We start from the raw sequence: 121,474 nt of genomic DNA, 5'->3' as shown, positions 1-121,474 counted from the left end.
TTCATTCCAAGCGTCTCGCTTGGAATCGTGTAAATTTGCAACATTGAGCGGGTTGAAGGATACAGTATATTGGTTTTTCCTAAAAAGTGTAACAGGTATATGCTATTAGGATATTAAAAAGGTTATTTGGAATTTTCTTGGTTAGGTATCGGTCAGTCGGGGGTGCAAGGATGATTGTTTTGTTGAGGAACTATTATACCAAGTGTTTTCAGTAAACTTCTCTTGAGAAATTGCTTCGTATGATTTTCACCTGATTATAATTAGCTAGGTTATATGCGTCTTTCGAAGTTTTTCACTTGCGAGTATTAACCATGATTTAACTTTTTCATAAATTCAGGTTTAGAAAACGCAAAGAAAACTTGTTTTTTGTTATAGGCAATTTTGTAATACGAGGGTGATTACATTGTTAGTATCCGCCGTTTTTCTGTTATGATCTGTCAAAACTTCACAAAAACCTGACCAATGGATTAGTTTTAATACTCTTATGAAGAAAACTGCTTTTATTGAATAAGTTGAAGTTACTTTTAGATTATTTTTCGAATTTTTGTCAGTTTTTAACTAAGAAAAACACGTTTTTTGCCAAAAATCGATTTTGTTCATCAATGTTATTTCCTTCAATAGCAATACAATTATTCCAACGCTTCTCTAACTTCTGGATGCAGTACTTGTAGAAGGATTTGTCTTTTTCCTCAAAATAGGCTTCATTTTCATCAATTGCTTCTTCATTTGAGATGAAGTTCTTATTGAAGTGTTTAAAAGCATCACTGACTAGCCGTGTCAGCATTTTAGGCTGAAATACGAGTTTTTTGTAATCGATACGTTTGTTGACCGTTTTTATATGTACTGTTTAGTTTTTCGTTTATGTGTATGTTTTGCTAACGACAAGAATGACGCTCTGTTCTTGTTTAAAGAGGTCTAAAAAGTGTATCGTATTTTTACTAGAGTCAGTCGGTTATTTGCTTTTCTTGTAAACGTTCGAGTTACGAGTTTTGATTAAAGTATTCAGTTTTCACGAGTTTATTATTTACTTCACCTGATCCACTTAAAATTTTACAACAGTTCTTACCGGTGAGCATTTTTTAATATGAGCGAATAGCTAGTAGTATCTGGGGGCCAGATCTGGTCTATACGGTGGATGAGAAAGCAACTCGAAATGTAATTTGTTCAATTTAATCATCGTTGCCACCGTTATGAATTATTGCATTGTCTTGGTGAAACAGTAGTTTTTTCTTCGATATATGAGGCCGTTTTCCTTGATTTTTCCAATCAAACCATACAACAACTCTATGTAGTATTCGCATTTGATTGAGAAAATGGATGAAGAATATTCCATGTGCATCCCAAATACTGAGGCCATAACCTTCGCAGCTGACTGTTGTGTCTTCGGACGTGGTTCACCGGCTGCAGTCCACTCAGATGATGATCGTTTTGGTTCCGGGGTGAAGTGATGGATCCATATTTCATCCATTGTCACATCGATCCAAAACATAATTTATTACATGTAAACATGCCCAAAACACTGCTCTGATTTATCAACTCGTTGTTCTTTTTGATCGACTGTGAGTAAACGCGGCCCCACTTTAAAAAAAGTTTCTCATGGTCAAATGTTCACGCATAAACATAAGCACACTGTTTTATGATATCTTCAAAGCTTCAGCTATCTCACGCAATTTCAATTTACGATTAGAAATAACCTAATTGTGTTTTTTTTTGATGTTTTGACGTCAAGTGGATAACCAGAACGTTTACTAACATCGGTGTTTGTACGACCACGTTTAAATTCAACAAACCAATAATAAATGGTTCTTTTGGATGAAGCAGAGTGCGGATAACACTTTTGAAGGCATTGCTGAGCTTGTACAGTCATGAAGCTGGTGGTCAATCTTCTGAAAGGTCACTACCCAGCCAAATACCACCTTAAAACGACAGGCTCAGCAACGGACGAAAACTGCACATTCTATGAGCAAGCCATGGAAACATCGGAGCAAATACCTCGAAGGACTAATACTAACACTTTGGTAAGTGGGACGCAAAAACCCCATAAAAAAAACCTTTAAAAGGAGTCTATATATTTTCGAAGCACAACAATGAGATTGTACAAAATATCTGCAACATAAAGGATCTATTGGGTCCCCTTTTCTCCTTGTGGCCCTGGGGATGCTCTGGTTATTTATAAATCCCACTCTATTCAGACAGTTCAGGATCTGGGATGGCTCTAACCGCTAATAATTAGATATAACCAATTTGTGGACTTTTTTGGAGTTTTCTGGAGTAACCACCACAATTGGAAGACCAGAACGTTTACCATCATCGTGGTTTGTACGACCACGTTTAAATTCAGAAAATCGATAATAAATCATTGTCTGTAGCCATTGCTGAGCTTGTACAGTATTTTCAGTTTTACAGTAGCTTCACTTAGTTCGCTGTCACTTTTTTCTGACTGATCGAAATGTCATGAAATTTGACACATAGTCTTTTAAAAGTTGGTACTCCATAAATATCATATGGATTTGATTGTGGCAGCGCCATCTATGTGTTTGTCGCACGTCTTATTGAGTGATGTAATATATCTACCAGTGGTTTTAATTCCTCGGTAAAAACTTGCTCGTTTTCAGCACTGATCGCGGCATATTGTCTGAGTATTCATAATTACCATTAATAAGTTGCCTCTAGAACATTTTTTAACTAATTTTAAAACTTCAATCTTATGCATATTGTTTCCCGCCACTATTTTCTAAAAAGCGGGAAGGTATCAGTGTTGCCTGAACTCGGAGGTCTACGACTTTTGATTCTACAACCACATACAGATACAAGCGACCGAACATAGGCAACTAAATATACTGTGAGATGTGAGGTTGGTTGCCGATATTTGTTGTCCTTTGCGTCGCTTTTTCGCAATTAACCGTTTTGAGAATGTATAACGTCATTTTGTTAGGACAAAGTGAGGTTAGGGTTGAATTCTAATGTATCATAGTCCTTCGTTTCGAGTTTAAAAGGAAGCAAATATAATATAACTTTTATAATATAAAATTTATTGTAAATAATCACAAATAATGGGTAATGTTTATAAAAAAAGTGTTAGTAAAATTATATACTATAAGACATTACAAATTAAAAGCAATATTTTTAATTTATTCTTAATGATACATATATATGTGTACTTTTAAGTACATAATATTTATCGGCAATTATCACATTATATTATGCCATTGTTGCATTTACGTTATTCCATTTTTCTTTGTGTTGATCGAATCCGAAGCCCGTGTCGTAGTTCCCTTTGGAGATGAACAATCTTTTAAAATGTGGTGTACAATAGAGCAATCCTTTATTATAAGAGTAAGAATCCATTCTGCAAATTTTAATAATAATAATAATAATAATAATAATAATCTTTATTAATAGCACTTGGCTAGAACATATACATATACAAAATTCCATATTCACACAGAAAGAAGATAAATAAATCAAATACAGTACTTCCAGATAAATACCTACCACTTATATAACAACATTCTCTCTTATAAATGTTTTGCACAAATTCTTGAACTGCGACAGACTACCCGAATGCCTGACGCTTTCAGGCAGTTTATTGTATTGCTTTAAACCTTTGTAAAATAAGCTATTCTGGCTGAAATTAGTAGATACCCTATTTATATAAAAATTATTTTGTGACCGTGTATCATATTTATGTATATCTCTTACAAATTTACAGTTTTGGAGTAGGTGTTTAGGTACTAAATCATTCAACATCTTGTAAATAAATATCATAGTGTTATAAGTTATAATTTGCTTTACACTTAAAAGATTTGTTGTTTTTAGCATATCAGTTATTCTAGCATATCTGTCACAGTTCAAAATCATACGTAATGCCTTATTTTGTTTTTTCTGTAAAATATCTATCTGGGTATTATTCATCAAAAATAACAATGTGGAACAAAAATAAAAATGTGGAGCAATGATAGTTTTATAAATAGTTAACTTAGACCAGCAACTCAAGTTTTGTGACGTACGTCCTAATACATTACTTTTTTTAGCAATTTTATTTGTTATAAATTTATAATTCTCAGAAAACGATAAATTTTCGTCTATTATACAACCTAGGTACTTATACTGTACTACCCTTTCAACCATTTCATTGTCTATTTTAACTACACTGTTTGCATTGAGAGTCAATACCTTATTTTTATTTTTCAGAATCATCAATTTAGTTTTATTTATATTAAGTCTGAGAGAGTTGATACTCAACCATTCAAATAAATTACTGAGTTCTTCATTTAGTGTTTGTATTATTTCATCAACATTATCACCCACAGTATATATCATAGTGTCATCAGCAAACAGCTGGATTCTACACTTTTTTATAGCCTTAACAATGTCATTTATATATAGAATAAATAGAGTGGGTCCCAACACCGTTCCCTGTGGTACACCATAAGTGGTTTGAGCAGCTGCTGAAATATTATTATACTTAGTTACTTGAGTCCGATCAGTTAAGTAATCTTGAAACCACTTGAGAATGGATGATCCAAACCCATATTTTTCCATTTTGTGTAATAGTAGCTGCCTGGAGATTGTCTCAAAGGCACGCTTAAAATCTAAGAAAACTACACCGACAAGATGACCCTCTTCCAATGCCTCTTTCCAATTAAACATCACAGTTTGTAAAGCGCTTTCACACGAATTTTTATGCCTAAAACCTGTCTGATAGTCAGTAAAGATTTTATTATCTTCAATATATTTCACTATTTGATCATTAACACATATTTCAAGGAGTTTTTCATATGGTGGTACCATATTGATAGGCCTGAACTCCTCACATTTAATAGTATCCTTAACTTTTTCAACTGGGATGACCATACTGTTCTTCCAACAGCTTGGAAAAATTCCCTTCTCTAGGCTGCTGTTAATTATTTTAAGAAATTTGTCTCCTATTGCTTCAAACTCGTATTTTAATATTTGTACCGTGATACCATCAGTATTACTTTCTTTATTTTTCATCTTTTTTACTATTTTTCGTAGATCTGTCATTTCTAAAATTTTAAATTTTTCCATTACGCATTTAACTTCTATATTACTTACAATTTCATTTTGATTATTATTTTTCACTATTTCTTTAATACTGTCTAGGAAAAATATGTTAAATTGTTCACTTATTTCTTTACCTGTGATTCGTTTATTATCAAATATTATTTCGGGTTTAGGTCCCTCATTTGTTTTGGAATTTATAAGTTTTTTTATTGTTTTCCACATTTCTGTGGGGTCGTCCTTCAACAAGTCAATCTTATCATTGAAATAATTAGTTTTCGTATTTCTGATCATTGATACAACTTTGTTTCTATGTTGTCTATAATTGTTCCAGTCCTCATCAGCTTTTGTTACTATGGCTCTTTGATATAGATGATCTCTTAGTTTAATTTCATTACTTATCTTTCAAAAAAAAAAAAATAATATTTCAACCAAAAACAGGAGATGGGAAAGTAAAAAAGGATTGTTGTAACCCTTAGTTCTAAACAGGACGTACTTTCATTAAAAAAGGGACTTTTAGATATTAAGATTATTGATTTGACAATGATAGCGGTGCACAGAATGATCGTGAACATACGCTGTTCGCACGTAAACGTAATCTTAAAATTTTAAAAGAGCATGTATATAAATAAATTTGAACAGTGATTAACGCCCCAATCTCGATATTGTATTTGTGAGATCAATTTTAGTCTACAATCGATATTTTCATCAAAATAATCGTTTTTTTAGAATCGAGTTGAACCAATCTCGAATTGATTAATATCGATTCTCATTCGATGACTTCGACAACACTAAACTTATGACATATGTTATATAGTACCGTTTTCATGAATCGACTCATTCACATTTTTTTACGACTTGTTAGTTGGATCATATTAAATATCATCATTGGTATCCATTTTAAATAAGTATAAATTCCAAGTCGATTTTAAAATGAAAATTCGACTTTTTCGCGCGCGATATCCATCCCAGTTTTCATACACACACAAAATTGTTGAGGTTATGTTCACGAAGGTATACTTCACACCGGTTATGTCAATAATAGGAACAGTGTTGCCAATGTGAAAAATATAAACAGCAACCCTCATATAAAACGGTGCACAGAATGAACCCGAACGTGACGCTGGTTGCCAGTAAACATGACCTTGAAAGTGCGAATTTGAACAGTGATCAACGTTTTTTTAAATTATTTGGAATGTATTGTATACTTACAGCATATTTTAAAATGAACGAAACAGATCCAGATGATTTTTTAAACATAGAAGAATGAATCGAGGTTTATATTGTAGAAGTTGCTTAACGAATTTGGATTGGTAGCTGGGATAATATTTTTGTGGAAGTCAACGAAGTTAATTAATTATTTCCATATCATGTCTGTAAACGAAGAGGCTCGTTTTGGGATAGAAAGTAATTTTACGCGGTATTTCCAAAACGTGCAAGATGTATTACCAGCATTTGATCCTGTCAAAAACGACATTGAAATCGATTTGTGGATAAAGAAATCGAAGAGTTTGGAGAACTGTATGATTGGGATGAGGAAGCAGTCAAGCATTGTGCTTTATCTAAACTAACTGGCGTAGCAAAAACATGGAAAGACAGCCGACAATCAAAATAAATCATGGGCTGATTGGAAAGCTTTAATGGAATATACTTTTGGGTGCATTAGCGTGGTCCTAAAGAACGTTTTTCTAAAATACAGGGTGCGGCAGCATAACTTCCTTTTTTAAAAAGTTCGCCATTTAGTCGGTAGATGTCGTAACGGAGTGCTAGTGGTCTCGTTCGAGAGGGGGGACTATAAAGTTTTGTCCCGGCACAGTTCAGTCGCCATCATGCGTTGGAACAGTGAGGAGCGTGCGTTTGCCGTTGAGGTTTACTTTTCGAGCGGATGTTCTGTGATCGCAACCCAGCGCGCCTTTCGGAATCGCTTTAATTTAGCCCCCTTGGCCCCTGTCCCGGACCGGAAATCAATTGTTACGTGGGTCACTACGTTCAGACAAACTGCAAGTGTGACAAGACGAAGAACTGGAGTCCCTCGGCCCATTAGATCACCGGAGAACATTGAGTTAGTTAGAACTTCAGTGTTGCGATCACCACGGCGTTCTGCGCGAAAACATGCGTCTGCCCTTGGACTTTCCGATCGTTCTGTGAGGAGAATACTTCATGATGATCTTCATTTTCATCCATACAAGATGACAATTGTGCAGGAACTTTCTGAACGTGACTTCAATTCTCGGAGGAACGCGTGTGAGGTTTTTCTGGAAGTCGTTCCTGAGGACGCTATTGTTTTTTTTAGTGATGAAGCCCATTTTCATTTGTGTGGATCCGTAAACAAACAAAACATGCGCTACTGGGCTGATACCAATCCTCGACAATTGCATCAACGGCCTTTGCATTCACCTAAAGTCACAGTGTGGTGTGCAATTTACTCACGTGGAATTATTGGTCCCTGGTTCTTTGAGGAAAATGAAGTCACAGTGACAGTGAATTCGCACCGGTATGTAAACATGTTACAGGAATTTTTTTTCCCACGGCTAGATGAGTTGGACTTAGGGGACACTTGGTTCCAACAAGACGGAGCAACGGCACACACTTCAAGAACATCGATGGCTGTTTTGAGGGAACACTTCCCAGAGCGCCTTATCTCAATTAGGGGCGATTTGGAGTGGCCAGCCCGCTCTCCCGATTTGACCCCTTGTGATTATTTCCTATGGGGTTTTTTGAAATCCCGTGTGTATGTGAACCGTCCAAGGACCCTACAAGATTTGAAGACGAACATCCAGGAAGAAATTGCCAACATAACGCCTGCTATGCTGGCAAGAGTCATGACAAACGCCAGAAATCGGTTTACTCAGTGTATGGAGAATGGGGGACGTCACCTAACTGATTTGATCTTCAAAACTCAGTAAAACAAAACTTTATGTATGTGCCTGTATTATAAAAAACGAATAAAAATTTTCTGATTCATACAATAAGTTTTATTAACTTTTGAAAAAAGGAAGTTATGCTGCCGCACCCTGTAGATTATATTTTTATAACAAAGGTCCAAACTATCATTTGACTGAACCGTTCGGAAAAATACGACAATATGATCAACTTTTGAACTTATTGAACAAAGATTCAACAAAACATTCAATAAAAGTTCCGATTGTCGATTAGATCATGAATATGGCATGGAATTTTCAAATGAGAAAATGATTTCTGACAAATTTTAGTTTTCTCATATCCAGCCGACTGTTTTTTTATACAAACATTCGAGTACGTACAAATTCCATCAACGTTTCGCTCAAAGAAGTTATTTTGAGTGTAATTGCATCTACAAACTACACTAGATAAGTGAGGTTATATTTTTGACGTTTGGTGACGATCAGCGCGTAAAAAGTAGAAAGCTGGTTAACTTCGACATCAAGAGCGCGTTCAATCGCGATCGCCATTTGAGAACGTCTTGCTCTTGTTCAGCGGTAAATAGATTCTAGAAATTGTGATGAAGCACGGCGAAATTAACCAGCTTTCTACCTTTTACTCGCTGATCGTCACCGAACGTCAAAAATATAACCTCACTTTTCTAGTGTAGTTTATAGTTGCAGGTACCCTGAAAAATAACTTCTCCAATGGAATTTGTACGTGTTCGTGAGAGTTTATATAACAAACAGTCGGCTGTAGAAATCATTTGCTCATTTGAAAAGTCCATGCCAAACTGGTGATCAACTCCCTGATCTAATCGAAGTTTAAAAGTTTATATGAGGTCTGCTGTTTATATTTTTCACATTGGCAACACTGTTCCTATTATTGACATAACCGGTGTGAAGTATACCTTCGTGAACATAACCTCAACAATTTTGTGTGTGTATGAAAACTGGGATGGAAATCGCGCGCGAAAAAGTCGAATTTTCATTTTGAAATCCACTTGGAATTTATACTTATTTAAAATGGATACCGATGATGATATCTAATATGATCTAACTAACAAGTCGTAAAAAAATGTGAATGAGTCGATTCTTGAAATCGTTACAAATATATAACTATCATATGTCATATGTTTGGTGTTGTTCGAATGAGAATCGATTTTTATCGACTCGAGATTGGTTCAACTCGATTCTAAAAAAACGATTATTTTGAAGAAAAGATCGATTCTAGACTAAAATCGATCTCACAAACACAACAATTCTTAAAAAAAGGCTTGCGCCCGCTTGTGAATTGAAATTTGATGAAAGTATAGTGACAGGAAATTTACTTCGTGAGTCTTTCAAATTAAAAATTGGTACAAACTAAAAGCAACACTCGTAGCTGACAGTGTTGTTGCTGGAAATGGACTTACAAATAAGATAACAATTAGATATGAAATGAATGTATCCTAGTCAAGGCGCAATAATTAGAGAACTTAAATGCTTACCTTAAAACACAAGAACATTCCATACATTTGAAGCATCTTTTGTGGTACACGTGTCCGTGGACGGATATTTTTTCTAATGGGTAGACTTTTTCTTTGCAACTTTCGCATTGTTCGAAAACGCTCGATATTTCCTTTTGCAAAATGAATATATAAAAATTAATTTTCCAGAAAAATTGATGATATCTAGAAATGTATGACTTATAGCGTTGAAAATACATAACGTCATACAACATTTATGTATGATTTAAGAAAACTGTCATTTGTATATTGACACTGTTTGTAATTGATGAAGGAAAGTGTGAGGTTGGTTCTTGTTCAAACTTCTTAATTTTTGGTCTGTTTATTAAAATTGACAGTACTAGAACGACCATACCAAAACTTGACAACAAATCAGGCCTTAAGCACAAGAGATGCGGCTTGGATCTTGTTAAAAAAATCCAGAAGTCAAATAATAGTCAAAGAAATGGAGAGTAATACAAAAGAAATTAAGAAGCATGCTCTCATCTGGTTTTATCCTGATCCACGACAATGCTCAACTCTAAAGAGCAATGTGACGAAAGAACTACTAAAAAAGTTCAACTGGGAAGTCTTATAGCCTTCATTTAGCGACTAGAGACTATTATTTCGTTCTAGAAGTAGGTTATGTGGATAATGCAAATAACGGAGAGGTTAAGAAGCTATAGGAATTTGCTAAGCCCACTGGCACAAGACATGGTAAAGGACTATTCAAAAAGTTCAACTGGGAAGTCTTATAGCCTTCATTTAGCGACTAGAGACTATTATTTCGTTCCAGAAGTAGGTTATGTGGATAATACATAAAACGGAGAGGTTAAGAAGCTATAGGAATTTGCTAAGCCCACTGGCACAAGACATGGTAAAGGACTATTCAAAAAGTTCAACTGGGAAGTCTTATAGCCTTCATTTAGCGACTAGAGACTATTATTTCGTTCTAGAAGTAGGTTATGTGGATAATGCAAATAACGGAGAGGTTAAGAAGCTATAGGAATTTGCTAAGCCCACTGGCACAAGACATGGTAAAGGACTATTCAAAAAGTTCAACTGGGAAGTCTTATAGCCTTCATTTAGCGACTAGAGACTATTATTTCGTTCCAGAAGTAGGTTATGTGGATAATACATAAAACGGAGAGGTTAAGAAGCTATAGGAATTTGCTAAGCCCACTGGCAGAAGACATGGTAAAGGACTATTCAAAAAGTTCAACTGGGAAGTTTTATAGCCTTCATTTAGCGACTAGAGACTATTATTTCGTTCCAGAAGTAGGTTATGTGGATAATACATAAAACGGAGAGGTTAAGAAGCTATAGGAATTTGCTAAGCCCACTGGCAGAAGACATGGTAAAGGACTATTCAAAAAGTTCAACTGGGAAGTCTTATAGCCTTCATTTAGCGACTAGAGACTATTATTTCGTTCTAGAAGTAGGTTATGTGGATAATACATAAAACGGAGAGGTTAAGAAGCTATAGGAATTTGCTAAGCCCACTGGCACAAGACATGGTAAAGGACTATTCAAAAAGTTCAACTGGGAAGTCTTATAGCCTTCATTTAGCGACTAGAGACTATTATTTCGTTCCAGAAGTAGGTTATGTGGATAATACATAAAACGGAGAGGTTAAGAAGCTATAGGAATTTGCTAAGCCCACTGGCAGAAGACATGGTAAAGGACTATTCAAAAAGTTCAACTGGGAAGTCTTATAGCCTTCATTTAGCGACTAGAGACTATTATTTCGTTCCAGAAGTAGGTTATGTGGATAATACATAAAACGGAGAGGTTAAGAAGCTATAGGAATTTGCTAAGCCCACTGGCAGAAGACATGGTAAAGGACTATTCAAAAAGTTCAACTGGGAAGTTTTATAGCCTTCATTTAGCGACTAGAGACTATTATTTCGTTCCAGAAGTAGGTTATGTGGATAATACATAAAACGGAGAGGTTAAGAAGCTATAGGAATTTGCTAAGCCCACTGGCAGAAGACATGGTAAAGGACTATTCAAAAAGTTCAACTGGGAAGTCTTATAGCCTTCATTTAGCGACTAGAGACTATTATTTCGTTCTAGAAGTAGGTTATGTGGATAATACATAAAACGGAGAGGTTAAGAAGCTATAGGAATTTGCTAAGCCCACTGGCACAAGACATGGTAAAGGACTATTCAAAAAGTTCAACTGGGAAGTCTTATAGCCTTCATTTAGCGACTAGAGACTATTATTTCGTTCCAGAAGTAGGTTATGTGGATAATACATAAAACGGAGAGGTTAAGAAGCTATAGGAATTTGCTAAGCCCACTGGCAGAAGACATGGTAAAGGACTATTCAAAAAGTTCAACTGGGAAGTCTTATAGCCTTCATTTAGCGACTAGAGACTATTATTTCGTTCTAGAAGTAGGTTATGTGGATAATACATAAAACGGAGAGGTTAAGAAGCTATAGGAATTTGCTAAGCCCACTGGCACAAGACATGGTAAAGGACTATTCAAAAAGTTCAACTGGGAAGTCTTATAGCCTTCATTTAGCGACTAGAGACTATTATTTCGTTCTAGAAGTAGGTTATGTGGATAATACAAATAACGAAGAGGTTAAGAAGCTATAGGAATTTGCTAAGCCCACTGGCAGAAGACATGGTAAAGGACTATTCAAAAAGTTCAACTGGGAAGTCTTATAGCCTTCATTTAGCGACTAGAGACTATTATTTCGTTCTAGAAGTAGGTTATGTGGATAATACATAAAACGGAGAGGTTAAGAAGCTATAGGAATTTGCTAAGCCCACTGGCACAAGACATGGTAAAGGACTATTCAAAAAGTTCAACTGGGAAGTTTTATAGCCTTCATTTAGCGACTAGAGACTATTATTTCGTTCTAGAAGTAGGTTATGTGGATAATACAAATAACGGAGAGGTTAAGAAGCTATAGGGATTAGCTAAGCTCGCTGGCAGAAGACATGGAGGCATGCTCTCATCTGGTTTGGTTCTATTCCAAGTAGGAAGCGACTATAGACTACTACTGTTTTCAGAAAGGCGGTAATTTAGATAGAGAGCTAATGAAGTTGTAGAGGACTATCTAAGCTCACAGATAGAGAAGTTCTTTGCTTTAAATTATAAGAAAACTGCTATTTCGTTATAAGAGATGTTTCAACGTTCATGGGGACTTTGTATAATGACTGTCCGCATCTCTTCTGGTAATGAAAACTTTTTATTTCAATACGACTTTATTGTAGTGTGTAAGAAAATGGTTAATCCGGACGCAACTAGTATAGACTTTCACGGATCCGGTTGACTGCGGAAAGCAATTAGTGTTTAGCGTCACAAAATGACTTTTAATTTTCCGTGAGTCACTTCAACCAAAGCTTCTCTCTTTTCTTTTGGCATTTTTTTGCTTTTCTGCCTGATCATGACTTTCTTTTGATCGAAACGTCGACACGCCGATAAATGTCGTGAATTGTTTGTCCGGCTATTTTCATGAACGATTTCTTCAGATTTTGATTTCGTTTATACAAGTTGGCAATAACTTTACGTCATTTGTTTTTTTTTTTTTTAGATCTCCCATACTTCTTACAAAGACGTAATGTTTCTACTTAGGGGACAACTGCCAAATCACGAGAAATAATAACATTTTCTAAGCTGTTTAAAAATGTATTTTTTTTGTTCCCGAACCCTCAAATATATTCGGTAACAAAATAATTCGATTGATGACTGCATTTTGTTGATAATTAAAACACGAAACGACATTAAAAAATTCAATTTATTTTCACTCAAACATCAGTATAAATTGGCACAAATATTTCGAATAAAATATAAATTAATTTATCGAAAATTATAATCTCGTAATCTAAAAAATAATTATATCCATTGACGGAACGATTTCTTTTTTTTTTGGTTCTAATTTCACAGATTCAAGAATTACCGAAATATCTAACAATTACTCATTTACAACATAAACGAGAATGTACAACAAAATATTTTATTTCTAATTATTATCAGTATATATAATAATCACTTTAAAATATGAAACAAGCACTAAAATAGGGAAAACTTAATAAAAAATATCTAGTTATATATTTAATAGAAAAATTACCATCTAGAATTATTATTGCCTGTTAAATCTAAAGGTCCTATCTACAATTTTTTTCGTATTACGAATCTTCTCTAATGCACCTCCCTGTACTATTTCTAGTACTCAGTCCGCGAATCTACACTAAAACCTCTTAAATGTTTATACAGAACATCCTGACGAACGTTAAACAGAATATATATAAGAAATTTTATTTTTTCATAATTCTAAACAAATTTTTTTATCCCTATAATTTTCTCTAAACTTTCCGTTATAATGCGAACAATAATGTCCAGTGGAGTATAACTTCCAAAAATATAATTAAAAAACTTTGGTACCAAAATTATTTCTCATAAGCATCAACTTAACCTCAAAATGTCGTATTTCGATTCGATTTATTAATAATGACGTTTCATTGTATGGAACGCGGATATTTCAAAATGGCGTTGTTGCCACTAATGCGTAGTACCTGTTTAGGTTTCGTCAAGTCTCCTGTTTCAACAATATTTATTAATATATTACGATACATTTGCAAGGACACGTGATCCTCTTTGAATTTTCACTTCATATAATTACACCAAAAAAGAATAAGGAAAGTAAAAATAAAAATTTCGATCTAACCTAATCTCGATTTAGAAGAAAAGGAAGCAAACGGTCGGCAACACTGTTTATGACTATCACTGACATTTCCGGTGTATAATTTACATTTTTGAACATAACCTCAAACATAGTTTTAGTTCATTTAGTGGCGTTTAAACTTATTTTTCAAAACTTTGGAAGTAGGTTATCACGATAAAAACGCATTAGTGAACTGAATACATTATACGTGGTGGATGTTCACTATAGAACGAAATATTTGAAAGCCATCGAAAATTTCTCGTTGGGCTTAAGAACATCGATGCTGTGATCGTCGACATAAATTATTGTGGCTCGTGTAACTTGACCAATACTCAAAAGCAGTCTCGAAGCGATAGGTGCATTGAAATTTACGTATCAACTGTCTAGGTTTTCCAAAACGAACCAAATCTAGCAAAAGTTATTTCCAGAAGAAGCCCACGGAAGCAAATGGTTGCCTGTTTCTCTGGAATCACTAGCAAACTAAGATGGTCAACTTTGAATTATAAACAATGATTTTGTATGTCAGAAGTCATTGGAGGAACTAGTAAAATGTAAAAGCGAAGGCGAATCACGATAATAATGGACTCCATCCACCTCATAGCCCTAATTTGGCACCTATTACTTCCCACACAAGCTGCGTGATAATTTTCGACTTAATAAAATGTATATTTGTTGTTGAAAACGTATATTTTGGAGTTAGCTAAGCTGAAATGGAGAAAGTGCTTCTAAAATAGGTTCAAAAACATGGACAAGGATATTAATTTGATGGAGAAAACTGGTAGGTCTTCCAAGACGAACCAATTCTAACAAAAGTTGTTTCCAGAAGAAGCTCATGGAAGCAAATGTTTCTATGGAATCACCAGCTAACTAAGACGGTCAATTTTCGATTGTAAACAATAGTTTTGTTCGCCAAAGTCATTGGAGGAACTAGTAAAATGTGGAAGGAAGACGAATAATGATAATGGAAGCTCCATCCACCGTATGGCCCATATTTGGTACCCAATACTTCTTGAAGATGGTCAAATTTGAATTGTACACATTAATTTGTTTGTCAGAAACCATTGGAAAATTTAGCAAAATGTGAGAGAAGAATCGATTTATTCACAATAACAATAAAAGTTTAGATGATTAAAATCCACCATATGGCCCTGATTTGACACCTAATATTATTATATAATATATAATCTACTTTTTTTCTCATTATTAGACCAGAAATCTAAATAGTAAAATATTTAGCAGTGAGACAAAAAAAATAGAGGACGAATCTAACCTTGCAATAAGATTGTTATTTAGTATGACGAAGTTATTAACACAAATTTTGACAATACTATGACGTAATTAGTTATATGATAGCTGCCCTTTGTTAATATTGATATTGGAATAATATCCTTATGCAAATGTATCGTAAAAAGGACAACACCAACATAAAAACATAATATTATAAAAAACAAATTTATCCCAAAATTGATTTTGAAGAAAATCTTGTAATTATCAGTATTTAGACGATTTCATAGATAAAATAAAGATTAAACTGATTTTTACAAGACTTTTTTTTATATTTTGGATTAATTTTTAAATATTTTCATAAAATTGATAGTCATAATACAATAATCGAGAATTGAATGATTTCAGTTTACTTAAATTATTTTTTTTTTTTTTCAATAGAAGTTATTAAAATTGTTAACAAAGGGCTTTTTTAACTTCTAATTTATACGAAATTAAAATGAATTTTAAAACACCCTTAATTTTTTTATATTTAAAAAAAACTTCTTAAATTTGTTATGTTAAATTTTATATTTTACATTTAAAACAATATAACTAGTTTTTGAAAATATACAGAGTGTTTGTATAAAATTTAATATCGATTTTCAGTATAACGTGATATTCTATTAGAAAAAATAATTAATGTGGAGCAAAAAAAAAATTATTATTTAACATGATATAAGTAAACGAACATTTGACATCTCAAAAAAAAGAACTACGTATTATACAGTACAATAAAAAATATATATAAAATTTGAATTAAAAGATTTATCAGATACGACCTTTATTGGCAATTTCTATTGTGCAGATTTACATTTACAATTCACTTAAAAAGACACGAAAAATCAGGGGGGGCAATCAGAACTTGACGGTATTTAGTAATGGGAAGAAGGGGAACTGTGCAGGCGAATAAATTTGTAAGTAGTAACTAATTGTAGATTATTTAATTAGGCTTAAATATTTTGGACGATTCCGATTAGTTATTTTTTTTTGTCGTTCACTGAAAAGATAAAATTCTTGTAATATAAATTAACCATTCGATGAATTCGTATTCGTTATATAAACCGTAGAAACATTTGTTTATGGGTATGTAAGTCTACTGTGAATTCGCTACAGAACACTGACACCCTACTGCAAATTCTGTGGGGGGAAAACAAATTTTAATTCATCTGGCCATATATAAACCGTAGAAATATTTATCTATGGGTATGTAATTCTTCTCTGAGTTCGCTACAGAGCTTTGACACCTCACTGCAAATTCTGTGGGGAGGAAAAACAAATTTTTATTCATCTGGCCATGTATAAACTAAGAAAATATTTATCTATGGGTAGGCAACCCTTCTCTGACTTCGCTTCAGAGCACTGACACCTTAGTGCAAATTATGCGGGAAAGAAAATTGAGCTATGATTCATCTGATAATTGAAAGTCAACAGAAAAGTTTCGGATAAGAAATTTGGAGTCATATCATATAGTGGAGTTCATCGGAAGAGCTTTGAAAGGGGTTGTAGTAGATTTTAAGGTTGCAGTGCTATGTAACACCATTCATTATTAATTTAACACAAATTCACCATAATAACGAATACAAATCACAATTTATTAGAAGAAAAAATTAAAAAAAAAACAAAATTCTAAACATCATCATGCACAATAAAACAAAACAAAATGTTAACTATTAGTGCAAATTATCAACAAAATGCAAACACCAAACAAAAAACATTAATTTCGATGGGAAATATTTATTGTAATGTTGATGGAGTTTAGTGCAAAGCAAATAACAGTGGATTTAAGTTATTCTTTTGTACTGAAACAATTTGATAAACTTTTAAACGTCAAAATTAAAATGCATTTATCATTTACAGCATTACTATACGTACAATACCTCCTGCAAGTTAACTAGTTTGTAGATTGTATATAGGTTAGGTTATTCTTCTTTTCCATACAACTCGTCCTTTACCTATATGATAATTCAGTTACTATCTATCCGGGATTTTTAATATTTATAACAAAAATCGAGGTAGATAGTGTTTCCAATGAAATTTTTCTAAAATTCCATCTCATTTTCTTTCGAATATTCGGTCATAACGGTCGAAACACTCCAGAATATTCGATAATTGCGTAATCATATAGACAAAGGCTAGTGGAAAAGAAGAATGACAACCTATTGAACAAAATATAGTTCATGAAGAGTTCATTACAAAAGAATATCGAATTTAAATTATTGCAAATAAAAATGGCGTAAAAAATAATGAGTATGGTTTTTCTTTATATATATTTTAATCCAATTATATAATTTCTCGTAGAAAGCTAAATTCCAAATTAGAATTTTTTAATAAATTAATTGAATTCAGTGTTTATTTTTAAAGGGAAACCAAAGTTCATAATGTTTTAATTGAAATTTTTGAGTTTTAATTCCTTCTGGAATATTCTGGTAGATTCCACAAACACAATCAGATTAATCCAGAATTTTCTGTGTAATTACATAAGCAAAAGCAAAATTAACAAGGGAAAGAATAATCTAGTCGATTTATAAAATTATTATTGGAGGAATAAATATACTCAAATGTAGAATAAAAATAAAATAAAATTGAGGTTATGTTTTCGACGTTACTGCATGCTCTAATTATTTCTTATACTTCATAGTAACAGTCCGAAGTTTATTATGTGAAAGCAGAGTAAAATATTTTGAAAAAACGTGGTATTCTAGCAGGCATCAATGAAGTGAGGCCGATTAACCTGGGTGTCAAATCCTCAAGAAAAGCGTCCAAAATCCTGACGGATAGATGGAGTTGAAAGGAGTTTTCAGTGGAATTGTTATCACCCCATAGAAATACTTGGGATATATTGCAACCAAAAAGATGAGTTTGAATGATTACGTTGGTCATTCAACAAATCTTTGTATTTATTTCAAAGAACTGAGTTGTTTTGGTTTTGTATTTATTGTTTCCAGTCATTCTCTTCAGCTTTTCTAGATCAATTTAAGACCTACCTCGAGTGTTGAGATGCTTAATTATAATCCTACCTCCCCCTATTGCATCAATTTAAAAAAAAAATATAAACTTTCGATTTTCAAGACACTGAATTCAAGTAATAAATATTACAATTGACATATTACCAACTTAGTATTGTTAGTAAGTAAAAAATTATCTGTTAAAATAGTTTATTAGTACTATAATGTTCGAATCGATTGAGACAATTGAGAACAAAAATTTTTTTTTCAAAAACCTCAACTTTTATTCACTATTCAGTACTGTCAGATATGAAATAACCTCAATAACACGTATTGGCATCGATTTCAATACTATTTTCGATTCAATCATCGTGGCAACGCACTTGTAACATTTTTTCTTTCTTAGAATTGGATTTGGGCCAATCAAACCAACCTTTAATTTATTTTCTCGGTTGAAACTCAGTGTTGATTTCGAATTGTGCCAAGAGGACAATTCTTCTTGAAATATACCCCCATTTATTGTGAAAAACCCCAAAACATCTGTTTAGAGAAGTGTTTAACAGCCTCTTGGATATGATCACATCGTCTAACACCCCTCTACAAAAAGAGATTTTTTTTTTAGTTGCCAATAGTCCATAATTGGTATTTGTGGTCCATCTTAATCGTTTGCCACAATTTTATAAGTTAGAATCGATTTTTTACTGCCTTCTGGACAACTTCCGAAAGCCTTTTCGCTACAGGGCAACACTAAAATACAACAAATCTCTTTAAAGTTCTGCGTTTGTCTTTATTCTTATTAAAATTTCATTAGTTCTTGTTAATTTTTTCCGTTTGCGCCCACGTTTTCCTTTCCTTCTCAACAAAAATGAACCATACACATTAAATGTTTTTAAAATACATGAAACACTCTTTTTTCCCAAACGAACAGTCGTAGATTCAACAAATGACGCTGTAATACCAGTCAAGCAAGTTTTTAATATCCAAGGTTAGTTCTGCTGACATCTTCTAGGTAGATATAACCGGTTTGAGGGGTTTTGGACCTCATCAGTAACCAAAATTTAAACAAAAATTGTTTATCTCAATTAATTCAAACAGTATAGTGAGTCAGTAATAAATTTTAAAATTATTTTTTTGTGGATCTTCTTTATTTTTAAACAAAAATAAATATCCTTTGAAAAACCACCCTCTTATCAATTATTTAAGAATTACTTACCACAAATCTATTAACTTTAACGCGTGGTGTCCTTGTTTTGTCCGAACTTGTTTCCCTCATTGATTCAAAACGTGCCGTCAACCTCGAAAATGAATTAAATATGCCAATCAGACAGATAAAAATAAAACATTTATACAAAGTGATCAGGTAATAGATGTCAAAAGTTCGGAATCAAGGAAAAAGAGGTCTGTAACGACTTTGAATTTTTGTTATAAGATTTTTCATTTCAAAATTCATAGCACACAGAAATCTAGAGACAGATGTGATTTTCAACAGGGACAATCTGTATAATTTTGCAAACATTACTACTAAATTATTCGATGTACCTCTTGCTAAAAAAAATTAGAGGTAAAACAAGACTCCATTCGATTTAAAAACGAGGGAAATCATTATTTTTAAGAAAATCGAGCTTTTAACAATTGCACCTGCCTTTGATCTATAGAAAAGTAATTTTTAGTGGTCATCGAAGACGAATACCACAACTTTCTCATTAACCACCTTCAAAATTCAATTATTCAACGATATAAACGTCCTATAACAATTAACCTCTTATATCGGCACCCGAGATCATCAGATTTGCTACCAATTGAACATGTGTAGAAAATAATCTGTACAAGGTTAAGAAGTTTACAGAGAGTAAATGGGATCACAACACCATAGTAGAAATATCATTAAAAGTGTAAGGGGATGGATCCAAAACGGCAGCAAGAACTGAAATTGGAGTGAAAGGGATCAGAAAACTTCGAACAAATCGAAAAATGTATTCAGTTCGATTTGGAAAGGAATTATCACATTATGTTCAATAACCGGATAGACATTAGAGCTTAGAGCTCCAATGTTATAATTTGGAAATGCCTGGTCAAGTTCAGAGCTAGGCAAAAGAAATAAAGTTATCCTCCAATGGGTTCCAAAATACACCAGAGCAGAAGAAAATAAAATAGCAAACAGACTTGCTGAAGTAGTGGCTGATATATGCTTTATAGGACCTGGCCCTTCTAGACTTGCTAAGGTAGGGGTCACTATAGACTTTATAGGACCCACAGCCTTCTAGATTTGTTAAAGAGGAGCCAATATAGACTTTACAGGACCCAATGCCTTCTAGATTTGTTAAAGTAGTGTCTGATTTAGGCTTTATAGGACCTGGCCCTTCTAGACTCGTTAAAGTAGGGGCCAATTTAGGCTTTGTAGGATACAATGCCTTCTAGATTTGTTAAAGCATAAAGAGGACCTGAACCCTTCTGGACTTGTTAAAGTTAAAGCTATGAAAGGAATTTTCTCCCATTTTTTGATGATCGCTTCGTTCATTACCATAAAAACTTACGATTTTGTCGATTCAATTTGCGAATCGTCTCCATATTCCTCCATTATATTGATAGCCTGATTTTGTTCTCTTTTTATTTCTTGCGCCTCCCATTTTTCGAACTTGGCCCTGAGCTGTTTGGCTCTGGCAGCTTTCTGAGCCTAAGAAAAAAAATTACAAATCAACAATTTGTCATTCAATAATATACAGATCAACTTACTTCGATCAATTCTTCGGGTAACTTCTGGTTATCACCTTGGTTATATTCTTCGTCTTCTTCATTTTCATCTTCGCTTGCAGATCCTTCTTCGCTTTCACTTTCCGATCTTACGGGCTCCGGTGGAGGGGTGAATCTTTTCAAAGGTTTAGGACCTGAAATATATCGAAAATTACATAAAAGTAGAATTAAAAATGTCGATTTTATACAGTGGGCACGGGAAAATTGTTTTCGTATTTCGAAAATTATTGGGGAAATATTTTTTACCTATTGCTTCTGGTTCTTTGGAACGATTCTCCTCCATCTCTCGAAATTTGCTGAGCATTTTCGATGCGGTGTGCGAAGCTTTGGCAACCTCGGAATCGTCTACGTTTTCATTGGACCGGATGATTTCTGGATCGTGATAGATTTCTCTATCAGGAGTATCATTCTAAAAATAAAATTAATTATATGAAAAAAAAATTGTTTTATATGAAGAAAAATGAGGTTAATATGAAATGTAACACAGAAGATGCAATAATATTAAAAACGCACTAAAAAATGTTAGTAAAACAGTCAAATTGTTATAGTTTATAATATTATCTCGTGGTAGTTTACTTTGTAATTTATATTTCGTCCTAGGTTTGTTAATTCAAATTTTTATTTTCTTATACAGGATAAAATTGGAGTGAAAAGAACGCTGTGGTATTTTTTTCTATATATTCTTTGTTTTAATAATAATTAATTTCATTAATACGGTCCTGTCTACAAAATTATGATTCTATAGAAGAAATATGCTCAAATAAAACAAAATACCTCAAAAAAAATCCATCAAAAACAAACGTTATATATATTTTTGGACTTGGCAACGCTGTTTTTGATTGTCACGGACATTTCCGGTGTGTAATCTATATTCTAACCTCAACTAGTTGCGGTGAAGTAAAAAGTACGATGTTGTATTTTATGAATACGGTCCTGTATATTAAATCATGATTCTATAGAAGAAATATGCTCAAATAAAACAAAATACCGCTAAAAAATTCTATCAAAACAATCGTTATTGATATTTTTAGACTTGGCAACACTGTTTCTGTCACTACAATTTCCGACGCGTAATTTATGTTGATGAATAAACCTCAACAATAAAATTAAAGTATATGATCGTTTTATTTTATTACGAAACCTTAGTTGACCGTCAAAAATTTGAGGTTATGTCTGAAAGCTGCGCTTGAATTAATTTAACAAATGAAATTTGAAAATTATATTTTCTGAAAAAGTCAAATGAATTTTAGGACGCCCTTTATAAGTTAGTTTTTATATCTAAATTAAAATCATTTTAAGCGCACAAAACGTTTCCAATACTCAGAGGTCTCGATAACATCTTCATAATACATCGAATGTCATTTAGATTTTATTTTTTAACATTTTATTTCCAAAATAATTATTCCTCTATGCGAAATTAAAATTATAACTCGGGAAAAATTTTTCTCGAGCATAAGTGACGCTAGAGAAATCGTTGGACGTGATTTACAAGTTTTCAACTTGATATCCAGAGGGCGTACTGTGTAAAACAAATTGGATATCAATATACCATGAATTTTAAGACATTTTTAAAAATAGATAATAGTGAAGATTTCAAACTGACACTATAAACTTTGACCGGACTATTTTACTTGCCCCCTCAAGAATCGGTTTACTATTCTTTCCGAGCTCGTAATGAGACTGATTTTTTTACCGCGATTCTCGCATCCCTGGAACAACGAAACTTCTACCGTTCCGTTGATATAAAGTTTTTGGAGATGATTCTATGAACCGTAGATAAGCGTTTCGTTGGTATAAAGTGTTTGGTTGTGATTATATGAACCGTAGAGAATCGTTTTGTTGGTATAAAGTATTTAATTATTATTCTATGAACCGAGGAGAAGCGTTTTGTTGGTATAAAATATTTGGTTGTGATTATATGAACCGTAGAGAATCGTTTCGTTGGTATAAAGTATTTGATTATTATTCTATGAACCGAGGAGAAGCGTTTTGTTGGTATAAAATATTTGGTTGTGATTATATGAATCGTTTCGTTGATATGAAGTATTTGGAGATGATTCTATGAACCGTAGAGAAACGTTTCGTTGGTATAAAGTGTTTGATTATGATTCTATGAACCGTAGAGAAGCGTTTCGTTGGTATAAAGTATTTGGAGATGATTCTATGAACCGTAGAGAAACATTTCGTTGGTATAAAGTATTTGGTTATGATTCTATGAACCGTGGAGAAGAGTTTCGTTGGTATAAAGTGTTTGGTTATGATTCTGTGAACCGTAGATAAGCGTTTCATTGGTATAAAGTATTTGGAGATGATTCTATGAACCGTAGAGAAGCGTTTCGTTGGTATAAAGTATTTGGTTATGATTCTGTGAACGGTAGATAAGCGTTTCGTTGGTATAAAGTGTTTGGTTATGATTCTGTGAACGGTAGATAAGCGTTTCGTTGGTATAAAGTGTTTGGTTGTGATTATATGAATCGTAGAGAATCGTTTCGTTGATATAAAGTATTTGGAGATGATTCTATGAACCGTAGAGAAACGTTTCGTTGGTATAAAGTGTTTGATTATGATTCTGTGAACCGTAGATAAGCGTTTCGTTGGTATAAAGTATTTGGAGATGATTCTATGAACCGTAGAGAAGCGTTTCGTTGGTATAAAGTATTTGGTTATGATTCTGTGAACGGTAGATGAGCGTTTCGTTGGTATAAAGTGTTTGGTTGTGATTATATGAATCGTAGAGAATCGTTTCGTTGATATTAAGTTTTTGGAGATGATTCTATGAACCGTGGAGAAGCGTTTCGTTGGTATAAAGTGTTTGGTTATGATTCTGTGAACCGTAGATAAGCGTTTCGTTGGTAAAAAGTATTCGATTATCATTCTATCAACCGTAGAGAATCGTTTCGTTGGTATAAAGTATTTGGAGATGATTCTATGAACCATAGAGAAACGTTTCGTTGGTATAAAGTGTTTGGTTATGATTCTATGAACCGTAGAGAATCGTTTCGTTGATATAAAGTATTTGGAGATGATTCTATGAACCGTAGAGAAACGTTTCGTTGGTATAAAGTGTTTGATTATGATTCTATGAACCGTAGAGAAGCGTTTCGTTGGTATAAAGTATTTGGAGATGATTCTATGAACCGTAGAGAAACATTTCGTTGGTATAAAGTGTTTGGTTATGATTCTATGAACCGTGGAGAAGAGTTTCGTTGGTATAAAGTATTTGGTTATGATTCTGTGAACGGTAGATGAGCGTTTCGTTGGTATAAAGTGTTTGGTTGTGATTATATGAATCGTAGAGAATCGTTTGGTTGATATAAAGTTTTTGGAGATGATTCTATGAACCGTGGAGAAGCGTTTCGTTGGTATAAAGTGTTTGGTTATGATTCTGTGAACCGTAGATAAGCGTTTCGTTGGTAAAAAGTATTCGATTATCATTCTATCAACCGTATAGAATCGTTTCGTTGGTATAAAGTATTTGGAGATGATTCTATGAACCATAGAGAAACGTTTCGTTGGTATAAAGTGTTTGGTTATGATTCTATGAACCGTAGAGAAACGTTTTGTTGGTATAAAATATTTGGTTGAGATCATATGAATCGTTTCGTTGATATGAATTATTTGGAGATGATTCTATGAACCGTAGAGAAACGTTTCGTTGGTATAAAGTGTTTGATTATGATTCTATGAACCGTAGATAAGCGTTTCGTTGGTATAAAGTATTTGGAGATGATTCTATGAACCGTAGAGAAGCGTTTCGTTGGTATAAAGTGTTTAATTATGATTCTATGAACCGTAGAGAAGCATTTCGTTGGTATAAAGTATTTGGAGATGATTCTATGAACCGTAGAGAAACGTTTCATTGGTATAAAGTGTTTGGTTATGATTCTATGAACCGTGGAGAAGAGTTTCGTTGGTATAAAGAGTTTGGTTATGATTCTGTGAACCGTAGATAAGCGTTTCGTTGGTAAAAAGTATTCGATTATCATTCTATCAACCGTAGATAAGCGTTTCGTTGGTATAAAGTATTTGGAGATGATTCTATGAACCGTAGAGAAACGTTTCGTTGGTATAAAGTGTTTGATTATGATTCTATGAACCGTAGAGAAGCGTTTCGTTGGTATAAAGTGTTTAATTATGATTCTATGAACCGTAGAGAAGCGTTTCGTTGGTATAAAGTATTTGGAGATGATTCTATGAACCGTAGAGAAACGTTTCATTGGTATAAAGTGTTTGGTTATGATTCTATGAACCGTGGAGAAGAGTTTCGTTGGTATAAAGTGTTTGGAGATGATTCTGTGAACGGTAGATAAGCGTTTCGTTGGTATAAAGAATTTGGAGATGATTCTATGAACCGTAGAGAAGCGTTTCGTTGGTATAAAGTATTAGGAGATGATTCTATGAACCGTAGAGAAGCGTTTCGTTGATATAAAATTTTTAGTGATGATTCTATAAATCATATAGGAGTGTTTCGTTGATATAGTGTTTGGTGATTATTCTGTGAACCGTGGAGGAACGTTTGTTTGATATAAAGTTCTTAGTAATGATTCTATGAATCGTGAAGGAGCGTTTCGTTGATATAGAGTGATGATTCTATAAACCGTGGAGGATTGTCAGAATCAGAATCATCGGTGGCTATCAATAAATTATCAAAGATTAAAAAAATCAAGGCGAAAGTGGCAACGACGAATCTTTTCCTTTGACAGCGACGGGATGGTTAATTAGAAGTTCGATTCACTTGGACATACCGTGAATTTAGTAATATATCGTTAAAGGGGGTCAATATGATGCGCGAAAAATCGACGGTTACTTCACTATCTCTACGCGTTGAGTTAGACGCTGTTTTTAGCTTCCAGGGTTACTACATCTACACTATTCGCCGGATCTATTGCCTTAAGACACTTTCCCAAAATGAAAAAATTCGCAATTTGAAACGATTGGGAATATCCAAGCGACTATGACGAAGGTGTTCCGGTCAAAGATTTCTATGATTGCTGCAAAGCCGGTATCGATAAATTGAGTTGCATTACTTGAAAAATTTCGTATGTTTGTGTCGAAATGACGTATTAAAAATAAGTTATCGAGCCTCAAACGCAAAATAAAATCACAACGGTCATGCTCGGTTTATTAACCTTCACTTGAGATGGATCTCTAGGAGGAGTAATTCTAAATTGTTTCCTCTGTTTTTCGGGTTCTTTGTACGTCTCGAAAAACTTAAAACGTTGCTGAATATCGGCGGTTTTTACTTCGATAGTTTCTTCAACTTCCGACGATCTGACTATATCTTCGGATACGGATTTCTTATAGGCCTACATAAATTTTAATGTACAAAAATATTTTTGGCATACGTAGTAAAAAAAAAAACGCTTGCGGTAAAAAGATCGTGCGAATTAATAATACTCGATCTACTTCGCTTTCTATATGTGCCTACGTTTATCTACTAATTACTTACCTCTCTAACTTTCTTCACGTCCACTTTCGGTACGGTCACTATCGTTTGCGGTTGTTTCGCTGCGTTCGCGTCCAACTCGAGGAACAGAGATCGTGACTTCTTACTTATTTCTAGAAAAAAACATTCCACATTTGGACTAAAACCACCGATTCGAAATCTAGATATATGATTTGAACAAATTCGACACGAACTAAATTAAATTCTGAACTTTCATAGCCGCATCGTATCGGTATCAAATTTACGCCCTTTGGGGATGTGAAAGGGTCTTCAGTCTCTGACCAAAAATTTTCCTCTGGATATATACCTCAATGGCCAAACTCCTTTTCACGTTTGATGATCCTGCTACAAGAAAGCAAAAACAAGAGTACGACTGAAAAAAATTGAGCGGCCTTAGTATCACAGGGTCCACATGTTTACCGACTCTTCAAGCACTAAGGGGTCCACTTTTGGTTCTAGCACAATTTAATGATACGAGGTCAGCATAGAGGCTAAACATCCTCAAATAACTGCACGCTGAATCAACTCAATCTGGACTCGAGCCACGGGTGAATGTTCAATCATTTTAAGGGCAGTGACCTACGACTGTTGATAATAAGAACTCGGTGGCACACATCACTAATAAAGGGCGATTGACTGGTGACTTTAAATCTTCAATACTGAATATTCTGGTCCAGAGATGGCTGTAGGATGAATCGTTTAGCCGAAGCATTCTTGTGCGGAGGAAAATCCAATCTTTGTCGCTTGATGTAAGCAGCAAAGTTGACCTTCAAGCCATAACGGCCGAATTGTGTTTATGCTGGAGTATAAGGAAAGTCCTACAAGAACTATTGGACCCAAAACTCATTCTTGGAGTTGCTATTACTTCTCTCAACGGTGTAATTACAAAGCAGACTCTGCGGATATAGATAGAGACACTTAGCATGAGACAAGCTAAGACATACATATATGGACCTTCCGCTTTTCTCACCAAACAACTACTCCAGGTGATAGTTGCTAAATTCGACTGGTTACTGAACTTTTAACCACACTCTGAGCATCACGGACGATCTGGAATGCATTGATAAGAAAGAACCTGCAGACGAAGTCATCTGTGAACGCCCATCACTTACAAAAGCGTGGTTCGAACACCTGGGCGTCAAAAGGTTCAAGTAAAAGTGTCTAATCGACTTGACAAATATGATAGGGTTTTGTTAGTATCAAGTGGAGTTATCCAGAGTCCTACGTGCTAAACCACCTGGCGTGAGAAGAGAAGACTACGCCTCGAATAGCTGGACCACGACTATAAGTGAAGATTGAAGAAAAATAATGAACAAAAAGGAGAGATACACTACGTATTAGGGATATTGACACATCTAAGGATTCGAAGGATTCACGATAGGCACATCTTTGACAAGTGTTTCGAGTTTTAATAAGCCGGTTAAGAAAATAAGGCCGGAAATATCTACTAAATCCAGCAAGAAGTAAAGGGAGCAGTATAAAAGACTGAAGACCCCATACAGGAGATCTTGAAAGTGGATGAAAGCTTTTCGCTGAATGCATCATTTTGTGAGGGATGCATTTTGGGAGCATCAGACAGACTACTCTCTTCGAGACTTAATAAGTCATTTAAGAGTTGAAGAAGCTGCGAAAAACACACCAAAAACAAAAAGGAGTAAAGTGCATGATGCTACTCCGGCGAAAAGAAGAAGACAGTAGGAAATTTCGACTAAATCCAGTAAGAAGAAGAAGGAGTAACATAGACGACTGAAGACCCCATCGGAGAGATTTTGGAAGTGTTTGAAAGCTTTTCGCGAAATTATGCTGTGAGGGATCCATTTCGAAAAAAGCTACAAGTTATTACAGCACAAGTAAAATCTGTTCAAAAACAAATACCTAAAACAATTTTTGTTCAGTTTTGTTTAAAAGTCCTTGGTAATGAGATGGTACCTTATTCAGATACGAAAATTTCGAAAGTAACACCATTTGGGATGGCTAAATGATATAAAATGAACTTACCGCTTTGGAAAACTTCAGTTTCATCTGTATCTCCGTTCCTATCTTCTTTATCGTTGATCAGTTCTCCTTTTTCGAATCTCTCTTTGAGTGATTTCGTATCGCACGATTCGATTTTTTCCGCTTTAGTTAGATTCGCGCAAGATTCCGATTGCATGACCGCTTGTTGGTAAGCCTCTTTCATTTTACCTTGTTTACCCAAAAATAATTTATTCCTAATAGATTGGATTTCCTGTTTCCTCTCTTCTCGCCTTTCGTCTCTGGACGTCTGTTCTCCTTGTTCCCATTTATTTTTCACTTCGTTCAAATTGGTAAAGTGGAAAGGTTTCTCTCGTTGCACCTTCTTAGCCCTATACAAGGTGGGATCTTCTCCGTCTGGTACGTCTTCTTCGTCTTCATCTTCTTCGGTGGAAGATTCTTCTATAGGGATACCGTTTAAGGCTTCGTCCGTCACGCCCACGTCCATACCTTTAGCCTGGAATCTAAGAGATTCTTTTTTTATTAGAATATCTAAATATTTTCAAATATGCGATCTAAATAATGAAAAATTTGAAGCATTCAAATATTTTACTACCTGCGCTTGTTCGTAACGTAAAAATTAGAAGTATACTGAGACCAATAAATTGTAAAAACTCTACAAATAAAATTTTATTTCTAATATTTATGATTTACAGAATAAACATTGTATCTTATCGGGCATTAATACGAATTGCATGACAGATAAATTCTTGGTAAACATAAATTGCAGGGATTTTCAAATTCATATCTATATCTGTCTATAAAACTCAATACAACGCACTGTATGAATCAGAAAGTTTTTATTTGGTTCTTACAATATAAGTACGTGCTTAAAATGTTGATTCGCATAGTTTTGAGGGGCAAATCATCTAGGTTACGTCAACCACTCTCGATATCGAATATCGGTCTTTAAATCCTCAACGGTTTACATATACACGAGATTTAAAAAAAATCACAAGGAGACAAATCGGAAAATTGAAGCTACCACTGATTGAGAAAAAGCTTTCCCTCGAAGTTGCATCGTCTAAAAGTCTCCCAAATCCCGTCCCGAATTCACCGAGATTTTATTTCCCTTATTAAAACCAGGGACTGATAAATCAGTTTCATCCTAATATAGCCGACTAGCATCAATCAAAATGGGCTTCACCACTAAAAAAAAACCAATAGAGCCCACAGGAACGACATCCATAAGATACTCGTTCCTCCCAGAATTGTAGTAACGTTCTGACTCTGTTCAACCGCCATTTTGTATAGATGAAAACGTAGATTTTAGTGGAGAATTTTTGGTTCAATAAGTCCAAAAGCAGACGCATTTTTGCCCACAGAATGGAGTGGCGATGACAGAAGTTGAGTTGTGTTCTCAGTTTACCTAACAATTGCTTTTCGCTGCGGAACAAAGACCAAAAGGACGATTCCGACAGGTTACGATCACAGAATATCCGCTCGAAAAGTATTATGCTACCGCGTCCTGTATAATTTAAATGATATGCGTGTGTCCTTACAACACAAAAATCGATGTGACTTTTCAAGAAAATTTAAACTTTTAGTTTGACTACTGATATATAAAGAAAACCGTTTTCGTTGTACAGTGAATATGAAAAAAATGTGAATTAAAACATTAAAGAAACCGAGGAAAAGTTACGTAAATATTATTCTGAAAGCGCTGCGTTTCATGGAATGATTTGTAAGTACGTGATATAGCTAATAAAGTACATATTTCAACCTGACGTATTCGTAATATTTTATATGAAAGATTATATTAAAAAACAACGATTTGCAAGGTGGATGCCGCCATTACTTAATGCCGATAAAAAATTCGATAGTATTAAAAATATCTTCAAATTACAGAATTTTCACGTGGATATATCGAAAGTAACAACATATTCTAACAAAAGTTATCTGAAAGGTGGGTGTCGCGATTGCTTAATGCCGATGAAAAACTCGATAGCATTACAAATATCTTCAAAGCTAAAGAACTTTTCAGATTTTCTGATTTGTAGACGCGTTTTGATATCAAACGACCGATCGGTTGATGATAATATTATACGGAGTTGATTTATTGAGGAATTGAGAGTTTCAGGAATCGAAAATTTTACATAAACTTTGATTTTTACATAAATTTTGATTCGTCCCGTTTAATAAAATCATTCGTATATTGAATACTGATGAAAAATACGAGGTATGGCAATTTATCAATGAAAAACGAACAAACCATGTCAAAAAAACTTACCTTGCGAGTTTCGATAATATAGATGGCGATTTTTTGACGTTGACGGGCGTGAGATTCCTGTCGGAATCCGTTTCTGTTTGATGTTGTTGAAAAACTTGGAATCTCTCTTTGACGTTTAAACTTTGTAATTCCTCAAGACCCAAATCAGGTTTGTCACTCGCTAAAATATAAAAAAAAATGAAAATGCCACGATTTAAAGCAGTTTATTCATTATTAAAGCCGAGAACATAAATCTGTTATAACATGCTATACACGTAATAACGAACATTTGCAACCGTTTAGTGGTTTTAATAAGGTGAGTGCCGCGATTGTTCAATGCTGATTAAAAGCTCGCTTGTATAAAAAACGTATTCAAAGTGTCGATATATCATAATAGATGAAAGTTGGGTACAAAATGATACCCACGAAACTAACAACAGTCTAAGTAATAGAGATATGAGAAACATTATTTTAGGGATTCAAAGGGAAAATCTGACAGTTTCCACTATCTAAATTAAATCACTAGAGGAGTAGACCGGAAATAGTGGAGCTTGTGACAACTTGAAAATAAATTTTGGTGTTATTGCATCTCATCTGCGTATATTTTCTTTCAATTGTTTATTTGTTAACCAGTTTGGATGTTATTGCATCTCATCTGCGTATATTTTTTTTAATCGTTTACTTGTTAACCAGTTTGGGTGTTATTACATCTCATTAGCCCGTATATGTGTATTCTTTGGCAAAAAATTCAGAAAATAGTTTTGAAGTGGTTTGAATTACTGGTATTACTATCACTAAAATGACGATAGTATTGATATTCCTATACAGTATACGAGGGTTGCTACTTAAGTTTTGAGATGGTAGAAAAACCTCACAATTAATTTTCAATCATTGGGTGCCAAGTAAGGACTATACGGCGAATGACCAATTAATTCGATATTTTGAACGTTTTTGTTTGAACTGACGTGTGAGAGCTCGAATTGTCGTAGTGGAGAATCATTTGTCTCCTACAATTGGTTTCCTCGATTTTTCCGAACACTTTCGGCAAATAAATGCTGGCGTACCATTCAGAATTAACCGGTCTACGTAGCTCTAATGAAACTGTGGCGACATCTCCAGTTATTTCGAAAAAGCGATCGACCATTTGCTTCGAAGTGCTTCGTTCGTCAACAACTTTGTTAAATTTGGCTCTATTGAAAAACCCGTACTTATTTTGGATTTATATGGATAAATCCATAATTCATCGCCTGTCACGATCTTATAGATGTCTTTTGAAGCATTTCTTTACACCAATCGATAAGAGTTTTTTCATCCAACGGGAACAAATCTTTTCGACAACCTAATGCTTATGCAATATTGAATGTATACGAGTGGAACTAATGTCCAAGTATGCCTCCAACTCACGGTATGTCACATGACGATCTTCCAATATCAATTTACGCACTGCATCGATGTTTTCTGGCACAACATCCGATTTTGGACGACCAATTCCACAAATGTCAAAAAAACGAAATAATATTCCTCGTTCTTGAGAATAACGAATAATACCCCACTTAAAACTACCAGAGTCCATGGAAAAGTCGTCAGATTCCCAAGATTGAACTTTTGAACATCTGCTGGTCTGCAGTACTGCTTCCCCAAGCATTATAAATTGTCATGTACCAAGGAGATGACTTCCTAAATGACGTTTTTAAAATATTTAGCGGAGCAGATGATTGGTCAGACAGGCAGTAGGACTATAATATGTGATGGGTGTTTAGATCCGTCGAGACTGTCAGCGAGCGAGTTCTGGGTCCACTCATGATGTAAAGACTACAAGGTGTGTTCTTCCCGAGGGCTCATTTTCGACTCGTTCTGCACGTTACGGATGGGAGCGAATTCTCATTGGCTGCTTCCCAGCTGGTGCGCAATAGCACACCTTGTAATCTTTACATCATGGGTCCACTGGTGGTTTTGCCGGTCCCAGTCTGGCGAGTGACCAATCACGCTAGATTGACGTGTATACAAACGTCAAATAGAACTAACATCTATCGTATAAAATTATAAATTCAAAATAATTATATTCAATTCAATAAAAATATAAAATAACGGAATGATTGTCTGTTCGCAAAATGATACATTTTTCATTTCCTATATTCATATGGTCTTTTCTAATGACTCTTTAATAACTTTTACAGTATTTTGTATACCGGTCGTTAACTTTAAAAAAAAACCGGTTAATGTTATAATATGTACTATCTTGAATATTTATAAACAAAAAACGTGTTGGACGAGCTTGCAACTGTCAGTTTTAAAAACTTTTTATTGTTATTAAAAATACTTATAATTCCGGTTTACGTTTACCGTATACAAATTTCATACAAATGCCATGTGTTATTCGCTTATAATTCAAATAATCAACATTTTCAATTAAAATAACTCCAGTTATACGAGGGGAATTCAAAGATTATCGTTAAGACGACATTACTTCTCATTTTTGGCTAAATAATTTAGGCTGACTTTACTATATCGTATTTTTTTATTATTTATTTCTCGTATTTCCGCCATATTTTTTCTTTATCTAGTACCTATATCTCAAATCTATGAACTGATATTGGGAAACCTATTTAGCTTCTTTATTTGACAATTGGCAGTCGATCTTCATAGTTCAAATTGCCGTTGAGCACATAGGCCTACAGATGGGCCCATTGTGCCTCACTTGATGTTATCAAAGACCGATGTCCTTTAAGAAGCCGATCAGGTTTGGTTTGATGTCATTGGACAAGTTGTGAGGCTTGCACAAGTGCTTAAACCGCGCTCGAATAAGTTCTAGACACGTGGTCTGCAGTTTCGTCCTCCTCCATGCACCAACGGCACTCCGGATCGTCCGTGATGCTCATGGTGTGGAGATGGCGTCTTAGATAACAGTGCCCGGATTGCTTAGAGAAGTTGTTTGGTATGAGACGCACAAGGTCCATTTATGTACGCCTTAACTTGTCTCTTGTCAGGTGTCTCTTTCCATCTCTGCCGAGCCCGCCGTTGAGCACATAGGCCTTCAGATAGGCCCATTGTGCCCCACTTGACGTTATCAAAGGCCGATGTCCTTTAAGAAGCCAATCAGGTGCTTTGGTTACATGTCATTAGTGCAAGTTGTGAGACTCGCACAAGTGTTTAAACCGCGCTCTTAGGAGTTCTAGAGACTCACAGATGACTTTGTCTGAAGTTTCATTCTCCTCCATGCACCAGCGGTACTCCAAATCGTCCGTGATGCTCTTAGTATGGAGATAGCGTCTTAGATAAAAGTGCCCGGTTGTTTGCTATGAGACGCAAGATCCATTCATGAGTGCCTTTCCATCTCTGTCGAGCCCGTCGTTGTGAGACGCGATAGCAACTCTTCTAGCTTCACCAAGGATGGGTTTTCGGCCCATCGGTGAGTTCAGTCTGGCGAGTGAGACCGATTATAGTCGTTGCCTTTGACGTCGACCATCTTATAAACGTTTTTAAATACCAAATTTGGTCGTTATACAATATTGCATAAACTATAAACCAGTTTCAGTACTCTAGAACCTCAGCAGCATATCATATAGATATTTATGGCAAGAAAATTATTCAGATTCATCATATTTTCATAAAAACCCTGAATTAGGTAATATATATATAACTTTTTTTGAAGAAATCTTACAGGAGAATGTTATACCAGGTCTTTTAAATTTATGGTAGTATGATTTTTATTACCACAGTTTTCCAGTGAGGTGGATGTCTTGTCTGTTTGTTAGAATGGAAACAACCCTCGTATTTGATTTGAACCCAAGGATAAGTTACGCACGTACGAAATAAGTTGCAACCATTCCGATGGTGAATGAAGATCACTTTACTTTTCCCTGTCACTATAATTAGTGTTTTTTTACACCCCTATGGGGTTGCCAGAAACATTTTGAGCGTAATTTTATACATCAACTCTATTCAGTTGGAATAATAGGATGGCAAAGTATTCGATTTCAAATTATATCAAGTGACTAAGAAATTGAAAATAAAAAGATTAAACGTGTGTGAATAAAATGCTGAGATGATTTATGAAGAATTTCTACGAAATTATCACATTCATTATCACAGTTTTGTGATAATTGGACATGTTCTAACAGGTATAAACACGAAATAATCTTAGTTGTGGACACACTATAGAAAAGATTGAAAAACTCAACGCATTTTTAGTGCATTCGACGATTTGTAAAAGTACAATTAGGGTGTTAAAATGAAAGCAGCACACTTTTTTTATACCTCTTACTACGTCTGGAGGTAATTCGACTGGTTGATTCTCCCGAATTATCAATTCGGGTTTTCTTGGTCTTGCTGAAATTCAATACAAATTATGCATACAGTATTTTGAAGAAATAAGTTAGGAAAGTGTGTAAATATTGTAAAAAACTACCCCTTATCTCCTCAATTTGGCCGCCAATACTCCAATATAAATATTGAAAAATCCCAGCAGCAAAACCACGAACTAATAAAAATATTTGGTTCAATACGAAAATTGGTGTGTCCAAATCAATCAGCTGATATAACCGACATTTAGATAGTTGTTAAACAAAAAGTGAAGAAGTCTTGGGCACATAAGTATTCTAATAAGTCCATTTGAAACTACCAAAAGCCTATGTCCACTAGGCAAACTGTACGGCTTCCCATGTGTTTAAGCCTCGACCTCATGTGAGTGCTAGGCCCTCACCGGTGACGTGGTCTACAATTTCTTCCTCCTCCATACACCGGCAGTATTCAGTATTTTTTTTTTGTACACAGGGAGGTAAATCCGTTTACCTTTTAGTAATTCGAGTGGTTCATACCCTGTGCAGATGGCTGTGGATAAATTCTGTAAGTTTTAGTATTCGGAAAAGACTTGGTAGCTTCCATTTCCCCAAAGAAATTAGTCCCAATAAATTGAAGTTCTGGACGTCTGCAGGCGATATCGATGAGCCATGTTTGTCTGTCGAGTAGGTCTCTTAAAACTGCTCTAGGTGGGACATCTCGGAATAGTCACTTTTCTTCTACGCTCTAAGCTGTCCAAGTTTCTGGTCAACTCAATATCGCCTATAAATCTAACTACTCTCTTCTGTATTGAGTCGAGCATCTTCATGGTCTGCTTGGGAGTCGAGCTGCGAATGTGCTGGCAATATTCCAAAGATGGACGAATCTGGGCCTTGTAGAGGATTAAAAGCTGTTGCGAAGTATAAATCTTTTTGGTCTTGAAAGTTTTTGTGAAGCTAACGGCCACGTGACTATGCCAGGACATATTGCTTTAAAACCTCAACACCCAACAAGAGAATTTACGGTGATTGTGATATTTTAAGTCCAGACAGGGCCAAATCCTGATCTGTAATGCCAGTCTTCTTTGTAAAAATAATGGGTCTTTGCTGCATTGAGTATCGTCCGTTATGATTATAGCATGGATATGGCGTCTTAGTTTATCTTCAAAATGCACGTTTAAAGAAAGTGGTTGCTTTTTACGATAGACATTAGGCCTATTTACGTGGTCCTCAGCTTGTCTTATGCCAAATGTTTCAATTCTGCGAGCAAACTACTCAGATATGTGTGTCCCTTCCAACATAGATGTTTCTCGCTTTCCAATTACAGAAACTGGTTCCAAGTAGTTTACGTTCATGTTCCTACACAATTCCAGTCCAAAAAATTCCTTTCTCTTCCCCACAGACTCTGCGTTTGTCCAATTTCTGCTAGTTACAGTTTCATCAGGTGCGGTTTTATAAGAAAGCCGGTGGAAAGATGTATTAGACCCAGATATTTTTCCGATGTCACACGATTCATCACATTTTTTGATACTTCCTAGACCGGGGGTTCATCTATCGGTAAGTATATTGACGTCCTCGATAACTGGTAACCCAAATCAAAGACGCTCGTATTGGAGAACCTAACCGTGAGCAATTTTGATATAGCGCATGTCCTTGATCGTTTTCCTCAATGTCAAAATGTTTCCACTTCTTATTAGAATACAAATTGATAAGTATAAAAGTAAGTGTGACATGACGGAAAATCCAAAATTTAAAACAAAAATCTACGTTTTTGCTACATCCCTTCGCCGAAAGGGATAGTAAACACCTGTATGGAATGAAAAATTGGCGTCTTGGCGTCCATCTAGTCTTGCAGAAAACAATAAATGTACGAACCAAAATTTTTTGTAAAATACTTTACGAATACAATTGTTTGTTCACGTGGCGACCTCCCAAATCGTCAGATTCATATCGAAATGATTATTTGCTGCTTTTGTAGACTGGAGATCCAGATACACTATTAGATTTGATTTCCGTAAAATTTGAACAATACTGTATAATAATTTCACCACATCAAATAATTTAAGATATAACAATGCCGTTGGTAAGATTTAAACAATCAATTTTAATGAAATATTCAATAATTACTTATTTAAAAAGTCTACAAGCTATAGCTCTGTGAGGAACAACCTCGAACATATTCAAAATATGTCATTTGAAACACTGAACATCAATCAATAATTCGCGTGACTGACACCCTGATGGCGCTGCCATTGTCAACTCCATATGACGTTTATGAAGAACCTAATCTAACCTAACCAACTTTCAAAAAAGTGACAGCCATTTGAGTAAAGCTACTTTTGTTATTTTCGAAACAATGGATTTAAAACAATTTCATTTGTTAATTTATCATTGCTTCTTAAAGAAAAAAAATACTGTACAAGCTCAGCAATGTGTTATCCGGACTCTGCTGGTATTTAAACGTAGTCGTACAGATACCACCGATGGTGGTGAACGTTCTGATCGTTCCATGCATAAACATTTGACCATGAGAAAGCTTTTTTCAAAGTGGGTACCGCGTTTACTCACAGTCGATCAAAAATAACAAAGCGTCGATGATTCGGAGCGGTGTTTGGTTATATATACACATATTAAATCAGATTTTTTGCGTCGATATATGTCAATGGATCCATAACTTCACTCCAGAACCAAAACAATCATAATCAGAGTGGACTGCAGCCGGTGAACCACATCCGAAGACACAACAGTCAGCTAGGAAGGTTATGGCTTCAGTATTTTGGGACGTATATGGAATTTTGTTTATCTAGTATCTCCAAAAGGGAGAGACAGTCAATAACGAATACTACATGGAATCATTGGATTGTTTGAATGCAAAAAATCAAGAAAAAAAGGCCTTATATGTCGAAGAAAAAACCATTATATCACCAATACACCGATTCACAAGTCGATGGTTGAATGGAACGAATTACACTTCGAATTGCATCCTCGTCCACCGTATAGTCCGGATATGACCCCCAGTGAATTATTTAAAAAATATAGTACGCATTTACAAATGTTGAAATGTAATATTTTTTTACCACATATTTCTTCTTAATTTTAACGTATGGCACTTCACTAACACACACGACTGCACACACTACAACTACCAACGATGTTTTCAAAAAAGTATCGAAGGCGTTCAATATCAGGAAGTACAAGATCGCAATATGAATATTAACGAATTCGAAAATGAATCGGCGGATATTGATTTGAATGTTTTCAGAGTTTTACATGCAGATGAAAAAAAAAAAACAAACAAATTCTGTTGGCAAAACAGATAAATTTATATTTCACTTAATAGGATGTACCAACCGGATGTACGTACTTTATTTGGAATGCACATAGTGAATATACAGAATGGCACGCGAAAAAAAAAACAGTCCAATCTAATATTTGCCTCGTATTTATCGATCGCAATTAAAATAAATAAGAAGCATTTTATCCCCTAAAAACGCCAAAAAAATTCAACGATCGATAATAATAAACGCCGAAAAACCTTGTAAAATAAATTCAAAAATGCGGCAGCAGTTAAATACTTTTATGGCTCTCTCGACCGCTCGATAGGGAGGAACTTCCACAAGTTTTGATTGGCCAAACCTTGCGATTAATCTATGTGTTATAAACATGTGATTGTTTGGTGATTTTTAATCGATTTTTTTCGCTTAATGCAGTGATATATGAAACATCCTGTATATAGGAAATATTAGAGTCGATTTCCTCAAATCTTTGCAACGATATTTATTCACATTGTTGTCAAAAATTAAAAGCAATGCCTACGATTTGCTAATATGTAATATTTTCTCTTAAATCAAAAACAAATTTCAAAAAAAAACAAGTAAAGTCATATTAAGGCCCGACTCACACGTTCCGGCATACCATTTCACTCGCCGGCCACCTCAGATCCAAATAACGAGGTGATCGAAAACTTGAAATCAATTTTTTTCAACTAACGCAAGCGTCTAAACGTGCCGTTTTTGTTATATCTATACAGTTTTTCGAATAGTCTTTGTAATAACGTAAACTGGTTCAAAAAAGTTTTGTAATCATCATATCGAGCCGAAAACGGGGGTTAATTGTATCTATCTGAAATTATTTCTCTCGCTAAACCAATATTTACCAATGCGATCTAGTTGGTTTACCGTCACGTGTGAAATATACTTAATTACCGGATCGTGTGTGCTCGACCTAAGAGTGTGTTGGAATAATGTTGGAACGCTTTTAGAGTTTTAACGATAATCTGTTCTCCGAAAAAGCCCATTTTCACTTAAATGGGCATATCGATAGACAGAATTGCCGTTATTGGGCAACAGAGAACCCAAAAGCCTCCGCATTAGCCGTTTGGGCGGCCATATCAGCGCACGGAATTATCGGACCCAGTTTCTTTCAAAATCAACAGGGGCAATCTGTCACTGTAAATTCTGAACGATACATAGCCATGTTAAGGGATTTTTTCTTTCCCCAACTGCAATAATTTGAAGCCTATAATCGTACGACATGGTTTCAACAAGATGGCGCGACATATCATACTTCTAATGCCGCTTTGGCGTTCGTAAACCGGATGTACGCTGGGAAACTGATATCTCGCCGAGGTGACATTGCATGGCTGTCTAGAAGTCCGGACCTAACACCACCGGATTTTTTTATGTGGGGATACCTGAAAAGTAGAGTCTAGAGAAGAAATAGCAGCTATTCCCCGCGCGCATGTACCAATTTGAGATCTAGATTCGAGGAATGTTTGCAGCGAGAAGGTGCACACCTGGATGATGTTCTTTTTAAGAAATGAATTTTCCAGATGTATATTTCAAATAAAATAAAAAATTGTATTTCAATTTTTTTAATTATTATTTTTTTAAATACGCAAAACTTTCTGGCCCACCCTGTTAGTAAGTGAACTGTAATTATTGAAACGAAACGAAATTACCGATTCACTATATTATTACCAAATATTAGAATTGTACAAAGTATAAAATTGTCACACGTTTACTCTACAAATTGAACAACGAATCTGGCTTCTCAACCGTTTTCAACGCAAATTTCAAACTCTGCTTGTCTCTAAGCTAGAGCGCGGAGAGCGGGGGGCTGTAATCTGCTTCGCCACGCTAGCAGCGTTGCCAGATCTGGCTGAATTAAGATTTCACTAAAAGTTGTGAAATTATAGGGAAATACTAAGAACACATGAAGAGATTTTGTAGGGAACTCGTGATAACTTTGAATTTTAGAGAGGCGACTGTATTCATTTATGTCAAACACGCCAGTCAACGTGTTAAAAATTAGTGTTTTACGAGAGTGGAATTTACCTAAACATCAAACTGTTTTTATGATCCACTCTGTATTTTCATAACAACGTAAATTAATTTTTATAGAGATTTTTTGATAAATCGTTTGGTTTTTAAACAGAAAAAAATCTTCAATCAATACCAAAATATTTTGTTAAAGATCGAAATATGTCAAAACTTTGAGGTTAAGGCAATCTTAACCTATAAAAAATTATGTCGCATTTAAATAATTCTACTAGTAAAAAAAAAGTTCATTTTTCAATTATATAAAAAACTTTTACTTGTAATATTAATAATAAAACATTATGTTTACCTTCTGGATACATCTGATCGAGATAACTTTTTTTTCGATATCCAAAAAAATGCACTCGTGTGACTGTCTACGAAACGATTAAAATGAATTGTATACGAACCGAAGCTAACGTGGAAACTGATAAAACTACAGTTAAAAATAGTGTTCATCCACTTAAAAACTGAATCATATTCATAATACACAGTACAGTTTCTTGAAACTGTATATTTATGCTTGACACCCGGTATCGACTCTCTGCAGACAAGCCGAACACGTTCACCGACCATATGACTCGATTCGTACTCCCCGATTCTTAAGATACCAACTGAGAAGTCGTAGTACGGTTTTTTGATTGAACACGGTCGTTAAATTTATAATAAAAAAAATAATTTATTCGTAAATTAATCACGTGACTATTCGTTTATAAAAATACGACGATTTTGGAAAGTATTTGACCGTTTCTCTTTTGATAATGAACCGGCCTATAAACCATTGATAAAACCGATCGTATTCCAGAGACGTACTAGCAATAAATAAATAGAAAAAAAAATATCGATGCTTCAGATACAAATAATACCTAATCGATTTTTAGTAATGGAAAATGTAATATTGTGTTCAAAAAATAAATAGCCGAATCTAAAGTGGTATTAAAAATCCTCTGGAACTGTTTTTAAGTGCTGTGGCTATACAAACAAAGTACGACCGGAAGGTAACAAGAAGTTGGCGAAGGGAGGTACATAAATTAGGAAAAATGCCATAATTTCGAGTTGGAAATTATTACGCACTACCTTTTTTTGAATAAATAGTTGTAATACGATGTTTTTTTTATATTTGTATAATTACAAAAAAATAAACTTAATTTAAAATTAACGTTTAGTATGAAATAACAGAATGGATCTGAAGGAAGCCAACGTTTTCGGAAATATGGAATTCTTTATACAATTATGTCAAATTTTTAGATTGAAGCCGGTCCAGTCCTGTTATAATGGCATTCTAAAATGTGGCGAATTCGCGGTAACTTTTGTTTTTCACATTGTTTTTTTTTAGAACTAATTTCTAAGGGGGTCTTTTCATTTATTTGTTTGTCTTTTTGTATTACAACGTTGCCTTTCCATAAATGTATGAATTTATAAAGTTATTTTTCAAAAAACGAATTACTCCCACTTTAACCCTGTATATTTCTGACAAATTTGAACTGAAGAAATCAGAAATATACAGTCACTTAGACACACGTTTTCTCAATTGGTTCATGTCAAAAATAACTCGATATCTGGAATTGCTTCGAAAATACGGAATTTTTTATATAACTGTGTCAAACTTTTTTTAAATTCTTGGGTTTTTTGACAGTTAACCATGAAATATTGTCTGTTGGTGTCCAAAAAAGTCAAAAATGTTTCCAGATAAAATTGAGGAAAATCCAGTTTTCATGGATTTTCCGTGTATAAACTGAAAAAGTTATAAATTAGGTGCTAATTTCGCCTCGTTTCCCGGGGCTCTTATGATAATTATAATCGATTGAATGCTCTAGTAAATCGATTATTTTCTGATCATTATAATCGATTAAACCACAGAAGAAACGAAACATTGACTCAAAACGAAAAAATCGCTCTGGTGAATCGATTATTTTCCAAACTTTTCTGATCATTATAATCGATTAAACCACAGAAGAAACGAAACACTTGGACAAAACGAAGAGATCGCTCTAGTGAATCGATTATTTTTCAATCTTTTCCGATCATTTTAATCGATTACACTACATACGAAACGAAACATTGAAACAAAAAGGAGAAATCGATCTAGTGAATCGATTATTTTCCAAACTATTCTGATCATTATAATCGATTAAACCACAGAAGAAACGAAACACTTAGACAAAACGAAGAGATCGCTCTAGTGAATCGATTATTTTTCAATCTTTTCCGATCATTTTAATCGATTACACTACATACGAAACGAAACATTGAAACAAAAAGGAGAAATCGATCTAGTGAATCGATTATTTTTCAATCTTTTCCAATCATTTTAATCGATTAAACTACATACGAAATGAAACATTGACACAAAAGGAAGAAATGGGTCTAGTGAATCGATTATTTTCCAAACTATTCTGATCATTATAATCGATTAAACCACAGAAGAAACGAAACACTAGGACAAAACGAAGAAATCGCTCTAGTGAATCGATTATTTTTCAATCTTTTCCAATCATTTTAATCGATTAAACTACATACGAAATGAAACATTGACACAAAAGGAAGAAATGGGTCTAGTGAATCGATTATTTTCCAAACTATTCTGATCATTATAATCGATTAAACCACAGAAGAAACGAAACACTAGGACAAAACGAAGAAATCGCTCTAGTGAATCGATTATTTTTCAATCTTTTCCGATCATTTTAATCGATTACACTACATACGAAACGAAACATTGAAACAAAAAGGAGAAATCGATCTAGTGAATCGATTATTTTTCAATCTTTTCCAATCATTTTAATCGATTAAACTACATACGAAATGAAACATTGACACAAAAGGAAGAAATGGGTCTAGTGAATCGATTATTTTCCAAGCTATTCTGATCATTATAATCGATTAAACCACAGAAGAAACGAAACACTAGGACAAAACGAAGAAATCGCTCTAGTGAATCGATTATTTTTCAATCTTTTCCAATCATTTTAATCGATTAAACTACATACGAAATGAAACATTGACACAAAAGGAAGAAATGGGTCTAGTGAACGATTATTTTCCAAACTATTCTGATCATTATAATCGATTAAACCACAGAAGAAACGAAACACTTGGACAAAACGAAGAGATCGCTCTAGTGAATCGATTATTTTTCAATCTTTTCCGATCATTTTAATCGATTACACTACATACGAAACGAAACATTGAAACAAAAAGGAGAAATCGATCTAGTGAATCGATTATTTTTCAATCTTTTCCGATAATTATAATCGATTATTTTTATTAATTATTCGTGTAAACGGCTGACAGATATAAAACCACGGGTATCCTTTTCTCCCAAGAATTTATCAAAACTTTTCACTTCTGTGATTTTCACATAATTTCTTTTTGTTATGATCATAATTAAAATCTAATTGTAATCAGGAACGGAAGTTAATTAAACGCATATTTATTCGAATGTTAACGAACTGAATTAAGCTAACGAAAATTGTTGATCTCGATCTATTCAAATTTAAAAAATTGTTTAGTGAGATAATAGAGAAAAAAAAACAATAGCGGGAAAAGAAATTTCGTTAAAAGTAATGAGAAACAACTAAATACACTGGGAAAAGTTTCACGTGTCGAGGTAAAGTTGTTGATATCGCTGCTGTTAATATTTAGAGCATAAAATATTAAGATTCAATTATTTCAACTGATCTATCCTATTTTTTCGTAATTTTCGTTAAAAAACCATAAATTACTATAAATTCGAGTCCAATTTTGATAAAAAAAATGTTGAATATCATCGGAAAAACCAAATAACCGCAAACTTAACCTTAAGAACAACAGCATTGTTATATCTCAAATGATGATCAAACATCCTGTACAATGAGAAGATAATTTTAATAAAAACGTTGAAAAATACTTACTTGGAGTATCATCTTCGACAACTTTAGGTGCAAATAGCGACTTGAAATGGGGTTTGCAGTACAGGTTACCCTCGTGACTCACATACGTTTCAACCCTGAAAAAACATATTGTTACGAGCTTGTCCGCTGACATAGACAGTGGAGCTGGTCCTGATGTATTATGAAGAATCTAAAGTTTGGGTGTACATTTCGCATTTACATTATGTTTTTATATATATACGGCGGCAATTTCTTCATACTGTTTTTATAACCTGTTTACAGTATGTTTTGGCCATTTTTAATAAGAAATTGTTATTTGTTTACGGCAAATTGTATTTAGAGACTGTATTTTTCAAAAAAAAAACTGTTATTTGTCTTAATAGGCTGTCTTTATCAGAAACAAACCGTTATTTGTTTTTCGAGATTGCCTTTTCAGAAAACAAACTCTATCCTATATTATTAAATAATGATCAAATTCGAATTAAATTATAAACACACGACCCTGTATAATGAATATACGACTTCGTATAATAAACACACGCTTCTGTATAATAAACAAATGAGCCTGTATAACGAACAAACATTGCTCTGTATAATCATAAAACACGAACCTATATAATTGATAAACACGACACTGTATAACAAATGAACGACCCTGTATAATAATTATAATGAATATACTTCCCTGCAATTGTCTTTGGAGACTTTTTTTAAAAATTAACTGTCATTATACTTTAAAGACTGTGTTTTCTAAAAGCAAGTTGTCATATGTCATTAGATACTGCCTTTTTTTAAAGACAAACTGTCATTTGTATTTAAAGACTGTATTTTTAAAAGCAAACTGTAAGTTGTCCTTAGAAAATGTCTTTTTCAAAATCCATCTGTTATTTATCGTTAGAGGCTGCCTTTTTTTAAAAACAAACAGTCATTTTTATTTAAAGACTGTCATTTTAATAAATAAGCTGTCATTTGTATTTAGAGACTGTATTTTTAAAAGCAAACTGTAAGTTGTCCTTAGAAAATGTCTTTTTCAAAATCCATCTGTTATTTATCGTTAGAGGCTGCCTTTTTTTAAAAACAAACAGTCATTTTTATTTAAAGACTGTCATTTTAATAAATAAGCTGTCATTTGTATTTAGAGACTGTATTTTTAAAAGCAAACTGTAAGTTGTCCTTAGAAAATGTCTTTTTCAAAATCCATCTGTTATTTATCGTTAGAGGCTGCCTTTTTTTAAAAACAAACAGTCATTTTTATTTAAAGACTGTCATTTTAATAAATAAGCTGTCATTTGTATTTAGAGACTGTATTTTTAAAAGCAAACTGTAAGTTGTCCTTAGAAAATGTCTTTTTCAAAATCCATCTGTTATTTATCGTTAGAGGCTGCCTTTTTTTAAAAACAAACAGTCATTTTTATTTAAAGACTGTCATTTTAATAAATAAGCTGTCATTTGTATTTAGAGACTGTATTTTTAAAAGCAAACTGTAAGTTGTCCTTAGAAAATGTCTTTTTCAAAATCCATCTGTTATTCATCGTTAGAGGCTGCCTTTTTTTAAAAACAAACAGTCATTTTTATTTAAAGACTGTCATTTTAATAAATAAGCTGTCATTTGTATTTAGAGACTGTATTTTTAAAAGCAAACTGTAAGTTGTCCTTAGAAAATGTCTTTTTCAAAATCCATCTGTTATTTATCGTTAGAGGCTGCCTTTTTTTAAAAACAAACAGTCATTTTTATTTAAAGACTGTCATTTTAATAAATAAGCTGTCATTTGTATTTAGAGACTGTATTTTTAAAAGCAAACTGTAAGTTGTCCTTAGAAAATGTCTTTTTCAAAATCCATCTGTTTGTCATCGTTAGAGGCTGCCTTTTTTTAAAAACAAACAGTCATTTTTATTTAAAGACTGTCATTTTAATAAATAAGCTGTCATTTGTATTTAGAGACTGTATTTTTAAAAGCAAACTGTAAGTTGTCCTTAGAAAATGTCTTTTTCAAAATCCATCTGTTATTCATCTTTAGAGGCTGCCTTTTTTTAAAAACAAACAGTCATTTTTATTTAAAGACTGTCATTTTAATAAATAAGCTGTCATTTGTATTTAGAGACTGTATTTTTAAAAGCAAACTGTAAGTTGTCCTTAGAAAATGTCTTTTTCAAAATCCATCTGTTATTTATCGTTAGAGGCTGCCTTTTTTTAAAAACAAACAGTCATTTTTATTTAAAGACTGTCATTTTAATAAATAAGCTGTCATTTGTATTTAGAGACTGTATTTTTAAAAGCAAACTGTAAGTTGTCCTTAGAAAATGTCTTTTTCAAAATCCATCTGTTATTTATCGTTAGAGGCTGCCTTTTTTAAAAACAAACAGTCATTTTTATTTAAAGACTGTCATTTTAATAAATAAGCTGTCATTTGTATTTAGAGACTGTATTTTTAAAAGCAAACTGTAAGTTGTCCTTAGAAAATGTCTTTTTCAAAATCCATCTGTTATTCATCGTTAGAGGCTGCCTTTTTTTAAAAACAAACAGTCATTTTTATTTAAAGACTGTCATTTTAATAAATAAGCTGTCATTTGTATTTAGAGACTGTATTTTTAAAAGCAAACTGTAAGTTGTCCTTAGAAAATGTCTTTTTCAAAATCCATCTGTTATTCATCGTTAGAGGCTGCCTTTTTTTAAAAACAAACAGTCATTTTTATTTAAAGACTGTCATTTTAATAAATAAGCTGTCATTTGTATTTAGAGACTGTATTTTTAAAAGCAAACTGTAAGTTGTCCTTAGAAAATGTCTTTTTCAAAATCCATCTGTTATTTATCGTTAGAGGCTGCCTTTTTTTAAAAACAAACAGTCATTTTTATTTAAAGACTGTCATTTTAATAAATAAGCTGTCATTTGTATTTAGAGACTGTATTTTTAAAAGCAAACTGTAAGTTGTCCTTAGAAAATGTCTTTTTCAAAATCCATCTGTTATTTATCGTTAGAGGCTGCCTTTTTTTAAAAACAAACAGTCATTTTTATTTAAAGACTGTCATTTTAATAAATAAGCTGTCATTTGTATTTAGAGACTGTATTTTTAAAAGCAAACTGTAAGTTGTCCTTAGAAAATGTCTTTTTCAAAATCCATCTGTTATTCATCGTTAGAGGCTGCCTTTTTTTAAAAACAAACAGTCATTTTTATTTAAAGACTGTCATTTTAATAAATAAGCTGTCATTTGTATTTAGAGACTGTATTTTTAAAAGCAAACTGTAAGTTGTCCTTAGAAAATGTCTTTTTCAAAATCCATCTGTTATTTATCGTTAGAGGCTGCCTTTTTTTAAAAACAAACAGTCATTTTTATTTAAAGACTGTCATTTTAATAAATAAGCTGTCATTTGTATTTAAAGACTGTATTTTTAAAAGCAAACTGTAAGTTGTCCTTAGAAAATGTCTTTTTCAAAATCCATCTGTTATTTATCGTTAGAGGCTGCCTTTTTTAAAAACAAACAGTCATTTTTATTTAAAGACTGTCATTTTAATAAATAAGCTGTCATTTGTATTTAGAGACTGTATTTTTAAAAGCAAACTGTAAGTTGTCCTTAGAAAATGTCTTTTTCAAAATCCATCTGTTATTTATCGTTAGAGGCTGCCTTTTTTTAAAAACAAACAGTCATTTTTATTTAAAGACTGTCATTTTAATAAATAAGCTGTCATTTGTATTTAGAGACTGTATTTTTAAAAGCAAACTGTAAGTTGTCCTTAGAAAATGTCTTTTTCAAAATCCATCTGTTATTTATCGTTAGAGGCTGCCTTTTTTTAAAAACAAACAGTCATTTTTATTTAAAGACTGTCATTTTAATAAATAAGCTGTCATTTGTATTTAGAGACTGTATTTTTAAAAGCAAACTGTAAGTTGTCCTTAGAAAATGTCTTTTTCAAAATCCATCTGTTATTCATCGTTAGAGGCTGCCGTTTTTTAAAAACAAACAGTCATTTTTATTTAAAGACTGTCATTTTAATAAATAAGCTGTCATTTGTATTTAGAGACTGTATTTTTAAAAGCAAACTGTAAGTTGTCCTTAGAAAATGTCTTTTTCAAAATCCATCTGTTATTTATCGTTAGAGGCTGCCTTTTTTTAAAAACAAACAGTCATTTTTATTTAAAGACTGTCATTTTAAAAAATAAGCTGTCATTTGTATTTAGAGACTGTATTTTTAAAAGCAAACTGTAAGTTGTCCTTAGAAAATGTCTTTTTCAAAATCCATCTGTTATTTATCGTTAGAGGCTGCCTTTTTTTAAAAACAAACAGTCATTTTTATTTAAAGACTGTCATTTTAATAAATAAGCTGTCATTTGTATTTAGAGACTGTATTTTTAAAAGCAAACTGTAAGTTGTCCTTAGAAAATGTCTTTTTCAAAATCCGTCTGTTATTTATCGTTAGAGGCTGCCTTTTTGTAAAAACAAACAGTCATTTTTATTTAAAGACTGTCATTTTAAAAAATAAGCTGTCATTTGTATTTAGAGACTGTATTTTTAAAAGCAAACTGTAAGTTGTCCTTAGAAAATGTCTTTTTCAAAATCCATCTGTTATTTATCGTTAGAGGCTGCCTTTTTTTAAAAACAAACAGTCATTTTTATTTAAAGACTGTCATTTTAATAAATAAGCTGTCATTTGTATTTAGAGACTGTATTTTTAAAAGCAAACTGTAAGTTGTCCTTAGAAAATGTCTTTTTCAAAATCCGTCTGTTATTTATCGTTAGAGGCTGCCTTTTTGTAAAAACAAACAGTCATTTTTATTTAAAGACTGTCATTTTAAAAAATAAGCTGTCATTTGTATTTAGAGACTGTATTTTTAAAAGCAAACTGTAAGTTGTCCTTAGAAAATGTCTTTTTCAAAATCCATCTGTTATTTATCGTTAGAGGCTGCCTTTTTTTAAAAACAAACAGTCATTTTTATTTAAAGACTGTCATTTTAATAAATAAGCTGTCATTTGTATTTAGAGACTGTATTTTTAAAAGCAAACTGTAAGTTGTCCTTAGAAAATGTCTTTTTCAAAATCCGTCTGTTATTTATCGTTAGAGGCTGCCTTTTTGTAAAAACAAACAGTCATTTTTATTTAAAGACTGTCATTTTAAAAAATAAGCTGTCATTTGTATTTAGAGACTGTATTTTTAAAAGCAAACTGTAAGTTGTCCTTAGAAAATGTCTTTTTCAAAATCCATCTGTTATTTATCGTTAGAGGCTGCCTTTTTTTAAAAACAAACAGTCATTTTTATTTAAAGACTGTCATTTTAATAAATAAGCTGTCATTTGTATTTAGAGACTGTATTTTTAAAAGCAAACTGTAAGTTGTCCTTAGAAAATGTCTTTTTCAAAATCCGTCTGTTATTTATCGTTAGAGGCTGCCTTTTTGTAAAAACAAACAGTCATTTTTATTTAAAGACTGTCATTTTAAAAAATAAGCTGTCATTTGTATTTAGAGACTGTATTTTTAAAAGCAAACTGTAAGTTGTCCTTAGAAAATGTCTTTTTCAAAATCCATCTGTTATTTATCGTTAGAGGCTGCCTTTTTTTAAAAACAAACAGTCATTTTTATTTAAAGACTGTCATTTTAATAAATAAGCTGTCATTTGTATTTAGAGACTGTATTTTTAAAAGCAAACTGTAAGTTGTCCTTAGAAAATGTCTTTTTCAAAATCCGTCTGTTATTTATCGTTAGAGGCTGCCTTTTTGTAAAAACAAACAGTCATTTTTATTTAAAGACTGTCATTTTAATAAATAAGCTGTCATTTGTATTTAGAGACTGTATTTTTAAAAGCAAACTGTAAGTTGTCCTTAGAAAATGTCTTTTTCAAAATCCATCTGTTATTCATCGTTAGAGGCTGCCTTTTTTTAAAAACAAACAGTCATTTTTATTTAAAGACTGTCATTTTAATAAATAAGCTGTCATTTGTATTTAGAGACTGTATTTTTAAAAGCAAACTGTAAGTTGTCCTTAGAAAATGTCTTTTTCAAAATCCATCTGTTATTTATCGTTAGAGGCTGCCTTTTTTTAAAAACAAACAGTCATTTTTATTTAAAGACTGTCATTTTAATAAATAAGCTGTCATTTGTATTTAAAGACTGTATTTTTAAAAGCAAACTGTAAGTTGTCCTTAGAAAATGTCTTTTTCAAAATCCATCTGTTATTTATCGTTAGAGGCTGCCTTTTTTTAAAAACAAACAGTCATTTTTATTTAAAGACTGTCATTTTAATAAATAAGCTGTCATTTGTATTTAGAGACTGTATTTTTAAAAGCAAACTGTAAGTTGTCCTTAGAAAATGTCTTTTTCAAAATCCATCTGTTATTTATCGTTAGAGGCTGCCTTTTTTAAAAACAAACAGTCATTTTTATTTAAAGACTGTCATTTTAATAAATAAGCTGTCATTTGTATTTAGAGACTGTATTTTTAAAAGCAAACTGTAAGTTGTCCTTAGAAAATGTCTTTTTCAAAATCCATCTGTTATTCATCGTTAGAGGCTGCCTTTTTTTAAAAACAAACAGTCATTTTTATTTAAAGACTGTCATTTTAATAAATAAGCTGTCATTTGTATTTAGAGACTGTATTTTTAAAAGCAAACTGTAAGTTGTCCTTAGAAAATGTCTTTTTCAAAATCCATCTGTTATTCATCGTTAGAGGCTGCCTTTTTTTAAAAACAAACAGTCATTTTTATTTAAAGACTGTCATTTTAATAAATAAGCTGTCATTTGTATTTAGAGACTGTATTTTTAAAAGCAAACTGTAAGTTGTCCTTAGAAAATGTCTTTTTCAAAATCCATCTGTTATTCATCGTTAGAGGCTGCCTTTTTTTAAAAACAAACAGTCATTTTTATTTAAAGACTGTCATTTTAATAAATAAGCTGTCATTTGTATTTAGAGACTGTATTTTTAAAAGCAAACTGTAAGTTGTCCTTAGAAAATGTCTTTTTCAAAATCCATCTGTTATTTATCGTTAGAGGCTGCCTTTTTTTAAAAACAAACAGTCATTTTTATTTAAAGACTGTCATTTTAAAAAATAAGCTGTCATTTGTATTTAGAGACTGTATTTTTAAAAGCAAACTGTAAGTTGTCCTTAGAAAATGTCTTTTTCAAAATCCATCTGTTATTTATCGTTAGAGGCTGCCTTTTTTTAAAAACAAACAGTCATTTTTATTTAAAGACTGTCATTTTAATAAATAAGCTGTCATTTGTATTTAGAGACTGTATTTTTAAAAGCAAACTGTAAGTTGTCCTTAGAAAATGTCTTTTTCAAAATCCATCTGTTATTTATCGTTAGAGGCTGCCTTTTTTTAAAAACAAACAGTCATTTTTATTTAAAGACTGTCATTTTAATAAATAAGCTGTCATTTGTATTTAGAGACTGTATTTTTAAAAGCAAACTGTAAGTTGTCCTTAGAAAATGTCTTTTTCAAAATCCATCTGTTATTCATCGTTAGAGGCTGCCTTTTTTTAAAAACAAACAGTCATTTTTATTTAAAGACTGTCATTTTAATAAATAAGCTGTCATTTGTATTTAGAGACTGTATTTTTAAAAGCAAACTGTAAGTTGTCCTTAGAAAATGTCTTTTTCAAAATCCATCTGTTATTTATCGTTAGAGGCTGCCTTTTTTTAAAAACAAACAGTCATTTTTATTTAAAGACTGTCATTTTAATAAATAAGCTGTCATTTGTATTTAGAGACTGTATTTTTAAAAGCAAACTGTAAGTTGTCCTTAGAAAATGTCTTTTTCAAAATCCATCTGTTATTTATCGTTAGAGGCTGCCTTTTTTTAAAAACAAACAGTCATTTTTATTTAAAGACTGTCATTTTAATAAATAAGCTGTCATTTGTATTTAGAGACTGTATTTTTAAAAGCAAACTGTAAGTTGTCCTTAGAAAATGTCTTTTTCAAAATCCATCTGTTATTCATCGTTAGAGGCTGCCTTTTTTTAAAAACAAACAGTCATTTTTATTTAAAGACTGTCATTTTAATAAATAAGCTGTCATTTGTATTTAGAGACTGTATTTTTAAAAGCAAACTGTAAGTTGTCCTTAGAAAATGTCTTTTTCAAAATCCATCTGTTATTTATCGTTAGAGGCTGCCTTTTTTTAAAAACAAACAGTCATTTTTATTTAAAGACTGTCATTTTAATAAATAAGCTGTCATTTGTATTTAAAGACTGTATTTTTAAAAGCAAACTGTAAGTTGTCCTTAGAAAATGTCTTTTTCAAAATCCATCTGTTATTTATCGTTAGAGGCTGCCTTTTTTTAAAAACAAACAGTCATTTTTATTTAAAGACTGTCATTTTAATAAATAAGCTGTCATTTGTATTTAGAGACTGTATTTTTAAAAGCAAACTGTAAGTTGTCCTTAGAAAATGTCTTTTTCAAAATCCATCTGTTATTTATCGTTAGAGGCTGCCTTTTTTTAAAAACAAACAGTCATTTTTATTTAAAGACTGTCATTTTAATAAATAAGCTGTCATTTGTATTTAGAGACTGTATTTTTAAAAGCAAACTGTAAGTTGTCCTTAGAAAATGTCTTTTTCAAAATCCATCTGTTATTCATCGTTAGAGGCTGCCTTTTTTTAAAAACAAACAGTCATTTTTATTTAAAGACTGTCATTTTAATAAATAAGCTGTCATTTGTATTTAGAGACTGTATTTTTAAAAGCAAACTGTAAGTTGTCCTTAGAAAATGTCTTTTTCAAAATCCATCTGTTATTCATCGTTAGAGGCTGCCTTTTTTTAAAAACAAACAGTCATTTTTATTTAAAGACTGTCATTTTAATAAATAAGCTGTCATTTGTATTTAGAGACTGTATTTTTAAAAGCAAACTGTAAGTTGTCCTTAGAAAATGTCTTTTTCAAAATCCATCTGTTATTCATCGTTAGAGGCTGCCTTTTTTTAAAAACAAACAGTCATTTTTATTTAAAGACTGTCATTTTAATAAATAAGCTGTCATTTGTATTTAGAGACTGTATTTTTAAAAGCAAACTGTAAGTTGTCCTTAGAAAATGTCTTTTTCAAAATCCATCTGTTATTTATCGTTAGAGGCTGCCTTTTTTTAAAAACAAACAGTCATTTTTATTTAAAGACTGTCATTTTAAAAAATAAGCTGTCATTTGTATTTAGAGACTGTATTTTTAAAAGCAAACTGTAAGTTGTCCTTAGAAAATGTCTTTTTCAAAATCCATCTGTTATTCATCGTTAGAGGCTGCCTTTTTTTAAAAACAAACAGTCATTTTTATTTAAAGACTGTCATTTTAATAAATAAGCTGTCATTTGTATTTAGAGACTGTATTTTTAAAAGCAAACTGTAAGTTGTCCTTAGAAAATGTCTTTTTCAAAATCCATCTGTTATTTATCGTTAGAGGCTGCCTTTTTTTAAAAACAAACAGTCATTTTTATTTAAAGACTGTCATTTTAATAAATAAGCTGTCATTTGTATTTAGAGACTGTATTTTTAAAAGCAAACTGTAAGTTGTCCTTAGAAAATGTCTTTTTCAAAATCCATCTGTTATTTATCGTTAGAGGCTGCCTTTTTTTAAAAACAAACAGTCATTTTTATTTAAAGACTGTCATTTTAATAAATAAGCTGTCATTTGTATTTAGAGACTGTATTTTTAAAAGCAAACTGTAAGTTGTCCTTAGAAAATGTCTTTTTCAAAATCCATCTGTTATTCATCGTTAGAGGCTGCCTTTTTTTAAAAACAAACAGTCATTTTTATTTAAAGACTGTCATTTTAATAAATAAGCTGTCATTTGTATTTAGAGACTGTATTTTTAAAAGCAAACTGTAAGTTGTCCTTAGAAAATGTCTTTTTCAAAATCCATCTGTTATTTATCGTTAGAGGCTGCCTTTTTTTAAAAACAAACAGTCATTTTTATTTAAAGACTGTCATTTTAAAAAATAAGCTGTCATTTGTATTTAGAGACTGTATTTTTAAAAGCAAACTGTAAGTTGTCCTTAGAAAATGTCTTTTTCAAAATCCATCTGTTATTTATCGTTAGAGGCTGCCTTTTTTTAAAAACAAACAGTCATTTTTATTTAAAGACTGTCATTTTAATAAATAAGCTGTCATTTGTATTTAGAGACTGTATTTTTAAAAGCAAACTGTAAGTTGTCCTTAGAAAATGTCTTTTTCAAAATCCGTCTGTTATTTATCGTTAGAGGCTGCCTTTTTGTAAAAACAAACAGTCATTTTTATTTAAAGACTGTCATTTTAAAAAATAAGCTGTCATTTGTATTTAGAGACTGTATTTTTAAAAGCAAACTGTAAGTTGTCCTTAGAAAATGTCTTTTTCAAAATCCATCTGTTATTTATCGTTAGAGGCTGCCTTTTTTTAAAAACAAACAGTCATTTTTATTTAAAGACTGTCATTTTAATAAATAAGCTGTCATTTGTATTTAGAGACTGTATTTTTAAAAGCAAACTGTAAGTTGTCCTTAGAAAATGTCTTTTTCAAAATCCGTCTGTTATTTATCGTTAGAGGCTGCCTTTTTGTAAAAACAAACAGTCATTTTTATTTAAAGACTGTCATTTTAATAAATAAGCTGTCATTTGTATTTAGAGACTGTATTTTTAAAAGCAAACTGTAAGTTGTCCTTAGAAAATGTCTTTTTCAAAATCCATCTGTTATTTGTCGTTAGACGCTGCCTTTTTTTTGAAGCAAACTGTTATATGTCATTAGAGACTTTTTTTTTAAACAAACTGTCATTTGTATTTAGATACTGTCATTTTAAAAAACAAAATTTTATTTGCATTTAGATACTGTCTTTTTTAAATTTCATATGTTATTTCTTGTTACGCCAATGCTTTTTTAATAACATATTTTAACAATATTCCAACTTAACCGTGTAACTTTCTATAACAAAGTATGAGAATGAAAAAAATTATCTCTATGTACATTTTAAAATTTATTTTACTTAAAAAACATAATTTTAAACGTTTTACGGCCGTTCCAATGTCACGGTTAATGTTTTCTCGGTAAAAACCAACTACTTACATACAAACATGTAAATCAGGCGAAAAATTTCAATTTTTTATTTTCGACGATAGCAAATATCTAAAAATAGGTCACTTACGTTAATTGTTTACTACATTCGGTGCACCTGAAACAGTTTTTGTGCCAAACCGCCTTTTCGGCTTTGATTTGTTCCATTTGAAAAACTTGTTTCGAACAAGCTTTGCAATTAGTCGTATCGATTTGGGTACCCTGTAATATAAAATAGTTGATATGTACTTAATTTTTTCATTGTTTTTGTTTCGTGTCACAAAAAAAATATTCTTGATAAAAACTAGACTAGAAACTCCAATGCTTTCAATACAATTGTAGTCGATCGAATTTTTTAAGTATTATACGAGGGATGATCAGAAATATTTTTGATGTTATTAAATATAAAAGTACCTTAACAATCTGATAAAAGTGTTTCAGATTTTTGTTTATGTAGAATAGGAAAATAATACAAAATTCACTTAAAATCCACGAAATTTCACCCGAAAAAAATTTGTTTAAGTAAAAATATATTTTATCTCTTCTAATTTGACTCGAAAGTTCACAAGCTCGAATGATATTCAATAGATGGCGTCATCTATAACGTTTTCGCTGATGCCTGAACCTGCTTACTGAAAAAAGTGTCAAATTATAGATGTCTCAGGTGGAGTTGTGTGAAATCCATGAAAATTCCGACCAAAAATTAACCAAATTTGACTCGAAAATCCAATTTTTCAATTGACATTTACTTAAGAAAGTGTCCTACCAAGATGTGAGGTAAGAATTCTTCAGGTGTAGAAAACGTTGATCTCTCAATTTATTTTTGATCTGCGGGAATAAGAAGAAATCATGGGGTGCTAAACCAGGACTGGATGGTGGATGACCCATCAGTTCGATGTTTTGACTTTACAAACGTTTGAACTAATGTGTTCGTCTTCAACGATTGATTTCCCTGATTTTTCCGAAAACTTCTTGTAAACAAATTCTGGTGTACCATTCAGAATTCACCGTTGCTACGTTGCTCTAGTGACATGTCCAGTTATTTCAAAACATATGCTTCTAAATGCTTCGTGCGCCAACAACTTTTGTTGGATTTAGCTATTTGATTAGTCTTGAAAAATCCATTGATCTTATCGGTACACTGCTATTGATTTAAACCATGTCGAAAATCGTTTTTTGACCAAAATTAATGTTTCCTGTATTTGTAAACATGTTCTGAGTACGTTCACAATAAAAAATGAAAAACTTCATGACGGTAACGTCAAATTTCACATATTCATATCCCATAATTCAAGTAACAACTCTCGTACAATAATAAAATTTGTTTCTTTAAATGGGGGGACAGGTCTGGCTATTAAATAACGAGACTGCGTGCTTAGAGGGCGCCCTAGACGGGCACGTTCGAAAACACGTTTCAAACGAACGCATCAATCTCAAATGTCTCGTTAAATTGAAAAAAAAACTCCGACTGAGTGCTGTAAATTTTTGCAAGAGGTCTATGGGGACAATTCTCTATCTGGTGCGCGTGTTTTCGATTGGTGTAAGCGATTTGTGAGGGCCGAGAGAGCACTGAAGATGACCAGCGCCCAGACCGCCCTGTGACTGTTTTAACTCTGGAAACAATGACCAAATTGGACGTGCAGACCGTCGAATGAGCCTCCGGATGATTGCCAAAGCTGTAAACGCCGATAAAGAAACGGTTAGACAAATTTCACACGAGGAATTACTCATGACGAAGTTGGTGCCAAAAAATCTGATTCTTGATCAAAAGCTCTTGGTCAAAGGGTCTGTTCAGATTTCCTTGAAAGGTTAGAAAAAGATCTGTTTTGAAAGGGACCAGATTTGAGTGGATTGAAGCGGCAAAGCAAAAAACGGTAGAGCTCCTGAAGGTCCTCACCAAAGAAGACTTCCAGCACTGCTTCGATCAATGGAAAAAACGCATTGAAAGTTCGTTTTTCGTAACCAGTCTCGTTATTTAATAGCCAGGCCTCGTATATGTAAAAATTAAAATTAAAGATATTGTAAAAAATGTTTTTTCATCAAAACAACGATTGCAGTAATAATTTTTAGTGAGAAATCTTGATAAAATAATAATTGAATATTATTTTAATAAATTATAGAGATTATAAAAAAATAAAATTTGTAATGGTAAACGTAAATTTTTTATCAACTCACTTCCATTTCACCAAAATTGGAGATAACCAAACCGCACCCTTAACTAGATTTGGTCAAATCAAAAAGAAAAAGATACATCCTCTGTTTATCTTTGTGGGTATATAAATTTGATAAAAATCCACTTTAGACTATCACTTTTCTGACTCAGAGCAGAGCATCAACGAATAACCAATAAACAGAAATTATTTAAATAAAGACGATGATTTACGAATTGACATAAAAATTTTTATAATTGACATAATCGCAATGACGCATCTCCCAAATGTGACAATATGAGGACTAAAATGCGAGCTAAATTATATAGGGTGTTCATCGATCGAGAAAAATTAATTTCATTTCCAAACAAAAACGTTTTTTGAAGTCTATAAATGATTTTGTTATGCAAAATACCAAAATCAAACTTGATAGAAAAATCAAACCCATCATACAATTTCGATTTGACAGTTGATGTTTACAAAGCAATAAGAAAATATGAAGAAAAACATAAAAAATATGTCAAGCAACATCAGTACAAAAATAAAAGAGAGAAAGTAAAAATGAGGTAACACAGTTTCGTAAAAAGCTGCAGAAAAGAAATAAGAGATGAAATTAAGCCAAAAATATTACATAGAACAGAAAATTTCTCCTCCTACATTGTTCCTTACGAGTTGGACGTTTTCCTCCTCTTTCATTGTCTCATCGCCCATCTAATGTATGTTTCCCAGAGTTGGTCATTCTCCAAAACTTCCTTATTGGAAGCTCCCTCATTCTCTTATGTTTCACATATTAGAGCTGGTTATTCTCTGCGTCTTCTCCCTGGAGATTCCCCTTCCTACTCTCATAGCCTGTCTAATGTATATTTCCCAGGCTTGATCATCTTCTAAATCTCTTCTTTGGAGGCACTCATTCCAGTCCCTCACTCTCTTGGCTTGTCAAATGTATGTTTCTCGCAGTTGGTCATCTTCTAAATCTTCTCAATTGAGGCTGTTATTCCAGTTTTTCACTTTCTTAGCTGGCCTAATGTATTTTCCTCATCTTAGATCTGGTCTTCCTCAACATATTCTCTCTGAAGTCTCCCATTTCAGTCTCAGTCTCATCGCCTATCTAATGTATGTTTCCCAGACTTGGCCATCCTCTAAATCTTCTCTTTGGAGGCTCTCATTCCAGTCCCTCACTCTCTTGCTTGTCAAATGTATGTTTCCCATCCTAAGAGTTAGTCTTCCTCTACGTCTTCTCTCTGAAGGCTTCCATTCCAGTCCCTACTCTCTTAGATTGTCTAATGTGAGTTTCCCAGAGTTAATCATCCTCTAAATCTTCTATTGAAGGCTCTCATTCCAGTCCCTCAATCTCTTGGATTGTCTAATGTGAGTTTCCTATCGTAGAGCTGGTTTTCATCTGCGTCTTCTTTCTGGAGGTTCCCCTTCCAGTCTACTACTCTCATAGCCTATCTAATGTGAGTTTCCCAGAGCTGGTCATCCCATTCCAGCCTCTACGATCATAGCTATTCCAATATTTGTTTCCCAGAGTAGTTGTTGTCGATGGATGCTCCCATAACAGAATTGATCTTCGCAACATGTTTCTGGTATCCTTGAAACGCGTCCATACCAATGCGGTGCTTTGTTGTCAAATTTCCTTGTCCTTGAACGTTCTATTTCTCATATAATCAAATATTTCTGTTCCACACAAGGTGATGGAGTTTTATTATGCTTTGAAAGATATTTTTTCGATTTCTTTAGGAAGAATGGTGGGCTAAATCGATCTATGGGGGGTTTTAGGCTTTTTTATCATGTTTTTTTTGTCTTAATATTGTAGCCGACCCCCAAATACGAAAAATTGCATTAAAATGCTCCCCAAATTGATACAAATACTTTATATATACTATTTTACAAATTATTTTAATAACAATAAAATTAATTAATTAATACTTACGTTGAATTTTTCTTGAGCTTTGGAGGAATCCGATGATCTAATGTGTAGTACATTTTTCTTTTGGAGAGCATCGAATTTACTAAAGCTGGATTTCTAAAATGGAAAAGACGCTAATAAATTCCGAATCAATCTACAGCTGATTCTGTTTTTTATTTAAATAACTCGTTTCTTATAAAACCTTCTACAGTACCATTACTCTAATTTTCTATATTTTTCTACTAAAATTTTACTAGAAAAATTTTTTTTTGCTCATACATACCGGTAGCATGTTTTTGAAAGACGGTTTTACAATACCCAAAGGATCTCTGTTCTCCACGATGTTAAACTTTTCTTTCTGTTAGAAATGCCATGCAAATAACATGCGAAAAAATCAAATCGATAGTTAGTAATTTTAATAAAAATAAAATACATTTTTTCCCTTAAATTCAATTTTATAAGGTAACTTTGTATATTCATTAACAATAAAACAAAAAAAAATGGAGCTCAAACTTTGAAATCTATGTCTTAATGTTATTTAAATATCTATTCTGATCCTAGTTACGCCCCAGACTTGTTTAGAAACTGGAACTTTTTCAGTGGATAGACTCAAGCTAGACACTGACTTGTTTAAGCCCGAGATCCTTAGAAATCAATTATTTTTCTAAGAAAACTGTCTTTTACAAAAATGAAAGTCATTAATTTCGTATTTATACGAATTTTGTAAAAAAAATCGTTAGTTGTCGCTAGCTAAGCAGTTTGCATTGTTGCTTGAGTCTAGAGGACTCAAAAAAATCTTTTATTAACTGTGAGTGGTAGGGTGGTTAAAGAACAAACTATTTCATGTCTTTAGAGACTGTCTTTCACTAAAATAAACCGTCATTTGTCGCTAGAGACTGTCTTTTACAAAAATGAAAGTCATTAATTTCGTATTTATACGAATTTTGTAAAAAAAATCGTTAGTTTTCGCTAGCTAAGCAGTTTGCGTTGTTGCTTGAGTCTAGAGGACTCAAAAAAAATCTTTTATTAACTGTGAGTGGTAGGGTGGTTAAAGAACAAACTAATTAATGCCTTTAGAGACTGTCTTTCACTAAAATAAACCGTCATTTGTCGCTAGAGACTGTCTTTTACAAAAATGAAAGTCATTAATTTCGTATTTATACGAATTTTGTAAAAAAAATCGTTAGTTTTCGCTAGCTAAGCAGTTTGCGTTGTTGCTTGAGTCTAGAGGACTCAAAAAAAATCTTTTATTAACTGTGAGTGGTAGGGTGGTTAAACAACAAACTAATTAATGTCTTTAGAGACTGTCTTTCACTAAAATAAACCGTCATTTGTCGCTAGAGACTGTCTTTTACAAAAATGAAAGTCATTAATTTCGTATTTATACGAATTTTGTAAAAAAAATCGTTAGTTGTCGCTAGCTAAGCAGTTTGCGTTGTTGCTTGAGTCTAGAGGAGTCAAAAAAATCTTTTATTAACTGTGAGTGGTGGGGTGGTTAAAGAACAAACTAATTAATGTCTTTAGAGACTGTCTTTCACTAAAATAAACCGTCATTTGTCGCTAGAGACTGTCTTTTACAAAAATGAAAGTCATTAATTTCGTATTTATACGAATTTTGTAAAAAAAATCGTTAGTTGTCGCTAGCTAAGCAGTTTGCGTTGTTGCTTGAGTCTAGAGGAGTCAAAAAAATCTTTTATTAACTGTGAGTGGTAGGGTGGTTAAAGAACAAACTAATTCATGTCTTTAGAGACTGTCTTTCACTAAAATAAACCGTCATTTGTCGCTAGAGCCTGTCTTTTAAAAAAACAAAGGTCATTAATTTCGTATTTATACGAATTTTATAAAAAAAATTGTTAGTTGTCGCTAGCTAAGCAGTTTGCGTTGTTGCTTGAGTCTAGAGGAGTCAAAAAAATCTTTTATTAACTGTGAGTGGTAGGGTGGTTAAAGAACAAACTAATTCATGTCTTTAGAGACTGTCTTTCACTAAAATAAACCGTCATTTGTCGCTAGAGACTGTCTTTTACAAAAATGAAAGTCATTAATTTCGTATTTATACGAATTTTGTAAAAAAAATCGTTAGTTGTCGCTAGCTAATCAGTTTACGTTGTTGCTTGAGTCTAGAGGACTCAAAAAAAATCTTTTATTAACTGTGAGTGGTAGGGTGGTTAAAGAACAAACTAATTCATGTCTTTAGAGACTGTCTTTCACTAAAATAAACCGTCATTTGTCGCTAGAGACTGTCTTTTACAAAAATGAAAGTCATTAATTTCGTATTTATACGAATTTTGTAAAAAAAATCGTTAGTTGTCGCTAGCTAAGCAGTTTGCATTGTTGCTTGAGTCTAGAGGACTCAAAAAAATCTTTTATTAACTGTGAGTGGTAGGGTGGTTAAAGAACAAACTAATTCATGTCTTTAGAGACTGTCTTTCACTAAAATAAACCGTCATTTGTCGCTAGAGACTGTCTTTTACAAAAATGAAAGTCATTAATTTCGTATTTATACGAATTTTGTAAAAAAAATCGTTAGTTTTCGCTAGCTAAGCAGTTTGCGTTGTTGCTTGAGTCTAGAGGACTCAAAAAAAATCTTTTATTAACTGTGAGTGGTAGGGTGGTTAAAGAACAAACTAATTAATGTCTTTAGAGACTGTCTTTCACTAAAATAAACCGTCATTTGTCGCTAGAGACTGTCTTTTACAAAAATGAAAGTCATTAATTTCGTATTTATACGAATTTTGTAAAAAAAATCGTTAGTTGTCGCTAGCTAAGCAGTTTGCATTGTTGCTTGAGTCTAGAGGACTCAAAAGAATCTTTTATTAACTGTGAGTGGTAGGGTGGTTAAAGAACAAACTAATTAATGTCTTTAGAGACTGTCTTTCACTAAAATAAACCGTCATTTGTCGCTAGAGCCTGTCTTTTACAAAAATGAAAGTCATTAATTTCGTATTTATACGAATTTTGTAAAAAAAATCGTTAGTTGTCGCTAGCTAAGCAGTTTGCGTTGTTGCTTGAGTCTAGAGGAGTCAAAAAAATCTTTTATTAACTGTGAGTGGTGGGGTGGTTAAAGAACAAACTAATTCATGTCTTTAGAGACTGTCTTTCACTAAAATAAACCGTCATTTGTCGCTAGAGCCTGTCTTTTAAAAAAACAAAGGCCATTAATTTCGTATTTATACGAATTTTATAAAAAAAATCGTTAGTTGTCGCTAGCTAAGCAGTTTGCGTTGTTGCTTGAGTCTAGAGGAGTCAAAAAAATCTTTTATTAACTGTGAGTGGTGGGGTGGTTAAAGAACAAACTAATTCATGTCTTTAGAGACTGTCTTTCACTAAAATAAACCGTCATTTGTCGCTAGAGCCTGTCTCTTAAAAAAACAAAGGTCATTAATTTCGTATTTATACGAATTTTATAAAAAAAATCGTTAGTTGTCGCTAGCTAAGCAGTTTGCGTTGTTGCTTGAGTCTAGAGGAGTCAAAAAAGTCTTTTATTAACTGTGAGTGGTAGGGTGGTTAAAGAACAAACTAATTCATGTCTTTAGAGACTGTCTTTCACTAAAATAAACCGTCATTTGTCGCTAGAGACTGTCTTTTAAAAAAACAAAGGTCATTAATTTCGTATTTATACGAATTTTGTAAAAAAATCGTTAGTTTTCGCTAGCTAAGCAGTTTGCATTTTTGCATTTTTGCTTGAGTCTGGAGGATTCAAAAAATTTTTATATTAAAGATGTGAGATAAGATGGTTCAACGACAAATTTACTAAAATAAACTGTCATTTGTCGTTAAAGCCATGACATGATCTTATTGGCAAGCTTCAAAATGGATCGAGACGAGCAAAGAGTAGATCTCTAACTAATTCATAAAAGGTTGTACATTTCCCCCAATAACTTGATGTTTGCTAAAAGATATTTTCTGGAGATTTCTGATGAACCTACGAGAGTATTCGATATAAAATTACCGAACTACAATAATTGAAAGATGAATTTTAAAAGAAATTGAAAACTATAAACATCTCTGTAAATGTTTATTTACGTTAATAAATAATTAAAACTCCTTGACATGGTACAATGAGATTTCAAATTCAATTGGGCAGTAATTTTTTTTACATTTATGATTACTCTTATTTTTTTGAAATAAATGAAAATCAAATTACTACGACGAAATACTTTTGGAAATATTTAAATTTATGTGGAATCCAACTCCTATTACCTTATAAAAACGAATTTGAATCAAATTTTGAAATAAAAAATACATATACGAGGTATGTTTATTTGAGTTGTTTTGATAATTAAATAAATCAGGTTTTTAATATTTTTTTTCTTCAAATTTGATTGGAAATAAATAATTTCAATTTTCCTAATTTTTTCGCTTGAATTAAGAAGCTTTATGAAGGACTTGCACTTTAAAAATAGACGTTTGTAGACAATAAAAATGTGTCTAGTTGTGTTTATTTTAGACATACCTCGTATAAATTTCAACGATTCATGTTATTAAAAATAAAACCATATAAAATTAAATGTTCAAATATTATTTCCTATCATTACATATTTTTTTTTGATTATCACTAATCTACTTGTTTATCAAAATATCAATTGGATATTTATTTACTACGAGGGTGGTCCCAGAAGTACTTGGTCGGTACTAGAGGTGGCGGTAGTTGCTTGAAAACTACCACAGTATTAGAAAGTACACAATCTATAGAAATTTGAAGACGCCACGTTGTTTAGTGTTTGTTTGGCAGCCATCAATAGTAAACGTTCAGTGATTGTTATGTGATACAAAACTTTTATTTGAAAGCCTTTAGTCCAACCAATATAAAAGCTGAACTAGATTCTACTCTGGGTGAGACTGCTCCTTCGTTATTAACAGTAAAATATTGGTTAGTAGAGTTTAAACGAAGAGGTACGACCTGCGAAGACCTGCATCGACCAAATGAGGTGACGACTCCAGAAATGTCGAAGAAAATCCACTGGATGATCGTCGACTGGAAGTGCGCGAACTAGCAGACATCGTAGGCATTTCAAAAAATGCGGATACTAAATGAAAATTTCGATATGGGTAAGCTGTGCGCGAGATAAGTGCCGCGTTTACTCATAATGGAATAAAAACAGCCAAGTGAAAATGTTTCTATCGAGTGTTTGACAATGTTTAGCAGAATTTTTGCGCCGTTTCATAACCATGGATGAAACGTGGGTCCGTCACTTCACAACCGAAGCAAAAAATAATCAAAACAGTGGATTGAAATGGGAGAACCGGCTCCAAAGAAGGTAAAGGTCGTTTCACCACCAGGCAAGGTCATAGCGTTGGTTTTTTGGGACGCGTGAGGCATAATTTTTTATTAACTATATTAAAAAAGGAAAAACTATCAATGGCGAGTATTATGCGAACTTATTTCACCGTTTGAACGAAGAAATCAAGCAAAAACAGGTGCATTTTGCTAAGAAGAAAATGTCACCGTTATTGCAATGTCAAAATAAATTAACTAACACCCCCTCGGATTATTTTCTGTTCCCAGACTTGTTGGTCAAAAATTTTCCAGTAATGAAGAGGTGATGTTTGAAGGTAATAGCTATTTTGAGGAGCTCTACGATTCTTATTATAAAAAGGATATCGAACTTATTGAACATTTCTGGAAAAAGTGGGACCATCCTGGTAAATACTAAATTTACACGTTAAAAAGAATTTTTCGAAGTGAAAAGAAAGTTTAATGGAAAATAAATGTTTCTAAATAAAATTAATCCTGATAATTTTGGAAAAACCCTATACGAAATACATAAATTTTTTACCCTCCCTCGTAGTTATAATAAAGTGAGAGCTATCGTTAGTTCCGAAAATGTATCCCATTAATTTTAAGTTTCTGTTCTAGTTCTTAAAAATTTAGTAAAAAGAAATACAAAATTTTAAATATTTGGTTTGAAATATTATAGAAAATGCTTACCAATGCCCTCACAGAGACTTCAGAAAAGACATTCTCGATATTTTTTTTGTTAGATGAAAGCAATACGTCAATCATTGATTTAGATCGCTACAAAATAAGCAAAATATTTTACATGCGCAAATAATATCGAAGCAACTACAAATATATTAAATATTGAATAAATATATTAACGAGGACGCTATAAATAAATAAAAAGTAATTCCGAAATCTCATGTCTAAAACTAGCCACTAAATGTCATACATAAAGCAAAAATGAAATAAGGAGTCAATATCTGATGAGTGATAGCTGCAAAATCCAGTTGGTTTGAGTGCCCGGTCACTCAAACATTAAGGGAAACGACGAAGCGAACTTATTCGTCAGATTGACATCGATAAATCCACCCAAGTACCTTGCCTTTCTTCTTCCCAACAACTGATCCACTTAATTAGACGGGAAATTCGACTAGAGACTGAACTTTTGAGCACCACGGAGTGCCGCTGATGCATGAAAGAAGGAGAAACTGCAGACCACCTCATCCGTAAGTGCCTAGAACTCCCACGAGCGCGTTTCAAACACTCATAGCTTGCCTGAAGATGCTAAAAAGTTGAAACCAATTCGATTGATTGGCTTTTTAAAAGACCTCAACCTACCAGAAGTTCTATGTGCTTAATGGTCCTCCTATTCTACTGTGAATCTGAGATAAGGAAAGTTGCTGATGTGCTCCATGGTCTTACATACAGGTTTTGAAATGTCAGACCACGTCATCAGTGAGTGTCTAGAACTTCCACGAGCGCGGTTTAAACACTCGTAGATTGCCTGAAGATGCTGAAAGTTTGAAATCAAATCGCATGATTGGTTTTTCAAAGGATCTCAGCCTATCAGAAGTTTTATGTGCTTAAAAGTCATCAGCAACCTCCTATTCTACCAAGATTAACGTTCCTTATCCGCCTCCTATTCCACGGTGACTCTGAGATAAGGAAAGTTGCAGATATGCTCCATGGTCTTACATAAAGGTTTTGAAATGTCAGACCACGTCATCAGTGAGTGTCTAGAACTTCCACGAGCGCGGTTTAAACACTCGTAGATTGCCTGAAGATGCTGAAAGTTTGAAATCAAATCGCATGATTGGTTTTTCAAAGGATCTCAGCCTATCAGAAGTTTTATGTGCTTAAAAGTCATCAGCAACCTCCTATTCTACCAAGATTAACGTTCCTTATCCGCCTCCTATTCCACGGTGACTCTGAGATAAGGAAAGTTGCAGATATGCTCCATGGTCTTACATACAGGTTTTGAAATGTCAGACCACGTCATCAGTGAGTGTCTAGAACTTCCACGAGCGCGGTTTAAACACTCGTAGATTGCCTGAAGATGCTGAAAGTTTGAAATCAAATCGCATGATTGGTTTTTCAAAGGATCTCAGCCTATCAGAAGTTTTATGTGCTTAAAAGTCATCAGCAACCTCCTATTCTACCAAGATTAACGTTCCTTATCCGCCTCCTATTCCACGGTGACTCTGAGATAAGGAAAGTTGCAGATATGCTCCATGGTCTTACATAAAGGTTTTGAAATGTCAGACCACGTCATCAGTGAGTGTCTAGAACTTCCACGAGCGCGGTTTAAACACTCGTAGATTGCCTGAAGATGCTGAAAGTTTGAAATCAAATCGCATGATTGGTTTTTCAAAGGATCTCAGCCTATCAGAAGTTTTATGTGCTTAAAAGTCATCAGCAACCTCCTATTCTACCAAGATTAACGTTCCTTATCCGCCTCCTATTCCACGGTGACTCTGAGATAAGGAAAGTTGCAGATATGCTCCATGGTCTTACATAAAGGTTTTGAAATGTCAGACCACGTCATCAGTGAGTGTCTAGAACTTCCACGAGCGCGGTTTAAACACTCGTAGATTGCCTGAAGATGCTGAAAGTTTGAAATCAAATCGCATGATTGGTTTTTCAAAGGATCTCAGCCTATCAGAAGTTTTATGTGCTTAAAAGTCATCAGCAACCTCCTATTCTACCAAGATTAACGTTCCTTATCCGCCTCCTATTCCACGGTGACTCTGAGATAAGGAAAGTTGCAGATATGCTCCATGGTCTTACATACAGGTTTTGAAATGTCAGACCACGTCATCAGTGAGTGTCTAGAACTTCCACGAGCGCGGTTTAAATACTCATAGCTTGCTTGAAGTTGCTGAAAGTTTGAAACCAAATCGCATGATTGGTTTTTCGAAGGATCTCGGCTTATCAGAAGTTCTATGTGCTTAAAAGTCATCAGCAACCTCCTATTCTACCAAGATTAACGTTCCTTATCCGCCTCCTATTCCACGGTGACTCTGAGATAAGGAAAGTTGCTGATGTGCTCCATGGTCTTACATACAGGTTTTGAAATGTCAGACCACGTCATCAGTGAGTGTCTAGAACTTCCACGAGCGCGGTTTAAACACTCGTAAATTGCCTGAAGATGCTGAAAGTTTGAAATCAAATCGCATGATTGGTTTTTCGAAGGATCTCGGCCTATCAGAAGTTTTATGTGCTTAAAAGTCATCAGCAACCTCCTATTCTACCAAGATTAACGTTCCTTAATCGCCTCCTATTCCACTGTGACTCTGAGATAAGGAAAGTTGCTGATGTGCTCCATGGTCTTACATACAGGTTTTGAAATGTCAGACCACGTCATCAGTGAGTGCCTAGAACTTCCACGAGCGCGGTTTAAACACTCGTAAATTGCCTGAAGATGCTGAAAGTTTGAAATCAAATCGCATGATTGGTTTTTCGAAGGATCTCGGCCTATCAGAAGTTCTATGTGCTTAAAAGTCTTCAGCAACCTCCTATTTCATTGTAACTCAGAGATAAGGTGAGTTACTGATGTGCCCTATGATTTACCATACAGATTTTGAAAGGAAGATACTAGAGGTGGTTCATTTTATGGGAGACAATGCAAAAACATCTACGACTCTCAATTGGTGAAGATTTCATCCATAAACAGTGGTTATAGCCCAGAAGTTTAATCACATGACGCCTGCCGACCGCCACCTGTTGTCTGACGCTGGAAGTATAATGAAGAAAACCTCCCCTGAGAGTACGAGGCTGTCCATCGAGAAAGGTTATGGTGTATACGTGCAAACTGCTCAAAACACCAACAGAAGTAATGTATGACTGTCGTAAACAGTCCGAGGAATGCGCAATGGATCAATAGATCAAAGTTCAAGACGATTACTTAAAAAAGAAGAGCTTAACCAATATTTCGGGCGACGACGTTTGGCGGTTTGAAATGTATAATGTCAAGTTACCAAATTATTATATTTTAATTTAGGATATGAACCATTTCCAGTCTAAATATAAAGTGCTCGAAAAAATAGGGGAGGGATCATTTTCCGACGTACTGAAATGCGAAAACAGAATAACGAAAATCTGTTACGCGGCAAAGAGACTGAAGAACACTTACAAATCCGAATCGAATATAAAAACATGCGCAGAATTAGTGGCAGCGCAAAAGATACCGAGTCATCCGAATATAGTAAATATGTTGGAATACCATTACGACACGTTTACCGGTAAGGTGACGTTCATTTTCGAATTGATGGATATGAGTATGTACGATTATTTGAAAAGCAAAAGGAGAGGTTTATCCGAAGCACGCGTCAAATCTTATTTGTATCAAATGTTAAAAGGATTAGAACATTTACATAAAAACGGACTTTTTCATCGAGATATAAAACCGGAAAACGTCCTAATCAAATTTCCTTCGATACTATACGCTCCGCTATCCCAAACTAGCTGCGAGGAAATAATCAAATTAGGCGACCTCGGTTCCGTCAGAGGTATATTCAGTTCTCCCCCTTACACCGAATATATATCGACAAGATGGTACAGATCCCCGGAATGTCTCCTAACTGTGGGTAATTACGGTCCTAAAATGGACGTATGGGCAACCGGATGCGTTTTTTACGAAATGCTAACATTAAGACCTCTATTTCCTGGTAGTAACGAAATTGATCAATTGTATAAAATACACAACGTATTAGGTTCACCTAATACGCAACTTTTAACACGATTAAAATCTCGATCGAGAAACTTCATCTCTTTTCCAAAAGTAAAAGGCACGGGATTTTATAAATTGCTTCCATATATAACCAGAAACGGTAGGAATATCTTGAGTTTAATGGTGGAATACGATTGGGATAAGCGCATAAACGTCAAAAGACTTTTAAGACATTGTTACTTCGACGACGTTAGAGAAACTTTCGTTAAAAATAATATATGGAACGAAACAATAGGAGACGTGTCTCCTTCCAAAGAAAAATTAATAAAAAAGAATCAACTAAAACGGGAACATTACAGCGAAGAAATTCGAGATAGTTCGAATCAATTGTACATCGAAGAACCTCCAAAAATGAAAAAAAGTCCGGTGAGTCAACGATCGAAAAACAGCAGCAAAAGTTCCGATAGCAGCGACGTCAACGACATACCTTTTTACAACAGAAAACAATGCCAAACCAATCATTTAGATTACAGAATAACCTCTTTACCTTTGGTCAATTACAAAATGATAAGAACGTCAGAAAGTAAAATTCCTATAGCGAAAAAAAGATATAGAAGTGAAGCCGGAAGGTATTTGAAAACTAGCAATAATCTAAATCATATTAAGAAGCACGACGTTACCGACATCTATCAGAAACAATTCGAATCGAGATCGTTTTATATACCGAGACGTCACGATTTCAAGCAAACGGACGAAGAACAAAGAAAATTTAAACGATTGTATTGCGTTAGAAATAATACTTGACATCGGGTTAAGAATTAAAAATGTTTTTTTGGGAAACAATAAAATAATTCGAAAACAAAACGACATTTATACGTTCTTTTGTTATTTATAACGATTGTTTATTTGATTCAAATCGAATACAATGCTACGTTTCCACGCTTGCCGTCTTAACAAACGCTCAAATATCATTCACGCGTATTCCAGACCGTAAAATTTTAAAGCTAATGGCATTACCTTCAAAATGATATAAAATATTAGAATAATTTTTGCTCTCACAGTCAAACAGTATGAAATGATCGGTAACTACCCTTTTTATGTTAATTAGGTTAGGTTATATATCTATTAGTTAGCCATCATACATATTTTTGTTAAAAACAAACAAAAATTCTGCCTGAAATTGGATATAACAAATCATAAAGCTTCTCAAGCGGTCAACCTATTGTGAGAATGCGCTGAATGTAAATCGTTACCAAAAGACTGGTAATCTTCATCGAAGACGCGCTTCCCGAAGAAAAAGGTACACGTCCAAAAGACATGATCGATTCATTTTCGGCTCTCGCTAGTTTTTAAAGTCCAACAAGAACTCAGAGGAACGCGAGAAGTGTCTGGACAGTCAGAAGAAGACTTGAGGTAGCTAATCTTGAGCCAAAAAGGCCAGTTAACCCCAGTCCACCGATTTAGTTACCAAAAGACTGGTAATCTTCATCGAAGACGCGCTTCCCGAAGAAAAGGGTACACGTCCAAAAGACATGATCGATTCATTTTCGGCTCTCGCTAGTTTTTAAAGTCCAACAAGAACTCAGAGGAACGCGAGAAGTAGCTGGACAGTCAGAAGAAGACTTGAGGCAGCTAATCTTGAGCCAAAAAGGCCAGTTAACCCCAGTCCACCGATTTAGTTACCAAAAGACTGGTAATCTTCATCGAAGACGCGCTTCCCGAAGAAAAAGGTACACGTCCAAAAGACATGATCGATTCATTGTCAGCACAACGTTAAAAAATTCGGCTCTCGCTAGTGTTTAATGTCCAACAAGAGCTCAGAGGAACGCGAGAAGTGTCTGGACAGTCAGAAGAAGACTTGAGGTAGCTAATCTTGAGTCAAAAAGGCCAGTTAACCCCAGTCCACCGATTTAGTTACCAAAAGACTGGTAATCTTTATCGAAGACGCGCTTCCCGAAGAAAAGGGTACACGTCCAAAAGACATGATCGATTCATTTTCGGCTCTCGCTAGTTTTTAAAGTCCAACAAGAACTCAGAGGAACGCGAGAAGTAGCTGGACAGTCAGAAGAAGACTTGAGGCAGCTAATCTTGAGCCAAAAAGGCCAGTTAACCCCAGTCCACCGATTTAGTTACCAAAAGACTGGTAATCTTTATCGAAGACGCGCTTCCCGAAGAAAAAGGTACACGTCCAAAAGACATGATCGATTCATTGTCAACACAACGTTAAAAAATCCGGCTCTCGCTAGTGTTTAAAGTCCAATAAGAACTCAGAGGAACGCGAGAAGTCAGTCAGAAGAAGACTTGAGGTAGCTAATCTTGAGCCAAAAAGGCCAGTTAACCCCAGTCCACCGAATTAGTTACCAAAAGACTGGTAATCTTTATCGAAGACGCGCTTCCCGAAGAAAAGGGTACACGTCCAAAAGACATGATCGATTCATTTTCGGCTCTCGCTAGTTTTTAAAGTCCAACAAGAACTCAGAGGAACGCGAGAAGTAGCTGGACAGTCAGAAGAAGACTTGAGGCAGCTAATCTTGAGCCAAAAAGGCCAGTTAACCCCAGTCCACCGATTTAGTTACCAAAAGACTGGTAATCTTCATCGAAGACGCGCTTCCCGAAGAAAAAGGTACACGTCCAAAAGACATGATCGATTCATTGTCAGCACAACGTTAAAAAATTCGGCTCTCGCTAGTGTTTAATGTCCAACAAGAGCTCAGAGGAACGCGAGAAGTGTCTGGACAGTCAGAAGAAGATTTGAGGTAGCTAATCTTTAGGCAAAAAGGCCAGTTAAAGTTAAACGCCCACCGAGTAGCACCATTCTACGATTTACCAGAAAACACGTTAATTGGACTGACGTTTAATGGGAATCAGAGTGTGCCTGCGGGGTAGCGATAGAAGAGGACGAGTCTACAGAAGACTCGCGCGGTGTTGCACAAAAAGAAAACGTAGCTTTTGAAGAAGGTTCCTGGATGGTTTGGGCGAACAAGATCGAAACTTATTCGATAGAACCCTTTTCGCTTGCTTAAGTTTCCTTTTCGTTCAATATTTTTTCTATCCCAAAAAAATAACTTAATAGCAATAAATACCACTAATTATAAAGCTAAGATTAATTGTTTCGAGATGCTGGAATCAGAAAAAGAATGGAAGCTACACACAAAACACAAACTTTGTTTAATCTCTGTTCAAACACCGACACTAACTCGTTTACACTCTCGCGTTTGTCGAGGCTTGCAACGCATGTAAACGTAGCTTTAGATGTTGTTTCAAGGGATACACAGCACACCGTTTACACTACAACTACACCAACACTCACAATTACACTACCAGACGCGCGTTTCGATAACCAAGTTATCGTCTTCAGAGACTCAAGGTAAACTGTTTAATCAGTGTAATTGTGAGTGTTGGTGTAATGGTAGCGTGAATAGTGTGTTCACCAACAGTTCCAGAAATACCAACTTAGTAAGGGATACACAGATTTCTGTCATTTGGTTTTAATCGTTATTTTAATCCTATTCAGCTAATTTGGACGTCTCTTTAAACTCTATGGCGCTGCCAACAAGGTCTCAAGTGTGAAGATTTTCTCGAATTGGAACCAGCTTTAGATGTACTAATAGACTTTACTTAACGGATGTAAGTTGACGTGGAGAAAAGAATGTATAGTGAAGAAAATATATTTATCTATGTTATTTTCCCCTAAGCAACGATTTAAACTCTTTTGGTGCGACAAAAATTCAGTTCTGGTTGATTCTATGAATATTAACAAAGGAAATCTACAGCAAGACCCTTCTGGAGGACGATACAAATCAAACTAAAAGGCATAGTCTTACTACCAACTTCTTTGGTTAGGTATAACAGTTTTTTGAAGATTTTTATCACTGAAAATGGTACAAGGAGCATACAGGATTGTTCAAAGACAAAAGAATCGTCAAAGCCATCAATGTACATGCTTCACCAAGAGGAAAAACTCGCCTAAAGTGTTTTGGTACAAAAAAGATATAGTTCTGGTTTATTCTATGAATATCCACAAAGGAAGTCTACTGTAAAACCCACGTCCCTTTTGGAGGATACAAAACAAAAAGAAACATAGTCCAAGTACCAACATTCTTTGGTTAGATATGTTTCTTGAAGATGAGACTTGGAGCATGTACGACAATCCAAACACCAAAGAAAAAATATTGTTGGTTATGTATTACAGTTTTTTGAAGATTTTTGTCAATGGAGGTGAGTCTTAGATAATGTACGGAGACCCAGAGACCAAAGAACAATTTAAGCAATGGATGTAGACGTTTAACAAAGAGGAAAACCACGACTTGTGTCTTTTGGTACTAAAAAGACATGATTATGGTCGAATTTAGGAACAACATTAACAAAGGAAGTCTACTCAAAGACCCTACGTTACTTCGGGAACAAAACGAAGAGGTTAAATCTCATCTATCGAGATTTTGATGCACGACCGCAGAGTGAGACCAAAACTTGGAAGGTTCAAACGCAAAGTCTTACTAATACCTAGTTTATTCTTCCAAGGCAAAAATTAAGTAGATAACGTCACTAATGGATAGCTCAAGAGACTGTAGGGACCTAACCGAACTCACTAGAAACAGATTTATTCACAGACGATTGACATTCATACATCATTTCGTAATAGAAATACGAAAAAAATAGACCTCGTATTTGGTCAATATCATTACTGCCGAGCCCTTCTAGACGCCGTAAGGGTTTCCGTGTTCGAGCTGGGGTGGAGTGATTCAAACAATTCGAAAAAAAGGAGCGAACGCGCTATTCAATGACAAATACGTGTTAGTCGATGATTTCTAATAATTTGAAATGTTTCGAAATCTTACCCCGCTATATTTGATGTCCGGAGCTCGATGAATTTCTTCAGGAACTTTGGTAAGATCTCCAAAACTTCTACACTGAGTGAATCAAATGCAGTGTCAAGCAAATCATGCAAAAAAATGCGAAAAATAATAAGACTATGAATACTCGAAAAGCTAAGCAAAACGTTACTACGAAATAATTTTTTTTTAATATACGAGGTTTGATCAAAATTATTTTGCATCTTTTTTCAATTCTGTTGAGGAAGTAAGCATTGAACGACAAGATTTTTTGATTAGACCTCGTATTTATACGCGTATTTAATTTTGTAGGAATATTTTGCGTTAATGAGGTAAACGAACAATTCTTACCAAGTTCTTAACATTAACGTTATAGCAATAGTCCTCATTTACTACCTCAACATTGGTCTAAAATAAAATTTTTAGCGATAAAAAAAATTGTTAATATCAAGCTAAAAAATCAAAAATATAACGAGCACAAAATTTAACGAAACCAACTTTTATATTTTTACCATATGAGGGTGGTTTAAAGATAAATCCAGATTTTGAAATAAAAAAAAAATTTTGTAGAGTTTTTCTAAATGGTCTCCATCACACTCTCCGATAGCTTTCGGATGCTTTTTTCATAAAAATATCTCGAACAATTCTACCTCGAAACCCGCGGAGTGCCTCTTTCAATAGACCAAAGACATAATAATCACATGGCGCCAAATCGGGACTACAAGGAAGGTATTTCGCAACCCAATTCGTTCAACGTCTCCATCGTAGGGCCGAGCTGTATGCGGTCAGGCGTTGTTTTGCAGCAACGTCGTACTACAGATTAGAATATCGCGTCGTACTGATCTGTAGACAGGTTTCGTCGTGTTTTAAGAGCAATTACCTCCCCCGTTGACCGTGTAATCTTCGCCTTAACTGGCGAGCCTTCCTCCACCTTCCACCACCCGACGTTGATGCCCAGTAATATCACGTCGGTCTTCCAAAATGACACCGCTGACGTTCTGGAGCGCCGCACAAGTAGTAAATCACTTCTCGGACACACCATTCATACACTCGAGCCTTGGAAAGGCATCCCCGAATTGCGAGGTTACGTAGTCCAAGTTTCGACGCTTCGTAGCAGACCAATTCAACATCCTGTACAGCCACTTATACGAAACTAAAGTTTTCGCGCGTTTATTAAAAAAATTTTTTCTTAACAACTCTCATTATAACACTTTATATCTAATTTCTCTTCCAGTAATGTACGGTTCAAACTGACAACAGAAAAACAACATTTTCAAATCAATATAACCAATCTTAATCACTTTTCCCAACACTTGTTCTAAGAATCGTTTGGAATTGCCTTCAAAACACAGTTTCGACGAGATGATAATCACTAAAGTTACAAAAGCTCTGATGATGTACAAAAACTTAGCAGGGAGGTATCGGAGTTGTAACTGTGGATGTACACGGCAATTGTAAGACCAGTCATCACATATGTGCAACCGATGCCCAACAACTTCAGCCCAAAAACATGCCCAACAGCTGCACTAGAAGTGATTCTAGATCTTCCAGTTGATAAGCTCGCTAAAGTGTGGACACACAATTCCTTCATGGAACCCGAACCCTTCTGTGGTATCAGCTACAGAATAATGGAAAAGACATTGAAAAAGAAGGTAGATATGAGCAAATGAGTCTGAGAAGGCAAAGACTCTTTTGGGAAATTATACGAATACTAACAGAAGCCCTATTTGGCCGAAATTTGGCCATTAAAACCATCCCACATTCTAGACTTTTTGAAAGGAGTGTAAACAATGAGTTCTTCTGTATCGCAGCAAGAAAGGAGGTCACAGTAGGTCCTTTGGATCGCGTGGTTCTCACAGGCCTTTTAGGCTCATAGCATGGAAGTGATTCTAATGTTTTGCTTTCGTTTTCCAGTCCTCTCTCTTATGTCTTCCATCACCTCTGCGCTCCATCTTCTCCTTGGTCTACCTTTTTTTCTTGTTTCTCCTTGTTCTATGTACTTCAATTCTTTTGTTGCTCTAAAATCTGGCATTCTCCTTACGTGACCCAGCCACTCTATTATTTTGCTTAGTTCCGCTTCTCCAAAAAGATTCCTTATCTCATTATTGGATCTCCTTAACCTTTCTGGAGATTTTGGGATCTTATTATCACCTCCAGCACTCCCAACTGTTTACTTCCCCACGTCATCCTTGCTTCCAGATTTTCTCCCTCGTCTCCGTTGTCCTTGATAACCACCCCAAGATATACATATCTTCGAACTTGTTCTAAGCTAATTGCCTTTTCTACGTATAGTTCTATCGACAAACTCTACGACGTTTCGGCTCATTTTTTGGAATGCCATTCGCTAGATTGTTGGGCCGTTTCGACGTAAAATTCTCAAACATTATTCCTTATATTTATTTCATGTTTAAAGTTACGTGTACATCCATATATCGATGAGTAAATACATTGCGATACGAGGGCGAGTCATTAAATAAAACTTCTATTTGAAATTTGATTGAGCTACGTGATTTAGTTTGTTTTTGACCCGTCCTCGTATCTGGTTTCAAGTCGGTTTCGCTACGATTATTAATTGCTACATTTAATTTCAACATTAACATGCTCAAAATTCTACTCGACTCGCCATACTCACCACGGAAATATTTTCTTTTTCTTCTTTCCTCGATTTTTTGGTTTTCTTTTTCTTCAAAACTTTTTCTTCGGGTACATCCGATTGGATGGTTGTTGTTTCCGTGTAGGTTTCGGTAACGGTGCTCTAAACGCGAACAAAAATAAATAAAAGAAAATGTCAAATTGAAAATATTTATATTCTGTTTGGAATGTTACCCCCAATATATTTTTAAATTGTTTTTTAGTTTTATTTTCATAATAGTTGAGAACAACAACGCATTACATCGCTCTGATGAGGTCCAAATAGACCGAAATCGGTATTTTTGAGTATGAAAAAGTTTTGTAACTGTAAAATCAAAATTTCTAAGACAGCTCCACAAAAACCATTCAAAACTAACAAGCTATATATTCCGCAACAGCTTCTAATCCTCTGCAAGGCTCAGATTCGTCTATTATGTATAATAATTCAGTATCGCCCTTCGAAACCATACAGAAACTCATTTTCTGTCAATTCCTTCAAGATGCTCATCGCTTTTTCATTTAAATCTTCAACGGACTCGAATCATGTTCCTTTAATACAGATTTGACCTTAAAAAAGAGGTAGAAATCGCACGGTGCAAGATCCGGCGAATAAGGTGGGTGGTTTAATGCTGGAATGTTGTACTTCGAAACGTCTTGACGAACAGAACGAAATGAGCTGGGATATTGTCTTGGTGAAGATGAAGACTTCTCCTAATACAATTCGGGTCGTTTTTTTCTTATTCTTCCAGTAATTCCATAAAAACATGAAGATTATTATCATGATTAACAGTTTTACCTTCAGGAGCCCAGTGGAGGTATATAAATCCATGAATATCGAAAAAAACAATCATTATTCCTTCGAATTTTCATTAGATTATTTTTTTGGCTCTTGGCCAAGTTAGTGCATGGATTGGCGCGTTGTTTCAGAATCATAGATAAAAAACCAAGATACTTCACACGTTATTAACTTTTCTATTAAGTTTTGAATCGCATTCAAGGTGAATATTTTTGCGGGATTACCGAATTTTTCGATATTTCCGTCCGTTATTGACCTAGCAACCTGACAACAGCTTCTTGGCTATTTCAAAAACACACGAAAGCAACAAATATTCATTGGAATATACTCGATTCAATAAATTACAAGTTTCAGTTGTATAGTTTCCAAGTTTCATGTGAAATTTCATAACAATCCGTTGCTCAAAACAGAACAAGAAACAACTCCTATACAAACTAAGGAAACGGCTATACTGGTTTGTCTGCAGACACGGTAGACATAGCATCCGAAAGTATAGACTTCAGGCTAGACAGCTGACAGTCGCTAACCTTTGGCGCATGCGTACTTTTCTGTAGCAGTGCTAGTCTTAATAACCACACCTCGTATTCCAAATAAACAGATTATAACTAAATTCCAAACAGATTATAATGAAAAAATATGTAAAGTTGGCAGCATATGGGACACTCTTTTATTATTAATAAATATTCAGCATTTTTTAAAATTAAAAATTTCCTGACGTATACGAGGTATTATTAGAAAATTATAAGGGATGTAAAAAAAATTAAATATCGGGAATAGTTATGATATTTAGAAATATTAATAATAAAAAAGGTGCGAATTTAATTGGACCGTATATTAAGCATTATCAAAAAACAAAATTTTTGCGAATTTGAAAAACCGACAAACATGCAAAAAGCTGCGTTATAAAACTTACTTGGAAAATTTCTTAGATTTCGTTATTTTTTTCATAGAAATAATATTATTACTCATACGGAGTGAATTTTGAATGCGGTCGTCTTATGAGGTAGACGAAAATAGATAGATCTCATTTTTTTTTTTGAATACAGCGATAATAAAATCAAAACATTTCCAGAAGAAAAATGAGCTATGGGACAAAAACTGAATACCTACTCGGCTGGAAATGCTTTAAAAGAATGAAATCGATCAAGAAATAGGAATACTAAAAGTGGTAATTAACTATCAATTATCTCTTCGGTGTTTATGATTGCAGTTTAGTCCCAGTTAGCCCTGCGAGAAGCTAGAACGTACTGCAATTGTTTACCTTCTAGCAAATTCAAACTTGTGATGAAACGTGAAAAAATATGCACCCTCCACGAGCTTTGGCGATAGAAAACGTTCTTGGAGGATTGCCTTAAGAGAATCTCGCCTTTTTTAGAGGGTGGCAGTGAAGAAATTAAGAGGTTGCAATGGGCTAAAGAACCTAAAAATTACACGCATAAAGAGTGGGAAAAAGTTTTATGGAATGATGAGTAAAAATTTGAGTTTTTTGGATCTTAGAATGAGTGTTTATTCGCAGGTCAAAGGAAGATCCGGACGATAAAACACGCCGGAGGTTCGGTGCTGGTTTGGGGATGCTTTGGAGAAAATGCGAATGGAGACTTGATAAAACTCGATCGTATTTCTTGTATAACACGCAAACTATAGGGAGGGGAAAAACTATTGACCACCAGTGTACGTCATTAAGCTACTTAACTCGATAAATCATAGAAGAGTACAGAAAATGGGGTCTTGAAGTGAATGTGTGTGCATCGGAGCAATAGCACAATACATCGACCAGCTCAGGCGTCAGTCGGCGTTGTGCCATAGCCACTATTGACGCTCCCACCAAGTGTGAATTGCGAAGTGGGATTCGTTTTCTACAGGCTGAAGAAAATCGGAGAATTAGTGGTGTGTATAGGAAAAATTTCATGTGTGATGGTGTTTTGCGTGAATGATGTCGAAAGTTTAAAGATGGCCGTAATGATGTGCATGATAAAAGGGGCCAAGGACCCTTTCAAGGACGTTTCAAATGACCTGGAGTTAACAGAATGGTTAAAGAAAACCTCAGATTCACCATTACTGCTTTGTCTACGGAATTTCTAGAAGTTTCAAGGTCTGTTTTGTACTCTTTCTTTGAAGAGGGTACTGAAAAGCTTGTGCACAGATATGATAAATGTCTTAAACTCTTTTATATGAACTTGTCTTATTTAAGAATAAAATAAAAACGGTCCTCGTAAAATACTGCAAGGAATACAAATAGTTAGGAATGAAAATACACTTGACATTGCAAATCAAAGAGGGAAAAACGCTAATGACGACCGAAATGAACTTCTGGAAAAAAGCAGAGGGTAAATCCAGGATAAAAGATGACAGAATAAGGGATATAATGACACTCATTAATTCATGACATCAAAACTAAACCAACTAAACCACAAGGGAAAAGAAGTAAAGGAAGAGCACTAAGAAGCTAGAGAAAGGTCATAGGTGATAAAGGCGGAAAGGGGAACTACAGAAGACAGTTAGACATTAGAAGACTTCGAATAACGTTGTAAACAGATATGTAAGTTTACGTCCCCGATAGAAAGAGATTTGAAACCTCCCAAGATCAAAGAAGCAAATATAGGAATAAAAAAGAAGAAAAATTGCACCCGAATCTCTCTGCTAGTGAACTGTTTGATACTCGTGGGGAAGTGCGCAGATTGAAATCAAAAGGAACCAACAAACTAACCACCTTCTAGATTTTAAATGTTTTCGTATAAGTTATGGTTGAGTTTTTCAAAGGGAGGTTTCCGCTGGAAATCCTCCCTAAATGTCCTCCTCCTCTCTAAAGAGGCACAATAGATTACCAGCACTAACCTAACCTAGTTCTGATTTGATTCAAAGATAAATTTACTTATCGGATGAACCCTGTTGCTTGTTTTAAACTGTCACCTTAAACCTTCAAGTAATATGTAAATCGAATAATGAAATTCAAAAAAAAAATCGTCATCTATACTTACATCATCGTCGTCATCGTCTTCTTGAGTATCTTTCAATTCGAATTTGTTGATCTGTTTAATGATATTGACCATCTTCAATTGACTAGCATCCTCGATTTCCTTTTTTTGATTCGCATTAACGTCGCCGTCTCCTTTTTGGAATTGACTTTTTAAATTTTTAACGATTTCCGGCGGAACTGTTTCCGTATCTTTCTCTCTATTATTAACTTTCACATTTTTCGACATCACCTCCGCGTATTTTTCGTAATAATTATTCTCGGTTTTACTGTGATACAAAAATTCCGTATAAGTCTCTTTAATTTTATCTTCGAACGACGATTCTTCGTATTCGACGAGATTTTCTTCTTTTTTAAATTCTTCGATGGATTCTTCTATGGTGACGGTTTCTTCTATTAGTTTCGTGCCGCTATCCGAGACGAATTCGTAATCGTTAACGCTATTTTCGCTAGCGTCGAGATCAGTGACGATTATTTTAGCTTCCTCTTCGTTATCAACTTCATTATATAAAATATTCTCGATCATTACGTCTTCTTCTACGTTTGTTTTAGATGGAACATCGACTGGTTCGTAAATATCTTTTGGATCATCGTCGATATCTTGATATATATGCTCTTCCTCTAATTCTTCTACTTTATCTTTTACATCTTTAAGATTTTCGTAAATATTTTCTTCCATTGGTTGTTTTAAATTTTCGTAAATGTTTTCTTTAACGTTATCGATATCGTTATTTGAAATTTCTTCTTCTTTCGGTGGAGAATCGTTGGATTCTTCGGAAGTTTCCGTATTTTCTCTTTGGAAGCCTTTAAGGAAGTCGATGTTTTCTTCGGAAGGGGTTAACATAGGAGAAGTGACTGTTTGAGTAAATAGAAGCGTCGCAGCGTCGTCTGACGTTAATAGCATACGATCCTTAACAGATTTAACGTTATCTTCTTGAGTTTTAATATCTGAAAAATCCGTCGTATTCAAACTAAACGTCGGTTTATCATTTTCTACCATTTCGTATTCATCGGTGAAATCCATTTCGATCTCGGGATTTAAATTAAGATTAAGCGTTTCGGGTGCGGTTTTTTCGACATTTTGGTCCGTCATTTCAGTCTTAGTTGGTTCGGGTAACGTTTCGTACAAATGCTCCGGTTCTTCTTCAATATCGTTTCGGTCTTCGGAAGAATCGCCGTTTTTTATATCGAATGTTATAGCGGGGGTGTCGTAATAATGTTGTCGTTCGTTTTCGATGAAATCGTTGCTGATTAACGCGATTTTCGACATTGGGCGAATGTTATTGCTGATATTTTCGTAGAAATTTTCTTCCGGATACTGATCCGCCTCTTGAAGATCGTCCTGAAAGTCACGTTAGTAATACACAAAAAAAATTTAGCGGGTTAGTACATAAAACATTTTCAAAAATTATCGCGCCTTCATGTATGGCCAGTATTATTAGGATTTATACGGATGAGGCTCAATTACTTCAGAAATCGGCTACTACATTACAACCGTTATTATTCAAACATAAAGATAAACGTTTTTATATACGAAAAAATCGTGTTTTTGTCAAAATTTTTGAAAATGTGTTAAAGAAATGCCAATAAACGAAAAAATACACACTTTACTCATGCAGTTTTTTAGTCTCATGTTAAATTCTTCCAACAAAGCTTCTTCAAGATTCTCTTCTTCTTCACTTACTATTCTAGATTTTTTCACAGTATCTGCCATCTGAAACAACAGATGATAACATTGAATTTATTCTAAATAAACGTCATACGTTTTGTCATACAGGAAGAGCAAAAAAACTAATAAAATAACGATATTTTGATTATAAATGTTGTATTTACAGAAAGGAAATACCCAGAAATCCTCCGGAGCTAAATCTAGACCGTCCGCAGGTATCGCGAAATTAACTGCTGAGCTCTTAACAACCAATCCGTTGATAAGTTCTACAAAGGACGGGCAACGCTCTCTCGGCATATGACCGGCAAAACTCATAAGTCTGCCAACGCTGTCGAAAAAGATTAAAACGCAGTATCTTCAGACAGTTGTGTCTGTGTCACGATAACACGTGCTCGTCGAGTAGACGCTTTTTCAGAATGAATAACCGATACAAGGTCACGTTTCGAGAAATCGCCGCCACCAAATCGTTCAACAGTATGGAAGACGTACCACAAATTACTAAAATCGGGCTCTGTTGCCGACGCGCCGCGTTCTGCACGACCAGTATCTGTAACAACTAACGATAATATGGATTCAGTTGCGCTGGCGTTAGTTGAGCAGTGCAGCTATCGGGAGAATTTCAAATATCCTATCGTTCTCTACGACGATAGCTGAAACGCACGCACTATCGAATTAATTGTCCGCATCTCCTCCACGCACTTCCTGAGGATGTTTTCGACCGCAGATTGGAATTTAGCAAATTGGTTCCTTGGATGCGGCGATCCGCAGTTCCAGCATTCCATTTTGCGGTTGGTGGGATGATGAATCGGCATAACTGCGTGTTCTCCAACGACCAAAATTCTCACGTCTTCATTGGGAGGTGTCACGGATCTGTATTGTTTTGAGGGCACGTAACGGGCCAAAGTTATTTGAAAATGCTCTAAGATTGGCCCGCATGTGACCTGGCGCCCTATGATTTCTTCCTGTGGTGTCTTCTCAAGAACCGCGTTTTTGCAAGGGGACTACGCACCTTTCCCGACCTTCGAACTGCAGTTGAAGAAGTCCTAGAGGACATCTTGACATGCTTCGTCTGATCTGACTCTCATCAAGATGGGCATCAATTTGAGCATTTACAATAACCCTTTTGGAATATCTTTTGATAAATTTTTTGCCGACCTCTTTGAGAATTCCTCCGCAGAAGACGTCAATCACCGCTTGGTTTGATGATAAACTCATCGTGGATTACACCTTGGATATTAAGGAAGTTTATGGTCTGGTCATTGGTGTCTTTTTTTGTTTTCTAACCTCAAGGTTTCACTTGCAGGACTTTAGTGCAAAAGTAAACGCTTATTTTGAACTTATATTGCCAGTCTTTATTTTTGTTTTCATTTTTGGCGTCACTAATTTTTTCCGATATGCATCTGTATCAAGAATCTCAACAGAGAAAAAATGAAATATTACGTTCAGTACGGTCCTTGTTTAAACATGAACACGTTGGCAACAATGCAATTTATAATGTCTTGAACTGAGGCCAAGATTATTTCTTTGTTTCTCATGAATATTCATAAAAGTTACTATGCCGTGAATCATTCTCTTACAGACAAATAACAACATTCTTTCATTTTCATGACACGTATTGATCAATGATTATTATTTCCATTGAAAATTACGCAAAATTTGTTTTTATAAATTGCGAAATAAACTGTCGCGACAAACTAATAACGGAAATATGTAAACAATTAAAAACAACTTTGATAAATGATAAAAAAATGCTCATATCATTAAGCAGTTATCTCTAATACTTAGTATTGTGGAAGATTCAGAAATATATTAGAAAAAGGTAATAGAGAATCGAGTACTTCAATATTTTTTTCTCTTCCAATATTCTATCAATGTAGATTCCACAGAAAGGCGATTTTATACACCAGTGTACCTAGAAATCTTTTGCAAAGTTAGCAAACACAACCCCAAGCAACCGCAACAATCCCAGTCCTGCAGAGGAGCAATTCCTATATCAGGGCCTACTCCAACAAACCTTCCTCCTATTAAATTTTTCTTTTCCTACGAATCTCTCTGATCAGTGCACCAGGTAGCTAACAAAAACCGGCTGCCGACCATATCTCAAGAACGTTTTGCGTTTTTGTTTGAACTCATGTGTGAAAGCTCGCTTCGACTTCTGCGATTGGTTTTTCTGATTTTTTTAAAACACTTCTGGCAAACAAATGCTGAAAACTCAAAGAAATACACTCGTCATCAAAAGAATTGACTCAAATCGCATCCTGGCGATTAATACAATTAACCTATTCGCTGGTAAATCGTAGACGAGCTGCGCGGTGGGCTTGGGTTACTTTTGGGCCAGTAGCTGGTGTTTTTGGTCTAAAATTAGCTGCCTTAAGTCTACATCCCACTGTTCAGCAACTTCTCGCGATTCTATGATCTCTTTTGAACACTTGAACTGTTCGATATGACTGTAAACCCTTTGAGCAGCTTTATCATGAGTTGTGTCCAAGAATTCTTGTTTGTTATTGGTGTTTGATGGTTAACTGATAGTTGTGGGTCAAGTAGATAACCTTTTATAAGGGTCAGTTAGTCTAATGGAACTGTGGCGACATGGCCATCGTGAAACTAGTGTCCAATATCAGTTTACGGGCAGCATCGATGCTTTCTGGAACAACAGCCGATTTTGGATGACCTTCAAGTTAAATGCGACCCCGATGATTGATTTCAGGAAACCAGCGAAACACAGTGGATGGAGATGGTGCTTCATCTTCAAAAGTCATTTTTTATTGGTCTATCTTTTCGAATCAAAAGGCGGGGGAGAATGGAAATGAAAAAATATCTATAAGTTCGGTTGTACTTAGCCGATTTTTATAAACTTGATGTTGTTTGAAAGATCTTTTGTCCAGTAATACAAAATATTTGAATTCTAAGCAACCCTAGATCTCCAAACCCAACATGCTTAGATTTTTATTCGTGTGAATAAAAGATCTAGTTTAGACATATTTGACAGCATCTTCCAATAGCGTAAATGCAAATGGAGGATGTGCTCATAAAGCTTCCAAAATGTTTTGTTCCTCTAATTAAATGGAGGTCTATCTTTAATTTCCGCAGCCGAGTTAGTTGGACAGGGACAAAGTTATCGTGAAGTGGCAAATCTGTTTGGCGTACACCACACAACCATTGGCAGATTGATGCAAAGATTTCGAGAGACCGGTTCTAGGAGGCCTGGACAAGAACATTATTGAAAAGCACGTCGTTCCTTTGGGCCATTGATTGGTGATAATTTTCGTTTAATACATGATATTGTTCTGAGTTACCTAAACGAACTAGGAATTTATACCCTGGACTGGACACCACGAAGTCCAGATATGAATCCTGTCGAGCATGTCTGGGATATTTAAAATGTTAGCTACAGTTAAGGCGAGTTTACACGGTGCGAGCTAACGGGTCAGTTGAGACGGCAAGTAACTGTATGCCAGCTATTGTTACCGTTTAAATGGATCCGCCGAGCTACTGTCTCTTCAAGGATGGGCAGCTACTGAATGCGAGTAACTCCAAGATTTTTTGATTTAACTGGCCACTTGCCTTCCCCCACGAGACATTAAGCCAGTAGCTCGCATCCTATTCGTTTAATTTGAACGGCGAGTACAGTATCTTGCTAGACAGTAGACGCGACGCGACGGCGCGCTCGCCGAACTTCTTAAAATGGCGGAACGTTGGCGCAAGCTCACTGCCTCGCAGAATTTTGATACCGTATAGCTACTTAACTAAGTGTAAACGGGTGAGCAACTGCATATTTTGGTCCCCACTCGCCAAGTACAGCTACTGTTTACTGACCAGCCTAGCAACTGGCACTGTGTAAACTCCCCTTTACATCCAGAGGCGGAAATACACGTTTTAAAAAAAGAATCATTATTGTTTAGACTGCAAGTTCTATTTTTAAGAAAATTTCGTTTTATTGCAATGTTTTTATTTTTAGTTTTTTCAATCATTAAAAATCATTCAAAATCACTACACATTTCTTATTATTGCGTCAAAATGATTGGAAAGAAGTTAAATAAGCGAAATATCAATTTAAATTTATTAAACAAAAAAATATTTTCAAAAATCGGGGTGGTGCGTTATGTTTGACCACCAATGTATATAAACCATAAGTAATTATTATTTTATCATATGGAAAAAGTGAAAATTCAATAACTATTTTTTTATAGTAAAACAGAGTAAAAAAGGATCAAGGGGTAAAAAAAGATGTTGTACAAATAGTGTTCTTGAGTAGAACCTAACCTAACTTATCCTAACCTAACCTAACTTAAAAACAATGATCTAGCGCCCCCTACAACCCCAAATCGATATGGTATGGGACGATTTTTAGATAACGACCAAAATGGGGATTGTTTTATGAGTTAACAAGAATTGTTCCACTTTTGCGGGGACACATTGTATAGTTACCGTAACCAATAATAGATAATGAGTCGATCCTAACCCGACAATATTTTACATAAAAACTAAATAAGAATTGCTAATCACGTGATTTGTTAAAATACTTTAATTTGCTACATATATATATATATATATATATATATATATATATATATATATATATATATATATATATATATATATATATATATATATATATATATATATAAATATAAAAATCTAAATGCACTTGACATAGTTTCGAAAGTATTACAAGTTTTTTTTTTATAAACGACCTTGTAGAAGTATCGTCCGTCCTGCTTATGTGCCAAAAGAAAATCAATTTACAACACTCGTCAGGTAATAATTAGAAAAAAACGTACGCTGAATATATTATAACGTTTATTGGTATTATCCACCTCACGATTTACCACACCGTAATTTTATGGAAATAAATAAACACACGATGAAATTGTGGGAAAAGATGTTGGAAAAGAATTAAAATAGAAAAGAAAGTATCACTATCTTACATTCATAAAGAGGTAAATGAAATACCAATTAAAATAGTAAAAAGAATGTTATTTCCGTCGTTTGATACTGTTTTAACCAGCATCAATACCTTGTAAATCATAACCTACATTATAGTCTAGGGAATAAAGCACGAAATAAGACAAAACAAAAAGAAATTAATGAGTTTTTGAATGACGTTTTCATAATCTTGAAAAGTGTTTATTTACAAGTGCGAATGTAGCCTCACGAGTATCGATACGCATGATACGTAACCAAAACCAAAACCAAAACAATGATCAGCGCATGATCATTACGTGAACATCCCGGGCGAAACGGGGCGCACCATCGTTATTGGTCCACACCAAAATATACTACAAATAAAAAGCCGCGTGGAAGGATCTATGTCGCATTGCTTTAAAGCGGCATCGTATTATCGTACATTATAGTCAAGGAAATAGAGCCCAAAAAAGACAAAACTTAGAAATTTATGAGTTTTTGAATGACTGGAAAGAAACTCGAGAAACTTGTTGCACAACAATTATGAATAAGAAATGAAAATTGCATTCGAGCAGGGTTAAATGCATTTTGAAAAGTGCTAGAGGATTTTCTAGCTCGCTGAATACGACGGCGATGACCCGCGAGGTACAAATATCGTTTTTATAACTTTGAAACGAGTTTATTTACAATTGCAAATGTAGTATCGATGCGCATGAATCCAAGTGACTGAAGAATAGTAAACCAAAACAATGATCAGTCCATGATCATCACGTGAACATCCCGGGTGAAGCGGGGCGCACCATCGTTATTGGTCCACACCAAAATATACCACAAATAAAAAGGCCGGGTGGAAGGATCTATGTCGCATTGCTTTAAAGCGGCATCGTATTATCGTACTTTATAGTCGAGGAAATAGAGCCCAAAAAAGACAAAACTTAGAAATTTATGAATTTTTGAATGACTGGAAAGAAACTCGAGAAACTTTTTGCACAACAATTATGAATAAGAAATAAAAATTGCATTCGAGCAGGGTTAAATGCATTTTGAAAAGTGCTAGGGGATTTTCTAGCTCGCTGAATACGACGGCGATGACCCGCGAGGTACAAATATCGTTTTTATAACTTTGAAACGAGTTTATTTACAATTGCAAATGTAGTATCGATGCGCATGAATCCAAGTGACTGAAGAATAGTAAACCAAAACAATGATCAGTCCATGATCATCACGTGAACATCCCGGGTGAAGCGGGGCGCACCATCGTTATTGGTCCACACCAAAATATACCACAAATAAAAAGGCCGGGTGGAAGGATCTATGTCGCATTGCTTTAAAGCGGCATCGTATTATCGTACTTTATAGTCGAGGAAATAGAGCCCAAAAAAGACAAAACTTAGAAATTTATGAATTTTTGAATGACTGGAAAGAAACTCGAGAAACTTTTTGCACAACAATTATGAATAAGAAATAAAAATTGCATTCGAGCAGGGTTAAATGCATTTTGAAAAGTGCTAGGGGATTTTCTAGCTCGCTGAATACGACGGCGATGACCCGCGAGGTACAAATATCGTTTTTATAACTTTGAAACGAGTTTATTTACAATTGCAAATGTAGTATCGATGCGCATGAATCCAAGTGACTGAAGAATAGTAAACCAAAACAATGATCAGTCCATGATCATCACGTGAACATCCCGGGTGAAGCGGGGCGCACCATCGTTATTGGTCCACACCAAAACATACCACAAATAAAAAGTCGGGTGGAGGAATCTTTGCCGAATTGCTTCAAAAGCCGCTAGATCAGGTGTAGCACAGGGACGGCATCGTATTATCGGCAGTGAGATTATTTTTGTCTGTTGCGTGATATAGCATGGATATAGCTGATAAAGTTTTTGACATTAGCTAAACTCCGCCCTAAAAAGCTTCCTTTTAACGCTAACTAAAACCAAATGAAATACAAGAAAATGATGAGGTTATTACATCAGGACTCATTTTCAAAAAATTAATCCATAAAACACAGTTGAATTGTTTTCTTCATTATAGTTTTCTGTTTTTTTAAATCATATACTACGAGGACCAAACCAATCGAATGGTATCATCCAAAGAATTGTAATTTCTTTCAAAAATCACTATACATACAAATAGAAAATGTATAAAAATATCTGTTAGTAAATATTTTTGTTTGTCAACGATTCATTCCACGGGGTGTTCCGAATAAGAACTTACTCAACATAATTTTTGTTCGTCCCTGTATATAATAAAAAACGCAGGAAACAGAGCACGACAAAGGTTGAACAGAATTGTTTTTGGAATCCAGTACATTCTCTACCTCTATTTCTAATAGATACATTATTTTTTGTATTCCTATGAAGGCGATTTGACTGAACGTTTTTTTTTGAGTTTGCCATCAACATCAGCTTTTACAGTTTTCTTTTTTTTCCTGAATTAGCTTAATGCCGCTCCCTGTATGTCAGTGGTATCAGCAAACCCCCACAATTTACGCCGGTTCCCATTGGACGAGTGTATTTAAATTTACTACACTCGTTCCTAAATTAAAAATAGATGTCTAAAATTCTGCGTCTCACAGGTAGGATTCCAATATTTGTCTTTTTACGTTCGGGGCTAGTGACCGAAGATAAATTATGCAATATGATCCAGATTCTAAAAACTATTCTTGTTGTTGTAAATATAAAAACAGGATATTTTCGAAATTTGAATATTTTTAATTTACAATAAGTCAAAATTATTAGCAAATACATTCTGTATCATGTACGAGGATCGTTCTGGAAGTACCTGGCCCATTTAGCTCCATACAGTTTTCCCAGCGATGTTCAATAAGTTGTAAACCCTTCTTATAATAAGAATCATCAAAATAACCATTACCTAGTCATTTTTGGAAAATCTTTGACTACAAAGCTAATTTTTCAAGACTAGAAACAGAAAATTATCCGAGATGGCTAAATCTGGAGGAAAGGGTGCATGAGGTAGCAATTCAAAGTTCAATTCATCAATTTTGCAATAACGGATCTGTGAGCTGGTACATTCTCTTGGTACAACGCTTTCTTCTTTAGCCGTTTTTTCTGGATTTCTTCGTTCAAACGTTACATATTACTCGCCGTTGATAGTTTTTCCAAAATAATGGAAATGATTCCCCGCGCATCCCAAAAAATCGACGCCATGTCCTTGCCTGCAGATGGAACGATCTTTACAATCTTTGGAACCGGTTCTCCCTTTTTAGTCCATTGTTTTGATTGTTCTTTTGTGTCCGGGGTGAAGTGATGGATCCACGTTTCATCCATGGTTATGAAACGGCGCAAAAATTCTGCTAAACATTACCAAACACTCGATAGAAACATCACGAGGCTTTTGTTCCATTGTGAGCAAACGCGGCACCCATCTTGAACCCAGCTTCCTCATGTCCAAATTTTCAGTTAGTTTGCGATTTATCGGACTTTTGAAATGCCTTCTATGTCCGCTAGCTCGTGCTCTTTCAGTCGACGATCATTCAGTACCACTTTGTGGATTTTTTCCTGGAATCGTCACCTCATTTGGACGATGCTGGCCTTCGCAGGACGTACGGTCTCGTTTAAACTCTGCTACCCAATATTTTACTGTTGATAACGAAGAAGCAGTCTCGTCCAGAGTAGGATCTATCACATAAGGATGACCAAATTCATTGAAAACGTTCAAGGTATTTTTGGAATCATCCTCGCGAAGACATCAACATTCTAAGAAAGACACTTTTTTTAATGGTTCGTCCTCGTACAGAAAATAAACAGCGGCATTCTTGAACGTATCTATAAAAATGGAAAGCGACTTCCAGAAACAAATCTTCGGCTAGACAAAAGAAATTTAGATTGGTTCAGGCAAAAAACTTATTCACGTCTAGCTCGGCGACGTTCTTGTACTATCACATTCTCGATTTTCGTTTCGTGAAGTGGATTTATGATCCATGGTGATATTTCCATCGACAGTAACGTTTATCCTTGACGTTAGAAGAATCGAGCAAGTTCGTACAAGTTTGCAAGCACATACACCACAAGTCGGTTCAACTTGCAGGTCTGAACAAGCTTTGCGGACGGGACAGAAACGGCAAGTCTCGACACGTTGAACTGAATATGGAATATGCAAGTTTATATAAGTAACAATCGCAGATATTATCTTCCTATATTGATAGGAGAAGTCAGGCCGACATTTTAGTTCTTTACTATCGAAACCTAATAAATTTTAATGGAATGTGGTCCCTGGTGGTCCACCTGAACCACTTTTGAAATCAAGGGTTCAAATAAATAAGAAAAACATTATCTTTCGCACCAAAACAAGATAGCAACTTTAATTTACCTCAGGTTCGTGCAATTGCAGATTTTTGGTCAAATTTATCTAGCAAAGAATATTATGGAGGGTGGCAAGCCGAAGATTACGTCGTAAAATGTGCTAGTCGTCAAAGATGATGTAAAGTATTCAATAGAATGCAGTATGCAATTTAAAATATTCATTCCAGAAGGGGAGACTAAACTAAAAGTAATTTTTGTTTCGTCAGTCTTTAGTATCTTTGTTTCGTTCAACAACAACAACATTCCGAAATTCCTTACCGCGTTCCAGTTACCACAGGTATAAATATATAACTCGGTTGATTCAGATATGTACCGCCATTAAATATAACCGTCGAAAAATCAAATTTCGAAAATAGAATCGGCGAATGTAACAGTTACCTACAGAAATTCTCCGACTGGTGAACTATGAATAGAATCAAACGCGGTAGTTGCTAGACAATTTTACGTAAAGAAAAAAATTGAAATTAATCACGCAGATTAGAAGTAACTGACCCTTATAAAAGGTTATTTACCTGACCCGCCACCCATCAAACCTACATTAACAACAAGAATTCTACTTGAATATGAACAAGGCCAGAGTCAACGAGAAGTCCATCAAGAATTCAAAAAACCGCGAGGAATAGCTGGATATTTAGAAGACTACCATGAAGATCAGCTACTTGCCCCAAATTAACCCCAGCTCCTCTACGCAGAATACAAATTAATTAGATTAACGAACAATGAAGCTGCGTTGTCTTCTAAGTGTGTGTCTTCGTAGTAGCCATAGAAAAGGACTAGTCTACAGAAGACCTGGAGAAAACGTAGCTTCTGGAGAAGGTTTCTGGATGGTTATTTCGATGGAAGCAAAACCGATTTGGTTTTTAGTGAAACTGGTAGTGGAGCCGTCTTTCCCCAGGCCCTTTTCATTGGCAAAAACTTCATCCTAGATTCATGTTAATGTCCTTCCACATACTGGTTTCGTATTTACAGGATATCGAAATTTCCTGATGGTTTGGCTAGCGCGTAGACCAGAGTTAAATTATATCGAGCATTTATGGTTTAAACATAGAAAATAAATTATTATTTTGACGAATATAAGCTTGTAATTTCGTTTTTCATGATTAGGGATTCCTTTTCGTTTGATATTTTTTCTTTACCAAACGAATAACTCAATAACAGCATAGACCACTCATTATAAAGCTAAGAATGATCGTTTTGAGACATTAAAATCAGAAAAATGGAAGTTGGGAGGTTTTTGAACGTCCTCGCGCGATTGAGCGACTTTAAAACCATAGACTTAAGTGACTTTCAATTTGATCCAGTGACCTCACTAGATGTTGAAAGGTGCGATTCGAAATATTAAAATATATTGTAAGATAAAAGGCTAAATTTCCAGATAATAACAATTAATTACCCTGTATCTATTACAAGATATTAATCCGTTTTGAAATTTAGTTTGCGATTTATAGATAAAGCCAAATATTTAAGCGACCCAAAATAAGTGTGAGTTAATTCAAGTTATACGCAATCGAATTCATTTAAACGTAAAGTGCTTGACAGAAAAAAAAATATAATTAAACGATTAAACGACTCAAGAGACAAACAATCTAATTTGTGGATATTAAAATAATTAAAGCACTCATTTTCACGATATAGACCGGACAACAGATGAAAAAATACGTTTGGGTTTTCGGATACTATATTTTTATTTATTTTCAGTTCTACCGGAAGTCGACTGTAACTTTGTTATTTTGAATAGAACACCCTGTGTATTAATACATTTTTGAAATCTACGTAAAATTTTTGTATACTCCTGTCTAAAAACTGTTTTCAAAAACTGCATATTTTTTGAGTTATAAATTTTTTTGTAAAAAATTTGACAGTTGCAGACCCTTATAAATTATTTTTTTAAGATAATACCCTTAACGAAATGAAAATGGTTTCTGTTCAGTTGCTTTTAGCAAGGTCAAATGTATTTGAATCTATGTTCGAAAATTTTTCATTTTATACAGGATGTGTATAAAAAGTGTTCAAAGAGGAAAAAAAAACAACAAATGTACTGTTCTAGTCGATAAACAAAACCAAAAGGAAAGTCAATTTTGGGACATTAATAACAAGTCTTGTAACCAATAATAGGATACCAATCAGGTAACTTCGTATTTCCTATTCGCTCACATTAAGGGAGAACGTTACTCATGACGTCATAACTAACTTTCACGACGACCCTTGTCAAGGGGTGGATCGAGCACCTTAGAATATTTTTTACTATCCCCGTAGAAGATATTTTGACTTTACTTTAATGTAAATCAGTAAAGCGATCCAATAAAAAATTCAATTCAACTCAATTGCCATTCCATTCCACCTGGATTTAAGATTATAACGTTTTGAACTAACTGGAACGGGAAATAGCGTGGTCATGAACGTGATCGTCTTAATGGAATGCACCATTTGTTACTTGAAAACAACCGAAGACGAACCGAACCGAATGGAACCCCATATGTATGAAACAGGACTGAAAGTTTGGGATTTTGGTTCAGAAAAAACGATGTTAGATCCCTAGGTAATCCCGACTGTAAAACATGACGTAAACTCGGTAGTTTGAGGATGTTTTGGTAGAAGGGATTTTGAAGAAATAATGTCAATGTAGGACGTTCTGGCTACCGTCTGTAGCATGACAACGATCCCAAGCAATACTCGAAGCTGTCCAAAGGGTATTTGAAATAAATGGAAAAAAATAATGTTGTGGGACTAGTTAGAAAGCAGTGTCCAACTTTCACTTCACATTTTTGGAATATGCTGAAAAAAGGAATGGAATCAAATAGATGACGATTAATTGTCGAAATTGAACGTAATCTTTCGATATACAGGTTGTCCCACGACGAGTTAAAACTATCTATATATGGCAAAATACTTATAGTAAAATCATGAAAATTTCCATATAAATAGAGCACCCTGTATATTAATACATTTTTGAAATCTACGTAAAATTTAAGTATATTTCTGCCTAACAAATTTTTTTCGAAAAATATATACTTATTGAGTTATTGATTTTTTTGTAAAAAATTTGACAGTTGCAGACCCTTATAAATTATTTTTTACGAGAATACCTTTAAATATATGAAAATGGTTTTTGTTCGGTTACTTTTAGCAAGGTCAGACGTATTCGAATCTATGTTGAAAAATTTCTTATTTTATACAGGGTGTGTATGAAAAGTGTTTAAAGTTTAACTTTATAAATATCAAATTTCTTTATTTTTTTAAATAGAATCACCCGGTTTTCTCTATTTCAATGCATTCAGGGTTAAAAGTAAAAAGGCAAATTCATGTATACTTTCCTATACCTAAACCTTACTATTATCCAGATATTAAATATTTTCTATAAATTTTTAGAGATGCAAATGTGATTTACAGAAAACATTTAATATCTGAATAACGGTAAGTTTTAGGTATAGGAAAGTATACATGAATTTGCCTTATTTTTTACTCCTGTATGCATTAAAATACAAAAAACCGGGTGGTTCTATTTGAAAAAATAAAAAAACTTGATATTTATGAAGTTAAACTTTGAACCCTTTATATACACACCCTGTATGAAATGAAAAATTTTGAAAAACAGATTCAAATACGTCCGACTTGGCTAAAAGTAATCGAACAGAAACCATTTTCATATCTTTAAGGGTATCTTCGTAAAAAAATAATTTATAAGGATCTGAAAGGGTCAAATCGAAGAAAGTTTGCAGACAAAAGTATACTAAAATTTTACGTAGATTTCAAAAATGTGTTAATATACAGAGTGTTCTATTCAAAATAACAAAGTTACAGTCGACTTCCGGTAGGAATTTTTTTAGTTAAAAAGATCATATCCGAAAACCCAAACGTAGAAATTTTCTTGATTTTACTATGAATATTTTGCCATATACAGATAGTTTTATCTAGTCGTAGGACACCCTGTATTGTGTATCACGCAAACTATAACGCGGGTAAAAATTTTTTGCTGGTAGTGCACAAGGTCTGTGATTTTGACTTCCTTTTCTAACGACTATTATAATTCAATTAATATTCATTGTAGAAAATTTATTTTTTAAATTTTATTGTTTTTGTGTACAAAAAATGTTTGTCATTTTTTGGTCCATAAAATGGGAATTGAAATCGTATGACTAATTTGACTAACTCATCGTATCATCGTGATTCAGTGCACGTGAATGAGATTTATGGAAGTAGTGCCAAAATGTGCGAAGCAATTGGAAAAAAAAAGAATATTTTAAAAGTAGCCTCTAGTAATCACGATTTATTTATAGAAAATCGTCACACGAATGTCACAGAAGAGTTCAAAGTAACGTTAACGAGTCGTTTTGAATATCAGTCATGGTTTGCTTTAGTTATAGTGTATGGTATTATTAAAACGGGATAGAAAGCTAACTTGATTGTATTAGGTTCGAAATTTATTGTCGAAAGAAAAAAAAGAAGAATACGATGGTCAATCATACATAAAAGTACCTGTTTAGATTAATAAAGAGGATAGAAAGTGTTTCCAGTTCGAGAAAACTACCCTTTCATGGTCAATATTCTTATTTTGATACGAGGAATTCAAGGAGAGCCGTAAACGTTTTGCGAATCAAACACATCTTCCTAGTTTGCATTTATCAATTGCTTCAAATTCGTTTTAAAGAAAAAAGGGGAGGTTTTTGAATGAAAATTTTCACCTGACACTAAACAATTTTTAAAAACTAAAGTAGATAAGTATCCAAACAAGACAGTATCTGAAATCAAATCAAGGGTTGTTAAAAAGACAGTCTCTAAAAACAAATGACAGTTTTGTTTTTGTGAAAAACAGTTTTTAAAAACAAATGACAAATTGGATTTGAAATATATAGTCTGTAAAGACAAATGACAGTTTTGTTTTTGTGAAAAACAGTCTCTAAAGACAAATGACAGATTAAGTTTGTAGAAAACTATCTCAAAAGACAAATGACAGTCGTAAAAGAGTGTCTCTAAAGATAAATGGCAGTTTATTTTTATAAAAAACAGTCTCTAAAAACAAATGACAGTTTTGTTTTTGTGAAAAACAGTCTCTAAAGACAAATGACAGATTAAGTTTGTAGAAAACTATCTCAAAAGACAAATGACAGTCGTAAAAGAGTGTCTCTAAAGATAAATGGCAGTTTATTTTTATAAAAGACAGTCTCTAAAAACAAATGACAGTTTTGTTTTTGTGAAAAACAGTTTTTAAAAACAAATGACAAATTGGATTTGAAATATATAGTCTGTAAAGACAAATGACAGTTTTGTTTTTGTAAATAACAGTCTCTATGACAAATGAGAGATTAAGTTTGTAGAAAACTATGTCAAAAGACTATTGACAGTTGGGTTCGTAAAAAAATGTCTCTTAAGATAAATTGCAGTTTATTTTTACAAAAGACAGTATCTAAAAACAAATGAAATATTGTATTTGAAATATATAGTCTCTAAAAACAAATGACAGTTTTGTTTTTGTGAAAAACAGTCTCTAAAGACAAATGACAGATTAAGTTTGTAGAAAACTATCTCAAAAGACAAATGACAGTCGTAAAAGAGTGTCTCTAAAGATAAATGGCAGTTTATTTTTATAAAAGACAGTCTCTAAAAACAAATGACAGTTTTGTTTTTGTGAAAAACAATTTTTAAAAACAAATGACAAATTGGATTTGAAATATATAGTCTGTAAAGACAAATGACAGTTTTGTTTTTGTAAATAACAGTCTCTATGACAAATGACAGATTAAGTTTGTAGAAAACTATCTCAAAAGACAAATGACAGTCGTAAAAGAGTGTCTCTAAAGATAAATGGCAGTTTATTTTTATAAAAAACAGTCTCTAAAAACAAATGACAGTTTTGTTTTTGTGAAAAACAGTCTCTAAAGACAAATGACAGATTAAGTTTGTAGAAAACTATCTCAAAAGACAAATGACAGTCGTAAAAGAGTGTCTCTAAAGATAAATGGCAGTTTATTTTTATAAAAGACAGTCTCTAAAAACAAATGACAGTTTTGTTTTTGTGAAAAACAGTTTTTAAAAACAAATGACAAATTGGATTTGAAATATATAGTCTGTAAAGACAAATGACAGTTTTGTTTTTGTAAATAACAGTCTCTATGACAAATGACAGATTAAGTTTGTAGAAAACTATGTCAAAAGACTATTGACAGTTGGGTTCGTAAAAAAATGTCTCTTAAGATAAATTGCAGTTTATTTTTACAAAAGACAGTATCTAAAAACATATGAAATATTGTATTTGAAATATATAGTCTCTAAAAACAAATGACAGTTTTGTTTTTGTGAAAAACAGTCTCTAAAGACAAATGACAGATTAAGTTTGTAGAAAACTATCTCAAAAGGCAAATGACAGTCGTAAAAGAGTGTCTCTAAAGATAAATGGCAGTTTATTTTTATAAAAGACAGTCTCTAAAAACAAATGACAGTTTTGTTTTTGTGAAAAACAGTTTTTAAAAACAAATGACAAATTGGATTTGAAATATATAGTCTGTAAAGACAAATGACAGTTTTGTTTTTGTAAATAACAGTCTCTATGACAAATGACAGATTAAGTTTGTAGAAAACTATGTCAAAAGACAATTGACAGTTAGGTTCGTAAAAAAGTGTCTCTTAAGATAAATTGCAGTTTATTTTTACAAAAGACAGTATCTAAAAACAAATGAAATATTGTATTTAATATATATAGTCTCTAAAAACAAATGACAGTTTTGTTTTTGTGAAAAACAGTCTCTAAAGACAAATGACAGATTAAGTTTGTAGAAAACTATGTCAAAAGACAATTGACAGTTAGGTTCGTAAAAAAGTGTCTCTTAAGATAAATTGCAGTTTATTTTTACAAAAGACAGTATCTAAAAACAAATGAAATATTGTATTTAATATATATAGTCTCTAAAAACAAATGACAGTTTTGTTTTTGTGAAAAACAGTCTCTAAAGACAAATGACAGATTAAGTTTGTAGAAAACTATCTCAAAAGGCAAATGACAGTCGTAAAAGAGTGTCTCTAAAGATAAATGGCAGTTTATTTTTATAAAAGACAGTCTCTAAAAACAAATGACAGTTTTGTTTTTGTGAAAAACAGTTTTTAAAAACAAATGACAAATTGGATTTGAAATATATAGTCTGTAAAGACAAATGACAGTTTTGTTTTTGTAAATAACAGTCTCTATGACAAATGACAGATTAAGTTTGTAGAAAACTATGTCAAAAGACAATTGACAGTTAGGTTCGTAAAAAAGTGTCTCTTAAGATAAATTGCAGTTTATTTTTACAAAAGACAGTATCTAAAAACAAATGAAATATTGTATTTAATATATATAGTCTCTAAAAACAAATGACAGTTTTGTTTTTGTGAAAAACAGTCTCTAAAGACAAATGACAGACTGTATTTGAATATTGTAGTCTGTAAAGACAAATGACTGTTTTGGTTTTGTAAACAACTATCTTTTAAGATAAATGACAGGTGGTATTTGGAATAGATAGACAAATGACAGATTCTATTTGGATTAGATAGTCTCTTAAGACAAATGACAGTTTGTTTTTGTAAAAAACAAACTCTTAAGATAAATGACAGGTTGTATTTGGACTAGTAAATACTATTTGATACATTTTCAATGTTCTTCAAGAAGTATATATGTCTAAATATAAACGATATAACGAAATCAAATTGTACGAAGTTAAGAATCAAACTGATTATTGTTTTCTCAATACAGTATTTCTCGGGAATAGAAAACTCGCCATCAATCCGCTAAAAAAAGAATTAGAACAATTTTACTTGAAGAATACTAAGACAATTCTCATCCCAATTAATATCCCAGTTAATATCGGAAAACTTATACGGAATAAGCTGAAAAAAATGATTCGATCTATTCAACCCCTGCTGTAAACTATAACCAACTCGTGACGGTTGATACTGAAGAATGGGATTTTTTTTAAGCATATTTGCTTAAAAACCGGAATACAACAAATGAAGGTTATGTTAAGATAATGTTTGTATGATTTCTAAGTTTCCAACATTATTTTATATATTTGCTCACCCTCGTATCTCATATGAGCAAACTTCTGGTACACATTATAGGGTTTATTTAACTAACAGCAATTATCTATATATCCACGAACAACACTCGACACATTTCAACATCCGCCATTTCCACAAACCGCCACGGGGCACATTTTCCGTTATTACATTAAATAAACACGATTGTTCTAATTAGAAATCATAATAAAAGAACGCTCTGTGAATATCGTTGTGTGGTGAGAAATGATCGAGATACAAGCGGAAATACTGAGCATATGTTATAAGAAATTAAAAAACGAACAACAACGCAAAAAAAATACACAACTACATGTGGCCTCCGCATCTGATCGCTATTAAGATATCGACGAATAAGAATTTTCAAAATTAGTACCGTTTTGTCAAAATACAATAATATGACCGACTGTTTAATAGGTTATGTTGTTCTATAGAAATTATAAGATTTTCGTGCAAAAACAAACTTAGACAACCGTGGAGAACATCAAAGAACCACAGTATCTGATCGCTAATCACCATGCCATTTCAAGGCAGTTATTTCATTCTCTTATCTGCCGTTTTGAGCTTATAAAAAGTTATTAACTCCACCTTTAGCTTTGTAAACAAAAATTAGTCGAATGAAGCCAAATCAGGGCTATACAGCGGCTGTGAAGCCTCATTCGTATTGGAAAGCGGACTTATTATGGACTGGAGTATTGTCATGAAGCTAGCTCACACCTCTAATGATTTTTCCACTCTCTTCTCCGATAATTTCTTGACACAACTGTCTTAATAACTCAGAGTGAAGCATACACTGTTTCAAAATATTGTAGCCATAACTTTTTTTGAAGCCTTTCGTGACAATCGATCTTTTGGACATGGGTCTTCCTTTCCAAAACTCTTTTCATAGTCAAATCATAGTTCCATCACAAGTTCACCATTGATCGGTTTACATTTTCTTGGTCCTCGCGGCAAAGCTCTAAAAATCGCTGCTTTTATACTGCACTTAGATTTTTTTTTGTTTTTAAGTGCCGGTCACTTAGATTAAGCTCGCCATTTCATTTTTTTGAGGGGTATTCACCGCCACAGGGCCTCCCTTCTAATGATTCTCATACCCCCACTTTTAATTGTTGAAAATGGTGGATACAAACCACCGTAAAGAGTGTCCTCCACTTTGTTTTTGTGTTGGTGTTAATCTTTCTTTAGTCAAACAGCGCGAAACTCAATTTAAAAACATTTTTCAAACCGACTGAGTGTTCATTCGAACTCTACTTTAATAAAATGGAGCAGCAAGTTGAAAGATCGTGCAAAGCTTTTTCTCTGACGCGTGAATATTCATGCAAATCCAGTGAAAACGGAATTGAGAGAATCGGGCCTTTTTGGAAAACAAAAAGATTGGACGGCTGAGACTCGGTGACGGTTTGGAGATGTTTAGGAGAAGTGACAATTGGAGACCTGGTCATCAAAGATGTAGTACCTTCTCGCCAGCACCTGATAGGCAGAAAATTTATCTTCCGACATGAGAACGGTCCCAAGCATTCCTCGAAGCTATTCAAAGAGTATTTGAAAGAATTGGAAAGGAAGAATGTACTGAAAGTAATAATTTGGCCGTCATATTCGCCAGATTAAGTTGTGGAACAAATTGGATAGGAAAGTCTGAAAGCAGAGTCCTACTTACACTTCACATCTTTGAAAATTCCTGAAAATTGTTACAGAGAATGCAAAAATTGTGCAGCGATATAATAAAAGCAAAAGGGGGTTACATATTGGTGGAACATAATTTCTAATATTTTTTGTTCGTACTTTGAGAATATGGATAAAACAACTGAATACTTACGGTAAAACTACACAGTAATTCCTTTAAAATTGATAAAACTGTAGGATTAAAAGTCATCAACCTGAAGAAAAGTTTTTTACAAACACTAAGTTCGTCTTTATCTTCTTCGACTTGCATACAATACTGAGAAATTCATTACGACAATACAAATAAAATTATAGTTGTCTGTAAATAATGAACTTATCGATATTTAAATGTGTAAACCAATCGTTAATCACTACTGTACGGGGTTATTCATTATATTACTATCTACATACTTTTCGGGTAAATATGGCAAGAAACAAGTTTTGACAGTAAACATATTGCTCTAGTAATCTTCATTGACGTAGAAGAAGTTATTGACATTATTTCTTCAATAGGAGCTTACAAGAGACATAAAAAAGACTGTAGACATTAAATATATTGCTCTAGCAGTCTTCATTGATATAAAAGAAGTTATTGACATTATTTCTTCAATAGGACCTTACAAAATACATAAAAAAGGCTGTTGACATTAAATATATTGCTCTAGCAATCTTCATTGACGTAGAAGAAGTTATTGACATTATTTCTTCAATAGGAGCTTACAAGAGACATTAAAAAGGCTGTAGACATTAAATATATTGTTATAGCAATCTTCATTGACGTAGAAGAAGTTATTGACATTATTTCTTCAATAGGACCTTACAAAAGACATAAAAAAGGCTGTTGACATTAAATATATTGCTTTAGCAATCTTCATTGACGTAGAAGAAGTTATTGACATTATTTCTTCAATAGGATCTTACAAAAGACATAAAAAAGGCTGTTGACAGTAAATATATTGCTCTAGCAACCTTCATTGACGTAGAAGAAGTTATTGACATTATTTCTTCAATAGGACCTTACAAAAGACGTAAAAAAGGCTGTTGACATTAAATATATTGCTCTAGCAATCTTCATTGACGTAGAAGAAGTTATTGACATTATTTCTTCAATAGGATCTTACAAAAGACATAAAAAAGGCTGTTGACATTAAATATATTGCTTTAGCAATCTTCATTGACGTAGAAGAAGTTATTGACATTATTTCTTCAATAGGATCTTACAAAAGACATAAAAAAGGCTGTTGACAGTAAATATATTGCTCTAGCAACCTTCATTGACGTAGAAGAAGTTATTGACATTATTTCTTCAATAGGACCTTACAAAAGACGTAAAAAAGGCTGTTGACATTAAATATATTGCTCTAGCAATCTTCATTGACGTAGAAGAAGTTATTGACATTATTTCTTCAATAGGAGCTTACAAGAGACATTAAAAAGGCTGTAGACATTAAATATATTGTTATAGCAATCTTCATTGACGTAGAAGAAGTTATTGACATTATTTCTTCAATAGGACCTTACAAAAGACATAAAAAAGGCTGTTGACAGTAAACATTTTGCTCTAGCAACCTTCATTGATATAGAAGATGTTGTTGACATCATTTATTTAATAAGACCTCACAAGAGACATAAAAAAGGCTGTTGACATTAAATATATCGCTCTAGCAATCTTCATTGACGTAGAAGAAGTTATTGACATTATTTCTTCAATAGGACCTTACAAAATATATAAAAAAGGCTGTTGACAGTAATCATATTGCTCTAGCAATCTTCATTGACGTAAAAGAAGTTATTGACAGTATTTCTTCAATACGAGCTTACAAGAGACATAAAAAAGGCTGTTGACATTAAATATATTGCTCTAGCAATCTTCATTGACGTAGAAGAAGTTATTGACATTATTTCTTCAATAGGATCTTACAAAAGACATAAAAAAGGCTGTTGACAGTAAATATATTGCTCTAGCAACCTTCATTGACGTAGAAGAAGTTATTGACATTATTTCTTCAATAGGACCTTACAAAAGACGTAAAAAAGGCTGTTGACATTAAATATATTGTTATAGCAATCTTCATTGACGTAGAAGAAGTTATTAACATTATTTCTTCAATAGGATCTTACAAAAGACATAAAAAAGGCTGTTGACAGTAAATATATTGCTCTAGCAACCTTCATTGACGTAGAAGAAGTTATTGACATTATTTCTTCAATAGGATCTTACAAAAGACATAAAAAAGGCTGTTGACAGTAAATATATTGCTCTAGCAACCTTCATTGACGTAGAAGAAGTTATTGACATTATTTCTTCAATAGGACCTTACAAAAGACGTAAAAAAGGCTGTTGACATTAAATATATTGCTCTAGCAATCTTCATTGACGTAGAAGAAGTTATTGACATTATTTCTTCAATAGGAGCTTACAAGAGACATTAAAAAGGCTGTAGACATTAAATATATTGTTATAGCAATCTTCATTGACGTAGAAGAAGTTATTGACATTATTTCTTCAATAGGACCTTACAAAAGACATAAAAAAGGCTGTTGACAGTAAACATTGTGCTCTAGCAACCTTCATTGATATAGAAGATGTTGTTGACATCATTTATTTAATAAGACCTCACAAGAGACATAAAAAAGGCTGTTGACATTAAATATATCGCTCTAGCAATCTTCATTGACGTAGAAGAAGTTATTGACATTATTTCTTCAATAGGACCTTACAAAATATATAAAAAAGGCTGTTGACAGTAATCATATTGCTCTAGCAATCTTCATTGACGTAAAAGAAGTTATTGACAGTATTTCTTCAATACGAGCTTACAAGAGACATAAAAAAGGCTGTTGACATTAAATATATTGCTCTAGCAATCTTCATTGACGTAGAAGAAGTTATTGACATTATTTCTTCAATAGGATCTTACAAAAGACATAAAAAAGGCTGTTGACAGTAAATATATTGCTCTAGCAACCTTCATTGACGTAGAAGAAGTTATTGACATTATTTCTTCAATAGGACCTTACAAAAGACGTAAAAAAGGCTGTTGACATTAAATATATTGTTATAGCAATCTTCATTGACGTAGAAGAAGTTATTAACATTATTTCTTCAATAGGATCTTACAAAAGACATAAAAAAGGCTGTTGACAGTAAATATATTGCTCTAGCAACCTTCATTGACGTAGAAGAAGTTATTGACATTATTTCTTCAATAGGATCTTACAAAAGACATAAAAAAGGCTGTTGACAGTAAATATATTGCTCTAGCAACCTTCATTGACGTAGAAGAAGTTATTGACATTATTTCTTCAATAGGACCTTACAAAAGACGTAAAAAAGGCTGTTGACATTAAATATATTGCTCTAGCAATCTTCATTGACGTAGAAGAAGTTATTGACATTATTTCTTCAATAGGACCTTACAAAAGACATAAAAAAGGCTGTTGACATTAAATATATTGCTTTAGCAATCTTCATTGACGTAGAAGAAGTTATTGACATTATTTCTTCAATAGGATCTTACAAAAGACATAAAAAAGGCTGTTGACAGTAAATATATTGCTCTAGCAACCTTCATTGACGTAGAAGAAGTTATTGACATTATTTCTTCAATAGGACCTTACAAAAGACGTAAAAAAGGCTGTTGACATTAAATATATTGTTATAGCAATCTTCATTGACGTAGAAGAAGTTATTAACATTATTTCTTCAATAGGATCTTACAAAAGACATAAAAAAGGCTGTTGACAGTAAATATATTGCTCTAGCAACCTTCATTGACGTAGAAGAAGTTATTGACATTATTTCTTCAATAGGATCTTACAAAAGACATAAAAAAGGCTGTTGACAGTAAATATATTGCTCTAGCAACCTTCATTGACGTAGAAGAAGTTATTGACATTATTTCTTCAATAGGACCTTACAAAAGACGTAAAAAAGGCTGTTGACATTAAATATATTGTTATAGCAATCTTCATTGACGTAGAAGAAGTTATTGACATTATTTCTTCAATAGGACCTTACAAAAGACGTAAAAAAGGCTGTTGACATTAAATATATTGTTATAGCAATCTTCATTGACGTAGAAGAAGTTATTGACATTATTTCTTCAATAGGATCTTACAAAAGACATAAAAAAGGCTGTTGACAGTAAATATATTGCTCTAGCAACCTTCATTGACGTAGAAGAAGTTATTGACATTATTTCTTCAATAGGACCTTACAAAAGACGTAAAAAAGGCTGTTGACATTAAATATATTGTTATAGCAATCTTCATTGACGTAGAAGAAGTTATTGACATTATTTCTTCAACAGGAGCTTACAAGAGACATTGAAAAGGCTGTAGACATTAAATATATTGTTATAGCAATCTTCATTGACGTAGAAGAAGTTATTGACATTATTTCTTCAATAGGACCTTACAAAAGACATAAAAAAGGCTGTTGACAGTAAACATATTGCTCTAGCAACCTTCATTGATGTAGAAGATGTTGTTGACATCATTTCTTTAATAAGACGTTAGAAGAGACATAAAAAAGGTTATTGACAATAAACATTGCTGTATCAGCCTTCATTGACAGAGAGGGTGCTTTTGACATCAATCCATAAAGAGGGAATTGCAATCCCTACATTCAAATGGACCGAGACGATGCTACAACGTATAATTAAGGCAAAAATAAATGGAAAAACCTCCGCAAAGCGGAGTCGTATTATCCCTACCGTTGGAAAACATTACTAGACTAGCATCGCTGGATTTCTGTTAAACCTACCCTATATTATAATGAAAAAAAGAGGGATTTAGCGGTATCCAGGAGCCTATCCAGGCAAAAAAACTAAAGTCAGTGAATTGACAGGGTTCTAGAATCGATAAAGCTACAAAACAAAGGGAAATCAATGGAGCAAAATGCATACCACGATGAACTCGGACATGCTACTGTATATGGGTATTTCTACAAAATTTCCATACCACCAGGAAAAGCACTTACTGTTTTTCAGACAGAGCTGCTAGTAATGTGCTCAAGAATGTTGGAATAGAACCCTCTTCGATAACCAAGCGACTTTGAAGGCACTGAAGACACGTCCAATCGGGCGTGGGACTGTGAAAAAACTCTAAGGACACTAGCTAACGCCAATAGAAACAAAGTAATCATATTATAACTGCCGAGCCACCAGAGTATACCAGGTAGTCGATAGTCTTGCCAAAAAAAGGTGCGACGACTCCATACTTGGAACCAGAGCCCTACCGTGATCTCATGAAGATTAGATGGAGTCTTACTGTAGAAGCCGCCACAGATCAAATGCCACCTCAGGGACGATAGGCTTGGGAGTAGTGCCCACATCTTGAGAAGTAGGACAAAACCCTTGACAGCAGTCTACGTGGAGATAAAAAAAAATAAGATGAAGAGTCGTGTGTAAAGTATTCGTTTAGGTATACGTGTATGGAAAACCAAAACGGTTCCTCAAACAATCCACACTGATTCAAATTATATTGAGTATACTAAAAAATACAGTGAATTGATTTTTTTTTATATAAAAATGAGTAGTACAACCCTCGTATAATGTGTACTATTTAATCCCGAAGCAACTCGAGTACGTTGTAGCTGCCAGACTGATTTCTGTAAATACTTCAGCTTGCAATGTTTTCTAGCAACGAGACGCATACTTATAAAACTATAAGGAAATGCGACATGCCTTACACCCACGAAGACGTTTTCGTATCCGAGATTTATTACGAACTAGGATACGGTATTTATGTCATTTCTTAGTGTTCATTTCACTTTAAATGAGTTGGCACTAGAATAATAAAATTACAAATGCTTCTAAATGTTCTTGATTTTAGGTCTCTTCTGTTTCAAAATTAGTTTCTTTTAATAACTTTTGAAAAATTGATAAAAATTGACGTTTCGATTCATTTCACTGCCTCCTTTGTCCTTTGAGATATCAATTTGAAGGATTATAGCTATCACTAATCTTCACATTTCAAAATTATTTACTATCTTCCAAAATACCGTGCCATGTGAATGCTACATTAATTTAATTAGTAATATACAGGGTGTAAATTCACGCGACATATTTCAAGACATGATTGCTCGTAAGAAATTAAGACTGGTATTTTCTAAAACAAAAATTTCCCTAGCCCAGCCCTTTTCGAAATATGACCCTTAAAAGGTGGTGACTAAAATTAAGTTTTCAATTTGAAATTCTCTAATTTTCGTGCTCTCGCACTATGGGTATTTGTTCAATATTCCCGTTACATTATACGGGGGTGAAATTAGCAACCCTTACTTTATTTCATATGTTTTATCACAACCTTTCAAGGGTGATATCTCGGAAAGGGGTCACCTCCTGAATTTGTAGTCCAGGTCAACCCCCAAGGGTATACGGTGGACTCGATCTACGTAAATTTCCTTCTTTACATCGTATTGTTTAACGAGTTTTGAAAATATGACAGAAATGTATAAGCAAAGGGTCTCCTGAAGCCAGTAATATTTTGAAAGAAAAAAAAAAGAACTTTTGGTCTAGACTAATACTTTTCTTTGATATAAACAGCTCCCTGAATAATCAATTCGTTGGAAATAAGCTTTTTTTATGATTAAATAGTCAAATAAAATGGATTATTTTGCAATTTTCGTTCACTTTTTTCAGATTTTTGTCTAGTATAATGATGTTCATGATGATCGTTAAGCATTATCAGTAAGTTTAAACTTCGCGTAATGATGATTGATTTCCCCGAAGAAAAGTCGCATTTTTTTTAGTAGAGAATCGTATTCATAGTTTTAGCAATCGGACGAAGTTTACACGCGTATAATTGAAGTAAACTTTAAATCAATTAACTGCTTCTTTCTCACTGCTCTTTGTTTATTTTCCGATGCTAAATCTGATTTAGCCGGGTTTTTATGACTTGCGTTTAATTGGATGAAATTGAAGAACGTTGAACTGATACTGAAAGAAAAATGTTTTGTTTCTTTGAAGATTGTACGAGGGTTGCTACTTAAGTTTTGAAGTAGATAAAAAAAACAAATATCTATAATTGAATAAGATTTTATTGTATTCTGTATTAAGATCAATACACTTTTACATGTTTTCGAAGCATTTTTCCAATTTCGATTGAGGTACCTCCGAAACACGTGATTTGAACGCATCAACCACTTTTTCAGGTGTTGACTGAGATGTTTTGACTGTTCCAAAAAAGGTTTTTGTTTCAACTGATGCATGAGAGCTCGCATTGTCTTGATGGGAAAATGATTCGTGTTCTGCGATTGGTTCCCCTGATTTTTCCGAACACATCTGGCAAAAAAACGCTGGTGTACCATTCAGAGTTGGCGGTGGCAACATCTCCAGTTATTCCGAGACCATTTGCTTCGAAGTGCTTCGAGCGCGTAAAACTCTTGTTGGATTAGAGATTAGAGACGTTCTTTGAAGCATCGGGATTAAGCTTTCTCACCAAGCTGATGCCTAAGTATGCCTCGATCATCATGATATGTCACAAGACACTCGACACGTTCTGATTACGTTCACCATTAGAAATGTCAAACTAGATATGTTGCCATATCTTAAAACTTAAGTAGAAACCCTCGACTTTTTGCGAGAATGTATATAAAGAGTTTTTAAAATGATTTATTTCTATTCGGCATTAAATTTTTATAAAGAAATATCCTGCTGAACACGCAATCATGTTGTACAACTCTAAACAGGAACAGAGTTAGATGAAAGATCGCCTTTTATATATAGAGTGTGTCAGATGACAGTAGCTAATACCAAAAGCAAAATATAAAACCAGTTTTATCGCGTAGAATAGATAAAAAAAGTAGTTGCCAATACAGTAAGTAATCATAGTATGTATTTAGTTTTAAAAAAAACCTACAAAATATGTGTAGAAACGAGGTGGGGTTCATATTTTTGAATTATTGAACACACCGTGACATAAATTTTGCAGTCTCTAGCACTCATAATAGCGCCGATATAAATTTTCAAAAGTAGACAATTTTCGTTTCAATCGCTTGCTTACGTCACCAGCGCCGATCAAGTTACGTTCGCCAAGTTACAACAGCATCCACACCCAGTCGTTTTGTTTTACCATACTATTGATTTTTAAAATTTTTCAAGCCCATTCCTGGTCCAAAAACAGCCTCGCTGCTCAACATCAATTTTTTGAATATTAAAGAAAAATAAAATGATATCAAATGGCAACAATGATGGCAATATTAGATAACAATGTGATACAATTAGAACAAGTTTCCTGCTTTTTTTGTGGGTTCTCTACTTTCCAATATAAGAAAACTAAGTATTTACTCACTATGTACGCCGCTGATAAACTGCGTAGTTAAATTTAATGATATAAAATATAACAATTTCTCGTCAAGTTCAACAACTGTAAATCTCAATTCACTGACTCAGTTATTAAATTCTTCAACATCACTTTATATTAAAAACTGGTCGTTTCACACCTCAATTCATCTTCAGAATTCAAAGCACAATCGTGTCGAGAATATTACACAAAAAAAAAACAGTGCGAAAATCATGTTTTTTTTTGTTTATAAGAAATGTAAACATACAAATAAAATAGTATCAAATACTACGGAGGTTGTACCAAAGTTTGTACAAATAGAAAACATTGTTTATTGTTATTAATTTATACATAAATGGAAAGCTTGCGCTGTTGTCTATTTTACATTTTTTTTCGATTCTCTTTTGAAAACGGTGTTCTAGCTTTTATATTACTCAGGGACAATTTTATAACCTACGGTAAAACTGGAGATTACACCAACGTTTAAACTATAGTTTGATGTCTAGTAACTCTGGAAGGAAAAAGAAAAAAGTTTTAGAGTAGTTTTCAAGGGAATTGAATGATGAAAATAACGAAAATTGTCACGTTTTAAATAAAACCACAACAAAAAATAAATGTGACTATTCAAAGATACAAAGACTAAATGAAAATAACAAAACTAGGTAATGTAAATAAGAAAAAAGTGGTCAGTGCATCACTAGCAATAATTAAAACTTCTACTACTTTGTTTTTGGAGTGTGATGGACGGAAAAGAGTAATCAAAATCATAACCTCAAATTTCATTTAAATTTTGTGTCTAACTTCATGAAAACTGCAGCTTGCACTATATAAAATGAAATCAATCCGATAATGTGCTAAATCTTGCATGAAACAATAAGCTGCGCATGCTTTTGATCAAGAAATATGGCGTCTTGTATGACATTGTACGTTGTCTTGCATCATACCAAGCGGCCTTAATTTCTTCATCATCATCGTCGTCGATTTCATCAAATATAAAGTGCAAATCATTTTACCAAAAACATTCATAATATAGTAAAAATGTGAACAATTTGAAAAGTTAGGTTCAGATCATCCGATCTGAAGTTTGAACTACCCTCAGACCGGTAAAGTTTAAACCGAAGATTATCGGTAAACGCCATCTATAAAACGTGAAAAAATGGTGCTATATAATACGAGGCTTGTCCATGATGTCCACAATGAGATGCATGTTTATTAGCATCGTTTGAAAAACTTATTTTTTCGACTTAATCGACGTTTATATCAATGCATTTTTCTCCTCCGATGTATCATCTTAATTCCTGAGTCGTAGACCTCTTCTTTCAATTCTTTTTCAGTGTGAAATGCGTCTGTTCGAAATGATTCTTTAATTCAGTGAAATGATGGTAATCACTGGGAACCCAGCCGTGAGATGTAAGAGGATTTTGAGACAATATTACAACCAAATCTGTACAAATACACCTCACACAATTGGGAATGAATGTCCACCGGAGAAATGTGTTTTGTACAAAAAAAAAAACTAATCACAGATCGTAATTCTCACTTGGCATCAAAATCTAAAAGAAGCTGCATCCTTCACGGCTACCAAGAGAAAAGGAGCCCAATTACTCACTAAATCACGTCTATCAAGAGAAAAGGAGCCCAACTACACACTAAATCACGATTACCAAGAGAAAAGGAGCCCAGCTACCCACTAAATCACGGCTACCAAGAGAAAAGGAGCCCAGCTATACACTAAATCACGGTTACCAAGAGAAAAGGAGCCCAGCTACACACTAAATCACGGCTACCAAGAGAAAAGGACCCCAGCTACTCAATAAATCACGTCTACCAAGAGAAAAGGAGCCCAACTACACACTAAATCACGATTACCAAGAGAAAAGGAGCCCAGCTACACACTAAATCAGCGCTACCAAGAGAAAAGGAGCCCAGCTACACACTAAATTAAAGCTAACAACGTTCCTAGCATCTTTAGCTCCTTGGGAACTTCTTTTTATGGTCATCTCTCGTGAATTGCATTCGCAGAAACAAAGACACAAGCTTTAAATGATCCTTACGCAGCTGATATGAGTTTATCTATGATAAGAAGCAACGTGTTAACTTTGTAATCACCCGCAGCTTTTCCAATATCTGCATAAGGTGTTTCAACAAATATTTTTCTTTTTTGTGGTCAATTTTCCGTAGAAAGGGTCTCAAACGTCTGCACACCAAAGAATTCACAGTTGGAGTAAAACCGTGGAATACGATGGTTTTTGCCATTTATAAAATCGTTCGATTCGCTTAATTCCATCGCCTTTTCTTCGACATACCACACCAAATATTAATATTGGGTGGAAATACTTAGAATTATTTCTTTCAGCTATTAACCCTTTGACCGGGTCATCTACGGATTTGGTTTACTTTAATCACTGCTCATGGCTTTGGTTTCGGTACCTGGCCTTCTGTGGCAGCTTCAATTGTATCACTCGACATTCAGCGGTGAGTAATTTTTATTTGTTTTATTTGAAACCTAGTGGATCATTATGACTGATATTCCATCTCGAACATAAATCAGATGCAGGTCAAAATGACGGTGGTTCTGTCTGTACCATGATTATGCAAATGTTTTGTTTGATACAACTTTTTATTGTTTTACAGACTCAAAATGGAATATAGTAGACCAGGCGTTGTCTGTGGGTCATCAGGACAAAGAGACTGACTCTGAAATAGACAAATTCACAACGCTGGTGTGGCCAAAAGCTCTGTCTTCACGTCTCTCAACAGCCTTCTCGCAAGGCGGGCTCGAAAGAGATGGATGGAGACGCCTGGCATGAAACAAGCGAAGGCCCATATAGACGGACCCCGTTCGTCTCTTATCAATCAATTGTTCCATCACACCATGGGCATCACGGATGATCCGGAGTGCAGCTGGTGCATGGAGGAGGACGAAACTGCAGACCACGTTATCTGTGAGTGCCCTGCAGTCACGCAGACGCGGTTTAAACCCCACAACCTGCCTAACGACATCAAAGGGTTCAAGTCAAAGGACATCGGACTTTGGTGACGTTAAGTGGGCCACGACGGGCCTATCTGAAGGCTTCTATGCTTCACGGCCACCCACACTTACGAACTATGAACTATACAGAACGTGCGATTTGCAATAAATTTAATAAAATTATCATTTTCTTTATAGTTATTGTTTTCATTTCCGAGAAGCACATTCTGATAAGGAATTTCTTAAACAATTAATAATTGCTTTCGATTTATTTAGTAACTGATTAAATTCCTATGTCAACTTGTTTTTAATTGAGATATTTAAAAAAAAATAACTATTACGTGTTCGCGATTAATTTTTTTTTGTGTTATGAGTCACCTAAACCAAAACATACAATAATTCCAATTTAAATTAAAAATATTTTTTGTTATCTCGAAAGTTTCAAGTTTAACCCTAACCTCCGCCGAATCGACGACGCGAAATAGAAAGTGTCGTGAATTTTAAGTACAGGGTCGTACTCATCATATTACGAGGGTGATTCGAATATAAACAGAAATGAGAAGAATGGTCCAGAGAAACATCCGGCACCGTTTAACTTACCTTTTTAGAGTGTATATAGCCTTGATCGAGAAATATGTACCTTTGTACGATATGGCTGAACAGAAATTCATACGCATTCAGAATATCCAAAAAAATTTCGGTAATTTCATACTTTCCCGATCTTCTCGCTTTTTGGTTATAGAAAATCAAAAAATCGTCCAATTTCGATGATTTTTTTTAAATCTTTACGGATTTACGAAAAAAAAATATGGAAATAAAAAAAATGAAAACTTATATTGGTTTCAGGGCTTTAAATGTTTATGAAAATACACTCATTCATGTATAATTGTTAATAACTTTTTTCCAAATAATCAAATGAAGTTGTTATATTTTTTTCATAATCTACACAAAAAAACGCACAATAAGAAAAAAAAATTATACAAAAATGTTGATTTAACATGTTTTTACAATTAAAAATAATTAACGTTTCATAAAATTGTTTGTACCATGGAACTATATAAAATCTTCAATTTCCTATATTTTTTTACATAAATTCGCCGTAGAAACGAAGATTTTAAAAAAAAAATTCATCGGAATCGGATGATTTTTCGATTTCCTAGAGCCAAAAAACGAGGGGTCCGCGAAAGTATAAAATTACCAAAATTTCAGCTCTGAAACGTAATAATAAACATTTTTATAGAGAAAATCCGGTTTATATTTGAAGAACCCTCGTATTTTTACGTCAAATAATCTTCAGATTTTAATATAAGACAATAGTGACTAAAAAATTGACCTATAATCAATCCGACACTCTTTTTACTTCTTAGACCTTTTTATATGTTTTAGTTGCTAAATCGTCTTGATTTTATTTATCTTTTTATTGAAATCTAGATATTGAAAAAGGTCGAAACGTCGAATAGAAAATAGTACCTTATATGACGTAGCATTGTTATTATTTTCGGAATGAAAAAAAAACAACAAAATCTAATTGTATACGTTTTTTTATTAGGACTTATAAAAATCAATACCGTGACCGATTTCATTTTATTTTTCCTCAATTGATGTGGATAATTTAATTATCGAAAACGAGGATCATGGACCGGATCGGTCTGTTTATCAAGACTTAAAACTTTCGAGTCGCCCGCCTTGAAATAAAACAAATCTTAACATCCGCATAAGAATTATAAGGAATAAACGTTTGATATAATACAGTGTCGTTCACATATATTGAAGATTACTATTTTCGCGTCGATAAATTTGAAACAAAATGTTCAACCATATAGTTTTTGTAATACAAGGTTTCGCCGGAAAATACTCATTTTTATACAGGTTGCTTTGCTGTTATAGACAATACCATCAACGCTCAGTTCGAGTCAGAGCGCTCTGCGTGTAAGTTGGAGTGTATGTTGATTGAGCAACGGCGCATCAACGTCAAGTTTCTTCTAAAGATGGGGAAGAATGGTCGTAAGATTTATGAGTATTTGAAACAAGTTTCTCCGAAGGAACCGACCGTGAACACGTGTTTAATAAAGTTCCGGAAAGGCCGAGAAGAAGTGAAGTTTGTGCATTTTTGAAATGCTCGAAATTTGATATTCGCCGGGATTCATACATTTCTTTTTTGTATCCATTGCATAAGTGGACGATTTACGTAAGCGCGCAGTCCCACACTTACAAAATCGAGATGCAACCATCTACACATCTGAACATATTAAAGGTTAGTGAAGATCCTTTTTAATCTATATATATATATATATATATATATATACGAAGGGTACCCAAAAGTAACCGGAATAGTATCGCCATTGCCTAGCGCAACTCGTCGCCAGTTCAGTGCCGCGCGGGTCGTTGACCTGCCACGTTCTGTTCGTCACAAGTGACCGTTTTTGCCAGTACTGTTTCACTGCTGCTTCGTTTTTTTATGATGGCAAATTTAAGTGAACAACGTTTGTTTCTACTCGGTAAAAACGCTGCTGAAACTGTTTTAATGTTGAAAACTGCTTACAAAGATGATGCTGTGGGGAAAACTTAAGTGTATGAGTGGTTTTCTCGATTTAAAAATGGCGACATGTCGATTGATGACAAACCTCGCTCTGAACGTCCATCAACTGCCCGAATCGATGAAACTGTTGTAAAAATTCGAAAACTTGTGCGCACAGACCGCCGAAAGACAATTGATCAACTGTCTGATATCAGTGGAATATCTTGGAGCTCGGTTCAGCAAACAGGTGACTGGTTCTTCCACCATGACAACGCACCTGCACTCAGCCATCACTGTTAGCCAGTTTTTAGTTAAAAATAACATGGTTCCGCTGCCCCACGCACCTTACTCGCCCGACCTGGCTCCGTGCGACTTTTTCTTGCTTCCACGCATGAAAAGGGGCATGAAAGGACGGCGATTTGAAAACATTGAAGACATCAAGAAAAGAACGAGACAAGAGCTTGCTGCCATCTCTAAAGATGAGTTCAAACAATATTTCGAACAGTAGACAAATGTATTAGTTGTATTGGAGAATATTTTGAAGGGGATAAGGTTGTTTTGTAAATATATAGCATTTAAAAAATAATTCCGGTTATATTTGGGTACCCCCTCGTATAAGAAAGTTTGGTGAATTCATAAATTAGATAAATTTCTATAAAAATCTTTTTTCCTGTATTTTGATGTTGTAATAAAGATGTTGTGCAAACAATTAGCAGCATATTGCTTCGGGAAATAATGGAAATCGTGAAGGCTCTTCATAAAGCTCTGCGGAACCCTGGTTCAAGTTCCGGCGAACCATATTTGTTCAAAAGTATTTAACATTAATAATTTGGATTTGCCAAAGCAACATTTAGTCTTTTTTGATTTACAGTTCCAAAGAGAAGCAACTTTTAGGAAGAGTGCAGCATTCACTGACATGAAGCCGTGAAGCCTTTGAGCACATAGGCCTTCAGATAGGCCCTACTTGACGTCACCAAAGTCCGATGTCCTTTGCAAAGCTGATCAACCCCTTCGGCTTGAACCCTTTGATGTATTGTTGTGGGGTTTGCCCAGGTATGAGTGCAGGGCACTCACAGATAACGTGGTCTGCAATTTCGTCCTCCTCCTTGCACCAACGGCACTCCGGATCGTCCGTGATGCTCATCGTGTGAAGATGGAGGAGCTTAGAGCTGGGACTCATTCGTAAATGTCGCGAACAGATATTTGGACAACAAAACGAATGCAAACTACTAATTGGTAGTTTACAAACTTCAAAATTGTTATACAATAGTTTGGCTGCCGAATGTCATTAAAATTATTTCTTATTTATCATTTTTTCGTGAGGATGTGAGCGTTGTCAGCGATAAGAGAGGTGAAAGGTTTCATCAAGATATCAGAACGATAGAAATTTGGTACCAATGGCGATGGGATCCGACCATGATCATTATCGTTGGTTTTTGAAAGGGGCCCCCATAATAGAAGTGAATAGAATAAATATTTTTGTTTTGTTATGTTCATTTCATGTAACATGCGGTTTTTCTTGAGCTTTACTCGTTTAATTTTAATTCGTATTAACTTTTAGTTATTATTCATATGAGAAAGTATCGATAGTAATTTTTATTCTGCTCCACAATCCCACAAACACAACTCGAAAATTTAAATATTATATGTGGTGAAATCATCATGTAATTTTACAAACAAATGAAAGTAAAATTTGAAAAACTGTTGAGCGTAGAATTTTAACTAAAATATGCTGTATAATACCCATCAAGATGAAGAGAGCATAAATAAATTAATCACAAAATACAAGGAAAAGAGGTTATTCGCCTTGATGAACATCATACAATGAGCGTTATTAATTAACTTTCAAAAAAAAATAATATTAAATCGATTTTATTATGTAAATATAATAAAAAAAAAACGGCTGTATAATATTATTCTTCAAAAATTGCGTAAAGTAACAAACTACCCTTATAAAAAATCAAAATAGCCAACCAAAGCAGTCATGATTGGAAGTTTCTCTACCATTAAACCCTTATTACACATTTGGTTACCGAAAATAATCCAAAGGATCTAAATCCGGGTTGCAATAAGTACGAATAAACTCGCAGTTTCTTAAAGACACGGTTTTCTCTATCACCACCAAGTCAATCAACTTCCCGTTGGGGTGGTAAATACCCCTTGGTTTCCAGGTTATGGTACGGGAGTTTGATCGCGGTGGGTGGAAATGGGTGGTCGCAGGTGGCGAAAATATGAAAAAACATATTTCTGTCCTTTTCTAACGCAAAAGAACTTTGAAAAGATTTCTGGAAAGGTCTAGAAAGTACTAAAACTATTGTAATCGATTCTAGAGATTTCCCGAATGACCCGGAAAGTTCTAAAATGTTCTAGACAGTTTTAGAATTTTTTTGAATTGATCTGGAAAGTCCCAAAGTGTTTTCGAGTGTTATTATTGATCTAAAAAAAACAAAGCATAAATTTCTGTCCTTTTTTCCCGCAAGAAGACTTTGAAAAGATTTCTGGAATGGTCTAGAAAGTACTAAAGCTATTATAATCGATTTAGAATGTTCTAAAAATTCCCGAATGACCCGGAAAGTTCCAAAACGTTTACGAGTGTTATTATTTATCTAAAAGAATCAAATCGAAGTGATGTACATTTGAACATTCGATAGTATGAGTGAAAACAAATTGGTGAAGCTAAATGAGCAATTATATACGACTTTCAACACTCCGTAATAAATATTAGATAATGTACGATGAATTAAGAAGTAGTTCAACCGTTTTTAGAAAGAATTGTCTGTTTTTTAGTACCGTTTATAAAATAAGAAGAATATTTAGCAATAATTTCAAGATTTCATCGATAATTTGATGTAGAATAAGTAATAAGCTGTTTCGAGCTTATCAAGCAAGAAGTACGCTTCGAATACGCCCAAACACAAAGCACCAACAAAAAACTACGAAAACTGTTTGTTTTTCCTTGAAAATACTAAAAAGTTTGTGACTATGAGGTCATAAATGGAAATGAATGACGTTTCCTCGCTTCGACATGAAGTTGCAGTTTTGTCTATGGCGCGAAATTTAAAATTATAAATATGAAAAATTGTGGGCCACCTTATCCATTTTTTTTCGTTTTAATATTCCAACAGGAAAAGTTTTTGTGGATACATATTTCTGCCATATCTAGATATACAACTATAAAAAATTACCGACCACAAAACTAATATACAGGGAGGTCTATTATTATTTAACATTTAACAATGGGACGGCAGATTCCTTGTTGTGGTTTACTTTTATCGATCTTATACACAACTGAAAAGAAATCCTACTACATTTTTTTGAGTTGCGTTGACATCAAAAACGATAAAAAACAAATTTATGTAAAAAATCGCTTAATAACTGATATTTTTTTGGGCATCTATTCAAAGTTAACACATTCTATAAACCTGTTTACACATATCCATCTAGTATAATGTAAACAATCTGAGAAGGGTAGACAGAAATTGAAAATTTCATTGCTCGTCTTCGGAAATTGTTAAATAAATATTTTTCTTTTCGATTCGAAGTATCAGTATCCAACCAACCGTTTAAACGAAAATAACACTACTAGGAAATATCAAACGCAGTCTTTTATATATTACCTTTATATAAATACACGTAGTTATTTTGGAAATATTTGGAATTGGTCCAAATGTTTTAATAAAGCATAAAGAATCAGTGTAGGTGATATAGCAATGTTATCTATTCGAATTTGGGACAAACTGTATATGTATAAATATTTCATATATAGTTTGTTACGTTTTCTAGAAAAATATGGAAATTCTTCATCAAACAAACATTTTTAACTAAATTTATAAAAGCTGTATAAACATAACCTCAAATTATGCATATTTTTTCTCTTCGGGCAATAATATACGCATTTTAGTTTTATAAATAATAAATAATTTATAAATAACATAATAATTTATTTTTTCACGGGTTACCATGTATATTTTAATTCTTTGTATAGTTTTAAGTATGTAGGTATAACTATATAAAAGCATAGATAATATTTTTATTACATTGTAGTATATAGTAAACAAATTTTTATCTTTTGCATACGTTTGTAAATAAATTATTTACAACAAAAGATATTTGACATATAAACAAACATTTAAATTCTATTATAAACAAACAATATTGACTAATTAAATAACAATTATTCAATTTGCCGAGTTTCACATACTATGACAAATATTTATCAATTAAAGTAATTAGATTTTTAACCAAAATTTAAATTAAAATGATAAAACCGGTTCCTATTACCGAATCAAAATTTGTACAATAAAAAAATCATATCTATTACTACCCCTTTTATATTTATAAACAGTTAATTTTTTGATGACACCTGTGTAATGATTTGGTTTATAACCCACAATACCGACCATTCCACCCTTGACTTAAGAAACAAAAGAACATTGAACCGAAACCGACGAGACTTCAAGGTTCTTTAGAATCTCGTCTACCAATACAAGGATAGCTTGCAAAATTATGATATTCCAAGAATTAATTATAAATTTCACTCACCCTGTGTTGTGTATTCTTGTTTTCCACAAAATAACACTTTCACCAACAACAACTACACCCCTCCTCACTAAAGATGAGACTGAAAATTTTCTTCTACAGAAATTTGATACTGAAATGAACTATTAATAAATGCGCGCATGCGGACTACAAATCGTGCATACTATTCTTTTTGTAAATTCCTCTCTCCGTGTTTGTCCGATACGCGGTATTGATGAAACGGTTTTTGCTAGAGAACTATAACACATTTCATTTTATTTATTTGTTTTAATTTTGAATTTAATTTATTAAAATTATGACATTTCACAACTTATAAAAGGTTACTTCACACGAAGGATTTTTAATAAGAGTTCTACAACTGAAGGTTTTAAACGACTACAACTGATAAACGCTGAAAAATTTCATGTAAATAACACATTACTTTTTAATTTATTCAAAATCACGCACAATTATTTATATTCCATTCTTTAATATAAAACACCGTTTACACGTTAATATTACAAACCGTAAGGTTTGATTCTTTAATACAATGAATGGTATGCAAAAAGGTGTCGCTCATATTGGTGGTAAAAATATCTTCACTCGCATCTTCTCAACCACTCCCATTTTATTTTTTTAAATACAGCAGAAGAAACTATACAATAGCGCCTATAACAGTATAACAGAATTTATTATTGTATGTTTTGGAAATACATGTAATCATTGTTTACTCCCATATTTCCCAATTAAATGTTTTATTTTCTATATTAATATGGAAAATAACAATCATTTAATTCCATAATGTACATATCAGCTAATATAATTTGAGAAATAAATTTTTTGGTTACATTTTAATTAAAAGCAATTACTGTAATTATATACGTCGTAAGAAGTAATACTTTTCAGTATGTGGGTTACGTTTTGCGTGTAGTATAAATAAATACCGGCTTAATGTGACAAATGACATTGACAACCGCATTTGACGTTTTTCATTTAAATTTGATGGATGACACTGTGCCCTGACACCCTTTTAATTTTTTTTGTGCGATGGCAGAAAACCTGAAAAGACGGCCCAAGAAAAGTATTTTAAAAAATTCTAGTAGTTTTGACAAACAAGAACAACAAAATGCAAAGTTAGTATTACCTATCGCGATTTTGTAACCTATTTCAAAGATGTTTATTTCAGAAAACAAAAAGAAACGAAATGGGATGAAATGAATATAATAGCGACTCTTCATCCTGCCGATAAAGATTATGGTCATATGAAAATACAAGAACCTAAAACGCCGTATAATTATATGGAAGAAGATACTATTGAGGAACTAGATGCGAGTGAATTAGCAGAAAGGTACGTAAAAATTTTATTATTTTAGTTATATATTTCGTATCATATTTTAAGGATAAGAATAGCAAGACAACAAACTCCTAAGGTATTACAACCTGACGAATCCGACGACGATTCGGAAGAGGAATTGACGGAGGAACAAAAAAAGAAAAAGAAGGAATTCGAATTAAAAAGGAAAAAACATTATAACGAATTTCACGCGTTACAATTGGCGAAAAAACTTTTAGAAGAAGACGAAGATGATGACGACGATCCACAGGAACAAGGTACCAGCAGTAAAGCGGCTACTGGATCTAATCCAGCTAGTAAGAAAAAGTAATACTGTATATTAATTGGATTTTAGTAATAAGTATCCCATGTGTTGTGATCATCAAACTGATATAAAAAAATAGTTAAATCTGTGAAAAGGAATCTGTAGACCATTGTTTTACTAATAAGTTCTCCAAACTAAGTTTAAAACAGCTAAATGTTTCTGTAAAGGTGTGAAAATAAAAAAAAATTCTATTCTCTAGCTGGTGATACTACAAATCAAAGCTCAAGTTTCAGTTGATAAAAAATTGTAATCAATGGTATGATAAAGTAAATTAATGGTCTATAAATCTACTTAAAACTAAACATATATATACATTATTTATTTAAACAATAAAAGTAGCTTGTAGGGATTGCCTTATGTGTATTTTAGACCTTCATCGTGAATTATCCGGAACTTCCAGTCCAATATATTTTTTTCTAGTAAAACATTCTGCAAATTCATATCCAAGAGTCCAATTTATTATGCTCTTGGGTAACTTTTAGTCTCGATTTTTAATGATCTGAAGCAATAATCAGCCAAATCTCTGAGTTGGAATATATGGAA

General features: G+C 33.8%; 2 protein-coding genes across 24 annotated transcripts; one reads left to right on the top strand and one right to left on the bottom strand.

Annotated features, from left to right (window-relative positions):
- Nucleotides 1-3,015: 3,015 nt before the first annotated feature.
- On the bottom strand, nt 3,016-119,745 carry LOC130441884 (enolase-phosphatase E1). Of its 23 annotated transcripts, XM_056775712.1 has the most exons (22): nt 119,298-119,745; nt 81,978-82,085; nt 80,376-81,713; nt 76,603-76,725; nt 74,322-74,378; nt 73,977-74,048; nt 65,178-65,264; nt 59,532-59,606; nt 59,273-59,365; nt 55,281-55,411; nt 44,212-44,306; nt 34,981-35,052; nt 30,745-30,904; nt 28,500-28,978; nt 26,505-26,614; nt 26,185-26,361; nt 21,302-21,464; nt 21,038-21,189; nt 20,839-20,978; nt 19,518-19,599; nt 9,416-9,546; nt 3,016-3,349 (listed from the first exon to the last, which is right to left on the bottom strand). In XM_056775712.1, exons 2-22 carry the CDS (start codon nt 82,083-82,085, stop codon nt 3,202-3,204), a joined length of 3,993 nt encoding a protein of 1,330 aa, XP_056631690.1. In that variant the 5' UTR covers nt 119,298-119,745; the 3' UTR covers nt 3,016-3,201. The 23 variants fall into 23 exon arrangements, with proteins under 23 accessions (XP_056631690.1, XP_056631743.1, XP_056631707.1 ...); XM_056775765.1 differs by lacking the exon at nt 26,185-26,361; XM_056775729.1 differs by lacking the exon at nt 34,981-35,052.
- Nucleotides 119,746-120,248: 503 nt separating this feature from the next.
- On the top strand, nt 120,249-120,937 carry LOC130441862 (protein phosphatase inhibitor 2-like). Its single transcript, XM_056775681.1, has 3 exons — nt 120,249-120,406; nt 120,460-120,621; nt 120,673-120,937. The coding sequence occupies exons 1-3, from the start codon at nt 120,321-120,323 to the stop codon at nt 120,935-120,937; spliced, it is 513 nt and encodes a 170-aa protein (XP_056631659.1). The 5' UTR covers nt 120,249-120,320.
- Nucleotides 120,938-121,474: the final 537 nt, after the last annotated feature.

The sequence above is a fragment of the Diorhabda sublineata genome, chromosome 1 (genome assembly GCF_026230105.1).
Source record: "Diorhabda sublineata isolate icDioSubl1.1 chromosome 1, icDioSubl1.1, whole genome shotgun sequence".
NCBI classification, from domain to species: Eukaryota; Metazoa; Arthropoda; class Insecta; order Coleoptera; family Chrysomelidae; genus Diorhabda; species Diorhabda sublineata.
The sequence above is the reverse complement of the archived record's forward strand: the minus strand, read 5'-3'. Positions and strand labels throughout refer to the sequence as shown.

Coding starts and splice junctions, on each gene's coding strand:
- LOC130441884 (XM_056775712.1), bottom strand. CDS start 82,085: ATGGCAGATACTGTGAAAAAATCTAGAATAGTAAGTGAAGAAGAAGAG. Junction 81,714..81,977: donor TAAAAAACTGCATGAGTAAA/GTGTGTATTTTT, acceptor CGTGACTTTCAG/GACGATCTTCAAGAGGCGGA. Junction 35,053..44,211: donor TGTCGAAGATGATACTCCAA/GTAAGTATTTTT, acceptor ATTGAATTTCAG/CAAGACCAAGAAAACCCGAA.
- LOC130441862 (XM_056775681.1), top strand. CDS start 120,321: ATGGCAGAAAACCTGAAAAGACGGCCCAAGAAAAGTATTTTAAAAAAT. Junction 120,407..120,459: donor CAAGAACAACAAAATGCAAA/GTTAGTATTACC, acceptor TGTTTATTTCAG/AAAACAAAAAGAAACGAAAT. Junction 120,622..120,672: donor GCGAGTGAATTAGCAGAAAG/GTACGTAAAAAT, acceptor TCATATTTTAAG/GATAAGAATAGCAAGACAAC.